At 43.1% G+C, this 101152-nt stretch overlaps 3 protein-coding genes, 2 long non-coding RNA genes and 1 other non-coding gene across 15 annotated transcripts in view; 3 read left to right on the forward strand and 3 right to left on the reverse strand.

The window, feature by feature from the left end:
• Positions 1 to 12931: 12931 nt before the first annotated feature.
• LOC125388383 (uncharacterized) lies at positions 12932 to 25286 on the forward strand. Its single transcript, XR_015738076.1, has 5 exons — positions 12932 to 13017; positions 13376 to 13529; positions 17258 to 17408; positions 21249 to 21362; positions 24659 to 25286. It is a non-coding gene; the product is annotated as an uncharacterized LOC125388383 (long non-coding RNA).
• C6H2orf42 (chromosome 6 C2orf42 homolog) lies at positions 15551 to 52647 on the reverse strand. Of its 3 annotated transcripts, none has more exons than XM_048416449.2 (10): positions 52552 to 52647; positions 46911 to 47165; positions 44915 to 45749; positions 43762 to 43872; positions 41968 to 42072; positions 33618 to 33722; positions 29161 to 29268; positions 24454 to 24554; positions 21184 to 21346; positions 15551 to 16173 (listed from the first exon to the last, which is right to left on the reverse strand). In XM_048416449.2, the coding sequence occupies exons 3-10, from the start codon at positions 45735 to 45737 to the stop codon at positions 15965 to 15967; spliced, it is 1725 nt and encodes a 574-aa protein (XP_048272406.2). In that variant the 5' UTR covers positions 45738 to 45749; positions 46911 to 47165; positions 52552 to 52647; the 3' UTR covers positions 15551 to 15964. The 3 variants fall into 3 exon arrangements, with proteins under 3 accessions (XP_048272406.2, XP_085546760.1, XP_048272408.2); XM_085690634.2 differs by having other exon boundaries at positions 52563 to 52620; XM_048416451.2 differs by lacking the exon at positions 29161 to 29268.
• Positions 52648 to 52715: 68 nt separating this feature from the next.
• Positions 52716 to 55476, forward strand: LOC125388384 (uncharacterized). Its single transcript, XR_007228229.3, has 3 exons — positions 52716 to 52837; positions 55114 to 55258; positions 55363 to 55476. It is a non-coding gene; the product is annotated as an uncharacterized LOC125388384 (long non-coding RNA).
• Positions 55477 to 58992: 3516 nt separating this feature from the next.
• On the reverse strand, positions 58993 to 91263 carry Tia1 (TIA1 cytotoxic granule associated RNA binding protein). Of its 7 annotated transcripts, none has more exons than XM_085690636.2 (13): positions 90976 to 91250; positions 78405 to 78507; positions 76207 to 76305; positions 73145 to 73199; positions 72944 to 72976; positions 71621 to 71708; positions 68164 to 68239; positions 67533 to 67641; positions 67061 to 67156; positions 66858 to 66942; positions 66073 to 66196; positions 65090 to 65238; positions 58993 to 61595 (listed from the first exon to the last, which is right to left on the reverse strand). In XM_085690636.2, exons 1-13 carry the CDS (start codon positions 90999 to 91001, stop codon positions 61469 to 61471), a joined length of 1170 nt encoding a protein of 389 aa, XP_085546762.2. In that variant the 5' UTR covers positions 91002 to 91250; the 3' UTR covers positions 58993 to 61468. The 7 variants fall into 7 exon arrangements, 5 of the variants coding, with proteins under 5 accessions (XP_085546762.2, XP_048272662.3, XP_085546763.2 ...); XM_048416705.3 differs by having other exon boundaries at positions 78411 to 78507; positions 90976 to 91249; XR_015002259.2 differs by lacking the exon at positions 58993 to 61595 and adding an exon at positions 65824 to 65932 and having other exon boundaries at positions 65099 to 65238; positions 90976 to 91254.
• A 267-nt stretch (positions 91264 to 91530) lies between these two features.
• Trnag-ccc (transfer RNA glycine (anticodon CCC)) lies at positions 91531 to 91601 on the reverse strand. Its single transcript has one exon. It is a non-coding gene; the product is annotated as a tRNA-Gly (tRNA).
• Positions 91602 to 98460: 6859 nt separating this feature from the next.
• Pcyox1 (prenylcysteine oxidase 1) overlaps positions 98461 to 101152 on the forward strand; it is a 9758-nt gene continuing 7066 nt past the window's right edge. Inside the window, exons 1-3 of one of the 2 annotated variants that reach the window (XM_048416421.3) lie at positions 98461 to 98622; positions 99433 to 99639; positions 100964 to 101138. In XM_048416421.3, coding sequence (XP_048272378.3) covers positions 98511 to 98622; positions 99433 to 99639; positions 100964 to 101138 — 494 coding nt within the window. In that variant the 5' untranslated portion in view covers positions 98461 to 98510. Of the gene's footprint in view, positions 98623 to 99163; positions 99198 to 99432; positions 99640 to 100963; positions 101139 to 101152 lie in introns of those variants that run through there. The other variant, XM_048416422.3, reaches the window with a different exon arrangement.

The following is a 101152-nucleotide window of genomic DNA, read 5'->3' on the forward strand; positions in this document are numbered from 1 at the left end:
ATAACCTCTGCCCTATTTTGTTCTTCTATGGCCCTAGCTTTCTCTTCCCACCATATTTGCCATTGTAAGTGAGGACCAGCTTCCAATGTTACTGATGCCAAATCTTTCCAGTCTTGAGGGATAAATCTGTTTTGAGTTGCCCATGAGTGTAAAAACTACTTCACGTAGGGTGGGTGCATACCACATGAAACAACTTCCTTAAATTTCCTCAAATCTAATATTTCAAAAGATTACATTGGGTTTCTCCATAAAATAAGGTTGGTTTCCTAATAACTTTGGGTCACTCCTCTCTAATTTTATAATGTAATGGTGTGGTTGGTTCTCCTTTAAATTCCTCTGTCTTTATCTGATTATCTCTATTATCTTTTAATAAGCTTTTCTAAGGCTTGTAATTTACCAGTCAAAATTGTATTTTTTTTTTTTTAGTAATCTTTCCTAAGACCTGTATCTTGGCACTCATATCAACTAACTTTTTTTTTTAGGGATAAAACAAGAATCACCAAATTAATAATATTTATAATTGATATTATGTAAATCTCAGCAAAGATAATTATCCACTCATTTGATTGTTCCACTTTCAAACCATCCATTGCTGAATCATACAGAGACCTAACTCAGTCCACTGTAATACTGTTTCCTATTTTAAACGGGAGAGATACTCTTTTCTCTCTTTTTTATTTTTTCTATTGGTTTTTTGAGACAGGGTTTCTCTGTAGCTTTGGAGCCTGTCCTGGAACCTCTTGTAGACCAGGCTGGCCTCGAACTCACAGGGGTCTACCTGTCTCTGCCTCCTGAGTGCTGTGATTAAAGGCGTGTGCCACTACCACCCGGCTTCTCTCTCTCTTTTAAATCTATTCCCCCTTTTAAGAATTCCAAGTTGTCTCACCAAATCTACTGACAACAACAGTGGAGTGTAAGGCTGGCTGTCAACACGTAGCATGTCCTTGCAGAGAAAACAGGCCAATAGGCCTTGCAAGGTTTGGCTGAGGACAGCTGCCACTAATGGAGCATCAATAGCCTGAGGAGGGGGATCCAGGGAAAGCCCACAACCCCTGGGGAAAAGGAGCTGAAAAGGAGCCGATGAGCCAAGCCAGCCGTCTGAAAGGCAGGCACAGGGGAATGTGTGAGAGCAGCCTGTGTAACGGGAAGTGGGAGCACAGAGCCGCCTGAAGGCAGGGCTGACCGTGCTGAGGGCCAACTCTGAAGGTTCGGAGTCCAGCTGCCTATGGAGTTTGGGGCTGTAGAGATTGTAGAGAGGCTGCAACAGGAAAATCCCAGAGTCGCTCAGAGGGCTTGGGGAAAGGAAGGAAAAGCCAGTTCCTGTGTGCACCTCCAGTGGGTGCCAGTGGTTGCAAAGTCACAGGCGAGCAGCTATTTCGTGAATGTGGAGTGCCAGATGAAGCATTAATCTCGTTAATCTTTATCAATAAAAAAAATCGGTAGTTAAATATTGGGGATATTGACACCAGAAAGATCAGGGAACCAACGGGGAGTAACCGCCAGTTGCTTCCTACCTCTTCCATTCCTCCCTCCAAAAGGGCCAGATCTTCTCTCAGTCCCGCTTTACTACTTCCTGTCGCCTCTCTGTCTACAGTCCTCCAAACTCTATGGTTAATTTTGGTCAGCTAGTGACTGACTCTGCTCTCTCACTCTGAGCAAGCTTTATTTGTCAGAACACAACCAAAACATCACACAACACACAATAATATCATTTTTTATTATTTTATTTATATTTAATAATAATTTTTATTATTTTATTTATCTATTAAGTTTTATTGAGACAGTTTATCTGTGTAATCCTGACTGTCCTGGAACTCACTCTGTAGACCAGGCTGGCCTTGAACTCACAGAGATCTGCCTGCTTCTCATTCCCCAGTGCTGAAACTAAAGGCATACACCACCACCACCCAACTTAAAATATAATTAGAAATTAACAAAAAAAAATCAAATAAACAAAATACAGAGGGATGAAAAAAGGGAAACAAAACAAAATTGAAAATTCCATAAGCAAACAGTGGAGCAAGGTTCAGATCCTGTCCCAGGGCCCCGGTCCCCTAAGTCAGAGCAATAGACCAAGTCCATCTCCTGAGATCCAGGGCCCCCTCCCTGGAATGCAGTTTGCTATTTGGGGACTGACTTAACAACCCCTGGTGTGATAAGGGGTCGATCGGATCTTGCAAAGGGCTGATGGGCCCTCAGGATGCTGCTGTGACCTGGCAAGGTGACAAATGAGTCCCAAAGGATCTCTTAGTCAAGGTAGCTTGGCAGCAGAGGACAGCCAGAGGGAGCAGGTGCCCCTGGGAAGCTGTAGCCACAGCCAAGCATGCTGTAGCTCTTCTGCCGCTGTCCCTGGGGAGGGCGGCCAGTGGGGAGCAGACAGGACTCCTGCCTTTCCCTTTATATGGACACACAGTAACCAAGCAGTTACAAAGGGCTGTCAAGCTGTGCAGCAGATGGAAGAAAAGCCCGGGGAGCTTTTCTCCTGGCAGGGAACCTTCTGAGGATGAAACTGGAAGCGTGAGGGAAGGGCTCAGTTAATCAGGGTCCTGCAAGAACTGGGGTTTGAACCCCAGGAGGTCAGCAAGTGGTCCAGGTTGGTGATGAATGAGGCCAGAGCCTGCCAGGGAGCCTGTCTGGCCAAGTAGCACTACGGGGTACTAGCGGGTTGGAAGCAGGCATCTTGCAGGCTTGTGATGCAAGACCAGGAAACAAAGGGATTGGGACATCAGGGGCCTCCTGTGATCACTAGGGCTGCTTGGTAAGAGCTAAGAGCAGAAGGCAGGGGGCAGAGTGCCCCGCCTGAGGGTGCAAACTAAAGCAAACACCAGGTGTTCGTGATGTGTGTGTGTGTAGTGCACAAGACTGGGTGGCATGTTAGCTGTATGTGTTGTGTGGTTAGCGTCTGTACACGTGTTTCTGTGTGTACTGTGTCGTGTGGCCACGTGGAGGCCGCGCAGACACTGCGTGTTTGCTGTGAGGCCTCCGACGTGTTCACAACCGGACAGTGGAAGCCAAGGAAGAGGCCGTGGGATCCTCAACGCTCCCGGAGTAAACAGGGTGGTGCAAAGCCAGACCTGCCCGTTCTGCACAGCACCAGACCCAGCAACTCCGCTTGTGTGCAGACAAAGACGCTTGCGCCTGCGCTGTGCCCTGCCGGTTCCGCCCCAAGCCTTGAGCCCCTCCTCTCCTCTGTTGCCCTCTTTCTTTTCTCTTGCGTCTACCATCAGGAATTCTGCCTTGTCTCCGTAGTGTGTTTTAGTGGAAGCTTGCAATACTTGACCTTGCTCAGGCTCATCTTACTTAGTCCAATGTTTTATCTATGTTGTAACATTCGATGAAATCATTCCTTTAAAAAGAAAAAAGTATATACATATACAAAAAGTACACACACACACACACACACGTACGCACACACACACGCACACGCACACACTATGGCAAACCTGTTGTGGACACAGGCCAGGAATCCCAGCATTTGGGAGGTGGAGGCAGGATGATAAGAGCAGAGGATCCTAGGTTTAAGTCTCTTCCCCCCAGGGCCAGCAAGGTGCTCAGTGGGTAATGGTGCTGAGCCACAGGCTGAGAACTCCAGTTCAGTCCCAGGATTTCATGGCGAGTGAAAGGCGAGAACCGACTCCAGTAGCTTTCACACCCTCACCCACACACCATAGTGACAATAGTAAAATAAATAGCGCTAGCCTGGTGGTGTGCTCCGGAGGCGGCAGATCTCTGTGAGTTCAAGGCCAGCCTGGCCTAAATAGCCAGTTCCAGCGTACCCAGGGCTACATAGAGAAACCCCCATCTCTAAAAACAAAACTAACTGAATAATTTTAAAAATATTTTGCTCGATGAACCAAACCTTATTTCAACACGTAGTTAATTTAAGCACAAACAGGACACGGCATGCAGTTTTTATTTTTGTACTTGGTTCTGTGAAATCAGGACGGCCATATTTAGAGTGCTCAGCTGCCACACATGGCAACTGGACTGGGCTGAACAGGGCTGGAGCCTGGGATGTGGACACTGAGCAGATCTGGATCCCCGGCATATATCAATCCCTTTCTAGGCTGTGTGATCCGGCAAAGCACAACCTCTCCTTTCTTTCGCTCTTTCTTTCTTTCTTCCTTCCTTCCTTCCTTCCTTCCTTCCTTCCTTCCTTCCTTCCTTCCTTCCCTTTGAGACCCTGTTTGAAAAGAACAAGCAGAGCCAGAGGGCTGCTCACCAGGTAAAAACAGTTTCTGTGCACACTTGAACCTGAGTTTAACCTGCACATCCCACTGTGGAAGGAGAATCAACTCCCCAGATTGCCCTCTGACCCCACCCACGTGTGACTGCCACATAGTGACAAGCCAGTTCACAGATCATAATAAAACCTAAAAGAAAATCTATGTACATGGAGATAAAGACTGGGACAATGGTAACGAAGGCATATCAAGTTGGCAGGGTGGTTTTTGTTTGGTTTGGTTTTAGAGACGGAGTTCTTTTCATAGCTCTGGTTGTCCTGGAATTTACACTATGTAGACAAGGCTGGCCTCGAATTCAGATATACTTGCCTCTGCCTCCCAAGTTCTTGGACTACCGCCTAGCTGAGACTCTTTCTTTAAAAAAAAAAAGAAAAGAAAAGAAAGGAAAAGAAAGAAAGAAAGAAAGGAAGGAAGGAAGGAAGGAAGGAAGGAAGGAAGAAAAATCTGGGCATGTCCAACACCTTTAATCCCAGCACCAGGGAGGCAAAGGCAGAGGCAGGAAGATCTCTGTGAGTTCCAGGTCAGCCTGTTCTATATAGTGAGTTCTAGGACAGCTAGAGCTACATAACAAACAAATAACAAAACCAATAATGACAAAAACCTTGCTGGGCACATGCTTTTAACAACAGCACTCAGGAGGTAGGCAGATTTCTGTGTGTTTGGGGCCAGCCTGGTCTACACAGTAAGTTCCAAGCCGGCCAGGGCTACACAGTGAGGTACTGACTCAAAACAAACAAGAACAAAAAACAACAACAAAATCTTTCTCATAACTATTTTGAGACAGTACATTTATTATCTGTAATCACATATTTTGCCACTGCACTCAGAACTTCTTTGTACAACTACTCCTAAATGAAAGCCTGGAAAAGGGGAGATATATACCAATTTGTCTGTTGTTTTTAAGTTTTGAGTCATGTAAGCAAATTACCTACTCAAAGAAGGAAATACAAACATTTGAAAGCAGAATTAGAGCAATATTTTGCTTTGCTTAGACACACATCTTTGAGGGGGCTCTATGTGCCTTTTTATGCAGCCGTCAGTGGCTTCTGACATCCTGCTGCTCTCTGCATGGCCGTTCCCGGATAGCCAGCACTCGACAGGCCACCAGCAGCCTCTCCTCTTCCCTGACTTGGGAAACCTCAGAGGCAGTTGGGCTGGGCAGCATTTCTGAAGTCGATGGTCAACCAGTTCTCTGCTCGCCCTTTTCTCTCCTTCTCATCCCTTTTCCAGAGAAGCCTGGAAAGTGCTGGCTATGTTTTCTTCTCTCTGCAGGTGTCATCCTCCTGCCAGGCAGCATCCAACCTTTCCACCAGCTCCACTGCTGGTCATCTGCCCCCAGAGAAATCAAATGACACAAAAGCCTCCGGTATTTTCATAGACTCTACAAACCTCGGATCTGTCCAACTCCTAGCCTAGAATAGAGTGTCCCCTGTGCACAATTAAGCAGGATAAGTCAGTTTTAAGACACAGTTCTTTGGTTTCGTTTTGTAGACTCAATCAACGGAGAATGCCGGTCCTCATGAAATATCTGGCACTGTCAAGAGTCCCACGGGGCAGGCCAGTTTGTGAGAGTCTGGCCTCCGAGAGAGCCCCAGTAAATTTCCACCCGGTATATCAGAGATTGGATCTACAAGGAATATGCATTTGCAGCTGTCTGAGGCTAGAGGTTGAGGACAGAAACATGAGACTCAGTTCCTGCTCTGAGATCTATCTCTGTGAGGATTGTTAGGGCGCCTTCAGCTGGCTATTATTGTCTGGAGTACTTTGCTTTAAAAAAAAATCCATTTTCAATACACCATCAAGCTGCAGATATTTTCATAGTTAGCCACGCTGTGGTTACCACACAGTATGCGACAATATAATTTATGGTCATGGCTTTCTCCCCTCCCACCATTTCTTTCTAAGACAGGGTGTCACCATTTAGTCCCAGTTGGCCTGGAACTCACTATGTAGGTAGGGCTGGCCTAGAACTCACAGAAATCTGCCTGCTTCTGTTTCTCTGAACTTCTCCTTAGTGCTTTTGGGGAAACAGCTTTTATCCTGCAAAGATCACAGATAGTTGAAGGATAAACTCTGAGTCGCACAACCCTTGGTAACTCATTAAGCCTCTCCAGTGTTAATTTTGCCCTGACAGCCATAGCTTGCAGCTTTTAGCTTTACTTAGCTACAATTCTTCAGCCAGAGCTGTGGTCTGAGACCTCTGCCAAGTGTGCTCCATGTGGTCTGATAGCAAGTTGCTTTCACAGATGCCAAGTGCAGCCAGACCTCAGACACTAGAGCAGTCGGTGCCCCCCAGAGAGGATGTGCCCAGTGCTTCCTGCCCTCAGTGCTGTTAGAGTACCGAGGACAAAGAGCAGAGGACCCTGGAGGCCATCCACTCCCCTGCACACATGCAAAGCCAGTCAGAGGCAGCAAGAAGCTTCCAAGGAAGTGGAAAACCCAGGAACAGAAAGAAAGAACCTGGTGTTGCTCGGGTTTCCTGTCAGGACATCCTGGCTTGAGGCACTGAAAAAGTTAACTGAAAGGTGGGAAGATGCCAGACGGTGGGCCTTGAGACACATTGATCTGTCAAGTTAACAAAATACAGTTCAACAGCAGGTATCAACTCTCAGTCCCACCCCAGTCCCTTCTATTGGTACAGTGCCCAGTGCCAGTAATTCCAGCACTGGGGAGGATGAGGCAGCAGGACTGTGAGTTCTGGGCCAGCCTGGGCTACATAATGAGATCCTGTCTACAAACCAACCAACCAACCAACCCAAAATCAAACAAACAAAAACTAAACAAACAATAGTGAAACAAACAAACCCACAAGGAATTTTTTTCTTTCATGAGGGCATAATCTAAATCCAAGAGTCTGGGTGAAGCATCTGTGTGTGATTAGGAGTAGATCTGATTCTGGGTCAGAGTCCTGAACCACATTTGTCCTGAGGATGTGGGAAGCCTGGGTCCAAGCCTCCCACCTGGCAGAGAGCAGGGCTGGGTTATTCACTATGCAGAGGTGAGCCTAAGGGTGCTGGGACCAAGGGTGATCCTCTTCGGGCTTCTCAGTCAAGTGCAGAAACGGACACCTACTCACTTACCCAGTCACAAATCAGACCTTCGGCAGACCTCACAAACACACCTAGGCATAGAGCACTGTGGGAAACGCAAAGATGGGTGAGCTTCAGTTCACTGTCTTGTCTTTTCTTTCTTTTCTTCCTTCCTTTCTTCTTTCTTTGCTTTCTTTCATAGGATCTCATTATGTATCCTGGAACTCAGTATGTAGACCAAGCTTTCCTCAAATTCCCAGAGATCTGCCTGCTTCTGTCTCTTAAGTGCGGTCAGTAAGGGAGCGTGGTGTGAGAGGGGAAGATGGATGGAGAACAAACGGAACACAGTCTGCTGAGGCCCTGGTTTGTACTGCTGGGGTTCAAACCCTGGGCACGGGTATGTACAGCAAGCACCCTTACCTGTGAGCTGCATCCCATAGGAGCTGGATCTTACGTTTATCACTAATAGATTTAAAGTAACAGTATCAGGTACAGCTGTCAGTAGAACCTGGCAGAGCATCCGAAAGGCTTATTATTGTTTCTGAGGCAGTCTCCTGTCACTCAGACTGGCCTCAAACTAAGTAGTGAAGGATGACCTTGAACTTCTGATCCTTCTGCCTCCAGCTCCAGTGCTGGGGATGAGACCCAGGGCTTCATGCATGCTGGGAGAGTACTTCAACTGCCCTGGCCCCACCGAAGGGGTTTAAGCAAGGGAACAGCACCTGAAACATGCATCTCATTAGTAAAATGTATGTCTTAAAGATTTAAGACCACGGGCTCAAATCATAACACCCCCAAATTTACAGCATAAACAGTTATGGTAAGGGAAAAGTGGATGCAGGAAGACCAGCTAAGCAAGGATGCAGCAACGGAATTAAGGCAGTGCTAGTGGGAAGAAGTAGACCATGGTAGTCATCAGGTCAGTAGTGTGTTATCAAGACAGCTGCCAGTTTAGATAAGTATGGTTGCTTTGGTGGTCTCTCATGAGTGTTGCCCAGGCATGTATTTTAAAGCACTGGCCTCCCTGAAGATGTGCTCTGGTTCTCAGACTACATGTTACTGTGGTTGGGGACAGGCACACTTCCCAGTTCCCTACACATCTTCTTGTGGGATTCCCAGGGAGCTCTCTGTGCAGCGGAAGCAATCAGGGAGAATCCTGTTTACATTAGGGTATCATCAACTAATTTACTAAGGGAAGGACCCAGCAGCCGCTCTTTATACAATTTCTGAGCCTGAAGGATCAAGAGAGATGAGTTCAAGTCTTGTGCACAAGAGGAAGCCAGAACTTCATGGCAGAAGAGCTAGAAAAATGCAGAGGAATAGCTCAGTGGAGTTGGCTAGGACGCCACCGTCCAGCCTCTCTTCTGACAGGAGGTCAGTCTGTTGACCCATTCTTCGGGTGGGTAGAGGACCCCAAAAATGTAAGTTATCAAGTAGGGGGAGCAGCAGACAGCTCTCCACATGTTGTCCATGGTTCATTCCCTATCCCCTCAGCTTCAAAGAGCATCTGGGATCACAGTTCAGATGTCGTACAGGTTAGTGTAGACACCAGATGCTGGGTAGGGCACCCAGCTTAGTCATAGGATCTGTTGACGGTAAGATTTACATTATACCATATTTGATCTTTCCTGCTTTGTCCACAAACCTTTACGTCCTCAGTGTGTACAGACGAGGTAGGGGAGGTGAGACAGCCTTCCAGGCACAGGCTGCGGAGAGCCTGCCGAGGAAGCACTGGTTCCCGGGCCGCAGAGTCACCGTCTCAGTGGTGGCCTCCTTCATCCATGTCCCAGCCCCACATCCTGGGCAGGAACAGTAGCTGAGGATGTGCTTCCGTTGCTCTTCTGCCCGCTTTGCCACAGCCCACAGGTAACACTCACTCTCGCTGTCGTGTTTACACATAGCGTGAAATTCCGTTTTCCAGTCACCACACCTAGCTTTCAGGGAATGCGCTCTAGTTGGAGATCCTGGCTTATTATTTCCTCAGTGAGTCATCCTTATAAATTTATCTCCAGAGACAATACGGTCAGCTCCCCACCTCAAAAAAAGCCATGAAACTTCTTTGCTTCCATATTTACTCACACAAAATTCACCTAAAAGTTGAAATAAAAATCACAGGAGCCGAGTGTGTGCCAGTACCCTTCTCTCCTGCACATGGCTTGCGGCTTGTGGGGCTGCTGTAAGGTATGTGGGAGCTGTCCCTTCTCAGTGCCCATTCACACCCCTGACTTCCTGAACCTTTGAAAGACTGGAAGATAATATGACCGGATCATCATGCCCACCCATACGGAGTTGCAGAACCAGGAGCTTGGGACTGTGGTTGTATGTGTAGCCGGGGAGGTAGTTGAGCGGTAGGGTACGTACAGTGCGTGCACAAACCCTGGCTCCGTCTCTAGCACTGCAGAGAAAGGCAGAGGTTCCCTGCTGGCTAGAAGATCCATATTTCAAAGGAACAGGGTTAGAAATGTTGATGAATTTTCTTTAAGCTAGCCCTGAGATAATTACGAAGATGTCCTTGAACTTCTGATCCTTCTGCTTCTACCTTCTCAGCTGGGGGATGACAGGTGTGTGCCACTGGGTACAGTTTATGGGTGCTGGGGGACTAATGCAGGGTTTTGTGCATGCTAAGCAAGCACTCTTACCAACTGGGCTACCGCCTTTGTCCACTACTGTTGCCGATGCTGATCTCAAACTCAGGGTTCCTCCTGGCCAGCCTCCATAGCAGAGATCACTCACGAGCTGTCATGGTCAGTTTAATCAGAAAACACGGTGGCTGGAAAGGGGGTAGACTCAAATGTGTATCTCCAATCAGAGACCGAGGGCTTCCCCAGTGTTGCCTTTTTGTGCAGTCCTACCGACCACTAAGGCCCACATCCTGCTCTAAAAACAATGGAAAAGGAACTGCCGCTCCACTTCCTCCTGCTCCCCACATTGTCTGACTTTCTCAATAGCCCTGTCACCCTCTGACACACTGCATCTTATTCTCATAGGCTCTTCTAGCTCTCTCCTCACAAGGACGGAGACATTTTGGGAACAGGGCTTCCTAGCCAAAGCCCAGCCCAGGGCCTGAGTCAATAAAGGTTACACAAATGGCTGAGTGAGGACGCCGGTTCCTCTCGCTGGGGACTGCCACTTCCCTCTCCCGCTCAGCCATGTCTTTCCATGCACTTAGCAGCCGAGAGCTCAGATGACCACAGGTCTGTATCAGTTCCAGTGGCAGCCTTCCCAGTGTGGTGGCAACAGTCCCTTTAACCTCCGGATACTGTGTCCATCTGCAGTCACCCCCCTGCCCCACTCCAGCTCCCCTCCCTGACCCAGGAGCCAGCCTGTGCCTTCATCTAGAGTTTCCTACTCTCTGCCTTGTATTGATATCACTTTCCTTGAAGTGTCTGCCAGAGGCTGACAGTAGACACTAGTTAGCTTGCTGTGGGAGGCCTCTTTCTTCTCCTCTCTGCCCTTTGCCACAGCTCCCCGGCCTATGCTGATTTGAAGGGCCCAGACGTGGCTGTGATATTTCAGGCTGGTCCAAGGTGAGAAAGTATCTACTTAGTGAGTTCACAGAGTCGAGGGTGTGCAAACTAAACACTGCCGGCCGCTGACACACTGAGCACAGAGGACTGGAGCTCCTCTTTCTTGCCACAGGAGCCAGCAGGCCAAGGAAATGATCTCATTCAGGTCCCTGTGGTAGAGCCCTGGTAGGTCCCATTAGCACGAGTCCTGGTAGCACTTCCTTCTGTCCTTCTCGGGAAAACCCCCCTTTGGTTCTTCATGGTTCCTTCTTATTTTAATATTTGAAAAAAAAATCTCATGTGGACGAGTGCTTTGCTTGCATTTATGTCTGTGCACATGTGTGCCTAGTGCCGTGAAGATCAGGAGTCAGAATCCTGGAATTAAAGACGCAGATGGCTCTGAGTCATCATATGGATTCTGGGAACTGAATTCAGGTCCTCTGCAAGAGCAGCCAGTGTTCTTACCTGCTGAGTCATCTTTCCAGCCCTCTTCATCATTTTTTTTTTTTTTAAAGTAGGATTACCGATAGCCCAGGGTGGCCCTGAAATGCCTAAAAAGCTGGGGCAGATTTTGATCCTCCTGCCTCTACCTCCTCAATGTTGGGATTACAGGTATGAGGCGCCATGCACAGTTTATGTGGAACACTGGGCAAACGTTCCATCAACTGAGCTACACCCCTAGCTCCCAAGGCAGTTCGGACACAAATGAACAGACTCTGTGGCTGAGGGCTTGTGCCTGCAGGGTTCATGATGACTGAGTCAGGACAGAACCTGCTTCTCCAGCAAGGCAGAGGGAAAGGTCTCTTATCATCTTCACAGGTTCTAGCACCCAGGCTCAGAAAGCTTCTGGCCATCTCAAGAGGCCTCTGCTTGTAAGCTCGGGCTCCAAAGAAACACCACCTCTACACACATACAGCTGTCCGCCTTATCCTGGTCTGTTCTTTTCCCCACATTTCTACCAACTTCTCCTTGAGGGGGAAGTCATCCCAGCACTGGGAAGGCTCAGGCAGGACCCTAAGTTTGAGGCTAGCTTGGGCTATATAGTGAGATCCTGTCCCCAAATCCAGACAACTGGGGGAAAACTGTGTGCCAATCCAACCTTCTGCCTGAAGTTTTCTCTTATCTCCAGCAAGGCCTACGCATAGCTGCTGTTCGCATCGAGCATGGAGCGAGTCCCTCACGGGCACTGTCACTGGGGTTTGTAGGAGCAGAAAGGGGGAGCCCTGCTAGACCCCGAGGAATAAGGGACTCTGATACAGGAGCCCTTCCGTTAGCCACCCCTGCTGAAACGGGGAGGGATGCCTTACCTCTGTTTCTTTTCTTTTTTTTAAACCTCAAATGCTGGCTTTCATCTGAAACCCAAAGTGGTCCTGTAGTAATCAACACACAGGAGTGGCCCAGAGAGGAGTGAAGGTCACAGCTACCTCACACCCCTAGGAGGTCCTCTCACCTCAGAGAAGACTCACCAACAGAGCTGGAGAAGTCTCCATAACCACAGCTCAACTATGCTCTTGCTGAGAGGAGAGAGAATTCCCTTTTTTCAGCTAAGAGGATGGTTCCCAGACCTTAGCTTCTCACCTTCTGACTTTCTGAAAGCCAGGGATTGTGGGGGAAAAGTTGCCTCATAACACCTTCCAGGAGGCAGTCCTGTGTGACCCTGCCTGCCCGCCCTTGCTCAAGCTACCAAGGCTTGTCTTGTCCCTAGGGGATAGGCCATCCTCTCACCATTGCCTTGGCACTGTCAAAGACGGTGGGCACTCTGCGAGGGCAGGAAGGATGTCTCATGGCACTTGGGTGTGCTATGCCCCTAAGGACAAGGGATTAGGCTGGTGGTAGGATAAACTCTGATACACACTTTGAGTTCTGAGCAGGTTCCACGTTCTAACCTTTTCATCATCAGGAGGCCTTGGGGCGCACAGGAATGGGAGAAGCTTCTAACAACCGGGGCAGGGGAACATAAAGGAACACAAAGCCTTCCTTAGTTTGGTTAAGATTGGGGAATGACTGCCCTTAGAGACGGAAGACAGAACAATAAACTTCATAGTCTGTGAGGTACCGATCAGGGTGCCCAGCGCCCTGCTCAAGGCCACTAGTACCTGGTGGTCAGAACCTTAAACCACGTCCTGAGGCGGTCCTCCGGTTAAAGGAGGCCGGAAGTGGCTGGCTGCACTGTCCAAAAGTCCACTGCAGGAAGGAGCCACAGACACATCTTGGAGGCCTCAGGACTGAGTCGGTGGAGTAAGACGGGGTGGGGATGGGGGAGCAGGACTTCTAAGAACCCGCCCACTCTCTCCCCCTTCTTCCTCTCCCACGCTCAATCTCAGATCCTCCTCTTCCCTTCTCTCCTTTCAACCTTCTATCCCCTTCCCCAACTCCTCCGGCCCTCCCCCTCGCCTCCACGCTTCCTTCCTTCCCCCACTCTCCCCTATCCCCCACTTTCGATTCTCACCTCTCCCTTCCCGTCTCGAGCCCTCTCCTACCCCCTCTCCCTCCTTTGACCCCTTCTACAGGCTCCCCCTTCCCCCACAGTCCTTTCCACTCCCCCAAGCCCATCTCCCTTACCCATCCCCCGCCCCACGCGTCCCCTCCCCTCCAGCTCCGCCGTCGCCACGTCCCCAGCCCCGCCCGCACGAGCTTCGCGGGGAACCCCGGAGACGTCACCACCCGCAGCGCCCTCCTTCCCGCGCTCTCCAGAAAGGACGCGAAGGTGGTGACGTGTCCTGAGCGCCAGCGCGGCTGCGCACAAGGAGGTGCGTGATTAACTTGCGGCGCCGCCTGGTGGAATAACAGCGGCGGTGAGGCTGGGGGAGAGGCGTGTTGGCGGCGCGGTGGCGTCATCTCGCAGGGCCGCAGGACCGCGTGCTGCGCGGCCTCCCCTGTGCCAGTGAGGGCGGAAGCGTGGCTTCATGCCCTGATTTACTTGGTCTGCTAAACAGCTTGGCAGCGTCGCGCTGCGAGTCATGGGAAGTTTGAGGACCAGGACACATGAAGACAGGAGACTGTATGCTCATGCTCAGCCTTTGCCACCAACTGAAATCGTGTCTCAGGAACAGAAAGTACTATCTGGCAATATGAGCGGTTCCCCCCCGTCATGCTGTTTCTCTATGCAGTCTTAGGAATTGGAACTCAGCGTTGATTTTTCACGAACTAGGCCATTTGTAGAGTCGCTCACAGGAGCACAGGCCAGGCTGCAGCCATAGCTGCTGGACCCCCACCTCCAAGTCGGAGCCGGGAAAGACAGGAGGCAGGTCACGTGCCCTGTCAGGAATCGACCTTGTCTTTTTAAGAGTAGTTTTCAGCATAGCACTTCATGCAATGTCTGGGTGCCTCCTAGAAATGCGGGTTCTGGACCCTTACTCTGGAGCTTACTCATATACTTTGGCTTTCAGAGAGGGCCTCACCTCGGTCGGCCTGGTACTTCCTATGTAGACTAGGCTGCCCTCGAAGGTGCGCCCCATTATGACTGGAAAGAATACGCATTCAGCTAAGATCCCTGAGTGAGCCCTATACACTCAAGTCTGACAGGCTGCAGCGCAGCAAGCCTTACAATGGAGGCTGTAATGATAGAGCCACAGGCCTGCCCCAAGTTGAGCATGAATAGAGACAGCCTGAGGAACCTGGCTCAGGGCTCCTTAAGGCCTGGTCGCACCCCACATCACAAGGTGTTTGTCCAGCCTTATCTCCAGAGAAACAGTTCCTTGTATTTTTATTTTTTTCCTAAGCAGGCTGGAGCTGGGTTTCTGTCATATCAGGTCTACTTGTGGCTTCCAATTGGTCAGACAATGAACTGTAATACATTTATATCAAGGGGCTGGAGACATGACTGGCTAAGAGCATTGGCAGCTCTTCAGAGGACATGGATTCTCAGCACCTACATGATGGCTCACAACCATCTCTAGTTCCAGTTGTAGGTGCTTCAACAACCTCTTCTGATTACCCAGGGCACTAGGCACCCACGTGGTACTCCATATATGTAGACGAAACATGAGAGAAAAAACCTTCATTTCAAAGCAATATAAATATTTCAAGTAGAAAGCATACATCAAAGTAAACTAAACAAAATTTTACTGCTGTGTAGAGCCAGATCTGTAGCTTCCATGAGGCTCCTGAGCTTTGCAAGGAGTAATGTCTACACTCTAGAGAAAGTGAGACTTAAAATAACGGACATGTTTTAAGTGTACGCAGAAGCCATGGCAGGTATGTAGGAAATGTTTCCTCTTCTAGAAAGGAAGTCCACCTGCCTGCACCATCTCCCTGCACCATCTCCCTTCTGTGATGAGTGAACTCAGAACTAGGTTTTGAATTTTATCAGCTGTTGTTTGTTTTTTTTTTAAATATTTATTTATTATGTATACAGTATTCTATCTGTGTGTATGTGCCTGCAGGTCAGAAAAGGACACCAGACCTCATTACAGATGGTTGCGAGCCACCATGTGGTTGCTGGAAATTGAACTTAGGACCTTTGGAAGAGCAGGCAATGCTCTTAACCGCTGAGCCATCTCTCCAGCCCCTGTTCTTTGTTTTTTTGAAACAGGGTCTCACTATGTAGTCCTGCCTGTACTGGGGTTCACTAATATAGACCTCAAAATCATAGAAACTAGGTCTCAAAATCAGAGACTACCTCTGCCTCCTGAATGCTCAGCTGCTCAAAAATTTAAAGGAAAAAAAAAAGTGAAGTGTTGTTGATCCCTTGGCCCTAGCCACTTTTCCCTGTCTGACTACAAAGTAAATTCACCAAAGGTTTCTGATTGTAAGATCATAACAGCAATGGTACCGTTTAGAAAAAGTAGCGACACTGTACTTTATTTGCCATCAGGACAGAGTACTGGAGCTCTCAGGCGGATCCTTTGCATTCTCTCTGCCCAGGGCATCATTACCTTTTCACACTGTTGGCTAAAGTCCAGTGCTGCTGACTTTTTAGAGAATTACCGAAAAATGAGCTGCAGGTGAATCCATGAGAAGGCCAATGACCCGGACTTCACTGCTTTTAAAACTCTGGTCAGAAATAAGTGCTCAGTTTAAAAGGAAGACTGGACACGGCAGTGCCAACCCCCATCGCTGTTCTGAGCAACTGCATCGCAGCTAAGTGCAGTTCATTAGCAGGGACCATATTAAGTGCTACTAGGATTTACAGTGGTCAGGGGTGGGGATGTGCAAACTCCGCAAAATTAACTCTTGATTTGCCTCAAGGGAAAGTGATAGTGGTCAGAGGGGCCAGCTCCAACGGCTGGTCCAGGGGTGGCCTTGGATCTTGGTAGTCAGCTACGTGTCCATTCCGGTGGTGACCATACTCAAACTTGATTCGAAGCTCACCAATCTTGGATTGCGGGAGGATGTCTGGGATCCACTCAATGATAAAGGGTGTTGGTTCCTTTTGATCGGGGGATGTGTTCCCTACAAAAGGAAGAGAGGGGGGTTAATTAGTACGGGTCCACCTGACTTCCATTAAAACTATTCCTTTGTTTTGGGTTTGTTTTTGTGACGGGGTGTTACTAGAGCCCAGAATGTCCTCATATTCACTGTGGCTCTGGACTGGTTAGATGGTTAGTGTAAAGGCACTTGGGGCATAAGCCTGGCAACTTGAGTCTAATCCCCTGAACCTATATAAAGTTGGATAAGTACCAGCTCCACACAGTTGTCCTCTGAGCTCCATATACAAGCTGTGGCACAGGGACAACTCCTTCACCTTCATGCATGTGCAAGCATGCACACACAGAGACATACTATAACAAGAAAATTAAGAATAAATTTATTCTTTAGAGCTGAATGGCCAATAGCGAGGCAGGAGCAAGGACAGGCAGGGTTGGCAGGCAGAGAGGATAAATAGAAGGAGAAATCTGGGAGAGAGGATCCTAGGGGCCACACAGCCAGTCACAGAGTGAAAGTAAGACATACAGAAGTAAGAAAAGGAAAAGCCCAGAGGCAAAGGCAGAGGAGATAACTTAAAAAAGGCTGGCCAGAAACAAGACAAGGTAAGGCTGGGCATTTAGAAGTAAGAGTAAGCTTCTATGGGAAATGGGTGGCAGGTCCCCCAAAAAAACTCTTAAAAGAGTAAAACTTCACACAACACCCCAACTCTTGGGAGATTGAGGCATGTGGCTTGCAAGTTCAAGTCCACTCTGTAGAAGGCAAATGAAACAGGAAGCCTTTCAGGAGAAAAAGTAAAAAGTTAAAAAACAAAAAGCAAACTATGTAAGTAGGGGCTGGAGAGGTGGCTGTGAGTGTTTGCTGCGTTTGCATAGGACCTGTCTCCTCACAGCCACACCTGTGGGTCGGCTCTCAGTCATCTTATAAATCCAGCTCCAAGGGAACTTCTGATGGCAACCGAACACATAAACCTTTAAGCATATGTAAATGTAAAAAAGTGAGAAAAACCAAAGACCCTAACAGTAATACGTATAGGTATACTTTTTCTCTCGGCATTATGGCTCCATAAGCTAATAACATTTTTTGGACCTCACTCTTCATTTTATTCCAGGACAGACTTTCTGAGCCCCATCCTTCATCGTGTCAGCTGTTTCCTTCTCACAGTGGCCAGGAAGGAACCACTCCCATCAGAGTCAGGAACTTCTGCTATGGCTTCACGTAAATGTCATCAGGAGAGCACAAGTTGACCGAGGCATCTGGGGGTTAGTATATGACAGGTGGCACTGAATGGAGGTGGAGGGCACCCCACTGGGCTCTGCTATCAACACCAGCATTCACAAATGATGGCTGTGTGGGGAGACAGGAAGAAACCCTATCCCTCCCATTTGTGCCCAAGTGGAACTTGTACCAACCACAGAACAAACAACCCCAATCTCTGTCTTTCTGAAAGTCTCCCACACACCTGTATCCACCCATGTACTGACTGCAAAGCATGATTAACACTGACTAGCAAATTCAGAAGAAGGAGCAGTCTGCATGAGGAGAGTAATATGGACAGGGTAAAAAGAGGAACCCGGAAACCCACGTGCCGGGAGTCTGAGTTTTGTAACACGTTTTTCTTTTTCTTTTTTTGAGACACGGTTTTCTGTGTAGCCCTGACTGTCCTGGAACTTGCTCTGGAGACCAGGCTGGCCTCAAATTCACAGAGATTCGCCTGCGTCTGCCTCCCCAGTGCTGGTGGGGTAGCGTGCACCACCACCGCCCAGCAGATATAGTTTATTCTATTCAACTTTAAATAAGAAATTAGTGGCCCACGACTTTAATCCCAGCAGTCTTTGGAGGTAGAGACAGGTGGATCTTGTTATGCCCAGATCCACGAAGTCCCCCAAAAACCAACAAGGAGATTGAGTCCCGTATGTAAAAGCAAAGAGCCTTTATTCTACACAAGTTTGCAAACTCGGTCTTTCCGCATTTCCAACATATTGGAGTGATTGGAGAGCCCCGAGCTCAGTTAGGGTTGGGTTTTTATAATAGTAAAGGTGGGAGTGAAGGATTTCTAAGATTCAGGACCCCTGATTGGCTGACATTTGTCTACGGGTGTCCTGGTGAATATGTGTGGGCAGGTGATCCTATCTACAATGGTTGGAACGTTAGGTATTTCTTTTGGATGGTCTGTGCTTGGGTGGTGCCTGAGTAATCTCAGTTTGTGGGCCTTCCTGCAACCAGGTATTGCTTCAGGGTAAACTACTGAGACTCAGGCCTCTATTAAGCTTATCATGGCTGGGCCCTACACTGGCAGGTGATAATGGCTGGAACATTAAGGCCTTCCTTTGAATGGTCTGTTCCTATTAAGCTTATCATGGCTGGGTCCAACAGATCTTTGTGAGCTGGGGTCTAGCCTGGTCTACATAAGCAAGTTCCAGGACAGCAAGGGTTACATATTGAAACCCTGTCCCAACCAGAACAGATGGAACAGGGCCAACAAGGTGTCTGTGCGGTTAAAGGCACTTTTCAGGGAGCCTGAGTCAATCACCTGGGACCCACACGGTGCAAGTTGTCTTTGTTCAGTAGTGCTCTCTACCCCACCCCGAATATATTAAATGTAAAGAAAGTAACAAAAACAAAACGAAACAAACAATAAACCCTTCACGGGATTAAAAAAGAAAAGGAAAAGGGAAAAGAACTGGGAGAGAGACCAGCGCTGCTGTAACTACTCAAAAATGTTCTAATGACCAGCAAGGCTGCTCAGAAGGCCAAGGAGATTGCCAACAAGCCCGATACCCGAATTCAAGCCTTGGAACCCTCATGGTAGGAGAGAACCAACTCCCACAGTTTGCCCTCTGACCCCTCTCTATATGCCTGCTGTGACATGCACACTCTTCTTCCTAAATAAGTAAATAAACATGTAGCACTCGGGTGGCTCCCACTCCCCCAGGCACACAAAATAAATTTAAAAGCCCACTTCTGGGTTTATGGTATAAAACAGAATATCCACAGTGACAGCAGAGCCAGACTGAGAAGAGAAACTAGCAAGAGGGGGCCAAGTTCAAAGACAGAATTAAATTTGCATGGTTCTACCATCTGGTCCAAAGCTATGACAAAGACTGTGGTATTGCATAAGTGTCTATACACACCAATGGCATTTCCCACCAGTAACAAAAACACATGGAAATATGTTTTATTTTTGAGACAGGGTCTGTGTAACCTTGGCTGGCCTGGAACTCACCGATCTGCCTGCCTCTGCCATCTGAATGCTAGGATTAACAATGAGCACCATCATACCTGGCCTAGTAAAAGTTTCTTTCTTGCCAGGTGGTAGTGGCACATACCTTTAATCCCAGCACTTGGGAGGCAGAGATAGGCAGATCCCTGTGAGTTTGAGGCCAGCCTGGTCTACAAGAGCTAGTTCAAGGACAGGCCCCCAAAAGCAACAGAGAAACCCTGGCTCAAAAAACAAACAAACAAACAAAAGGTCTTTTTTTTTTTTTTTTGTGGGGGAGAGGTTTCAAGACAGGTTTTTCTGTATCTCTGAATGTTCTGAAACTTGCTCTGGAGACCAGACTGGCCTTGAACTCACAGAGAGCCGCCTGACTCTCTGTGTGCTGGGATTAAAGGCATGCACCACCACTGTGTGGTGTAAAATTTTTTTATATTAAATATTAGACATCAGCCAATAACCATCTGGAAGAAAATAGAAGATGGTTGGCATATTAATAACATATGCAAGAATAAACTCCAGAGGATCAAACATTTACATGTGATAAAACGTGTAGGCTAAAGATTACTTTTGAAAAATTTAATATTACGGGCAGGAGAGATGGGCTCCATAGTTAGAGCTCTTTCAGAAGATCTGAGTTTAGTTCCCAGCACTCACACTGGGTGGATTCCAACCATCTGTAACTCCAGCTCAAAGGGAGTCTCTTCTGACACCCATGGGTATTCACACAAGGAAAACACTTACACAAACACAAATATAAATACATACACATAATTTCTTTTTCAGATGGGCCATAGAAATGACTTGGCAAGTAAAGGTATATTCCATTAAGCCAGATGACTTGAGTTCAAAGCCCAGAACCTCCTGGAGACAACTGATTCCTCCTAATCTCCACATACATGCATGTAGCAGATGTATGCACATAAACACAGATACATATATGTAAAGAAAAAACTGAAAACTAACATTGAGTATATACATGGAGAGTGGTGTAAGATCAAGGGGAAAAGCAGCTAAGGTATGAGTTCATGTTTTAGAAACTTTTAATGTAAACAGTCTAGCAAGACATGGTATCATATATCTTTAATCTGAGCACTAGGAGGCAGAGGCACGCAGGTCTTGCATTCAAAGCCAGCTTGGTCTATGTTAGGTCTCAAACCCAAGGAAAAATGGCTAAGGTGCCTATTTAACATATCAACTCGGACTGGCTGCCAGGTTCTCTCATCGGCTCTCAGTTCCTATCTATTACAGGGCCTGTCTGGCATCCCCATCTCCTACCAGTCTCCAGTCCAGGGGCGAGGCTGCTCTTCCCTCAGTTGTCTTTCCCTATATAACCCAACCATTTTGGTTACCCAGCCCTTTCTTTACCCTTTACTCTCCTGGCTTCCCTGACATGGCCCAGCTAAAAGTCCTGTTCACTCTGGACTCTCCCTGATGTCCTTGCCTCTGGCTATGCTCTCCCTTTTATTTAGGACAAACCTTCTCCTGCACCACACCTAGGGGTAATCATAGCCTTCCTTTTTCATTACCAGCCCGGGCGACACAGTAAGACTCTGGAGAGGTTTACAAGAAAGTAACTGTGATGCTGCTTTGAGTTGGGAGGGCTGCAGGGACTTCACCGCTTCTTTCATTATCTGCCCATGGTTCATGTATTCCAGCTGCTAGCAGTACAGGAAGCACCAGTACAGAAGAGACAAGAGCCTTTTTGCAGGCTCTGATGAAGTGACTGCATGAGCTTTGATTGAGGAGGAGATTCAGAGCCTCTGCAGCACCGAGAAAGGGTGACCCTCAAGGGAGGGATGCTCCTTAAAGTCACTTACCAACTTTGAGGAAGGTTTTCAGCTCCAAAGGTCTCAGCACTGGTTGCTTCTCTATTCGACCATAGGTTTCCGCGATGCTCTCCACTTCCACTTTAGGGCATTTAAACAGCTCGTAAGTACCATCCCGGTTCTGGATAAAGCTCCGAGTGATTTCCAGGGGCATCTGGACACAGAGACGGGTAAGAAAGGGAGACAGACAACTTGAAATTCATGCATCTTGGGTGCCAATAAGTCTCTTATCTTTCTTTCTATCTTTCTTAGCTGGGTGGTGGTAGCACATGCCTTTAATCTCAGAACTCAGGAGACAGAGGCAGGTGGATCTCTATGAGTTCAAAGGGCAGCCTGGTCTACAAAGGGAGTTCCAGGACAGCCAGGACTGTTATACAGAGAAACATTGTCCCAAAAAAACCCCAAAACAACAACAATAAATAACCCCATGACCCCCCATCACTCTTATTATTTATATGTGTGTGTGAATGAAGATGAGGACATGACTGCTCCTAGGCATGGCTGAGGAGAAGGTTTTATTGCAAATATGGAAGAGAACCAGAGATAGCTGTGAAGGTCCAGACTGAACCAGGTCATGGAAGGAAGGGGTGGTGGGCGAGAGAAGAAGAGGAAAGAAGAGAAAAGAAAAAGGTGGGGCAGGGCGCAAGAGCACCAAGAGCACATGGGAACTAAGAGACCAAAAGCAACACCAGGAGAGTGCAGCCAAAATGACTGAGTTACATAGGAAAGAGAGTCCCTGGGTTGCAGAGTTTGGGATAGAGGGCAGGGTGAGAAGTGCTGGGGGCAGTCCGGGTCCAGACTGAGACTTGTCACAGGTTTGTCTGAGATCTGGCAGTGTGTTTGTATACCTCCCATGTACTGGGTACCTGAAGAAGCCAGAAGGAAGAACACTGGATTCCCAGGAGCTGGAGGTACAATTACAATTACATGGTGTTTGTGAGAGGCCATGTGGGTGCTGAGAACTGAACCTGGGTCCCCTAGAAGCACAACCAATAGTTTTTTCTTTTTTTAAAACTTTTTAGTATTTATTTATTATATATACAATATTCTGTCTGTGTGTATGCCTGCAGGCCAGAAGAGGGCACCAGACCTTATTACAGATGGTTGTGAGCCACCATGTGGTTACTGGGAGTTGAACTCAGGACCTTTGGAACAGCAGGCAATGCTCTTAACCGCTGAGCCATCTCTCCAGCCCCCACAACCAATACTTTTAACCTCCCAGCCATCTCCAAGACCCATGATATTCTTTTTATTTTAAGTGTAGGCAAATCAATAAACTTTCTCTTATACATTTTTTTTTACAAATATTTATTTTGTAATCCATGTATGTGTGTGTGCCTTCCTGAATGCCACTGCTTTAGGCTAGCAGCTGGATTTAGCATTCTCCAAGTACCTTCAGGGCTGCTCTAGGGCGGTTCTAGGGCTCACACCTAAGCTGTGCAGCCATCAATGGCTTTCTGAGCACAATGATGCTTTCGTGTTAATCTAATCTTTTTGTGTTTGTTGTTTTTGAGACAGTCTCACTATGTAGCTCTGGAAGTACAGATTTTGAGCCCCTGCACCCCCCCCACCCCGCCAAGTGCTGGGATTTTAAGTGTGAGCTTCTAAGCCTGGCTAAATTAACCTGCATGTGTCAGAGTCACACTATGCAGGGGGTTCTGAAATAGTCAACTTCTGTCAGATGGGAAAGGCTGTCAAAATTTCAGATCTACTTCAACAAACTGTTTTAAGATGCACAGTGTAGGGCCTGTGAGACGGCCGGCCGAGTTGGTAATGGGGCCTGGTGAGGCCGACAACTGACGGCAACCCCAGAACTCACCGAGTGAAAGGAGGGCCGAGTGCTACCAACTGTCTTCTGACCTCTACATGTGCGCGCATGCATCATACACACACACACACACACACACACACACACACACACACACACACAGCAAATAAATAAATTGGAAGCTGCAGTAAAATATCCAGTGTGTCCCTGGTGAAGACAACAACAGACAGAGGTCAAACTACAGCCTGGGGAGGACAACTTAATCACACCGGACCCAGTGACTTCACTATTATTAATATCCTTTGTAGTGTCAATCAGTGAAGTTTAGGGTCCTCACAGATACCAGGAAATCATTAATTAATTAATTCATAAGGAAAATCCTGCCTTTTCTTTCTTTCTTTTGTTTTTTTGAGACAGGGTCTTACTTGGCTATTTGGATTAGTCTGGAACTCACCATGTAGACCAAGCTGGTCTTTGACATGAGTACTTGGATTAAAGGCATTCACCACCATGCATGGCCCCAAATCCTGCTTTCTGACCCCAAAGGCGGTGTTTTGTGTTTTGTTTTGTTTTTTTAAATATTGTCTCATACAGCTGAGGCTGGCCTCTAACTTGATATGCAGCTCAGAATGACTTTGATTCTCCTGCCTCCATCTTAGTGCTGGGATCAAAAGGATTACCACCTGCTTAGGCATCTCACTGGCCTTTAAGATACTTCCAAAAGCATGAATCCCTACCAAAATTAGGCACAGAACTCTACAGACTATGTCTCAACAACCCTTTCCATGAGAAAATAAATTTCAAGAGCTGGGGAGAAGGCCCGGTCAGTAAAGTGCTTAGCATGCACCAGGAGGACCTGAATTTCACTTCTGTCTCTAGAAAGCCATGTGTGCTGGGACTCGATAGTAATTTCAGTGCTGAAGACACAGAGACACGTGGAACCCTGGAGTTCACAGGCTAGCCAGCATAACCTACTTGGTGAACTCAAGGCCAAAGAAAGACACTGATTGAAAAAACAAGGTGGGGCAGAAGAGACAGCTGGAAGGATCCCTGGGGCTTCTTGGGCAGCTAGACAGAGAAACCCTGCCTTAAAAAAAACCAATAAAGATAAAAAAAAGAAGAAGAAGAAAGAAAGAACAAGAAAAGAAAGACATTTAGCTGGGCAATGGGGGCGCACACCTTTAATCCCAGCACTTGGGAGGCAGAGGCAAGCAGATCTCTGTAAGTTCGAGATCTGGTCTATAGAGCGAATTCCAGGACAGGCAGGACTATTACACAGAGAAATCCTGTCTTGAACCCTACCTGCAAAAAAAAAAAAAAAGATACCTAATGTCCCAGGACAGACCAGCTACACTAGAAACCCTGCCTCGAAAAACAAAAACAAAAAAACACACATTTAATGTGAACCTCTAGCCTCACCCACAAATGTGCATATGTATGCACCCGCACACAAACACGCACACACGCACAGCTCCTGAGGAATCAACTCTTACCTCTGGGGTGTCTAAAATTTGTTTAACTTGCAGAATATTAGTGATATGCCAGGTATACTTGGAAAAGGTCCCCAGTGGCAAGGCATCTTTTCGAACGAAAGCTGCAGTGAAAAGGAAGGAACAAACTTCAATACCAGACAGTGACATCCTCTCAGGGTGCCTGTCACTCAGCGTCTCTCACGGCACTGCACCATTCTCCTCACAGGCCTGGAATTCAACTTGTTCTGCAAGTGTGTAACAGTCTGGCAGATACTGACCAACCAAATGAGAAGGAGCTCCATGACAGAAGTCTCTGTGGGTTCTTCAGCGTGCTCACTAGACCTTAGAAACTTGTTTACATGTTTCTTTTCTGTAGTGCTAGGACGTACCCGGGCCCCTGCGCTACTGTTCCTATGTTTGGTAGAGCTATGTGCAGGGCACTCTATTCTGATAGCCTCTTATGACATGAGATCTAATGAGTCAAATCAGAGTCCTTTAAAGGATGACTGCCTGCCCACCACCTGCATGTGGGATTAAAGCCACTCTACCAGAGGGCCCGCGGCACAGCTGGGGATTAACATTACTGTATGGAAGGCCTCTAGTTTCAGAGCATCAAAACCAGATAGATAAGCTATGAGGACGAAGGTCTCTGGGTCTCAGAGTGCCGTGAACTCACTGCTTGTGCTGTTCAAGAATGGACTTACTAAATGACAACTTACTGAAGAGACACCCTTGCTTTCCAGTTGTAACCACTTTTGGCTTCTGACCACCTGGTGGCTCTCTCTCCACCCATTTTCCCCTTTATTTCTAAAAAGTTATTCTAAAAATAAAATCTCCCTTACACAAAGCAAAAACTTGTGATGGTTAATCTTTTTGTTTGCTGGTGTTTTTGAGATGCGGGTTTCCGTATGTATTCTTGACTGGCCTGGTTATCTTTAGGAGGCTGGCCTCACACTCCTGGAGTTCTACCTGCCTCTGTCACCTGAATGCTGAGATTAAAAGCATGTGCCTAGCATAATGGCTAATTTTGAAGGTCAACTTCTTTGGATTTAGAACCAACAAAAGAACACAAATCTCCAGGTAGGTGTATAAGGCAGTTTCTAAATTATGCCGAGGGGGGACGATTCACCCTAACTGTGGGTGGCATCACTCTATGGGTTGGTACATGTGGTACTTTGAATGTAACTGGCCCCCATAAGCTCATAGGGAATGGCACTATTAGGAGGTGTGACCTTATTGGAGAAAGTGTCACTGTAGGTGCAGGCTTGGAGGTTTCTTATGCTCAAGCTACACCCAGTATTGACTCCTTTTGCTGCCTGTGGTTCAAGATGCAGAACTCTCAACTCCTTCTCCAGCACCATGTCTGCCTGTACATTATCACGTCCCACCATGGTGATAATGATGTACCTCTAAAATTGTAAGCTACCCAATTAAGTGTTTTCCTTATAAGAGCTGCAGTGGTCATGGTGTCTCTTCACAGCCACAGAAACCCTAAGACAGGGTCCCAAACTGAATAGAAAGGGGGATGCAAGCTAAGTACCAGGATTAACCTGTTTCCTAGCTGCAGCCAGTGTGACCTGCTGCCTCATTTTCCTGGTGCCATGCCTTCTCTACCATAGTGACTGCAACCCCTCAAATGAGAAGCAAAAATAAACTCCTTTTCCTTTCTTTTCTTTTCTTTTCTTTCTTTTTTTTTTTTTTTGGTTGTTTTTCAAGGTAGTTTCTCTGAGTGTCACCGGCTGTCCTGGAATCTGCTCTATAGACCAGGCTGGTCTCAAAGAGATCCGCCCACCACTGCCTTGCCAAAAACCTTTTTTTAAAAATTTGTTTATTATGTATATGGTGTTCTATCGTGTCTGCATGTATGCCTGTAGGCCATAAGAGGGCTCCAGATCTCATTACAGATGGCTGTGAGCGACCATGTGGTTGCTGGGAATTGAATTCAGGACCTCTGGAAAGCAGCCAATGCTCCCAAAACCACTGAGCCATTTTTCTGGCCCCAAACCTTCCTTTCTTAAATTACTTCCTTTCAGAGTGTAATCACAGCAACAAGTAACTAATACAGAAATATTAAGAGTCAAGGTTGTTGATTTGATAAACCTATGTGGTCCATGGGCCTCTGGATTGGTTTATTGGAGGAAAGTGGAAGAGTTTGGCTCTGTGGGCTAGAGAAGCCCTGGAGTGCTGTAAGCAGGGCTTGACGGGCCATTCTGGTGGGGACTGTGGGAGTCCCGAGTGCCAGGAGAGGCCTGCACCATGTGCTTTCAGGGATGAAAGAAGACTCTATCAGGAACTGGGCCAGTTAGGCATTCATGTTATATATCAAGCAAAGAAACTGCCTATATTTTGCTTGTGTCCCGTGAGCTTGAGTGAGGCTGGATTCAAAAGGAATGGACTACTAGTTATCTCCAGACAGGCTGGCAATCTGACCATATAGCATGGCTTCCGCTTACTGCTTATGCAGGTCCCCAGGGAGAAAGTACGAAAAAGGAGCAGAAAATAAATGAAAAATGTGCAGGTCGTCAAGGAAAAAGAGCATGAGCAAGTTTAACTTTAGAGATAGTGCAGGATTGAAAGCAGCTGTAACTTGGGTTAGAGCCACTGAAAACAAACATGGCACTCTGCTCTGGGACAACAGTAAAGGGGTCTTACGGGCAAGACCACAAATAACAAAGTCTCCACCTTGCGAAAGTGCAGATTCACTAGAAAGAACAGTCTAAGCTGAAGGTGCCATAGAAAGGGTCCACTCTCGAAACGACTGCCTAGAGAGTGTTCCCCAGAGTCGGCACACAATAGCCACTGCAGCTGAGGTTGAAGGAGGCCAGGCCCATCATAAGTCGGCAGTACTGTCCACAAGGTATTGGTTTTGCAGGCATTAAAAATGAAAGACAGAAGAAGCCATGGAGTCTTGTGCTCTGGTTCCAGAGAGCCACCGAAGGCAAAGTTGGCATGGGTGGTGTTCCTGAGAGGCTACTGGGTACAGGTGTGAAGGTAAAGCCCAAGCTGCAATGGAGAACCCAGGATGTTGATGAGAGCAGGACCATGAAACATTTCTGGTGGAAAGACGTGGAGTGGAGTTGTCTCAAGAGGGAGGCAATAGAGCTGGTGGGGGTGGGGCTCCCCAGGCCCTTTGGAACTCCAGATACCCAACATGAGAGTATAGGATTTCGTGTTGCCCTGATGGGGTTTGGTCCTGCTTTTATCCAATTATTCCTTGCTGTGCCCCAATTTTCCCATTTTGGGGTGTGCCCCAAATGGATATGCCCCATCCCACAGGGATTCCATGCTACTATGTAATAATAGATCTAACTTGGTTCCCATTAATAGCTGGTCACAAGCCTGACGAGTCAGATGAGACCCACTGGAAATGTTAGAGCCTATGTGAACTTAGGACGTTGAACTGGATGTATTCTGTATAATAAGAGGGCCATGTACCTATGGAAACCAGGGGTGAATATCAAGGTTTAGAGTGATGTGCTTTGTGTCAAGTTACCAACACGTGGTCTTATGACTGTTAATACTGTCAACTTGATGGGATTTAAAAATCACCATGGAAACAGCCTGAGTGTGTTTTTCAGGGAGTTATAGATTAACCGAGGTGGGAGGACCGCATCTAAATATGGATGGTGCCATTCTGTGGGTTAGGGTCCTAGACAGAGTAAGAAGGAGAGACCAAGCTGAGCATCAGCGTTCATTTCTCCCTGCTTTCTGGGGATGCCATGTGGCCAGCTGCTTCCTCCTGCTGCCATCAATTCCTCATCATGAGCCAAAATAAATCTTTCTCTACTAAGTTGCATTCTTGGGATATTTTGACACAGCAACCAGAACAGTAACTAACACATGGTTTTTGGGTTTTTAGTTGCTGTTGTTTTCCTACAGCAACTTTCTGAAGTTCTAATCTTACTGGTGGAGGCTCATTCTAACAGTATTTGCTAAGGAATTATATTCTATTTTTATTTATTTTAGTGGGTTTTTTTTTGGGGGGGGAGGCAGAGTTTCCAGTAGCCTGGACTGTCCTGGAACTTGCTTTGAGATCAGCCTGCCTCTGCCTCCTGAGTGCTGTGATGAAAGATACCAGGTTGGAACTATATTAGTTATTTATTTTATTCTATAATTTTGTTTTTCAAGACAGGGTTTCCCTGTCTAATAGCCCAGGCTGTTCTGGAACTCACTTTATAGACCAGGCTGGCCTCAAACTCACAGAGATCCACCTGCCTCTGCCTCACAAGTGATGGGATTAAAGGTGTGCGCCACCACCACCTGGCAGAATTATATTCTTAATGTTCTACTGGAAAAGTTTCCTCCAGACCAGGTTTTGGAGAGCTCCCCTCTGGACTTCTGTCAGTTTGACACAAATGCTCTCAAAGATGCTGGTAAGCAATCGTGTTTGAGAGAGGGGAACCTCAGTTCCATTTGCATACTGATGACATATTTATTAATACTCCTTTAGGTTTTTGGCCACTAGGCCTTCAATGTTTTTGTGGAAACTGTAGCATACCTAGAAGTATCAAACAGTCCTTGCTGGTCTTTTATGAGGTTTACATTTCCTGAATGTTTCCATTCACACTTACTGGGGAAAGTATCTGCTTTTGGAGGGTTGGCCACTGCTCTAAGAGCTAGTTACTGCAGGTTTCATGCTCCAGTGACACACCCAGACGTGCTAACCCTGAAGTCCCTTGTAGATTTTTCCACACAATTGTTACTACTCTTCCTAGGGAGACTCCGCACCTGTGGTGGAGTTGGGGAGCCGCTTTTTTGCACTTCCTATGGATATTCTCTGTTGCAAGGCATCAAAAAAGGACTGAGGAATGTGGAACACCAGGGGTTCTGGTTTACCTGCAGAAAAAGGAAGGATGTTATTAAAGGAAACTTGGTTGTTTTCTTACTGTGCAATGAGAGGGAAAAGGAAAGGAATGAATGGGGCAGTAATCAAAATTACCTGCTGTGGGCTGGGGAGACAGGTCAATGTGTAAGGGTATTTGCCGCTGAGTCTAATAACCTGAGTTCAATTCATGAAATCCACATGGTGGAAAGGGAGAACCAACTCCTGCAAGCTGTCTTCTGACATACATTGGCCATGGCATGAATGTGCCCTTCTCCCAACAAAATAAGATGTAATGATAATAACAATAATAATAATACCTGAGGTTTCTTTATTCAAAGGCAAAAAGGCTAATGGGATTTCATGAGCCAAGGACTGCATCGGTGTTACCCTTCATCCCTTGCTCATAACATACCTATCCTCCACCAAGAATGACTTCAGATTGCTAGTTGTGTAACCACCAGCAGAGTAGACTTCCCCCACTGAAAGGCATAAGAACTGAGAACACTGAAGTAGAGCCGAGGAGCCTCTGATGGGCTTGTCTATTTGATTAACTCCTGCCTTCCATGCCCAGACACTTGCCAGCTGCATTCATGTCTAAGCAAAGCAGGAGGTTGCTCTCACTTTCATGGTCAGAACCATGAGTGCTAAAGATTACAGGGTTTGGGTGTGGCAGGTACAGTCAGTATCACCTGTGACTCCTCGGCACATTAAATGTGGGAAAACATCCTAATCTCTTAATTTGGATGAAGAAAAAGTCAACAGAGTTGACTGTAGAGGGGTGCATGAGCTCAGTTTTTCTTAATCCTAGCAGAAGGAAACATCTAGAGTTCCATGGATAAGCACAGAGCTGTGGCTCACCTTAGAGAAAGACTCTGTTTTGTTTTGTTTGAAACAGTATTTCTCTTTGTAGCCCTGGCTATCCTGGAACAGGCTGGTCACAAACTCACAGAGATCCACCTGCCTCTGCCTCACCAGTGCTGGGATTAAAAGAATGTGCCACCACGACTGCCTAAGAAAGACATTTTTTAGACATGGTCTTTTTCTATAGCACAGGCTGGTTTGAATTTAACTCACTATGTAGATCAGGCTGACCTCAAACCTGTCATGATCCTTCTTCCTCTGTCCCATGAGTGCTAAAATTACAGAGTGTGCCACCATGCATGGCTCTGAGAAAAAGACTCTAGTTGACTTAAAGAGTTAGTTCAGCAGTTAAGAGCTCTTGTTGCTCTTGCAGAAGACCCAGGTTTGGTTCCTAGAACCCACATGGTGACTCACAACCAACTATAACTCCAGAGCTCTTGCAGAAGACCCAGGTTTGGTTCCTAGAACCCACATGGTGACTCACAACCAACTATAACTCCAGTTTCAGGAGGATTACCTCTTCTGACCCTCACAGATACCAGGCCCGCATATGGTACACATACAAACATGCAGGCAAATTATCCATTCAAATAAATCTAAATATTTTTCTAACGTTAAAGAATACATTAAAATGAGTTAGGCATGTTGAGACTCTTTAATCCCAGCATTTTTAGAGGCTGAGGCAGGATTGTGAGTTTGTGGCCACTCTGGGTTACATAGCTCTCAAACACAAAAAACGAAAACATAAATTAGGGGGTTGGGGAAATGGCTCCACACTTGCTGCTCCTCCGGAGGATCGGAGCACTGGTACCAGCACCAGTGTCAGGTGGCTCACAACCATCTGCAACTCCCAATCTGGGGAGCCTGACACTGTCTTCCGGCCTCTGTGGCAACTGCTCTAATGTGAGGCACACACACAGAGTCACACATGTACACATAAAAGATCAAAACACAGAAACTCCAAACAAGTAAATACGAGTGAAAGATGAATTAGAATAGAAATACTTTTCTCTGTACTCAATTTTGTCTTTTTTGTTTTGTTTTTCAAGACAGGGTTTCCCTGGCTGTTCTGGAACTCAAAAGATACACCTGCCTCCTCCTCCGAGTGCTGGGATTAAAGGGATGCATTACCACCTCCTGAATTGCCCACTTGTAAAATGTCAATGTCAAAACTTAGCTAGTACTTGGTGTGTAAAGATGTATGTGTGCATTTATGTGAGCAGGTGCATGTGTACTTGTCTGCAGGTGTGTGGAGGTCAGAGGTGACCTTCAAGGTTTTTTTTAGGACTATGTTCCTGTCTTTGCTGTCTGTGTGGTTTTGCTTATTAACACATTTTTTAAATTTATCTATTTATTTTAAAACAATTTTTAAGGATTTAAGTGTTTTGTTTGCATGTTTGTGTATGTACTATGTATGTACCTGAGGAAAGCAGGAGGTGTCAGATCCCCTGGAATTGGGGATCTGGAGCCAACACGTGGGTGCTGGGAACTGAATTCATATCCATTGTAAGATCAGTAAGTGCTCTTAACTGCTAAGCCATCACTCTAGTCCTGATTTGTTTTCAGAGAGAAAGAGATAGAGAGGAGAGAGAGTACATGCAGGCTATGGCACACATGTGCAGGTGTGCGTGTATCAGAAGGTAATCTGCAGCAGTCAGTTCTCCCTGTCTACCACGGATGAGTCTAGGGGTTAAACTCAGGTCATGAAACTTGGTGGTAGGTGCCTTTACTTGCTGAGCTATGTCACTGTTCCCGTCTCCCCTCCTCCGTAACTGGATTTTTTTTTCTTTTTTTCTTTTCTTTTTTTTTTTTTCAAATTTTTTATTAGATTTATTTGTTTTATTACATATACAACATTCCTTCCATATATGCTTGCAGGCCAGAAGAGGGCACCAGATCTCATTATAGATGGCTGTGAGCCACCATGTGGATGCTGGGAATTAAACTCAGGACCTCTGGAAGAGCAGTCAGTGCTCTTAACCTCTGAGCCATCTTTCCAGCCCCCGTAACTGGATTTTGAGGCTTGTCAATTAGGCTAGAGTGTCTGGCCACCCTCTTAGCATTTGGGATTAAAAGTTCACACCATCTAACTCAGTTTTTGGGTGGATTCTGAGGGTCAATTAGTTCAAACGCCTCCAAAAGAATGGAGTTCTCCATACCTGATCAAGCTAGGAAACTTATATTAGGAACTCTGCTGGAACAATTGCCAACAAAAGCAGCTTAGGAAGAAAAGGGCTTGTTTGGGCTCACAGCTTCATCATGGTGGGGAAGTCAGGGTGACGAGAGAGAGTCTAGCTATGGACAGCAGGAGTGTGAGGTAGCTGGTCCCATCACAACCAAAGTCAGAAAGCAGAGATGAGCTGGACCATGGTTGTACACACCTTTAATACCAGCAGAGGCAGGCAAGCAGATCTGTGAGTTCAAGGTCAGCCTGGTCTACATTGTGAGTTTCAGGATAGCCAGGGCTACACAGAGAAACCTTGTCTCAAAACAAAACAACAAAAAAGAAAGCCAAGAGATGTGTTGGTTGCTGTACTTCTTGTTTTCATCCCAACTCATGGGATTGTGTTACTCACTCAATCTGTCATTTTCCTCATCACACACTCAGTGGTGTGTTTCTGGACGAACCCAGATCTAGTCAAGTAGACAAAGATGAACTGCCATGCCATCCACCTAGAATGTGCTCAGCAGTGGGCACGCACTAATGATCGCCTCTGCTCTGACCCACCCTATGTGCCCCACCCTTCTTCAGCTCTGCACCAGATACAACTGTTAGTTTTCACAGGTTTAGGCTTTGCTTGAGCCTTCCCCTCCCTGCTTTGATTTACAATACACACAAGACTTTGACATCTGTCCCACAAGACACAGATGCAAAGACAAAGACCTAGGCTGGCAACAGTTTTTATCTGCTACTCTTTTTTCTTCCATCTCTAAAGTCACTTTGCAGGTTCTGTACTCCAGTAATGATAATTATTTAATAATGATTCCTTAGTTCTTTCCACCTCGATGTCTACTTTTTCCTACTTTTGCTTGTTTGTTGTTTTTATATTCATTTATTTATTTATAGGGGAGGGGAGGATGTGTTGTCACATAGAGGTCAGGGGACAACTTGTGAGAACTGGTTCTCTCCTTCTACCTCATGGGTTCTGGGGATCAAACTCAGGTTGTCAGGCTTGGCAGCAGGTGCCGTTACTGCCGAGCCACCTGGGTAGCTTATTTTCCTTTCTTAGTACAGGGGACTGAACCCAGAGACTTGTGTATGCACAACACATGCTCTAACATTAAGCTATACCTCTATTTCACTCTTCTTTAAAACAACAAAGCAGGTCTCATTCTGTAACTCAGGGCAATCCCCCAGGCTCTGCACTGCCACACCCAGCCTGACTTTTACTTTCTTGTGGTTCTGTGTTTTGGGAACGTGAGTTCACTTATTGTTCCCACAAATCAGAGCAGAACTATTGCGTATCCCTTTGATGCTTCCTACTTCCAGCATACTTACCATCAAACTGATAGTGCATGGTTTGATGGATACGCTCTGTGACACTGGCCAGCCAGTCTTGGAAGGACAAAGTCACTTGTGCCTCATCTAACAGCTGACCACAGACTAGGAAAAGGAAAAAAAAAATCTTTTTTCATTAACTTTATTCTTCTTTCAAAATAAATAATTAACTGAAGCTTGAAACGGTCAAATAGTTTAGAAGAAAAAAGAACATAAAAATTAAGTATAAAGAAAATAAACCAAGTGAAATAGGTTCCAGGACTTTTTCTATTTAATTGACATACAACAATTATACATTTTTATGATGTGCAGTGTGATAACAGACTTCTTTTTTAGAGATTTATTTATTTAATGTGTATGAGTGCTCTATCAACCTTATGCCAGAAGAGGGCATTAGATCCCACTCTAGATGATTTGAGCCACCATGTGGTTGCTGGAAACTGAACTCAAAGACCCCTGGAAGAGTAGCCAGTTTTCTTTACCTCTGAGCCATCTCTTCAGTTCCCAAACATTTTTTTAAATATTTATTTTTATTTATGTGTATACATGGGTACCTACATATATGTATATGCACCATGTGCATGCAGTACCCTCTGAGGTCTGCGAGGCCATTGAATCCCCTGAAGCTGAAGTTATAGGTGCTCATGAGCTACCCAATGTGAATTCTGGGACCTGAACTTGGATCTTCTCTAAGAGTAGCAAGTGTTCCTAACTGCTGAGCCATCTCTCCAGTCCCATAAAAACTTGAAAAAAAAATCCATTTATACTGGGCCTGATGGTGTATCCCTGTAATCTCAGCACTTGGGAGGTAGAGGTAGGAGAATGGTAAGTTCCAGGCATACCTGGGCCACATTGCAAGTTTGAAGCTAGTCTGGGTTACATGATACCCTGTCTCAAAAGAACAAAAGTAAATTCATTTGCAAAAATGAATGAAAGCCCTCAAGACCAATGGGTTTAAGACTATTACCCCAGGCTAGAAAGATGCTAGCAGCTGAGAACACGTGCTGATCTTCCTGAGCACTCTAACCCTGATCCTCACAACCACCTGTAATTCCAGTTCCTAGGGATCCTATACCCTTAGAGAAATTACTTTCAATTCTGAGTATGGATTTGCATACACAAATTCTCTCAGTAATGAAACTATTTGTTTCCTACTAAGACTGGCATGCCTGGAGTGGTGATATATGCCTATTTGGGACATAGAGGGAGGAGAAACATGAGTTCAGGGCTAGTTGTGGCTATATAGCAAGTTTTGAGAAAAAAGATTGGTCGGGTGTAGTGGTTCATGCCTTTAACCCTAGCACTCAGGAGGCAGAAGCAAGTGGATCTCTATGAGTTCAAGGCCAGCCTGATCTACATATCAAGTTCTAGGATAGCTAAGGGCTACGTAGTGAGACCGTCTCAAAACCAAATCAAGCCAAACCAGGGTCTGGAGAGATAGCTCAGAGGTTAAGAACACTGGCTGCTCGTGAAGACCTGGATTTGATTTCCAGGACCCACAAGTCATCTTACAATTGTCTATAATTCCAGTTCCAAGGAGATCAGATGCCCCTTCTGGCCGCTGCAGGTATTTGTCACTCATATATTACACAGACATAGACACAGGCAAAACACCTGTCCACATTAAATAAAACTAGTAATAAAAAATAAGAATGTTGCAGAATAATCCTCTTGTACACTATAAAGATTTTTCACTCAAATTGGTTTAATAAAATGCTGATTGGTCAGTAGCCAGGCAGGAATATTTGGCAGGGTGACAAACTAAGGTTGATTGGAAGGATGGAGTCAGGAGTAGCCAGCAGGTATAGAGGCAGCAAGAGATAAACATGCCATGCTAATAAAGGTACTGCCACATGGGAGAGTGTAAATAAGGAATATGGGTTAACTTAAAAGGTAAGCGCTAGTTAGTAATAAGCCTGAGCAATTGGCTGAGCATTTACAATTAATATAAGCCTCAGAGTGGTTAAGGAATTTTCATTTATATACAGTGTTCCTAAGTATGGCCAAAATTTTCACATAAAACCTGTCAAGGTTTAAGGAAGGATTCTAGACACACAAGAACAGAGTCAAGCACAGCTTATTGGTAGCTGCTTTTTCTCCAGTGGGCTGTTTGCTGGCATTGAGCAGAGGCATATCTCTTTTAAAAGATAACTTTCTGGCTCAGTGCCAGCAGCAAAAACAGGTAGCTCTTTTAAGAGGTCCTACTACCAAACATTTATATGGTGTTTATGAGCAGCCAGCAGGATGCTACTTGGTGGCAGCAAGGATCTAGAAACTTCCCAAAGTTGGGGTAGTAAACATGGCTTTCAGAGCTGGTGGTAAATGTGCCTCCACCATGAGACTACACTCTTGGGGAAGCAACGGGGAGGAGCCGCACCAGCAGGCCATGATCTAAGTTACACAGCAGTTGTTGTCGTTTTCTTGCTCATGCAGACAGAAAAGGTTACAGATGCTCAGTAAGGACAGATTCAGACAAACAACAATAAAAACCTCTAAATGGACTACAGTGTGTTCAAAACTATATGTAGTCTTGGAAAAGAAAAGAAAAAGGGTAGAGAAGTTTTTAAAAAAGGAACAGAATAATAAAACAACAAAATAGCCACATAAAGATGGAAAATTCACAGAAAGTGTAGATTATATTATTGTGTTGTCTTTAAAATTTTTGACTGCTAAGAGACCTTGGATTATGAAAACTGCCATGTTAAACCAAACTACACATTTTAAAATTATCTTGACCTCAAAATTTAAGTCAAAAGATATAGCCAGGCAGTGGTGGTGCACATCTCTAATCCCAGCACTTAGGAGGCAGAGACAGGTGGATCTCTGTGAGTTCGAGGCCAACCTGGTCTACAAGAGCTAGTTCCAGGACAGGCTCCAAAGCTACAAAGAAACCCTGTCTCGAAAAAACAAAAATAAAACAAAACAAAAAGCAAGCAAACAAACAAAAAGTCAAAAGATATATTACTTTGGGGAAAGGTTATGCTTTTGTTTCCACAGGAAATGAGAGGCTCTGATTATTCTGGGTTAAGAAAAATCAGGTCTGATTGAGGAAGATCCCTTGAAAAATCTGGCTACAAATACAAAGAAATGAACCTAAAAGAACTACATAACATATGGTGTATATTTTACCTGTTCAAACATAAAACAAAAATCACCTTTGGCTGACTTGTGCCCAATGCACAATCTATACCTGTATTAAGATAGATATGTATGTCACCTTTAAAAAAAGTTTATATATTTTTAGAGCAAGGGGAACAGACACCAATGAAAACTATGGCCCTGGTGATCCAACATCCAGACAGCTTCCAGGCTGCTGACTGAGATGATCCAGCCTCGCATAATACTACAGTCAAGAATTAACAATTATCCTAAATTTTCTTAGGGTCCAAGGATTACCAGCATCCATAATCAACAGGAAGTAGTCTAAAGAACTATATCCACATTCTCACAAGATGGGCTATGGATATTTATTATTATTTAAGGGGTGGGGTTGTTTACAAATTGTTATTGGTCAAATAAGTCAAAATAAGGTTAAACAAAATAGTTAAATCCAGAGATTTAACTTTCTTTCTAAAAAAAGAAAGGAGGATGTGATATAGAAATGATAGGATAAAAGGGTAGATTACTGAATCTACATTATTCAAAAACAACTATTAATCTTACATATTTTATATTAATATACATTTGATTTACTGATATAAATTTAAAGATAATTTTGTATATATATATATATTTCTACTCTAGTTTAGGGTATTATGTTTATAAAGTTCATTTAAAAATGTAATATACAGAGCTAAAGAGATGGCTCAGAGGTTAAGAGCACTGTTTGCTCTTCCAGAGGTCATGAGTTCAATTCTCAGCAACCACATGGTGGTTCAAAAACCACCTATAATGGAATCTAGCACCCTCTTCTGGCCTGCAGAATACACACAGACAGAACACTGTATACATAATAAATAAATAAATCTTTAAAAAAGCAAAGTATTTTAAGAAATGTAATATATAATTAAGAAATACAGATTAAAACAGTTATCTATAATAGTAAACAGGTTTTCAAGGTCATACAGAGATACATTTTGGGTAGATAGGCAATCTTCAAACACTTTAAATACCTGCAGAATATGGCATTTGAAATGGTTTAAGAACTCAGATTTTTTTTTAACAGTGAGACTTGTCTATTCCTGGCAGCACCAATTACTTCAAAGAGGATGACATGACGGGCATTGAAGAAATGCCATCAGAGTTTGTTTTCTTCATGGCTAAAGCTAGCCATCTGGGTGAAGAAACTGCCCTTGGTTTAAATGCTGACAGTTACTGTCAAACTGGACCAGCAGGATGCAAGAAAGGCAATTGCCAAATGTTGCTAAGACAATGTAGGACAGTTCTTCAAAATTTTCTGCTTCACAGGAAAGTCTGTTAGATATGCAAAGTGTGTAAGCCAGAGTTGGATGCCCCAACATTACAGAGAAACTTTGAATGACTGTCCAGTAAGCTTGAGGTCCCTGTCATTAGGTAACATTTTACCCTTCTGGAGTTTTTGGTGGAGTTGAGGACTAGCTAGCTATAGTTTTCTTTAGTTAGGTACAAAACTTTGGACTCAGAAAGGTAAGATAGATAACAGAGTATTATCTCTAATTTTGCCAAATATAAATAGATTAGATATAACTGTAAATCTTAATAACTGTATTTTTGTATGTAATCTTACTATGTTAAGGCAGGGAAACCAAATTAAGGATAATGGGAAGGAGAAGATGGAGTCAGGAGTTGTGAGTGAGATGCAGAGGGAGCAGGAAATGAACATGCCATGCCAACAAAAATACTGCCATGTGGCAAAGCATAAATAGAAATATGGGTTAATTCAAATGTATGAGTTAGCTAGCTACAAGTCTGAGCTATCAGCTGAGCATTTATAATAATATTAAGCCTCTGTGTTTATTATTTGGGAACTAGGGGGCAGGAGAAAAATGTCCACCTACATAAGAATAAAACAAAAAGTTGAGCACACAACTTGGAGGTCATTCACTTTGACTTGTTATGGCATGTTCACATGTATGCAGAAACGTAGAAGACTTATCATTATATAAAAGGGAAATGGTTAAAATCTTGAAGCCCTAGAGGAAACAACAGAGAAATACAGTAACAAGGGATGGAAGTTAAAGGGGCCAGAATGAAGAGCTGGGGGCATATGGGGCTCAGTGTGAGTATACACGCCTGGCATAGTTGAGGCCCTAGTTCAATCTTTTGCGTCAGAAAACAAAAGCTATAACTTACAGCTTTAAAAAATTTTTAAATTTCAGCTGGGTGGGCAGTGGTGGCAAACAGCTTTAACCCCAGAACTTGGGTGGCAGAGGCAGGCGCATCTCTGAGTTTGAGGGCAGCCAGGTCCACATAGCTAGTTTCAGGGCAGCCAGGACAGTTACACAGAAATATCCTGTCTTGAAAAAACAAGCAAACAAACAAGCCAAAAAACCAAACCATAACAATAATTTTGTTTCCTCAGATGTTGGCAGCACTTGGGAGGCAGAGGCATCAGATATTTGAATTTGAGGCCAGCCTAATGTTGTGGGATATTTGTATACTATGTGAAGGTGTATTGTGATGATTGGTGTAATAAAAGGTTGAACAGTCAATAGCTAGGCAGAAGGTCTAGGTGGGGCTTCTGGGCAGAGAGAGAACTCTGGGAAGAAAGGTAGAGTTGTCAGTCAAACACAGAGAGGAAACAGTAGGTGCAAGATAGAAGAGAGGTAACACCACATGACAAAATGTAGATTAATATAAATGGATTAAGTTAAGTTGTAAGAGCTAGTTACGAACAAGCCTAAGTTATACAAGGTTAAGCTTTCATAATTATTAAGAAGTCTCCATGTCATTATTTGGGAGCTGGAGACTGACAAAAAAGCTTGCTACAGCCTGGTCTACAGGGTGAATTTCAGGATAGCCAGGGATACACAGAGCAACCCTGTCTTGAAAAACAAAATACAAAATTATTTTCAGTAATTTTTAAGTTTTTTTTCTAAATGAATATATACAACTTTTTGATATGATTGTATGTTCTTATACAGTTGTAAGGAATACAAAGCTTTCCTGGGTGCGATGGTGCACACCTATAACCCAAGTACTCAGGTGGCTAAGGCAATAAGAGCTGTAGTTGGAAGACACACTGGGCTACAGAGTGAGACCCCGTCTCAAAACTTAAAACAACAAAACTCCAAGAGCTTGTATACCCCTCACCTAGATTCCCCAGAGTAGCGTTGTAAAATGTACAGAATAAACACTCACTAGAGAAAATGACAGGACACAGTCATTTGCCCTTCACCAGCTTTCCATACACTTGTGTGGTGGGTGCACATAGCTCTGCATTCTAGTATGTGTGTGTGGTGGGTGCACACAGCTTTGCAATCTAGTGTGTGTGTGGTAGGTGCACACAGCTCTGCATTCTATTGTGTGTGTGTGTGTGTGTGTGTGTGTGTGGTGGGTGCACACAGCTTTGCAATCTAGTGTGTGTGTGTGGTGGGTGCACACACACAGCTCTGCATTCTATCGTGTGTGTGTGTGTGTGTGTGTGTGTGGTGGGTGCACACAGCTCTGCATTCTATCGTGTGTGTGGTAGGTGCACACAGCTCTGCATTCTATTGTGTGTGTGTGTGTGTGTGTGGTGGGTGCACACAGCTCTGCAGTCTATCGTGTGTGTGTGTGTGTGTGTGTGTGTGGTGGGTGCACACAGCTCTGCAGTCTATCGTGTGTGTGTGTGTGTGTGGTGGGTGCACACAGTTCTGCATTCTATTGTGTGTGTGTGTGTGTGTGTGTGTGTGTGTGTGTGTGGTGGGAGCACACAGCTCTGCATTCTATCGTGTGTGTGTGTGTTTGTGTATGTGTGGTGGGTGCACACAGCTCTGCAATCTACTCTGTGTGTGTGTGTGTGGTGGGTGCACACAGCTCTGCATTCTACCATATGTTCAGCCACAGTCAAGACAACAAACACTTCCATGCATTACTATTATTATTTCATATTAGTTCTTTAAAGTAAGGTCTCGCATGCAGCCCTACCTGGCCTGGAACTCAGTGTGCAGACCAGGCTGGCTCTGAACTGTGATTGAAACTTCTGCCTCTACTTCCTTACTACTGACATTGCAGAAGTACACCACCACATAGGCAGCATAATTTATTATTTTTTAATTTAAAAATTAAACTGGAGGGGCTGGAGAGATGGCTCAGTGGTTAAGAGCATTGCCTGCTCTTCCAAGGATTCTGAGTTCAATTCCTGGCAACCACATGGTGGCTCACAACCATCTGTAATGAGGTCTGGTGCCCTCTTCTGGCCTTCAGGCATACATGTAGACAGAATATTATATACATAATAAATAAATAAATATTTAAAAAAAATTAAACTGGAGAAATGGCTCAGCAGTTAGGAATACTGGTTGCTCTTCCAAATGAGCTGGGTTCAATTTTCAGCACCCACACTACACCTCACAACTGTCTCAGGGGGATCCAACAGCCTCTTTTGGCCTTTGAGGGCACTGAATACAAGTACACAGACATATATGCAGGCGAAACAACAGGTGTATATAGACTAAATAATAAAACAATAAATTTAGAGATTTTATTTATTTTTTACACAGCATGTGTATGCACCATGCCTGTTCAGTGCTCTTGGAGGCAGAGAGGGTGGTGAATCCCCTGGAGTTGGAGCTACTTTTGGAGTCGAATCAGAAGTTCAGAGCCAGTGGTCTTCACACTGAGTTGCATACAACAAGTGAGTTGAAGTACGTGCTAGGAATTGAACCCAATTCCTCTCTAAAAGAGTTCCATTGAGCCCCCCACCTTTTTTTTTTCCATTTTTTTCGAGACTTGGTTTCTCTGTGTAACATCCCTAACTATCCTGGAACTAGCTCTGTAGACTAGGCAGCCTTGAACACAAAGAGATTCACCTGCCTCTGCCTTCCCAGCGCTGGATTAAAGGTGTGCCACCACAACTGGCCGAGATTGTTTTATTTTTGTGTGTATGTGTTTTTCCAAGGCCAGAAGATATGAGATCCTTTGGAGCTAGAGTTACAGGTGTTCGTGAGCTGCCCAAGAAAGTGGTGGGATCCAAACTCATGACATAGCAGCAATAAATACTCTTAGAGGGAAAAAAAATGCTCTTTTAACTGCTGGATCATCTTTCCATTCTAGCCTGGTTTTGAGCATGATTTGCACCTTGGAGAAGAGGAGAGCCCTCAGCAGCGGTGACCCTGTCCGCTGCTGCTGTTCATGTCAATGACACAACACAGGAGACAACACAGCGTTTGTCTTGATTATTCCTTTAGGCTACCTCCGGATGGCTTCCACCCTAGGAAGGGAAACTTACCCTGCCTTTTCAGTGAAGAAGCAACCACAGGCTTTCTCACGGCACTCTTCCTTGCACTGCTGGTTACGGTGTCTTGCGGCATCAGTGAGCTGGTCACCTGTGCACCTAGAACACAGATTAGATTACAACACTTCACACACCTAAGGAATGGGAAGCAATTTAGCTGGTGGAGTACACGCTTAATATGCTCTAAACCCTGGATTGAGCCTCCATGCCCTAAGAACAGAGGATGGTGGCATAAACCTGTAATCCCAGCAAGCAGGAAGTGGAGGCAGGAGAATAAATTCAGGTCATCTTCCACTTTGAGGCTACCCTGGGATTTAGGAGATCTTGTATCAAAAAAGAAAACAAAATCAGATGGTGGTGGCTCATGCCTTTAATCCCAGCACTCCCGAGTAGAGGCTGGCAGAGATAGATCCCTGTGAGCTTGAGGCAGCCTGGTCTACAGAGCTTGTTTTAGGAGAGCCAGGGTTACACAAAAAAGCTGTCTTGAAAAAGCAAACCTAAATCCAAAAACCAGACCAAAACAAAACATGGCATCATTTCTGCAGCCAGGTATGTAACCTTAGCAGGTGGGAGGAAGAGGCAAAAGGATCAAGAGTTAAACCTACATAGTAAATTCAAAGTTAGACTCAGTTATGTGAGACTCTGTCTCAAAAATATCAGTTCCAACGTATCACTCTCCAGGCAAAATCTGCAGGTCAATAAGATGGCTCAGTGGAGAAAGGTACATGTTGTCAAACCTAAAGATCCGAGTTCAAATCCTTGGAGCCACACAGTAGGAGAAAACCAACCTTCACTCAAGAACACACACACACACACACACACACACACACACACACACAGTTACATTTTGATTGATTTTTAAAGATTAATTTATTTTTATTTTATGTGCACTGCTGTTTTTGCCTTTATGTATATCTTTGTGAAGATATCAGAACCCTTGGAACTAGAGTTACAGAGAGTTGTGAGCTGCCATTTGGGTGCTTGGGAATTAACCCTGGGTCTTCCAGAGCAGCCAGTGCTCTTAACTGCGGAGCCATCTCTCCAGCCCTCAATATTTTTATCTATTTTTGTATGTGTGTTTATGGGTGTGCCACAGAGCACATGTAGAGGTCAGAGGATAATTTATGGGAGTTAGCATTTTTGTTCCATCACGTGGGTCCCAGGGACTGACCTCAATTACTCAGGTCCTCAGGCTTGATAGCATGAGCCTTTACCCACTAAGCTACCTCTCCAGCCCAGACAAAAAGAAATAATCTTAAAAGAAGTCTGCAAACCTGGGTCTAGAGCAATGGATGAGCAGCTAGGAGCACTGGTTGTTCTTGCAGAGAAACCAGTTGGGTTTAGGTCCCAACACCTGCATGGTGGCTTACACCTCTTGTGACTCCAGTTCCAGGGGATTCCATATTCTTTGGCCTCCTCAGGTACCAGATACATACACGCTACACAAACATAGGTGAACATACACACATGTATGTGTATACATACAGGTAAAACACACATAAAATAAAATACCATATTAAATTCTGTAAAATTATAAAAATTGATTTGATAATAATCTAAAGCATCTAAGACAAGTGGTGGTTGTTCACTCCTTTAATCCCAGCACTCAGGAGGCAGAGGCAGGCGAATCTCTGTGAGTTCAAGGACAGCCAGGTCTACACAGAGAAACCCTGTCTTGTAAAACAAAAACAAAACAAAGAGCTAGAGTCCTTTCTCATAATTCCTCAGATTCAATGAAAGACAAAAGACAATCTCCAAATACCAAACAAATAAGTAAAACTGTCTCACCAGATACTTCATCCTTCTTCCTCTTCCGTGGCTTAGAGGCAGCAGATTCACAAGCTGAGACAGACGATTCTGAGCGGCAGCCTAACTGGGGCACAATTATATCTTTAAGACCTTAAAAAAAAAGTTTCTGAATTACTACAACTATCTAGGAGAAAGTATGAGATCCTAACTAACAAAGAAAGTTTAAAAAAATCTGACTCCAAGAAAAAAAAAAGGAAAGACCAGTTGCCTAATGCAAAATAAATTACTTGAAAGAACTCCCCCAAATACTGTGCTCTATTTAGGAATGGGGAAGTGGCTTGGGTGCAGAGCACTTGCTTAGAGTGTATGAGGCTCTGAGTTCCACGTCCAGCATGTGTGAGTGCGCACACACACACACACACACACACACACACACACACACTTTGCTAAATTCATTGTCTCAACAAAAATGTTCATCTCTCATTATTAACAGTTTTAACTATCCAATCAAACTTTTATGCCTGTGCTATGCTGGCTGGAATTCAAAGAAGGAATGCTAGCCAGGAGTGGTGGCTTTGTCCTATAATCCCAGCATGTAGGAGAGGCAAGAGGATTGAGTTTGAGTGCAGCTGTGTTACTTTAGCAAAACACTATGTTTTATTTTTATTTTTTTGACAGAGTTTTTTTTCAAGACAAGGTTTCTCTGTGTAGCCCTGGCTGTCCTGAAACTCGCTCTGTAGACCAGGCTGTCCTTGAACTCATAGAGATCGGCTTGCCCCTGCCTCCTGAGCGCTGGGATTAATGGTATGTGCTGCCTCCGCCTGTCTACACTTTGGCTCTGTTATTGCTGTGTTTTAAAAAAAGATGCACTGGTGAGATGACTCAGTAGATAGAAGAAGTACTTGCCATTCGGACCTGAGTTCAATACCTGGAGCCCTTGTAACGGTGGAAGGAAAGAACTGACATCACAGAGCTGCCCTAAGATATGTACATGTGTGCCATTGTACATATAGTACATATACACCTATACACACATGACACACAAACACACACACTGAAAAAAGGAGTGCTTTTTATCTGCACTATCTAGCACCTGAAATCAAAGGCTATCAGGACAAGTTCCCGAGGCAGCAGTGGCACGCTTCCACTGCCATTTTATAAACACTGAATAGCTGTCAATCTCCCCACCTACCGCTGGCATCAAAATTTAGGAAGTCCGAGAATTCCTGAGCCAATGTTTCATCACTGGCAAAGGCACAGAGGCAAGCAAAGAAGTGGATGCACCTCGGGGCTGCCTCAGCCTTGGGAACGTTGGCCTTGTGTGACTTCAGAGTCTGGCAGGAGCAGAAGAAGCGGCGCTCTGACAAGCTTCTGGAGCTGATTTTCTGCATGAAGGACGTGTGTAAATAGCCCAAGCTGTGCTTTTGGCTCGCCTTGCATTTCACTACCATGATGTTTTTAGTGACTCTCTGAACCAGGGGACCCGTAGGTTCTGTGGCCAACTGCCAGATGGTCTGTTTGGTTTCTGGGGAGGCCTGTATAGCATTCAGGACTGAACTCTTCAGCGTCAGAGGGGTGGCCTCTGCCTGGCAGTTTACTGCTAGCTTGATGTGCTGGCACTGGTTTTCCACGATGCCTTGAGTGGCAGCTTTCAAACATGAGGGGACATAACACCGGCCAGAGCTCAGCTGAGTGATGATTGTCCCATCCACTGTCTGGATTGTCGTCTCTGAAACACCTAGCTCCACAAAGCATCGGTAGTCAGGGCCCCGGTCTCTTTGCCGCACAGAGTACACCTGCACATCAGTGCCTGTGATGATTTTGACAGCTTCAATACTAGGCTGCTTCCGGGCACCATAGCGAAATATGGTTCCGCACGTCTTGTTCTTACAGCTCAGTCCACGGGTTCCATTGTAGGTACCACATCGGGGACACTTCCTGATTCCCCTCAATGTGGCCTTCCCCAAGTCAGATAAGAAAGCTGGGACTTTAGTCCTCTCAGAGTTTGGTTCCATTGCTCACAGCCCCTAGAAAGAAAGGAAAATACATTTACACAAAGTTAACGTTGAGAGAAATAAAAAGAGAGGGAGGGCTTTCTATTTATTTATTTTTGACATTGAGTCTCACTTTGTAGCTCAGATTGGCTTGTAAAAATAGAGCTGTGCAGTTGGGCAATGATATGGCACACACCTTTAATCCCAGTACTCAGGGAGGAAGAGGCAGGCAGATCTTTGTGAGTTCGAGGCCAGCCTGGTCTACAGAGTGAGTTCCAAGACAGTCAGAGATACACAGAGAAACCCTGTCATAAAATAAAAGCCCCCCCCCCCAAAAAAACCCAACAACAAAATCTAGCTGTGCTAGGTAATTTCCACTTTACACAGTCTAGAGTTACTTGAAAGGAGGGACTCTCAATTGAGAAAATGACTTTATAAGGTTGGGCATTTTCTTAATTTGTGATTGATGATGGGGGAAGGCCTAGACCATCGTGGGTGATGCTATCCCTGGGCTGGTGGTCAGAAAACAGGCTGAGCCAGGCGGTGGTGGCTCATGCCTTTAATTCCAGCACTCGGGAGGCAGAGACAGGTGGATCTTTGTGAGTTCGAGGCCAGCCTGGTGTACAAGAGCTAGTTCTAGGACTGGCTCCAAAGCTACAGAGAAACCCTGTCTTGAAATAAAAAAAAAAAAAAAAAGAAAGAAAGAAAAAAAGTAGAGCAAGCTAGTAAATAGCACTCTTCCATGGCTTCTGCCTCCAGGTTCCTGTCCAGTTTGAGTTTCTGTCCTGACTTCCTTTGATGAATTAACAGTGAAAAGGAAGTGTAAGCCAAATAACCCCCCCCTCCCCAACTTGCTTTTTGGCTCGTGTTTTGTTGCAGAAATAGTAACCCTAACTAAGACAGTAGCCCAGGCTAGTCTCAAATTCTTCCAGATTCTCCTGCCTTAGCCTCCTAACTGTTGGGACTGGAGAGCTGCTTCAGCACTGCATAAACTGGAGATGCCTGTACCCCAGTACTCAGGAGGTAGACAAGAGGAATATGAATTCAGTGTCATCCTCAGTTACAAAGGAGTTCAAGGCTAACCTGGGCTACATGGGAACCTGTCTCACTAAGAAAAGACCAGAGAGCAGGGAAGATGGGTTACTTCCCTTTTACTGATCCTCTAGAACCCGGCCCAATCCTTTCCAATCCTACCTGTACCCGCTGCCAGGGCACCCGGAGAACAGTGGCACCTGTGTCCATGAAACCTCAAGTGTGTCTCATTAGTCTGTGATGATCAGACGGCACAGATAGGCATGCTCATGTGCACTGAGATGTGCCCTGGCCTAAGTCTTCTGAAGGCTGATCTTTGTTTGCTGTAACAATGCAGACATTCTGTTTCCCCCTGGCAAAGCTCTTGCTCAGGGTTCCAGTCAGGTTCCAGCTCCTCTAGATAGAGATCTTGGCAGCCTAAAGCAAAACAAGAGAAGACAATTGTCATATGACAAAGATGGGCCGGGCCCACTCAGCAGCAGAGCACATGCATGGCCTGCGTGAAGTACTGGGCAGTCCTCAGAGCGGAACACCAGCACAAGTAAAAGGCCCCATGGGACCTACGGCCCAATGTTTGACAATTATTTGAGGAATATATGTCAGATACTGCTATGGAAATGTAACAGTTTATACTTCTAACAAGAAAGTAATATAGCAATAATAACGCCATTATACAGAGCTGACAGGAGCACTAGTAGTTACAGTATAGAACTGATCACTCATCTTCCCTAATGTAATACATAACATCTTTGAGTCCCTTATGTTTTCTTATTTTTCATTGAATTCTTTGTTTTATTTTGTTTTTCAAGACAGGATTTCTATGTGTATCCCTGGCTCTCCTGGAACTTACTTTGTAGACTAGGCTGGTCTTGAACTCAGAGAGATCCACATGCCTCTACCTCCTGAGTGCTGGGAGTAAAGGCGTGAGCCACCACTGCCTTTAATGCATCAGATCCCCTGGAACTGGAGTTACAGATGATTGTGAGCTACCATGTGTGTTCTGGAAACTGAACCCTGGTACTCTGCAAGAACAACAAATACTCTTTACCACTGAACTATCTCTCCAGCCTTATGCCTAATTTTTTGAAACAGAGTCCTTTACTGAACCTGGAACTCACCATTTTGTCTAGACTGGTTGGCAAGCAAACCCCAGGGATCCTCTTGGCTCTGCCTCACAAGCACTGGGATTACGGGTATGCACCTCTGTGCCTGACTCTGTATGTGGGTTCCACAGATCAGAATTTAGGTCCTCAAATTGCAAGGCAGGAACTTTACTATAAGAACCATCTTTTCTTTTCTCCTCCCACCTCACCGAGACAGGGTTTCTCTGTGTAACAGTCCTAGCTGCCCTGCAACTAGCTCTTGAAGACCAGGTTGGCTTCAAATTCACAGAGAAACACTAGCCTCTGCCTCCTGAGTGTTGGGATTAAAGGCGTGCACCACCATCACCCGGCTAATGCTTTTTTTTATCAAAAGAAAAAGAGATAATCTTCTTGTGATTCTTTAAAAAAAAAAATAGGGGCAAATCAGATTGTATAACATACTGCCAATTCTACGTAAAAATCATAGACACCTAACTTTACAAATACACATACACATGCATATTTGTATTAGCTTTGCACAATCTTTTTGCTTTGTTTCTGGGACAGGGTCTCACTATGTAGCCCTGGCTGAATTGAAACTCCTGGAACTAATGAGAGTAACTTTCCTCTGCCTTCTGATTAAAGGCATAAGGTAGCATACCCAACTAATTAAAATGTTTCCAGAGATTTATTTGTATTTGTGTATCTGTCTGTATGAGTATATGCACATGTGAATACAGATGCCTATGGAGGTCAGAAGAAGGTATGGGATCCTCTGGAGCTGGAGTTACATGCAGTTAAAAAGCTGCCTGATAGAAGTGCTGGGAACCGAACTCTTGTCCTCTAAAGAACAGCAAGCACTTTTAACTGCTGAGCTATTATTCTAATTCCTGCAAATCGTTATTTAATGCGGTATTTCAGTGTATTGGTAGGTCATGTTTGTTTACCCACATTTTTTCCCCCCAAGACAGGGTTTCTCTGCGTAACAGTCCTGAGTGTCCTGGAACTAGCTCTGTAGTTCAAGGCGAGGCTGGTCTTGAACTCACAACGATCCCCCTGCCTCTACCTCCTGAGTGGCGGAATGAAGGGTGTGCACCACCACCACCACCCGGTCCTTTTTGTTTTGTTTTTGTTTTGCTGGTTTTCTCGAGACAGGGTTTCTCTGTGTATCTCTAGCTGTCCTGGAACTCACTCTGTAGACCAGGCTGCCTCGAACTCACAAAGATCTGCCTGCCTCTGACTCCCTGAGTACTGGGATTAAAGGTGTGCACCACCACCTCCCAGTTCCTTCTTTTATTTTTTTAAGTTAGAGTTTTACTCTGTGACCTGGAATTTATTATGTAGCCCAGGCGGGCCTCGAACTCTTGATAATCCTTTTGCCTTAGTCTCCTACGTGACAGGATTACAAGTATGGACCACAATGCTGGATTTTATATTTCAGTACAAGTAAACATTGTGTAATGTTCAACAAACACAGTAAACATGCCTATCTCCTCTGAACACTGAACATTTTCAGACCTGAAAAGCTTTTTCCAAAGGAAGTGTACCCTTTCTATTCCCACAGACAACCTAAGATTTCTGCATCTGCATAGTCTTCTTTCTTACAGACATCTGACTGCAGTGGGCATCATATGGTATCCACTGTAATGTTATTTGCAGACTACTGAATATATATGTTGAGCAAGATTTCTCACGATTAGCCACTGGAAATAGTATGTTGCATGAAAGGAGCTAAATATAGAAGATCATACATTGTATGATTCCATGAATGAAACATTCAGAATAGGAAAATAAAGACAGAAAGAGTCTAATGGTACAGGGCTGGATGGAGGAGGGATTTAGTAGTGATGGTTACCAGGTTTCTTCTGGGATGATGAAAGATATTATACAACTCTATGAAATGTTTTTCAATTCTGTAGATTTACAAGATCTCTTGACTTGTAATATTTTTTAAAGAGGTTGATTTTATGTGTATAGCATTTCAATAAAACTATTACTATCTTATAAAAGAGAGGGAGAATGAAATTCAAATGCTAAAGGCATAAGAAAGAGAGAGAAACAGAGATCTGCAGATGGCTCAGTGGTTAAGAGCACTTGTTGCTCTTGCAGAGGACCTGGGTTTAGTTCCCAGTGCCCACATGGCTACTCAGAACTGCCTGTAAGTTCAGCTCCAGAGGTCTAATTCTTTCTTCTGGTCTCTAAACGGATGAAAAGACATACATGTAAACAAACATTCAAGCACATAAAATAAAAATAAGCAAATCTTTTGAGAAAAAAATGGGGGTGGGGAGGCCAGTGAGAAGGCTCAGGGGTTAACAGCACTTGTTTCTCCTGCAGAGAACCTGGGTTCAGTTGTTAGGACCCACATGGTTGCTCATGACCATCTCTAACTCCTGCTCTAAGGGATCCAATGCCTTTACACTTCTGAGGGCACCAGGCATCTGGGTGGTGGTATACAGACACTCACGTACATGAATAAATCTAAAAAAATTGTTTTAAAAGCGAGGGCTGAGATATAGTTTAATCACAGAGTGCTTACCTGGAGGCTTCTAGTTTCAGTCCCTAGTACCAATTAATTTTTTTTTTTTTTTTAAAAAAAAAGCCATCTTGTGAGTTCAAGGCCAGCATGATCTACAAAGTGAGTTCCAGGACAGGAAACCGTCTTAGGGAGGAAAAAAAGTCACCAGAAAAGAGCTTTAGAAGAGATAGGATTTTATTTGGAAAGGACTCTATAGGAGTCAGGACTTTATATAGGAAGGACTCTATAGGAGTTACAAGCCTGGAAATGAGGTAAGAAGTAGTGTACTTCCCAGCATGCTGAAGGCCCTGGATTTAATCCCTAGCACTGTAAGCCACAGAAATAAACCAGAAAGTAAAATTTTAGCAAAGTACTTATTAATAGAATGTAAAGTATTTATTGTTACATTTATTGTTACATTGTTAGTGTGTATATATCTCACCATTCTATTGGAAAGGATGTAAATAAAAATATGTAGTAACAAACACTTTGCTTTAACAATTTCACTTCTAAGATATAATTTGTATGTATATATTTTCATTTTTACTTTTAATCACATGTTCATGTGTGCCTGTGTCAGGCTATGTCATGAGTACAAGCATTCTGGAGAACAGACGCACTGGATATCCCTGGAACTGCAGTTACAGGTAGTAGTGAGCTACTAGACAAGGGTGCCGGGAATTGAACTCAGACCCTCTGCAAGAGCAGTATGCACTCTTAACCACTGTGACATCCTTCCAGTCCCAACTCTGCTTTTTGAGATAGGGTCTCACTATGTACACCTGGGCTGTTCTTGAAGTCAATATGTGGACCAGGCTGGCCTCCAAATCACAGAGATCCTCTGTGAGATTTCCTAACTGCAGAACAGGAAGAGAACTTTCAGTAAAGAACTGAGTAGAGTGTAACTAGGTAATGGGCTACTGTAAAGCCACTAAAAGTGGTATCTGTGTAATGAACATGTATCAACATGCTGTGGAGTGTAAAAAGGGTAGTGCTTTGTGTATGCTGTTTTGTTTTAAAAAGAAAAAGAACTTAATGGGGGGGGCTGGAGAGATGGTTCAGTGGTTAAGAGCATGTATTGCTTTTACAGGACTCAAGTTCGGCCACCAGCACCCACATCGGGGGACGCACAACTTCCTATAACTCTAATTCCACACACACTTTTTTGTTTGTTTGTTTGTTTTTTAAAAAGAAAGGACACAGTATAGATGTCTATTGTCTCAGCAGTTATCTGAGACCTGGGAAAATGGAGATTTACATTTCATTTTTTACTATTTGAATTTTAAAACATGTACTACTATGACTCATTACAGTTTTCTTCTTTTTTCTTTTTCTTTTTTTCTTTCTGAGACACAGGGTTTCCTAGACCAGGCTAGCCATGAACTCAACAGACCCGCCGGTCTCAGGCAGAATGTTGGGATAATAGCGTGCGCTACCACGCCCAGCTAGTGTTGGTGGATGGGGAGAGACGGGAGGTAAGGTCTGAGACCTAGCCTAGCTGTCCAGGAACTCGAGATCCTCTTGCCTCTGCCTCCCGAATGCTGGGATGACAGGCAGCGCCACCGAACCCGGCTTGCAGACCATCTGTCTTTAAAGGATTACACAAGGAACGCGACTTGTGAAGAAGCTGCGCTGGAAACCTGAAGGGTCTCGGGATGGTCGATTCTCTTTACAAAGAGGATGAACAGCGTCTGGCGCTGGCAGAGGCAACCTAGGACTAGGGAGGTTTCGCCCTGAAGCCACCCAGCTGCAGATCGGTGTGTGGGACGCTGTTTTGGGACGTGTTTAGCGCTCCCCAGGTGAGAAAGAACTGCTGGAGTAGCGCATTCACTGAAGGGATCTGTGGAGGAGGTATTTAGGGATGAGACTGTCGGATTGGACCGAAGTGTCAAAGGTCGCAAGCCTTTACTGAGTGTGGGAAATCACGTAGGTTGCTGTCAGATCAGAGTCCGATCCTCAGTCCCACTGTGTTTGGGAGCGCGCGCCTAAGCGCCGCTTCCGGGACCATCCGGCTGCAAAACGCATTTCCCAGGCGACCTGCATCCCGGCATCCTCCGCACGACACTCACTTCCGGTGCCAAGTGAGGCCCCAACAGAAGTGTAACTACCCCGACACGCAATTTCTAGAACACAGTCTCCGCCTTGACTCCCACCCCCAGCTGTGCCCGGCCGCTGCCCAGCCTCACACATAGGGCTCCCTTACCTGTCTCGCACCTCTAGGGACCTCTCGATGGCGACCGCCCTCGCCGCCTCTCTCTTTGCCTGTTGCAGCCTTTTACAAACGCGGTCAAATGGTTCGCTGTAACGACAGTCACTATTGGTCAGAGTCACCCACGTGCATCAAGGACCCGCCCACCTCAGCTGGAGAGGCACGATGGGATTTGTAGTGTTCTCAGCTGAGAGCGCTGTTTTTCGGATATCTAGTGATAGAAGCAGCAGAGAAGACTCTGGCTGTCACACGTTCGTGGGCTTCTTAGCTTGACCTAGAGGTACAGAAAACACCCGTGTGGCCCCGACTACTTCGAGCCGAAACAACTCTGTACTGAAAACAGTGCTACTGAAGCTCTATCTTATTAGCAGAACCAGCTGCAATTTCGAGTTTGCGTCGCGCTGTGTTTCATTTGTATGGTTCTTTTCCTCTCGTAACACTTGCCCATTAGCTTGAACGCTTCCCTCTTTGAATGAGTCGAACAGGCTTTATGTACATTCGCTTTTCAGAATCATACAGAATAAATCTAAATTCTTCAGAAATTTTTCAGTTAACTCCAAATAGCAATGCCGTTTACGTGAGGCTTGCCTATTAGGAGAATTCTCCACCCTGGCTACTTACTGGGGTGGAGCTGTAGGAAAACTGTTTTACTCTCACCAAATTTTGCTCTTCTCAGTCGTAGAAGTGGTCTTTCTTGGGATCAAATTTCCTAATATTGTTTCCGAAACTAGAGAAAGAAGTTAAAGAAGAGCTGTTTCCCCTCTCCACAGTTACGCTTAAAAAATTCATACTCATTCTCCAATCATCTGGATGATTGGTTTTTAACAAAAAACATGGCTTTTCAATAATTTAGTTTCCGTAAGAGATGGTAGTGAGCTACTGTCTGGTTGCTGAGAACTGAACCCATGACCTCTGAAAGAGCGGGCTGTGCTTTTAGCCACTGAGCCATCTCTCCAGCTCCCAAACCTGTGTTTCTCCTTTGCCCTAAGGTTCAATATCAGACTGTCAAGTAGAAACATGCAAGCCCTTTCTTTCTGGGTGCTGTTTCTCTTTCTCATTCATTGTACCGCGGTTCATGAAAAACCCCTTGTTGCTCAACTCTCTGTCCTCAGAATCAGCAAGCCAGACCCTCACATTATGCTCTCCCTTATAAAGATTTCTTGGAACCCATGGCTGTGCCAGCCTGCAACTCTTTCCAATTGCCATAAAATACAGGACATTTACTTAAGCCATTCACTGCATTGCATGTCCCTGTGGTATCTGGCAACCCCAACTGTCTCCCTATCTGGTGGAATGTTTCTCCACTTCCATTAGGCCTGCACAGTCCTGTTCCTGTGGTAAATGGGTTACTTGGATGGGTCAGGAGCTCAGCTGTGGCTGCAAGTATGTTGCTCTATTTTCCCTCTCTCCCCGCTGTCTACCATAGTTGCTTTCTGTACACCTACTTGACTATTATTGTCTGTCCACTAGTCATTAGCCAATGTTTACTTTGTTTCAACCTTTGTTAACAAATCTTTCATCACTCCCTTAAAACTAAAACAACTTTTAAAAATTTACATGGGTGTTTTGCCTGCCCATACATACCTGGTGCCGGTGGAGGAGAGAGGGCATCAGATCGCCTGGAATTATAATTATAGATGGTTGTCAACTGATACTTGAGTGCTTGGATGCAAATGCTCTTAACAGCTGAGCTATCTCCCCAGTCCCAGCATTTGATCTTTGTCTCCTGCCTGATAATAAAGTGTTCACTCAAAAACAGGTCAGTGTGCTCTGAAGGGTTTATGCAAGAATGGAGATAGGATTCTATGGTGTTGGGTAAACTATAACAGGTATTGAGAGGCGTGCTGTAGTTTCAGTTATCTCATACACCATTTGAAACAATGTGAGGGCTGGAAGAGCAGAGAGAGGTGGTGTGAAGTCAATCACAGAGGCTCAGACACATTAGGAAGCAAATTGCAAAATGAGCTGGATCCCTTTGTGTAGCAGACAAGGAAGCCAAGGGAACTCAGGACTAGTAGAGAACTCTTTCTAAGCAGGGAGACTGTCTGAGAATCCAGGGCTAACCTCCTACCTTGTTGCTAGGGACTGTATTCGGGCATCAAGTAGGTTAAACACGGTCTACTATCTTTGACCTTTTAGCTTTCAGCTACTGTGGCTGCTGCTTCTGTTTTAGGATTATTTATTTATATAGGTTTTTCAAGAGAGAGGGTTTCTCTGTGTAACAGTGGGAACTTGGTTTGTAGACCAGGCTGGCCTCAAACTCACAGATATCTGCCTCCTCTGTCTCCTGAATGCTGGAATTAAAGGCATGAGACACCATGCCTGGCATTAATTTTTAAATATTATATAAGTGTTCTGCCTGCATGTACTAGTGCATATGCTTGCAAGGCCCAGAGGCCACTGGACCTACTGGAATAGGAGGAAATAGATTGCTGTATACTGCCACGTGGGTGCTGGGAATGGAACCCAAGTCCTCTGCAAGAACAGCAAATGCTCTTAACTGCTGAGTCACCTCTCTATCTCCCACCTTAAAGAATTCACTTCTGTACCCAAAAGGGAAGGAACTGTGAAAGCTGGAGAAGTCCCTTCAGGGAAGGAGTACAGGAAGCCCTGAGTGTGTGAACTGCTGACACGACCACGTCACAGGCCCTAGTCACAGACCCATGAGAAAAGGGCAGACCTGTCTGTCTCTTCAATCCAGGTGAGGCTCAGAGGGATGGCAAAGCCTTACTCAGGGGTCTGAGTGCGAATGTTGCCAGCATGTCCAGAAAATGTATACCACAGCTATTCCCCCTGAATTGACAGCTTGAAGACTGCTCCCCTGAAGAGACTGTTCTCACCACGATTAGCTAAACATGCCTCCATGATCCCCTTGTATACCAGAAACCCTGCTCTTCTGTTCAGCTGCATGTAATAAACACCCCGATCTTCTGGAATGTTGAGGTTTTATCATTAGTTCAGTGCACTGCACAAACAGCTTTTCTGTGCACATGTGTGTCCGTTTTTACTTCATTCTCTCGCCACCCCAGTTAGGTTCAACCCCTAGAGCTATGGTAGTACCTCCCTTTCACGGTCTTGCTAGTACTTGGTCCAGCAAACAGAAGGTAAAGAAGAGCACTTGTACACAGATACACAGATAAAAGTACGGCAGCACAACGATCCTACCTAGAGGGTCCCTGGAGAAATGCCCAACAAGCACATGCTACAAGGGCTGGGATGCAGTTCAGTTAGTACAATCCTTGTTTAGCAACCACAGGGTGTCTTTGCTCCTCAGGACTGCATAAGACAGGGCATAGTGGTACATACCTGTAATCCCAGAAAATGGGGTGTGAAGGCAGGAGGATCTGAAAGTATTAGCTACACAGCAAGTCTGAGACTAGCTTAGACTACATGAGGCTCAGTCTCAAACAAAACCAACCTCTACCAAATCCAAAACAGATTCTAGAAGACTCTAGTTAGGGAGATTCATGTCTAGAACACCACCTAATAGAGATTTGGGTTTATCCTGTAACTGAACTCTGCTTCACATAATTCAACCATCTGTATTAGGAAGCTTTGATTCAAAGACTAATTATGCTGTAGATTTTAGAAAGGTGCAAACTCCTTGCTCTAAGTTAATATTTTTATTATTTCTAAAATGTATACGTATGTATACCAGTGGTTTTCAATCTTCCTAATGCTTCAGTCCTTTTAAACAGTTCCTCATGTAGTGATCCCCAACCATAAAATTATGACTGCTAATTCACAACTGTAAGTTTGGTACTGTTATGAATTGTAATGTAATATCTGATATGCACGATATCAGATGTTCTTATTCCCAAGGGAACTTGGACCTCCAAGTTGAGAAACACTGGTATGTGCACCTGAATGAAGTGCCTGTGGAGGCCAGAAGAGGGCACCAGGTCCTCTAGCTAATTAGAAGCAGTTGTGAGCGGTCCAACGTGGATGCTGAGAACCAAACTTGGTCCTCTCAAGGGCAGCAAGTGCTCCTAACCATTCAGCCTCCTCTTCAGCCATTAATCCCACTATTCGAGAATAAAACCACTACCACAGTTTAAAGTCAAATTTGAAGCAAGTTTTAATTAAATACTAGTCAGGTGGATGGGCTCTGGCCCGGTACATACCCATGTTCCTGGGAAATAATGGCCCAGAATCAAGTAAGGCAAGGGCTTAAGAAGAAAAACCCATAATTCATTGCATTTTCCATCATGTTCATCCTGACGTACCTCTGGCCTACATCCAATCAGGGACAGGCATATATCTTGATGTGTTTCCTGCCTGTGAACCACCAGCCCACATGTGATCAAGCACATCCGGTACAGACGGGTCAAATAAACTTGTTTAGGGTACTGAAAACATGTGGCTTGTTATTTCCCATAAACAGTAGCTTCCAGCATTTCAGGAACTATCTGTCTTTGGGCAAGGGGCCTGCAGAGCAGAAGCATTTTTGTTTAATGGATCTCTTATGTATTGTAATTAAAACTTAAAATGTAACTGGCTCTCACACAGCCCAAGTCCCTTCTTTGAACTCTTGCATTATACTGTAATTAACCAGGTGAGAAAACACCTGACGGAATTCCGAACTTTGGGTGACTTTCAAAGACATTTTGAGTTGGGCAGTAGCACACGCCTTTAATCCAGACAGAGGCAGGACGATCTCTGAGTTACAGGACAGTTAAGGCTACACAGATTACACAGAGAACTCTGTCTTGGAGAAAAAAAAAAAGGACATTGGAATCTGTGAAACTGGAGTTATGGATGATTGAAAGCCAACATTAGGAATTAAACCAATGTCCCTTAGAAGAGCAGTGAGTGTCCTTAACCACAGAGACCCTAACACACATTTCTTTTTGAAACAATAACACATGGTTTAAAAATAATAAAAATAAAGCTTAAGAAAAAAAGAAATAATAGTTTAATTATGTGTATTTCTAAGGCTGCACATACATATGTGCAGATGCCCATGGAGGCCAGGTCTAAAACTCATGGTCATTCTCCTGCCTCAAGTTCCTAAGTGGTGGGATTACAGACCTCCTTGATCATACAGTCACACGAGTAATGTCTCAAAGAAAAGGGAGGAAAAAAAAAACAAAAAAAAAAAAAAACAAAACCTCTGCTCAGTTGCAACATCTTCATTTCATTAAGACTGAAAACTCAATGTTTTGGGATGTTTGTCAATAATTAAAATGGTATACTTCTCAGTGACAGTTTCAATGAGAAAGGCCCCCATATGCTTACATATTTGACTGACTCTGTTGGTGGACTGTTTGGGGAGAACTAAGTGTGTCCTTGGTAGAGGTATGACTCTAGGGGTGGGCTTTTAGGTTCAAAAGCCCATGCCAGGCGCTAAATCTTTCTGTCTCCCTTGTCCTCTCAGCTATTACTCCAGCACCATGCCTGCCTGCTGCCATATTCTCCACCATGACAATAATGAACTTAACCCTCTGTAAGCAAGTCCTCAATTAAATATGTTCTGTTATAAACTGCCTTGGTCATGGTGTTTCCTTACAGAAATAAAACAGTAAGTAAGGCAGGTCTTTAATTCCAGCACTCAGAAGCAGAGGTAGATCAATCTCTGAGTTCAAAGCAAGTCAGGGCTATATAGTCAAAACAAAAAGGATAAGAAAAAAAAAAAGAAAGAAAAAGAAAAAAGGGGCTAGACAGAAGGCTCAGTAGTTAAGAGCATGTACTGTTCGTTCATATTTCAGTTCCTGGTACCAATGACAGCTCACCACCTCTAATGCCATCTCAGGAATTTAACACCCTCTCATTTAACGCCCCCTCTTCTGGCATCCACAGGCACCTGTACCCACAAGCACAGCTACACACATATATGATATATATTTCAAAAAGAACCATCGGCTTTAAATATTTATTTATATTTGTGGCATGTGGGGCGCACACTCGTGGAGATAACCTCTTGTTGAGAGTTAGTGCTCTATTTCCGCTAAGGATCACACTCAGGTCATCAGGCTTGGTGGCAGCCAGGTCACCAGACCAATAAATTAGTAAAAGTTCTCAGAAATCATCACTCGTTTAAAATATTTACTTTTTAAAATTCTCTATGCACATAATCTGTTTCACTACCTGAACTACAATCCCACTAGCACCTATCTATAGCTTTTATTGAGTCTAACTGTGAATGCAACTTATTTAGTCTTCTGAAAATGGAAGGGAACTCTATCACGAATCTAGAAGGAAGGTGAGCAGAGGTAAAACAAGAGAAGGAAAACCTGGACTGCAGTCTTATTTCCACCGGGAAGACCTTACTCTGGTTTCAGTGAGGTAAGCCTGCAGAGCCGCTGTGGAACCCATGCAGACTATGGCTTTAGGGATACGGTGAAAGAACTCTTATGAAACACCTGATTGTTAACAACAGAATACACCAGGAAAAAACTCGCACACACAATAATCACTGCAAGAAGATCTCACAGGTCATAGAAAACATAAAGGAATTTTAATATCCAAACAGTCAGGATAAAGAACACTGGCTCCATGACCCCCCAGGAGTCACTCAGCTTCTATACAGTACCAGAGAGTAAAATTTGAATGCATATTGCAAAGAAGTTCAGTTTAAAAACCTTAATTTCCTTACCTGATACTTATACCAGGATGAAGTTCTTTAGGTTGAAAATGATTTAAATGATTGAACATTGAAATTTAAACCAATGCCAGCCATGTTCCTAAAATGTCAGTCTTTCATCAGGAACACGTCACCACCACCTTCTCAACAGTAAATCAACGTGCATTTTAAGATCTGTGCAATAAAAACATGCTGCTAATAAAAGTCCTCAGTACTGAGTCAAAAGAAGAGAGAAACATACTTTTGCACAAAATAAATTACTTGTGCTCAAATGATCCTGTGGTCTATGAGTTGCAAAGGAAGTAAAATTCTTTAATAGAGAAAAATACTGAGGGTACTATAATAGAAACAAAAGGCAGAAGAAAAAAAGCTAAAAAAAGAAAAATTGGCCAAAATAGCTTCCTGATGTGTATGGTTTATTTTTTTTCAAATTAAAAAAAATTTTTTAAGTAATTTATTTAAGCTGCTTTTATTGCCTGTGTTGATCTGTAGAAGTTTACAAAGAAATAAAATTTTCAAGTATTTAAAAAATTTATTCATCTTTCATAAAGCAAATTTCAATGTACTAGTACTTAAAAATACACAGTGACTTAATGAGACATCAGCACAACTGCATAGAATTGAGCTCCAGAGAAGCACACATTTTGAGCTGTCTTCCTGGGCTCTGCTTTCCAAGAGGACTGGCTTAGAGAACAGGTTAGAGTCAAGTGCTCCTCCCTGGAAGATACAGGCCAGGAAATGTTTCCAATTCCACAGGCCTAAGTAAAATGCGGGGAGCTCTCTGCAGGTCTCAAAACCCACAATTCACAGGGGCTCCTTCCTCTCTGATGTCAAGAAGTAGGTTGTGGTCATCACTGAAACCAAACCAAACCAAGAGACTCTGAAATGTACTAGAAATCCCAAGGCTAGAACGATGCCATCAAAGAGCAAACCTCAAAAATAATGCCGGAGCTCCTGGAGATCACGGACCAGAGAACCAAGTCAAGCCTGTGCTGAGGAGCCTCGTCTTTGACGGCTGTTTAAGGAGGTAGGATTTTAAGGGTTTTTGTTTGTTTGTTTGTTTGTTCATATTTTGGCCTCTGAATATTTAAAAAATGTTTTGCCCGGCTGGTCCTTCAGGCTAATTTTGGAGTTCTTAATGAATCCCAAGCCTGACAGAGGAATATTCTACAGTTTCACAGCTATCATTTGTACACATTAAAGAGGATTTACTTCTTTAAGTAAATCTAAATAGAAAACATCAAATTAATATATTCCTTTACATACAACTTTGTGTCTCAAAATTCTTGAAAAACAAGAACAGATGAGTTTGTATCAAAGACCATCAAAGTAAGTATGTGATATTCACATGCAAACATACAACCCGTCTCACACCAACTCTTCATGACACCTTTAGGAAGGGAATGACACACAAAGCTTGCTAACTGCAAAACATCACTTGCGGAACTATCTTAGAAAACAACACATGTAAACATGGATGCTGACACATGAAGCTGATGTGGGTGAGGACTTAGCACACTGCAGTCTCCTTAGTCACAAGTTGTTGTTTTTATAGTTCCTGGTAGATGGCAAAGTTTATCACAGAAGATAAAAATCCCTTTAAACAAATCCAACAGGGGATCCTTGAGGCACCTTCTCATATAAAAACAAGATGAATGTCATTTTCAGTCCATCTGAGAAAAGTTTTCAATCTAAGTGAACATCATTTTTTTTCATTTAAGACTATTTTACAGAATTTTCATAAGGCAGGACAAATTTGTGAAAAATGCAGATACAAAATGATATAAACTAATAATTTACATTTAAAAATTTCAAAGGGGTAACAGTGGAGATGATATAGGTCACACAATGCCTACTCTTTAAAACTAACACAGAACCGTGCATACGCTGAAAGTTCTAAAGAACTTCTAGACTTTGCACAAGTTTGGCTTTTCTTTTTACATCTATATTACATGTTTTAAATCCTATCAGGAATGCAAACTAAAACTGCACGCTACCTTAGTGGAAAAAGTTCAACATTGTGCAATTTTCTGCCTCTTAATTTTTAAAAAGTGGCAGCAATCCCTGCATTTGTCTTTGAAACAAGGATCTGAGAAACTTTATCAAAAAAGATAATGAAGGCAAAAACTGGCAGACATCCACCATCTTGTTCCTTTTTAAAACAATGTGGATGAAAAGTAATTTCATGATTAAAAGATGAAACCTTTTAAATAAATACATTGTTATCTGGCATTTGTATGGACTTATCTGATAAATCTTTAAGTAAACAGCAGCTTTCCTACCCTCCCTGTGGCGTCAAGCCACTGGCTTCCATTCTGTAGTCTGCTTTCACTGGGTTTCATACCCTGCCACTCGATACCCAGCAGGCTGATTAGGAAGCATGCTGCCATTCTGTCCTTGAGGAGGCGGCACACTGTAATTGGGTCCCATCCACGGTGCAGAAGACTGTGTCTGACTGTTAGAGAAAGTGAGAGAAGCAGAGGGGAAGGAAATCCATTGTTAAAACACTGTCAGGCCAGGTGTAAGAGGCACAAACACAGGGATACACCTTCTCTATATTCTTGTTTATAACTTATTTATTTTTTTCATGTGTATTGGTGTTTTGCCTGCATGTATGTCTGTGTGAGAGTGTCAGGTCCCTAGGAACTGGAGTTACAGACAGTTATAAGCTGCCATGCAGATGCTGGGAATTGAATCCATGTCCTCTGGAAGAAGAGTCAGTGCTCTTAACTGTTGAGCCATTTCTTCAGCCTGAAGGGACATACCTTTTCTTAGTCCAAATATAAGAAAAGCTGTTAAGGCAGGGAAAACAAACACAAAAGTATTTCCTCTTAAAAAGAAGCATCCCCAGCCAGGCATGGTGATACAAGCCTTGACAGCCTGCCTAGTCCACAGAGCTAGTTCTAGGACAGCCAGGTCTGCACAGCAAAATCCTGTCTCAAAAAAACCCAAAAAACTGCTGGGCAGTGGTGGCACACGCTTTAATCCCAGCACTCGGGAGGCAGAGGCAGGCGAATCTCTGTAAGTTTAAGGCCAACCTGGTCTATAAGAGCTAGTTTCAGGACAGGCTCCAAAGCTACAGAGAGACCCTGCCTTGAAAAACAAAAACAAACAACCCCCCCCCAAAAAACCAAAAAACTCATCCCCCCCAAAAAACAAAAACACCCCAAAACAATACATACATTTGGGTAATTTATTATTTTTTTAAAAGAAATCAGAGATAAGAAAATATTTTTATTTATTTATTATGTATACAGTGTTCTGCCTGCATGTTTGCCTACATGTCAGAAGAGGGTACCAGATCTCATTATAGTGGTTGTGAGGCACCATACAGTTGCTGGGAATTGAACTGAGGACCTCTAGAAGAGCAGCTCTTTACCTGAGTCATATCTCCAGCCCCAAGAAAATAGTTTTAGGCTGGGCGTTTAATTCCAGTAATTGGGAGATAGAGGCAGGTGAATCTCTGTGAGTTTGAGGTCAACCTGGTATACAGAGTGAGTTTCAGAAAAAAACAAAAAAGAAAAAAGAAAAGGAAAGAAAGGGAGAAAGAAAGAAAATATTTTTAATCTATTAATTTTTATTCCCTTTGAACTCAGAAAAACCATCTCCCCACTTAGGCCAGATGCACGTTATACAAGCCACTCCCTTTGTTTGCAGGAGGCAGAGCAGGCAGATCTCTGTTTCAAAACAGTGACTTCCAGGCCAGTAAGAGCTATATCGAGACAATGTCTCAAAGCAAAAAGACACAAACACACACAAACTTGATTACCAGGAATAGGGCAAACTAACATCTATAATTCTCAAAGAAAATTTTAAAGTAGTTTTAAAAAGAATATTTAAAGTTTTATCTTTACTTTTTTTAAGACTTATTTTTATGTGTTTGAGTTTTTGCCAGCATGTATACATGTGCACAGCATGCCTAGCTGGATCTCCTGGACTGAAATTACAGAGTGAGCTGTCGTGTGGGTGCTGAGAACCAGGTCCTCTGTAGAAACAAGTGATCTTAATTGCTCAGCCATCTTCCCAGCTCCATTACAGAATATTTCTAATCGGACATTTTCAGACACATATACAATATATCTCTTTTCTTTTTTTCTTTCATTTCTTTTTTTGGAAAAAGGACTGTTGCCTGAGCTAGCATGGAACTTGCTATGTAAATCATGCTAGCCTCCAAATTATAGACATGTACCAGCCTCTGCCACCTGAAAGCTGGGATTAAGAGTATGCCACCTCATCTGCCTTACAGTATATCTTAATTTAATGTGTTTATAATCCTAGTTTTTTAGAAATGTAAGTAAAATGGCATTATTCGGGTGTTTAAGCCCTGTGACATAACAGTGTATGAACAAACCTTTCATACAGAGAAAAAAAAGCACAATGCATATCAAAGTACTTGTACTGCTTGTTCATTTCATCTGCTCATAGGGAACAAAGTTCAGGGCCATGTGGGTACAGCCACCAAGGCTGCATTGGCAAACAACAAAAACACCAGAGGCTGGGTTAATGCCAGAGTTCTACATCATCACAGGATCAACTTTGACAAATGTCACCTGTGAGACATTGGTTACCTTGGGTATGAAGAACCAAACTTGCTGCCCAAATGTCCTTGATAAACTGTGGAACCTGATTAGGGGGCAGAGACAAGTAACAATGGCAAAAAGACTGAGGCTAATAGCTTGTGTGGTGCAAGTGGGGGACCACAGAGATTGGGGAAAAGGAAAGCTCCTAGAGCAAATTTTCATCTCAGAGGCCAAATTCTTTGGCAGAGGAACAGACACACAGAGAGAATGGGGAGTCTCTTTGATAGCAGGAACCCACATAAAGGGAGAGTCTTTTTCTCTGGGTTAACAATGTATATCTGGGGGTTGCAAAAGTTGGTTCAGGAGTTAAGAGCACTTGTTGCTCTTGCAAAGGACCCAGATTCAATTCCCTGTACCCACATGGTGGCTCACAATCATCCAAAGTCCAGTTCTAAGTGATTCAATGTCCTCTTCTAACCACTGCAGACACCAGGGTGATATACAAACATATATGCAGCCAAGAGATTGCAGAAATAAAACATATCTTTAAAAACATGTATTGAAGAACAGATTAGGAGGCTAGAGAGATGGCTTAGTTGTTAAGAATACTGGCTGCTCTTTCCAAAGGACCTGGTTCAATTCCCAGCACCCACATGGAAGCCTCAGTTCTAGGGAATGCAACATACTCATATAGATACTCATGCAGGTGTACATAAAATAAAAATAAATAAATTTTTAAAAAGAATAGGTAAGGAGCTACAGTCACCTGAAAAGATTAGAAACTATCAAGTACTTTTCACTAGAAGGTTGATTTATTTGGGTGTGTTGTTGGAACCCTGTAATTGGGAAGTCGAAGCAAGAGAAGTAAGAGTTCAAAGTCATCATCAGTTTTATATCAAGTTCAAGGCTAGCATGGGCTTTATAAGATCTTGCCTCAGAAAACAAACAAACAAAAAAATTGGGACTGGTAAGATGGTTCACTGGGTCAAGGTATTTGCCACTAGGCTGAAACCTGAGCTAGATCACCATGGCGCATATGGAAGAAGGAAAGAACTCCCACAAGCTTTTCTTGGACACCATGAGTAACAAGTGATGTATGTGTGTCACACAAATAAAAAATATGTAATAATAAAAAAGTTCATTTATTATTAAACATCACCAAAATTTGTACTATTGTAATCAGATTTCAAAGAAAAATATTTCTAGGCAAAATTTTATCTTATTTTGTTTGCACATGTATGGAGGGAGAGAAAAAGAGGGAGAGAGCACACATTCCTTATAGAGCATGTGGAGATAAGATGTGAACCTTGGGTAAAATCCTTCAAGGCTATCATTATGCTTAACCCTGGGGCCACATGATCTACTCAATACTTAAGTTTCTTTCTGATGTTTTCCAAGGTTACAAAAGGCAAAGAGCAAATGTGCTTACTTGAATCCTTGCTGGCTCCATGGCTGGCCATACATTCCATAGGCAGGTACTTGCCAACCATTAGGCACATACTGGCCAATCTGTTGTGCATTTCCATACCACTGGCCCCACTGGCCATATGCCGGTGGATATCCAATTTGATTTTGCTGCTATCAAGTAAAATTACAACAGATAATTTAGTATTACTTGAAGTTCTTTGTATATAAAGTCTTAATACACCACACAGCCAAAGCACAGGACCATTACACAACTGAAATAATAGGATTGGACTGGGAGAATATAGCTCAGTGGTAGAATGAGTGCGTACTGAATCTATGTGAGGCCTGGATTATATCCCCAGCATCACACACACACACACACAGAAAGATTACTGAAATTATGTGGTGCTCTAAATGGCAGTCCTTGGAAGGCTAAAGCAATGTACTAAGGATAAAGACTGAGCTTGCTGTTCATAACTGTCTATAAGTATTTCCTCTAGATTGGGAATGTATGAAGTATAGATGTGGTTTAGGGTTTCTCACTAGCACATCTATGCTCCATTTACAACTCCCTCACAGAAATCTCTGTGTTGCTGAGTCTGGACCATTACAGTTCCCTAGAAAAAGAAAAAGCAGCAATACTAGAACCTACATATATTTATAGCTTTATATTTTGTTCAGTTGGGCCAAGCATGCTTGTGAGTTCTCCAAATCATTGTGAATAAATCTACCAAGTATTAAGAAAAGATTTAATACCCTGTTAGGTTTGGCGGAGCATTTTAAAGTCCACTGTGTGAGCATGAGTCAACTGAGGCGGTTACACTCATCATGTCACCACTGCAATCCATGACACACCACTCCGGAACTATAATACATGTAGGAAGAGCCCTTATATACTATGAAGTGAGCTAGAAACTCATTAACAAGGATTATCAACAAGCTTCATTTTAAAGCAACCTCATTACTAGCCCAGCAAGTCCATCCCAAAGTCAAGGACCCTCTCACCTGCTGCACGGGATTTATCATATCAAGAGTCTCTTTGCCCCAATAGCATTTCACCACATGACCTTCAATGGTAGTACCATTAACGGAAACAATCGCATGTGCTGCACTTTCATGGGAATTGAACCTATTGGAAACAATATTAAGAATCACCAATATAAACTCTTTTAAGTATTTATGAACACAAACTATTTTTAAAAATCATGAAAAATAAATTTGACTACCATTTGGGGGAGAAAAGCAAAGCAACCATAAAAAAAATATAGAGGATGCTGAAATGATCCCTACCTACCCACCAAAAAAGTGCCACATTTCCTTTGCTATGTTTTTTATTTTTTAAAGATCTCACAGTTGTAGAGATTCTCCACCTCTCAAGTGCTATGATTACAGAAATGGACCACCATCCCTGGCACAGGAAATTTCATTTAATGAATGGTATGCTTTATTGGCCTTGAGTTGGGAAGAGGGAGTCCTAAAAATATATCATTAAGTAGTTTTCAATGCCAGCACTTGAAAGGCAGAGGCAGGTGGAGCTCTGAGAGTTCGAGGCCAGCCAAAGCAGAACAGTAAGACCTTGTCAATTAAAAAAAAAGAAAAGGTTAATAAAAACATGAGTACACAGCTATACACTAAAGAAGTTTCTCTTTCAGGTCTCAGTGTAATCCAGGTGAATGCACTTGAACTGGGGTTTAAGCAGACAAGCCAAGACAAAATCTTAAGAAAACCACTATACTAAATGCTCAAAATTATTTCTGAAGAAAAGAAGTTTTGAAAAAAATTACCCCTACCGAACAAATGAATATCCTTTATCTGGGAAGACTCGAATTTCCATTATTTGTCCAAATGGAGAAAAAGTCTGACGCATTAGTTGTTCTGTTAGAAAACAAAAACAACACAAGAAAAGGAATTCATAGTATTAAAAAAAAACTATAGATACGAACCTTTTTAGTTTAAGCTAGTTTCAAGGTGCCACACAGGCAAACTCCCATACCTGTCAGTCCCGACGTCACTCCTCCACAGTACACAGTGCAGTTGCTGGGGCTAGACTGACTTACAACCTCATCATATGACAGCTGTTTGGTGTTCGCTGGGAAGAGAAAACATTTTCTATCTTCAAATCATTACCCATATTTGGAAGGATTAATTCATGAACTACCCTACTATAACGGCAATTTTCCTCAATCAAAATGCCTATAAAACACATACTAATTTTAGTTTAGAATGAAGCCTCCCCCAAGAATGCATAAACACTATCCCATATGCTCTATTTAACAGGAGACTTGACATTAGAGATAAGATAATTATTTAAAATCACAAAAAAAACTAAGTACATTTTGAAGAGTAGTCTTGATCTGCTTCTCATCTATTTCTGCAATAAGTCTCCGGGAACAGCTCTAACATTTAAAATCTAGTGTAATTTCTCTCCACAATTCCATATTGCTTCTCTTCTCCAAAGCACCTACACTCATATGTACTCTTTGGAGCTGGAGGCTTTCGGGTTGCCCAGTTAGTTCTGATTTGTCTTCCACCAAGCCACTGGCCACCCATCTGCTGAATGGCATTTTCTGCATCCTGTTCCGCACATTAGAGACAATAAAGAAGCTGTAATTAGTTGATATTACAGATAACTTATAGCAATAAAGAAAATATGATGCTTTGTACAGATTTTTAAAAAAGGAAAATGCTTCATGGAACACAATACCAATAGCTTTCCAAAATTGCAACATTGTCTTTAAATTCCATTTGCCTGGTAATGGGTTTAGGGAATGCTAAACAGGGGTAAGGCAGCAATATATATCTCTCACAGTCTTTGGGACAACAGAGCAATTACAAATCATTGAAAGTACCTTCACAAAACATTTTGGACTGGTTTATTTTGGTTTAAGCATTTTTACTTTGCATTATTTGAAACACAGTATCAGTATTTTGCCTGTGTCAGGAGCTAAATGACTAAATAAACAATAAAAGAGCTGCTTTCTAGTGAAGGTGCTAATTACCAGTGAACTAAATACACAGTAGACAAAAAGATTAAAACAACCTGAGTGTTTCTGTCCCACTCTACAGCACTGTGCATGCACTTCTGATTGTGCTCACCCATTTGTTGAAAAAGGAGACAAAGCCATATCCCTTGGACTTCCCTGTAGCCATGTCTTTTACCACGCGTGCATCTCTGAAACAGAAGTCACCGGAAATTGAGTTTTGTAAACTGTCCTGGCATAAAGTAAGAGTCATATACAATTTATTTTTACATTTCACTTTCACTAGCAGTAAACCACTAATAAAAATTTATCTTTTATTCTATAAAATGTAATTTATTGGCCAATGAGGGTTAATTTTATAGACATGCAAATCAATGTCTTAAATATAAGTCTATACTATAAAGACTATTTCCCACTTCAAAATGTTTTATGAACATCTAAATATTAAGCATGGTGAAAGCAAATGTTTCCATTAATCACTTAGTAATTACAAGGTTCTTAGGTATAATATAATGTCTTTCTTTAACCATGCAAATTATAATTTGCTATTTGGCACCATATTCTACCTAGTCATTCAAAAAATTAAAATACAAAACTGAAAACTAAAAGATCAAAAAACTATATATCCCTTAAGCTAATTACTTCCTTTTCTCAGATGAATGTATACTCCATTTTGGGCTAGGGTAAATTTTGAGAACATGACATTTTCAGAAATGCTAAATCATTGAAGAATACTACCAACACATTTTACTTTTAAACTATTTAAGAAAAGATTTTTGTACTGAATTTCATAACAGCATTCATATTAAGATTGATTGGAAACTATAAGATATGAAATAAAGTTTTAAAAAGTCAGAAAGTAAAAAAGCACGCCAACATTTATCCACTGTGAACCGTAGCTTGTAGTTAGCCAGGGCAATTCTGTCCATTCTTCAGAGACACTCTGCAAAATAACCAGAGCCCTATTATTTGAGATTGAGTAAAACCCAGTCACGACAGCTAAAACTCCATACCTCAAAAACTGGACTCAAACTGTGCTTCACTAATTTAAATTAGCCAGATATGTCACAATGCTTGTTCTCTCAAGACACATGAACAAAATATGCATGTTTACAACAAGAACTCAAGTCAGAAAGCCATGCAATTGTAAGTATACACAAGCATATTTTAGATCAGTTTAGAAGTGACTTAGTAAGTGCAATGAAAATGACGGAGATACTGATGATTAAACCAATATAAGTCACTTCTCATTAACTATTATCTACATGGCACAGATGCATTTAATTTGGTAGTTGATTTATTTCTATAACAAAATTTGCTATATGACCCTAAACTCAAGTAACAGAAAGGGTTTAAGCTATATAAATTAGGGACTTATTTGTACAATAAATATTTAATAGATCACCGTGTACCCAACACCTTCAAGCAGTGTAAACTGCCTACAGAGACATCTATTGTAGAAACCCTCCAATATTCCTACCAGCATGTCACCTTAAGACAAGAAACAACACAAACAAAAATAGAAATGTGTACTTTCAATTGTCAAATAGTTCTTATAAATTTAAGAAAGCTAACTTCCTATATAAGCTAACATTTAAATACACACATTACCACAACAAAAAGGCCTTACTAAGAAAAAAAATTAATAAATTAACAATTGTAGGCCCATAGGAAAATCCAAATACTGGGGCTGGGGAAATAGCTCAGCAGATAATGTGCTGTCATGCAAATGAAAGGACCCGAGTTCAGACCTCCAGCACATACATGTCACGTCAGTGTGGCAGCTCACCTTTAACTCCAGTGCTTGGGAGGCAGAGACAGGGCACACTCAGGGTAAGCTGGCTAGACTAGTAGAACTGGTGAGCTCTAAATTCTAGTGAGAAATTCTGCCTTGGTGTATTAGGAGGAGAGTGATGGAGGAAGGTACTAGATGTTAACCTCTGTCCTATATACACATGCACACACATATGTATCCACACACATAAAAATAAATACACAAACAAAAAAATCCAGACTAAAAATATGATGTAGTCACATTTCAAAAAAGATAGACTAGTTTATTACTACAAAGTTATGAAACTGTTAAATTTGAAAGTCATTTAACTTTATAGGTTTTTAAACATTTTGTGTGTGTGTGTGTGTGTGTGTGTGTGTGTGCACGCATAAATGTATGAAAGTCAGAGAACCATTTTCAGGAGTTACCTTTCTCCTTCTACCACGTGGAGTTTTAGGTCATCAGGCCTGATAGCAAGCAACCTTACCTGCTGAACCATTTTATCAGCCCTTCAATAATTACTAAACAATATTTATCTAAAACTCTAAATAAAATTCTCATTAGAAAAGGTAATTCAACCAAAATTAAAAATCCACCAGAATAGCTACTTTACTTGTTCATGTAAGAAAAGGTTTTATTCTTTATTCTTCCTTGTGTCTCACAAGTACCAGCCCTGAAATATACTTGACCCTTCCTTCCTTCTACAATGACTTGCACAGAAAGAAGCAAGGATCAGAATGGAAGTCTTAAGCCTCTGCCATCTTATGACTACTCTGAGGACAGGATGAAACTTACCAAGATTCTCTACACCAAACTGAAAATGCCCAAGATTCTGCAGGAAGGGACTTTTAGAGCTTGACAGAACAAAGTTAAAGTAAGACCTGCCTAGCCTAGACACTTGAAAGCAAATCAACCACTGAAATCCTAACAAAGTTTATAAAAAAAAAACAACAAAAAACCAAGAAATGAAAACCTCGTTATTTTCTTAACCAGCTTTCACAAAAGAAACTGTCAAGGGACAGAAGAGTCCTGTCCTACCCTCACGGTCACGCTCACCAACCAACTGCAATGCTCACTGAAAACTCACCACAATGCTATGGGTATCTACTTTCCAGTCTCCTCACCTCGATCTGCTTTCTCTTCAATCCAGCCATAGCTACAACAGAGTCAGAAAGCCTACAACACTTTCCCTGAACTCAACAACTTCTTCTGAATAAATACTGAAATTGCTTGTTATTCTTACTGTAATATGGCATGCTTTTCAGACTTCTAAAGTTCTTCTGTAATGAATAAATATTGACAAAGGACCTCAAATGCATGGCTACTATCAAATGTAAGGAAGTCAGTGTTTCCCAAAACAGTACAAAGCACTACTGCTAAGTTTTAAAGGGGGGAGGAATTAAATGCCAAGGAAGTAACATTCAACAACTGTTTTTTCAATCAGAACTGTTGAGCTGTTGAGGTTTTATTTTATTAAATTAACATAAATTGCATGTAATCATACACATGCCTGAATAACTCCTTCAATTACAGCACAACACCCCCAGGAGGTGTGAATGTCTATGACAGCAGCCTGAGGAAGTGCTGCTAACTGAGCAAGGGTCTAAGATGACCCAAGATCAAGTACTCATTAGTGGGAACACAACCTGCTGTTAAGACTCTTGGATGATAGCTAAGCAATGGAATATGCTATACTTAAAGGGTTAAAATTAAGGATCATAGTCACAACAAAGTTATATCGTTATTATTACATAAGATCTCTTCTAGTTAAGTGTTTTATTTATCTTTTGTTACTTACGAAATTCTCCCAAACGGTGCGAAAGCTGCTTTGATGTCTTCAGTTGTGATTTCTGGGCTGAGGTCACCAACAAACACATGGAAGTGATCTTACAAAGGAAGGAGGGAGTGAAGAGAAAAACACAACTTCAGAACTTAAACATTTCAACTGATACAAATAAAGAGTTCTCAAAATAATGCACAGACTATATATACAATCAAGTATAAAATACTGTCCTCACTATAAAATCCTACCAGTCTTAAACATAACAACTCAAAGTAACAACACAGGAAAGAGTCTTCTAAAAAGACCAATAGCTCCCAGAAGCTGCCAGGCACTGTCTACTTAAAGTCAATCATTACAAGGGTCTAGGAAACAAACTAAAAACATATAAAAACTTTCAGTTCTGCAAAAAAAGTAAGACTTAGTTATCATTCTAATGATAATTATTTACTGCTATTCATTTTATTACTATATCTATGCTTTATAAATTACAATTAAGTAGTGGTAATGCGAGTTACAAAGACTAGATTTGCCTTATTTAAGGCAGTTTACTGAAGCTAGCTACATGAAATACTTGGTTTAGCCACTATTTTGTGAAGAACAATCAAAGAAATACCTTGCATTGCAACACTTTGATGTTAAAGTATTTGACAGTTTTCTCAAAAGCCAACAGTTTTGGTTGCCCAGACATTACACCATTCAGTTTATGTGAGTCCATGTGCAAGTGAACTAAGACTGAAGGCAACAGAATGAAAACAATAATCCCTTCACTTTATATCAGTACCATTTAAAAAAAAACAAAACATTGGAGAGAAATAGCCATATCATATGTGAAGCTTTGGTTTTGGTTTTTAAAAACAATTCTCAAAAGAAACATGTGAAAAGCCAAACTTGCTGAAGAACACTTTAAAATGGACACATATATCAACTTTGACAAAGTAGATTTGGAAAGAAAAGTTACCCCTATTTGCAGGCCTTAAGCAACACACTGGGTTGCTCTTCCGGAAACACTGTTTCAGGAGCAACTTGAGCACTTGGAAGATCTGGGTATGAAGCCCAGGTGACCTCAGGGAAGTAAGGTATCTTGCCCTTTAGGTGGTGAAAGTATTTCTAAGGCATCAGCTGCTACCACAGGGGACAGAAAGCTTGAACTAGCAACAAAGCCGTGGACAAGCCACACTTGGTCAACAATGGGAAGAAGGGAAAATATTGCCAGAAACAAATAAAAATACTACATCCTTCCACCCCGCTCCCCCCAACCAATATCAAATAAAAAATTTGAGGTGGTTAGTGAATACCCTTTCAAGAGAGTTCATTTTATGTTTAAGAAGATACAATTACCTTGTGAACGCTGTGTGCTGACAACGGTACTACCTGATGACAAAGATTAGATTTGTTCTTAAATTTATTAACACAAACATATTAAATCATATCAGGATAACGATCAAAATATTACTGCAAACATGTATGATGTTATATGCTTTACAATAGAACTATGGGGTATAATACAACAAATGCCCACAGGGCATCAAATGTACTTACTGCTTGTATCTTTCTTTTGACTGCTGGGGGTTGTTGCCCAATTCACTTTGACTTCCTTTAAAAACAAACAAACATAAATAAATAAATGGAATATATTTCATAAAGTTAAAGCTCAAGCTGGACACTGATGGCAGCAGGAAAGCACCTTTAATTCCGGAACTCAGGAGACAGAGGCAAGTGATCTCGAGTTCAAAACCAGCCTGGTCTACAGAGCAAGTTTCAGAACAGCCAGGGATACACATAGAAACCCTGTTCTAAAAAACAACAAACAGGGGGCTGGAGAGATGGCTCAGCGGTTAAGAGCATTGCCTGCTCTTCCAAAGGTCCTGAGTTCAATTCCCAGCAACCACATGGTGGCTCACAACCATCTGTAATGAGGCCTGGTGACCCCTTCTGGCCTGCAGGCAGAATATTGTATACATAATAAATAAATAAATATTTAAAAAAAAAAAAAACAAAAACAACAAACAGGGGGCTGGAGAGATGGCTCAGTGGTTAAGAGCATTGCCTGCTCTTCCAAAGGTCCTGAGTTCAATTTCCAGCAACTGCATGGTGGCTCAGAACCATCTGTAATGAGATCTGGTGCCCTCGTCTGGTCTGCAGGCATACATGCAGACAGAATCTTGAGACTACTATATACATAATAAATAAATAAATCTTTAAAAAAAAATTTGCCAAAAAAACCCAACAACAAACAAAAAACACATACACAAAAAAAAACCCAAACCTCAAATTCACATTTTCCTGTGATACAGGAAATCGAGGCAAAGTGTAGAGGATGCTTATGCTAATTAGTCTAACATTCATTTTCAGGCCTAGTTTGACAAATTCTAACTAGTAAATACAACTATTTCTGTTTTGTTTTGAATTATTTTATGGCATTGGTGTTTTATGGGCATTGGTGTTTTTGCCTCCATATGTTTCTCTATGAAGGTACTGGAATTCGTGGAGGTGCAGTAACAGTGGCAAACCACCATGTGGGTGCTGAAATAGAACTCCGGAAGAGCGGCCCGAGCTCTTAACCGCTAAACCATTTCTCCAGCCCCTCTTTCTGTTCTTTTTAAAATTTATTTTATTTATGTGTTACAAGTATGGAATCCCCAATTTGGGATTCCTCCATTGACGCAATAAGCCAAATAAGCTTGAATTAATAAATCCAGATTTAATAAACAGCAAACTAACTTCCAGGTGACTCTCAGAAAGGCAGGAGAGAAATCACTTCACAGGTCTGGTGACCTGGTCTTAAATACCCCGTGGGTGTGGTCTTGAACCACTCCAGGGGAGGAGCTGACCGTTAGTGGGCTTTCTGAGGGCAGGGTCTGGAATGGGAGGAGTGAGACCAGAGTGAAGATTACCAACAATGTGTATAGGTGTTTTGCCTTCATTTATGTCTGTGTATCTAGTACCAGATAAACACACCTGTAGATAAGTCAATGAGGCAAAGAATCCCCTGGAACTAGAGTTACAGAAGGTTGTGTGTGAGCTTTCATGTGGGTGCTGGGAATAAAATCCAGATCCTCTGGAAGAGCAGCAGGTGCTCTTCATATTGAGCTCTCTCAACAACCTCTCAACACATTAATGTTTTTCATCTTTTATTTTTTTTTAAATATGGTTCTGAGGATTGACCCTGGAGACTCACAACTGGTAGCTACATTTTTGGTCCAGCCCCTCTCTACATTTCACTCTAAGATGAGTCACTAAGTCTGCCAAGTTGAGGTTGAATTTACTCTATAGCTAGGCAAGTCTTAAACTAGCAATTCTCTTGCCTTAGCATCCATGTCCTGCTAATATAGATATGTTTGGCAAATGCTAATCTTTTTCTATTTCTGCTAATGTTCAAATAACTTTTTTTTTTTAATTTTTGTTTCTGTTTTTTTTTTTTCTTTTGTGGGGATAGGGTCTGATTATGTAGCTTTGGCTGTCCTGGAAGTCACTATGTAGACCAGGCTAGCCTCCAGCTCAATTGAGATCAACCTACCTCTGCCTTTGTAAAGCTGAGAATGCTGAGATTAAAGGCATGTACCACTATGCCTGGTTTTTCTATTTTTTATTTTACTATTTTTATTTTTTGTTTTTTTGAGACAGGGTTTTTCTTTGTAGTCCTGGAACTTGCTCTGTAGAACAGGCTGGTCTGGAACTCAGATCTACTTGCTCTGCCTCCTGAGTGCTGAGATTAAAAGCATGGGCCACACCACCTGACCATATTTCTTTTCAAAATCAAAGATACCCATACGTGCCTCTCTATTTGTATTCCATATTACTGTTCTGTTACATCCAAATTTGAATAGTTCCATAACCATTATCATGTACACAGCACCATTGAGAAAAGGAGCTAACACAGGCCTCTGGTCTCTAGAAGCTTTATTCTATTCATTCATTCAAGACTATTGTAGCATTGGCTAAGCTGGAACCTGTTGTGTAGATCAGGCTGGCCTTGAACTCATAGAGGTCTGCCTGCCTTTGCCTTCTGAGTGCTGGGTTTAAAAGTGTGTGTCAAAATGACCAGCTCTGTAACATCCGATTCTGTGGATAAACCGGGCCCTACACAGCTCCTTTTCTTTTAAATTTAAATTTATTCATATATGGGTGTTTTGCCTGAATGTATATCTGTTATCATGTGTGCGCAGAATCCTCAGAAGCAAGAAGAAAACATCAGATCCCCTAGGGTTGGAATTACAGATGATTGTGAGCCACCATGTAGATATAAGGGTTCAAACCCAGTTCCTGGAAGAATAATCAGTGCTCTTAATACTGAGCCATTTCTACAGCCCCATCCTACCTTTTAAATACAAATACAAATAACTGACCCTTTGCAATAAAGAGAATATAATGGTTCTAAAACAGAAATAAGGTAAAATCTAACTTAAAACTTTCTCTTTCAAGAACTGGGGATGTAGCTCTGTTGTAGAGTGCTGTTCAAAGTTCCGGCTCCATCCCAAGCACTGCATAACACTGGGTGTGGTGGCACATGCTTTTGTTCCCACCTAGGAGGTGGGGGCAGGAGGATAAGAAGGAAAATGCTTTTCCAGAGAAAGTCACCTTCTGTAATTATGACAGCTTACCTTACCCATTATCTTCCGCCCATTCATAGCAGCCAGCGCTGCAGCTGCATGACGATGCTCATGGAACTCCACAAAACAGTATGGGTCATTTCCCGCTGTCTGTTGGAAAAGAAATGCAGAAGTCAATTTTAAACCTCTTTCATTTTAAAAAAAAAATCCCCTCTTAAATTTAATACAGAATTACAGTTACCAGGTTATGGAGATTGACTCACTCATTCTACAAGTAAATTTTCAGATAAAAAAGTAAATACTTAGTATAATTTTCCTGCAGCTTCCCTTTTGTTTCTTTTTGCAGTGCTATGGATCAAATCTAGAGCCTTACACACCCTACATAATGCTCTACCATAAACCACACTCCTACCCAGTGTATTACTTTTTATTGCTACAAACTTTTACATCTTACTGCTTCCAATCTGTGGAACAACAGAACATTTTAACTAAGCTCCTCCAGCCTATTCTTTAGTTAAACTAGACTCTGGACACCAAGCAGTCTGTGCTAATATTTACAATGGGTCTTAGAAAGTGAACTTCTGATACAAGTTCTTTGCCTGTTGCAAAGAATTATAAATGTCTTCCCTTGGGGCCTGGACAGTTGGCGCAGAGGTTAAAAGCACTTGTTGTTCTTGCAGAGACCCACGTTTGCTTTCCAGCATCACATAGTAGCTCACACTATCCATGAACTCCAATTTCAGGGGATCTAATACTGTTTTCTGACCTCCACGAGCACCACGTATGCAAAACACTCATTATATAAAATAAAAATTTTAAATCTGAGAAAAAAATATCTGTCTATCTGTAGCTCCAGTACCAGGAATGCTGAGGACATCCTGGTGAGTCTAAAGACAGCTGGGGATACTTATACTCAGTAAGACTCTCAAAAGACAAAAACAAAACACCTCTTCTTTTCTGCTGGTAGTGGGGATACAATAAACAAAATCTGGATTGTTTCTTTTCCCCTAGTGATGGAGCCCAAAACCCAGGGCCTTGTGCCTGCTAAGGAAGCACTCTATCACCAAACAAACTTCTGGCCCAAAGCAAGATGCAGTTTGTTTATTTATTGACTCTTTTTCTATGGAGCCCTGGCTGGTCTGGAACTACTATGTAGACTAGAGCAACCTCCAAATTGCAGTGACCCTCATGCCTCTGTCTCCTGAGTCCTGGGATTACAGGCATGCACTACCACACCTGGTTTCAAAATGTTTTATGGTAAATTAAAGTAGAAAAATAAACCTAATTAGTCTGAGCTTATCAGTGTGGGATACTAAATGACTTGATAATTAATTCAATTCTTTCTATGGCTTTCTAGGAATTACTAAAGAAAACCGGTTCAAAATTTCAGAGCACAGAGATAAATATAAAATTAAATAAAAACTCCTATTCTACAATAATTGAGATTCTGAGGGGAGTAGTAGCACATATATGCCACTCTATCACTCAGGAGGCTGAGGCAGAACATTTCAAGTTTTAGATCAGTCTGAATTACATCAACCAAGCCTCAAAAACAAACAAACAAAACAATGAATTAATTCCCAGGTTGTGGAGACACATTGTAAAGTTAGCACTGGAGAAGCTAAGGCAGGTAGACTGCAATCGTCCTAGCTCACATAGCACAGTTCTAGGTCATCTTGAATTACACTGTAAGATCCTATCTACTGTGCATGCATGAAGAACTACCAATGTCGACATCGGGCTTCCACACACATGTACACATACATGTATATTCATTCACCTGTACACATAAACAATGAACTCTGTTTTAAAAACTAGAAATTATTCATAGTTAACACCAACTATATGAACAAGTTTGATGTATTTTTCTATACATTACAGTCTGATAGACAAGCAAGAAAACCTTTAAAAATGAAGCTAAAAATTCTTTTCATTATATTTATATATTTTTTTACATTATATTAAAGGTCTACCTCAATTCCCATTCTAATAACTGAACTTGTAGATAATTCAACCGACACTACATGTAAAACAATTTTGCACTTTCAATAGCTCTTAGAAGAGCACATACACACTATCCTTTCTAAAGACTAGTTCAATTTTCTTCCTTCACTTAGCAAAAGAATTAAATTTGACTGCCTACTAAACAAATTCACTACAATCTTATAAACTTAGACATTAATGAAGAAGTTTTGAAGTAATGACGGCTTTCATGTTTAAAAAGAAAGAACACTGACTGTGTGAAACACCCTTACATCCATAATCATTTTGCAGTTTTTACAGGGGCCGATCTGGCTGAAGAGCTGGAGGACGAGCGCTTCGGTCACATCTCGGGAAAGGTTACCGACGTATCTGGAACACAAAGGGAAACAATTTACCATTTTAGATTTCTTTTTTGACAAGCATGGTGGGCTCATTCTTATAATTCAAACCTGCACAGGTTCAAGGCCAGCCTAGTCTACATGCTGAGTTCTAGGTCAACTAGGGATACACAGTGAGCTCCTGCCTTGGGGGTAGGGTAGAGCGAACTTTTTTATATTTCTAAAGCTGCCTGATGAAAATAATTTGGGGAGCAGTTACAGGCATACTTACGACTCTTCCAAGACAAAACAAGCACCTCTACATGCCCACAAAAATGTAAATTTAGTTTCTTTTTTCTACTGTTCAGCACAGAGCCACTGTGACTATGAGGACACTGGGCATGAGGGCAAAAGGAGGCGCACTGAGAAACAGTATCTACATAGTGAGTAGAGAAGGTGCACTTGGAAAGAGAAGACCATACATCTCATAGTATTTTTCCAGTTGCTAGTGCTGTGCTTACTACTCCAAAAATGAGAATGACAAGAGAGAAGGGAGCCATTTCCCCTGCCTTCTGAGCAGGAGCTCAGAACAGTCAGGGTAAGCAAGCTTTATGGATAGAGGGGCCACTTCTTTACAGAGAATGCTTGTTAAATAAGTACACAGGAAGTTTTAACAATGAGGATCAAAACTGGCATAGAGGGGCTGAAGAGATAGCTCCAAGGTTAAGAGCACTGACTGCTATTCCAGAGGTCCCGAGTTCAATTTCCAGCACCCACATCGTGGCTCACAGTCATCTGTAATAAGAGCAGATGCCCTTTCCTGGTGTGCAGGCAAACATGCAGACAGAACAATGTATACATAGTAAATAAATAAATCTTTTTAAAAACAACTGTCATGGAATTAGACATTGACAGTATGCCAGCATCAGTAAATACATAACTTAGCAAATTGCAAAAAGGTAAAGAACCTGACTTCAAAGTGAAAGCCTTGGCTGATACCATTATGACTTCTCAGCAAGAAATTATATAAAATACAAACTAGACAGTACCACTTACGAAGGCTTCATGTCATAAAAGTCTAACCCAAGTCTAATAAACTTTTTTTTTCTGTGAGACAGGATCTCACTATGAACTCCAGAGCAGCCTAGAACTTGCAATTTCCCTGCCTCTACCTCCCAAGCCCTGGATTACTAGCATGTACCACTGGGCCTGGTTTATCAAGCTTAAAACTAAATTGAAGGTTACAGAATACTAGACATAAAAAAAAAAACAATTCAGACATCAACCATTCTCTAAAACCTGACTCCTTTAAAAGAGGTAGCTCTGTAGCAGAGGACTAGCAGGGCAAGTAACAGTAGTAGTTTAGTAAGGGAGAGGGCCTGGGCTCATCTCCAGCACAAGCCAAACAAACGGGATCTCGTGTAGTTCACAGCAGAGGAAACCTTGAACTTCTGATCCCAAGTGCTGACCACACTTCGTTTTATAAGAGGATCAGACCTGGGGTTTTGCATATGCCAAGCAAGCACTCTTCCAACTGAACGACATCACAGGTCCAAAGCCACTCTTTTTATTTTTTAATTATTTTTATTTTGTGTGCATTGGTTTTTTGCCTGCATGTGTGTCTTTGAGAGGGTGTTTGATCCTAGAGTTACAGACAGTTGTGAGCTGCCATGTGGGTGCTAGGAATTGAACCTGGGTCCTCTAGAAGAGTAGTCAGTGCTCTTAACTGCTGAGCCATCTCTCCAAGCCATCCAAAGCCACTCTTTAAAAAGACATTTTGTGGGGTGGAGAGATGGCTCAGTGGTTAAGCACAATGTCCTTCCAGAAGACCCAGGTTCAATTCCCAGCACCCATATGGTAGCTCTCAACTGTCTGTATACACCAGTTCTAAGGGACCTAACATTCTTACACAGACATACACGCAGGCAAAAAACAATGCACATACAATAAAAATAAAACCTTTTAAACTCTTTTAAAAAGTTTAAAATTAAAATTGGATAAAAGAATGAGAAATCCTTTCCTGGATTCTAGATAGGGCAAAACAGCTTGTCTTTCCTGTACACTAATTAACAAACAGAGGAGGAAAGATAGAAAATCACTGTTCAAATGCTATCTTAGTAATTACTACAGGCAAGATGCACCCACAGAAGCTAAAATTAGTTTGTGAAATGTAAGGAAAAACAGATACTGGCACAGCCTCATGGTAGCTTCCTCTAAAATAGAATTACTGACACTTTTGTCATTAGACCAGTCTTCTGATCTAAAAGTGTACCTTAACTCTCTAGCCTTATGAACTTCCATTAAACAGCAAGCCATAATGAATACCCCTCAAAAGTATCAAGTCATGTAAGAAATCCTCCCAGACTGAAGGGAAGATAGTGTCCACTGGACAAAATGTGGACAGTGATCACTAGAAATAATGTGGCATCTTGCACTGGATCCTGGAACAGAAATGGTTCTTGGGGGGGGGGGATAAGAAGATGGTTGAAGTCTGAAATTAACAGTATTTTATTGTTTCAATTTATTTTTCTAACTGTACCATGGTTATGTATAATGCTACTATGAGGGGAAGCTGCGTGAACATTGAAAATTCCATAGCAACTCAGCAAATTTTGTGCCTTCATGAAATTCCAGGGCTGGAAATGGCACTGTCTGCCTGTTATTCCAACACATGGGAGGCAACAACAAAACCACAACTTTGAGGCACATGGTAAAATCCCATCTCAAAACTAATCAATAAATAAACATGAGCCGGGCGGTGGTGGCACATGCCTTTAATCCCAGCACTCAGGAGGCAGAGGCAGGCGGATCTCTGTGAGTTCGAGACCAGCATGGTCTACAAGAGCTAGTTCCAGGACATGCTTCAAAGCTACAGAGAAACTCTGTCTCGAAAAACCAAAAATAGGGGCTGGAGAGATGGCTCAGAGGTTAAGAGCACTGACTGCTCTTCCAGAGGTCCTGAGTTCAATTTCCAGCAACCACATGGTGGCTCACAACCATCTGTAATGGGGTCTGGTGCCCTCTTCATGTCCAGCAAGCATACAGACAGACAGAACACTGTATACATAATAAATAATAAATCTTAAAAAAAAAACCAAAAATAAATAAATAACTAAACATGGTAATAATATAAAGCAAGCAAAAGGAAATTCCTAGGATTGCAAATCAGTATAAATTAAATACTGCTTTTTGAAATTGAGTTCTAGCACCTACTTTGCTGACACTGGAGCACAGTGACAGGACAGTACTTAAGAGTACAGCACCTTACTCTACCACTTCCACTTTGCAATATGGCACAAGATTTCCTCATGGAAATGATGCACTCGTTAGTATTTTGTAGAGATAGTGGAGTTTGTTGTTATTTTAACCATTTCTCACTTTGTTGTTTAACCTAAGCTGCTTCAAACTCACAATCCTCTTCCATCTTGGCTTCCCAAGTTGGTAAAACTACAAGTTTGTATCACTATGCTCCTGATAAATCTTCTGAAAGATATCAACTTAGTTTGAAGATAGTAATAGGAATAGTTAAGAGCACTGGCTACTTACTCTTCCAGAGGACTAGGGTTCGGATCCCAGCACCCACATGACAGCTCACAACTGTCCACAACTTCAGGCTCTGTGAATCTGATGCCCTCTTCTGGACTTCCTTGTACTGCACACACATGGTCCACAAACATTCTTGCAGGCAACACACACTCACCCACACCTACACAAACAGAATAAACTCACTGAAGAAGAGATATTGCCTAGACAGATGGGGTAGCTCATGCCTGTTAATATGGCATTCAGGAAGCTGAGGTAGGATTGCTGTGAGTTCAAAGTCAGTCTGGGCTACAAAGCGAAATCTTGTCTCAAAAAAAAAATATTTGAAATGAGAAATATTATTTGTTCTGCTTTTACATTTATTCGTATAAAGTGTCTTTTCATGGTCTCTGACCTCCAGAGGCCTCCATCAATTAACCCACACACAGGTGTTTACAGTTATGATCGAAACCTTCAATACAATTACAAAGAACCTACATAAATAACCTTTTCATTATCAAGGAATTAAGTTAGGGGGCTGGGGATGCAGCTCAGTTGGTGGAATGCTTGCCTAACAGGCACAAAATCCTGGATTCAATTCTTACTGTACAATAAACTAACCATCTACCAACATGTTTGTATTCACAGCTTTTGGAAGACAGAGGCAGAAAGATCAGAAATCCCTTGTCTATATAATTTGAAGTTTAGGATACATAAGATCTTCCTTCAGAGAAGGTGGAAGTGGGGAGGAGCCAGAGATAGATATATTGGTATAATCTCAGCCCTTGTGAGGTTGAGGTGTTCAAAGCAAGTCTGCGACAAATAGAGAAACACTGTCTCAAATGTGGGGACAGAAAAAGCAATAAAATCAAAGAGCAAATCTTCCACATGCAAATAACATAAGGAGTGAACTATTTTCTCAGTAAATAGACTAATGTTGCCCTCGAGACTTTATATAGGGCTGCTTCAAGTCTACTAGCTAAATAAATACTAGCTCTCAACAGAAAGTGCAGACCAATGTGCAACCTTCCCATGCTGGAGTAAAAAAGTAGTAAGTTCTTTTTGTGAAAGTTTATCTTTCGTTTTGTTTTTTTATCCTTTTTTTTTTTTTTAAAAAAGATAGGGTCATGAAAAAAAAAAAAAAAGCTGGGTGGTGGTGGCACACATCTTTAATCCCAGCACTCATGGTTAGGACGACAGGCAGATCTCTGTGAGTTCAAGGCCAGTACGGTCTACAGAGTTCCAGGACAGGCTCCAGAGCTACAGAGAATCCGTCTTGAAAAACCAAAAAGACAGGGTTATGATATGTGGCTCACGATGTCTTCAAGCTCCTTAAACCTTCTGCTTCATCTTCTGTGTGTTAGTTTATAGGTAAGCCCTACCATACCTGGACTTATAGTTTATATCCATTCTTATTTTTACTTAAAATGTTTCTTTAGGTCAGGTGTGACAGCACAGACCTACGATCCTAACACTATGGAGGCGGAAGCAAGAGAACCAACAGTGAGAAAAGTCAATTTGGAATACATGGTATTTCAGGCCAGGCTGGGCTACTTAGTAAGACCCTGAAACAACAAAGAAGCAAAGCCTAAAGAAGATGTGTTTGGTTGCAAGCAACAAGGGAAGCCTACAAGCAACAACCTGACCCCAGTGGAAGATGTGGTGGCAGTGTCCTTCCAAGGATGGAATGGGACAGACTATGATTTGATTCTGAATGTGGGCTAAAAGTTGTCTCTCTTTCAAATTATTTTCTAAGCTAAGTTCCACACTCTTCCTGCAAAAGTTGTATATGTGCATAGATGTATATATTATGCATTATACCAAATATGACATATATAACCCGCACATATAACAGGGTTTCTGTATATAGAATTGGCTGTCCTGGAACTCGATATGTAGACCAAGCTGGCTTCAAACTCAGAGACCCATCTGCCTCTGCTTTCTGAGTGCTGGAATTAAAAGCGTGTGCCATTATATCTGATTCCAATATATTTTATTTATTTATTTTTTTCCCAATATATTTTAAATAAATTCCTCATGGGGCTGGAGAGATCACTCAGAGGTTAAGAGCACTGACTGCTTTTCCAGAGGTCCTGAGTTCAATTCCCGGCAACCACATGGTGACTCACAACCATCTGTAATAAGATTTGATGCCCTCTTCTGGTGTGCAGGAAAACATGCTGTATATAACCAATAAATAAATCTTTAAAATAAATAAATAAATAAATTCCTCATGCACTTATACTACCCAGGTTTTTTTTGTTTTGTGACTTATATTTACTATCCTGACACAAAACATTGTACAGGAACAGTTACAAGCTAGGGTTCTTTGTCATCATATCTGTGAGACTAGTGAACCTGGGGTCTTTGCCATCCCCAGCCCTTTGAAATTGCTTTCATAACTGTGACTTAAGAGTCTTGTTAAGTTGCCCATGTAGGCCTTGAACTTGCAATCCTCCTGACTCATTTTCCAGAGTAGCCGGGATCATAGGCTGTACCACCAGGCCTGGCTCTAAGCACTTCAAACACCACACTGGTAATTACTGTAACCATTTTGGAATCATGTGCCAATTTTATACAGAACTATAAAGTCAAGTAAGGTGTGGAAAAAGTTAACCAGTAAAGTCAGTGAAACGAAAATTGCCACCTTTGGGGAAGCGGGAGGAGAGGAGGAAGTGGGACTGAGATAGGTAGGCAAAACGAGAAAAGATCGTGTTAAAAAATAATTTAATAAAAAATGCCATCTTCAGACTGTTGTACTGCTATAACAAAATATCAAAATATGTGATGCTGGATAACATCCAAAGGTTAGTTTGGCTTATGTTTCTGTTGGCTGGCATTTTTGAAACTCCCTGGAACTTGTTGAAGTAGAAAGATAGACAGATAGACAGACAGACAGACATAGATAAATATAGAAATGGCCCAGTACCTGGGTTGGCTTTGCTGGTAACAACTCAGTCTTGTAAGAACTACGTTCACCCTTTGCTAAGATGGTGTCCCTAAGACTTTACAGCCTTTGCTAAGACTCACTTCTTTTGTTTATTGTTTAAAAGAGGATTTTGCTAGATAGTCCAAAATAATCTGGAACTCCTAACCTTCCTCCACCTCAAATTCTGGGGTTACACACACATATAGGACCTACCTCTAAAAGGGTCTACCACCCCCTAAGATGATAATACAATGGTCTAAGTATCCAGGGCATGAACTTTTTGGAAGGAGAAAAACCCACACCCATACATCCTGTCTTCTTTGGCAGTTGTAAATAAACAATATATTAGTTAACATTGTACCTGAGGTGAGGACGTCTCCAAACTGGGAAAGTAGGCACTACTGGAACACCTGGTTTTGAGTGATCAATACACACACATGCACACTCACTCCCATGCCAGTGCATGAATGTTAACCTTAAGGTGAAAGCCTATTATGGTTACCTACAAGAACGCCCTTGCTCTTATACAGTATTTAAGACCTAAAAAACAGCATCTGAACTGACACAAACACTTCAGTTAAAAAAATAGAAAGAAAGAATAAAACAAAACAAAAACATAGCTGGCTAGGTATGGCAGCACATATCAGTTGTTCTAGAACTTCAAAGCTAGTGTGAGCTACACAAAGACCTACCGTGAAAAACCAAACCAAGGAGTAAGCAAGATGGCTCAGTGAGTTAAGGCACTTGATCTTGACCACCTGAGTCTGATCCCTCAGACCCACATGATGAATAGACCCAACAGTGTGTTTTGACCCCCTCCCACATACCAAGCTATGTGCACATGTGCTTGCCTGTGTGTGTGCAAGCACACACACATAAATAAACAAATAAACAAATAAATAAATAAAACAAAGGTGATCTAAAAATTTACAAACCAACCAACCAACCAACCAACCAACCCAAAAAACCCATATGGAAACAAATAATGTACACTGGCTAAATGGTAGTTAACTGGTAATTCTACCAGGAAGGCAATTAACGATCAGTGCACCGTTTGCTACTTTTCTGTAGGTTTTCAAAATGACTATCGCCTAACAAGTGAGATTTGATTGACAGGGCATCAGTACTACTAGTGACAACATAACAGCTCCTGTCAGGACAGTTTCATTAAATTCAATTTACCAGGATTGAAGCTAGGATGTGCTAAGCAAGCAATTTTAACACTGAGCTACATCCTCTGAGGAATATAGATTTTTGAAATGGATAACTAAGTTTTCCAATAGCTGTAAGAACCAGGTATAGTGTAGGAATACTCCTGTAATCCCGCATCTGGGAGGCAGAGGTAGAAAGAACCAGCTACACGAGAGCCTGTCTCAACTCCCCACTCCTATCTAAATCAGATAGTTACAAAAATGGAATCCAAAACTATTGAAATATTAATTTTTATTAATATAGCTCTAGACAGTTAACTTACAAAGCAGAACATTAGACTGGGTTTGCTTTTAGCCATACCATATTAAAATGTGTGTGATTTTATAATGAGAAAAGTTAAAAATTTCAGGGAAAAGCATAGGTGGATTTTTAAACTAATGAGAAATCCTTTACAAGCTGAGATTTAAAAAAGTAAGTATTAGTCAACTACTGTCTAGAAGAACTCTGCCCCGAATGTTTCAAGGATTCTATAAATGTCCTAATGAGGGGCAGGGAGATGGGTGTACAGCACTTATTGCTCTTGTAGAGGACATCGGTTCAATTCTCACATGGTGGCTCACAACTATCTGTAATTCCAGATCTAGGAGATCCAATGTCCTCTTCTGAACTCTGCAAACACCAGGTCCCCTTGCGATGCACATACATACACACAGGCAAACATTTGTACATGTAAATAAATCGAAAAACATGTTAAGGAGATCATTGATTCCCTCTCCAAGACCTATTTTTTTTTAATTTTATTATTTTTTTTTTGTGACTTTCATAGAACTTTATTTTGCGACAAAATATCATGTAGCCAAGGCTGGACTTGAACCCTTGACCTTCCCCAGTCTACCTCTGAGTGTGCATGCCTAGTTATTTATTCTGTTTATCCTTGGCTGTGCTGGAATTGGCTCTGTAGACCAGGCTCGCCTTTAACTTAAGAGATAGACTTCTTAGTGCTAAGGTGTGAGTGACCACATCCAGTGAAAATCTAATCCTTAATTAAGAATAAACAAGCACAAGGCCAGGCCAGGAGCCATAGTTTCAAAAAAAATAAAATTAAAAAATAAAAAATAAAGGGGAAGGGGAATACAACCCAATTCAAAAGAGAAAAGAGATGCTAGTATGCTAGTTCATACAAATTATCAGGTCAAACTGTCTGGAGAGAAGTGGGGTGGACGAAAATTACAAATACACAAAGGTGGCGGAAAGGCCATTTAGCATTCCGTAATTATTTAGCCACAGGCTATTAGTTCTGCCGTAAAAATTAGAGCCCGACAAATTTAGTAGCCATAAGGCCACACAGTAACCACACAGCTATCTGAAGAGTACTTATTTGTCTCTGACAATAAACTGCATGAGAGCTGTTAGTTGGATCTGAGGAAATCCTATCAACTAGGACTATGTTTTTCTAGCTTAATCCACAATTTTTAAATCACAAATTCAAAGTTTTAAAGTGACCAAAGCCAATTCAGATTCACTATACATATTTTTTATTCTTTTTATTTGGAGAAATTCTTATACATGAGAAGAATAATATGTGTACATCACTCAACCACTCACTACAAATGTCCAAACTCCGGATATACCTTGAACATTCCTCAAAATTACCTTGCTGTATAAACTTTTGACTTTTCTTACAATATTATTTTCAAATTAATGCTGACATGCAGGGTGGCAGTGGAAAAGCACCTTTAATCCCAGCACTCAGGAAGCAGAGGCAGGTCTCTGTGAGTTCAAGGACAGCCTGGTCTACAGAGTTCCAGGACCATCAGGGCTGTTACACAGAGAAACACTGTGTTGAAAAAACAAAGTGATTGCTGACAATCACAAGGTGACACTGAACACTAAGCGAATGAAGATGCTCTTCTGAGTCAATTGGGAGCACAGGGGAGAGGAAAGCAGTACTCTTCAAAGGGAAATCGTGACTGACTTCTTGAACTACCCCCGATTTTCAAACCAGTGTGATGACTCACCACACACCAGACTGTGGCTGAGAATACATATTAAAAAAGAAAACCCCGACTCCCAGAGTCAGTAAGGTGAGCATTTAAAACCTGGGAGTCAGAGGCTGGTGGATCTCTGTGAGTTTGAGGCTAGCCTGGTCTACAAGAGCTAGTTCCAGGACAGGTTCCAAAGTTATAGAGAAACCCTGTCACAAAAAACAAAAAACCAAAACAAAAAATCTTTAAAAACACTGTTGGGAAAACTTTTAGGGGTTAGTACCTACCAATATTTAATCAAGATTGGCTGAGTGGGAGAATGGAAGGTTTGACCGAGGAAGGTAGCACCAATAGGCTACGAGATAACAGGAAAATTCAAATCATGGGGACTACTTTCAGGAGAAAACTCCGGAATGGGATGTTTTACTCAAGGACACAAATCAAAATTAGCCACTGCTACAACAGTTAACAGAACTGTAGGGTTTATTTATGTTGCTGTTGTTTGTGTTTGTTTTTTCTGGAGACCAGGCTGACCTTGATTGAACTCAGAGATCAGCCTGCCTCTGCCTCCCAAGTATTGGGATTAAAGGTGTTTACAACTATGCCCAGCAAGGATTTTTTTCTTAAAATATATGATTCTGAGTAAACTGCTGAAACATTAAGCTTAGCTTTCCTTTGGTTATAAAATGCAGTTTCCCTTAGAGTTCTAAAAAAAGACTAAAGGAGCACATAAAGCATCTGACACAAACTAGGAATTCAACAAATGTGAAAATGTATTGTGAATAAACTCCAATACTTTCCTGGTTCCAATCTCAAACTAGTTAAATGCCTATTTTTTTGTACACTGCTTTGAAAAGTCATTATTTGATATATCCACCTATGTACTGAAAAGATTATGTTACCAGATACTTCTGGCAATTTCTGGGGGGAAAAAAAGCCAAATAAAAATTTCATACTGAGTTCATTATGAAATGGCTCAGCAGTTAACAGCGTTTGTTCTTGCAGAGGATTTTTGTTTGGTTCCCAGCACTCACATAGTGGCTCACAACCATCCGTGACTCTAGGTCCAAGAGAGTCAATGCCTTCTGACTTCAAAAGTTCCCAAACACACATAGAGAAAAAAAATACTCATACAAGTGAAATAAGATGCCAGACAAAAAAGGTAAAAGTTCCCACAAATAGTGGGATTTTTAGAGAGCATTCACCTACAGATACAATCTTTCAAAAAACAAGGGAGCATGCCCAAATATTACATCCTTACTAAAAAGCTACTTTAAGGTTCCATAAACTAGCAAAATATTTAATATGTCAAGAACAGTGTAAACCAAGTGAGATGGTACATGCCTGGACTTGGGGAGGAGATCAAGACCTTCTCAAGTTTGGAAACCAGCCTGGTCTACAAAGGGAGTTCCAGGTCAGCCAGCATGGGAGGGAGGGAGGAAAAAAAAAAACTAAACTGGGCATGGTAGACTTTAATTCTTGTACCTGGGACTGAGGCAGAAACTAGTTCTAAGCCAGTATAGAGATTGTAGCAAGTTCATGGACAACCTGGCCTACTTATAAAGGGACCTTGTTTTTTGTTTTTTAAAAAAAGTAACTACATTTCACATATACACTAAAAATACCAACTTGAAATTGAAAATTGTGGCTGGGCGTGGGGGCAGGTGGATTTCAAGTTCGAGGCCAACCTGGTCTACAATAGTGAGTTCTTGGACAGGCACAGCTACACAATGAGACTGTCTCAATAAAACAAAACAAACAACAAAAAAAGAAATTGAAAACTGGGGAGAGGATTAAATAACAATGTGTCCGTGCTTCGGAACAATTTTAATATCTAGAAAATTCCAAAAGGAATCCTAAATGTACATAGCTCTAAAAGTATCGGGGTTCTAAAAATTAAAACAAAAAGCCATGTCTGGAACCAGGTGTAAAGTTAAACTCTGTGAGATGATGTTAAATCTACTTCATTTATATGAACTAACCTTTTATAAACAAAGTGTAACAGACATCAAGTCGCAATCTTCAAATATACCGAAAAAAACAAATAAACAAACAAACAAAAAAAACCCAAAAACCACCCACAATTCCTTGAACGCTTCCTTTTCGCCCCTGTGCAATGCAACAAAGGCAGGATCCCCCTCATCCAGTGCGCTGGAAAACAAAGACCGCCGAGGGGAAGTTATAACGACAAAGAAAGCATCCTCAGCGCGGGTGACTCGAGACTCACTAAAGACGCTGAGACTGACTACAGTTGCTGCGGCCGTAACAAAGTCAATCACTATTAGCAAGTGGTGGTAAATGCGTTTTAATTAAATCCACTTTCCCTCAGTAGATGCATTCCTCCGAGTGACATTTCCATTTCTTAAGGACGGTATCAACATCCTTGGGTGTCCAGTTAGGTTTTTGGTCGAAGGAGGGTCAGGGGAGCGCTACAGAGGGAAAGCCCAAGATTTTCAAGAAAGAGGTCAGGTTTGTTTTTTGTTTTGTTTTGTTTACAGTTCTCAGCTGCAAGAATAAAGTTTTACCTCACCCTCCAGAATTAAAATAAAAACAAACCCTACCAGAAGAAAGTGAAAGGGGGTTCCAGAGGGAATCAAGGAGAGTCATCGACCAGAGGGGGCGGGGAGGGGGGCAGCAAGCAGGGGCTACAGGAGGGTGTGCCGAGTCCTGAGGAGAGCTTTGAATGAAAAGTCCTTCCTCCAGGTCTGGGGGCCCGGGAGCGGCAAGCCGAGGGGCTGACAGGGCCGAGCCCCGCTCCCGCCATCGTCCTCTCCGCCCGTCTCGGCTCTAAGCATCCTGGCGTGCGCACGGGAGGGAGGAACACCACAGCGCGGCGTCCACGGAGAACAACAGGCTGCGGGGAGGCTCTGGGCCGCGGCCTCCCTCCGGGGCGACCACCATCCCTCCTCCCTCATCGCTGCTCCAGACTCACAGAGTCTTGGGCATCTCGTCCTCCATGGCTGCTGCGGTCGCGGCGGCACCTCAGGGTCCAGCTCCCTGCCCTTCGCTACCTCCCAAATCGTTGGGGCGGCTATGGCTGCGGAAAAGCGGGCCTCCTCGCTTGGCTGGAGGGTTCTTCGCCTGCTCCTTCGGCCGCAATTAGAGAAAAATGCTCGACCCACCGCGAACAATGAAGCCCCGATTCAAGATGGCGGCGAGCCGGACGCATCGAAGCCGCCAGCCGGGTGACCCGCACCGCGCATGCGCGTACCCAGTTTGCACGCTCACCCGGAGGCCGCCGCTCTAGGCTTCCAGCCTTAGAGTCACTTGTTGCGCAGCCGCGCTTCCACCCGGCAAAGGATGGCTCCGATTGCGCAGGCGCAATGCCGATAGCCAGGATTTGTGTACTTCCAGAAGTGTTTCGTTAGTGAATTATATAGTGAACTAAAAATCTTCGGGGAGGTTAAAGCATAAATTGATAATATTTTTATAGCAGAAATGACTTCTTTTTCAAACTATCCTGATTTGAGAGAGAGAAAAAACAACGTGCGCCGCCCGGGAATCGAACCCGGGTCGCAAGAATGGGAATCTTGCATGATACCACTACACCAGCGGCGCTGTTGGTACGAGAGGCTTCCAGAAACTCTTAGGAGATACATAGTCTATTCGTTGGCTCCTAGATTCTTTATGTATCTGGAAATACGTATTGATACTTGAAACTTTTTCGCTGCTTTATGAAACAATTCATCTTTTCTCATCCCAATGTTGTTGAATTTTTTTTGTACTTTCTAAAAAAAATCGAGATAAAAAAGTTATTATTTGGAAATAAGAGTTGCAGTAAAAAAAATAATGCCTTCTTAACAATAACTTTTGAGGACGGGTGGGACCCGTATTTTCATGTGCCAGAGTCTGGATTCCTTTGGTATACTCAGTGTAACTGAAAATCTTATAAGAAACAGTTACTATGACAAATTGGTGAGAAGAATCTCAAAAGCCAGTCCTGACTTAGGGCTCAGAGTTAGGGCTCCGGAATGTGGTTCCTTTACTCCTTATCCTTTTTTACAGCACTCTCCACATTATGAGAAGCATTTCTTAAAGATCTGAAAGCTTATGTGTCCCATGTCGTTCATTTACACCGGTGGTTCTCAACCTTCCCAATGCTGCGATCCTTAAGGTCCTCAAGTGGTGCTGACGCCCCCAGCCATAAAATTATTTTCATTGCAACTTCATAACTGTAATTTTGTTACCGTAATGAATGTTATTGTAAATATTTTTGGAGACAGAAATTTTCCAAAGGGGTCGCGACCCACAGGTTGAGAACCATTGGTTTACACTAAAACGTTTGGGATTTTCACTTTTATAAATTTCTTAGAGTCCGTCATATTTTCAGACTATATAGAGTTATATTATAGACAGATAACAAATATTGCCGTAGTGGCAACGTTTCAGATCAGAGAAGTAAGGAAAGAAGCTCAGGAGAAGGCCAACCAAAGCTACTTAAAAATAACCCCTCCCATCCCCCTCCAGGGTAAGTAGTGCTTGATTGTCCAGGCAGAGATCGTGGTGGTGGGGCACAGAGCGGTGTGTAGCTTCTCCAAAGCCCACTTTGTCCTGATGGCGTTCTCGGTGCCACTTGGACCTCAGTGTTCTATGCAGATTGGATATTCCCTTCAGGTTGGACTAGGAAGATGCATAGTATTTTCTGCAGGAGAGACGTGGTTACAAATCTGGAGCACCTAAACACATGTTTTCTCCTTTTAACTCCTGAGAACGAAGAAAGATTTGGTCTCAGATTAAAATCATAGCTAGTAGGAAGAGAAAGATAACTAAGTGATCACATGTCCCTCTCTAAATTAATAACAATAAATTAAATAAATAGTAATTTTAAGGGAAGAGTGTGACAAATGTTTAAAGTGTATAGTATTTTGAACACCTTTTTTGGGGAGAAAATCTATCTAAAGGGAGTTTTAGTTTATCAACAGAGGTGTTCAACTACAATGATCTCTCTGTCTCATCCCATTGCCAGCTCAGGGATCTTTCTTTCTTTTGTTCTTTTTTGTTTTGGTTTGGTTTGTTTGTTTTCATGACAGAGTCTCACTATGCAACCCTGGCTATCCTTGAACTCACTATATAGACCAGGCTGGCCTCGAACTCAGAGAGAGTCACTTTCATCTGCTTTCTGAGTGCTGGGATTATAGGTTTTTGCCATCACCACCTTACTTTTGTTGTTGTTGTTGTTGTTGTTACAACTAATATCACATTTTCAGTACAGATATCCTTACATATTGATATATATTTTTTGAGACAGTACTTTGATATGGAGGCTAGGCTTGTCTCAAATCCAATCCTCCTGCCTCAGTCTCCTAAATTTTGAGATTACAGGTGTAAACTGTCACACTTGAAAAAAGCTAGTTTCTTTCTTTTTCTTTCTTTCATTCTTTTCTTCTTTTTTAAACTGTATTTCTGTAGGATAGATTCCTAATCATGGGACTACTGAATTATACATATATATGTATAAACATCATAGTAGACAAAATTTTGTCCTCTGTGAGGCCTCACACTTGTAATTCCAGCATTCCAGGGACCGAGGCAACAAAGGCAAAGGTTGTAGTCATCATTCTTAGCCCATTGAGAATGCTTTCAGGTCAGGCCTCCTCTATGTCCTCCATTAGACTCATACTGAGAGGCTTTTAATTTTATTAATTTTTGCTAATATAAACATGAAAAATGGTATATCTTTCTCTGACTCTCTCTCTCACACACACACCCTTTGAAAACAGGGTCTTACTATGGAGCTTTGGCTAAATTGAATATGATTATGTAGGTCTACAGAATGGCCTCGAACTCACAGACATTCATCCACCTGTCTCTGGGATTACAGGCCTGAACCCTATGCCTGGCAGCATTTCTTTATGCATTATTTTCAGGGTAAATACAGTCTTAAGTGTTCTAATTTTAGCTGTTTCACCTCAACAAAATTCAAGATGAAAGTGATAAATACCATAATAACTGTCACATAGACCAATACTTTTGATCCTTAGGCGTGCTCAGTGTTGGGGGGCTCCGGGAAGGTTGCGGCTCACTGCCAAAGGCCTTTGAAGGGGAAGTTGCTCTGGCAACAATAAACCTCTAGGTGGCGCTCAATCTACACTATCGCGAACCCAAACCACAAAGGTCTTTAGAACCAGATGTGAGAGGATCTGGAGAGCCACCAAGGCTGTTAGCTCTAAACTTTCAATGTTTTCTCAGCCACCCATTCCCATTTCTGTTCTGATCCGGAGGCCACGGACTTTCTCCCACAAACACTCAGCTCAATGACATATACGTCTTTCTGAGAAAGACCTTAAGAGAAAATACACAAAGGAAATAGAATAGTTCAATCACACGCTCAAGAACCTTCTGTAAGTCAAGTTCCTGAAAACTGGGCCTTCCAAAATCTCGGGTGGGTTTCTGTTTTTCAGAAGGATACATTTTCTGCGGGCTGCTTTCTGCAAGGCAGAGCTTGTTGCTCAAGTGGCAGCAGCCAGTTTGGATATTTAGTTGCAAATGTTTGGACGAGACTTTCCAAAAGCTGGCCCGGTGGAAGCTGTGGTAGTACTCTAGCGGCAGGTACATCTTTATAAGTTTGAAATCAGCTTGGTCTACAGAGCAAAGCAAGTTCCAGGACAGGCTCCAAAGCTACCCAGAGAAACCGTGTCTTGAAAAACCAAGAATTTGCTAAAGATGAGAGATGAAACAATTTACCATTTCCTATCAGTTGATAGAGCTCTCTGAGTTTTTTTGGTGTTTTTTTTTTTTTGCAAAATTTGCAACAATCTTAATGATTTTTTATTGGAAGGAAATACTTATTTGTGCAGATGTTAATGTTTTCCGTTTGAAACTTCTGCTCTTGGCAGAACGTGGCTGCATGTAACTTTAGCACAGCATTCCAGAGGCAGAGGCAGGAGGATCTCTGTGAGCAGTGGCAGAATTCTAGATCTCTGTTCTCAAAGACAAGCATGGAAATACACAAACTAATAGAGACAGATTTTAATCAGTAAGAGATTATTGCAAGAGGGAAAATTCCAGCAACTGAGATTCAGTTTGTGTAGGGGTTACTGAATATTTTAGGGCAAGAATGAAGTAACAGGAAAGGAGCTGAGCAGGGGGTTAGTAGAGCAAGGGTAATCAAAACTACAGAAAGCAGGAAGTCAGTCCATGTGCAACATGTCTGCATTTGTTAACGCCCTCTTTGTGGGGTTGGTTAACTGCCCCAAAGTGACCTAACCGCCTACAGAAGCTGGCAGGGGAACCTGAGCTTCAGACATTAGTTGAAATCAACAGTAAGTTCTTTTTTAAAAACTAAAACTTTTATTTGTTTGTTTGTTTATTTTTATTTTTTAGACACAGGGTTTCTCTGTGTAACATCCCTGGCTGTCCTGGAACTTTCTCTGTAGACCAAGTTGGCCTCAAACTTACAGAGATCTGCCTGCCTCTGCTTCCCAAGTGCTGGGATAAAAGGAGTGTGCCACCACTGCCTGGCTAAAACATTAATTTTTTAATTATTTTATTTTCTGTATGCCAGTCTCTGAGGAAGCCAGAAGAGCATGCTACATCCACCAGAACTAGATGCATGGGAGAAGTACTCTCTGCATTCTAGCCTGCTAAGTGCAGCTCCTGCATTTTGGTTCCCAGCCACCTCCACTCCTGCTTTCTGGAACTGACCCACCAACCACTCAAACACGCCAAACATTCTGTCCGCTGTTACTTGCACCACCCTACTCCCTCACTGCTTATCGGCTTTCCCGGAATACTGCTGCTCAGTGAGACCGAGGCAGGCCACGGGGTGCGCGTGGAAGCCAGAGGACAACTTTAGGGTTGGTTCTTTCTAACCTTCATGTGTCTTTGGAGGATAGGATTTTGGTCACCAGGCTTGGACCACAAGCACCTTTACCGACTGAGTCATCTTGGGAACCCAAGCCCAACCTTTCTTTGTATCCAACTCAGTGTCCTTTCACTAACACTGTTCTTTTTGTTCATATACTGTTTCTTTAGGGTTTGTTTGGGGGTTGGAGGTGCTGTGGGAGCTCCTTTTGCTCCTTCAGTCAATAGCCTTTAAGAAACCACACCTCTCACTGAACTTGGAGGTTGCCAATTAGATTCAGTTGCCTGGCCAGCAAGCTCTGGGGCCCCTCCTGTCTTCCAGCATTCAGATTACAGGCACGTGCTTCCATATCCAGATTTTCACATAGTCTCTGTGACCTGAACTCAGATTCTCATGTTTGCAAGCACAGCCTCTGACTGAACCAGTCTCTCGGCACCCAAATGTTCTTTTCACTATATGTGTGTGTTCTGTAGTATGACACACAGTTTAGGGGAGAGAAAAAAAATTTTTTTCTTCATTTTTATGAGTTCTTGTTTAAGACAGACCACTATAACAAAACCACACTAACAAGATGTAGTGGTGGGAGCGGCAGGCTGCGGCCTGGCTCCCAGCTAGCTTTATCCAAAATAATTACACAGAAACTGTATTCTTTTAAACACTGCCTGACCTATTATATCTAGCCTCTTATTCGCTAACTCTTACATATTTATTCAACCCATTTCTAATAATTTGTATCTCACCACAAGGTCGTGGCTTTCCAGGAAAGATTCAGCATGTCTGACCTGGCAGCTTCATGGCGGGCAGCTCTCTGCTTCTTTCTCCCAGCATCCTGTTCTGTCTATTCCACCTATCTAAGCTGGTGTCCTATCAAAAGCCAAGGCAGTTTCTTTATTAACCAATGAAAGTAACAGACAGATGACTCTCCTCCATCAACAAGAGACAAAGAGCCCCAAGTGGTGGCATATTCCTTTTATCTCAGCACTCAGGAGGCAGAGGCAGGTAGATCTCTGTGAATTCAAGCCCAGTCAAGACTATTCAGTGAGGCTATATCTCAATAAATAAGAGAAAATCAAACAGAAGTTTGGAAGATGGCCTAGAGGAATGAATGGCTTTCCGGAAACCAACTTGGAATAGGTGTCTTCAAAGAACAATCAATTTTTAGAGAAATGATAAGGCATGAGGTGAGGACGAGGAGTTTGAGTTTCTGTGAGTGGACGGCTGGGAGAAGGCAAATAAATAGCAAGAGAAAGACTCAGGGTCAAGTTTGTTCTGTGGATTTCTAGCTGATGCAAGCCTGTCAAATCCTAGCACCCAGGAGGTAGGCGGGCAGGAGGATGAGGAGTTTAAGGGCGGCCTGGACTGCAGAGTAAGGCTGAGATCACTCGACAAGGGCAGAGGAAAGGAGAAGCTGAAAACCAAGAGCAGACTGGCCTCCAAGTCACTTTCTTTGGGAAGCCTGAAGCAGAGGGAATTTCCTTTCTCTCCTGTGCTCCCGGAGCCATCGGCTGTTGTATCTCTCCGTCCCCTCTTCCATGAAGGCCATCAGAGAACTTAGTTTCGCGTTGGAAGTACACAACTTCAGCCATGACCCCACTTTGATTTGGCATGCCATTCATTCAGTTCAGGAACTTAGGCCAACCCAAGGACTTCCTAGATATTTTACTTAAAATGTTTAAAATTGTCTTTGGTAGAGGAGGGAGGAGAAACCCCTTTGTCTTTATGTGTTTGTTTGTTTGTTTATATGTGTTTATGTCTGTTCTAATGCCCGTGAAAGTCAGAGGGTTCGCTGGAGCTTGGTGTTCCATACAGGCAGTCGTAAGCTCAGAAAGTGAACTCAGGAAGACCTCTTAGACACTGAGTCATCTCTCCAGTTCTTTCAAAAGAAAATTTCATATGAGTGTGAGTTTGCAGGTGCTAGCAGAGACCAGAGAAGGCATCAGATCGTCTGGAGCTCAAGTTCCAGACTTGTGTGAGCCACCAGGATTTGGTTGCTGGAAAGGGAACTCTGGTCCAGTCCAAAGAGCAGGGAGTGCTCTTAACCACTAAGCCCAGTCTCCAGCCCTCCCCTTGTGTTTCGTTTTTAGGTAATTAGAGGAAGGTGGACAGCATTTCTAGTATTTTCTTCAAGTTGAAACAGACCTTATGTAGGAAGACCCTTTTGGCGTTCTAATTTCATTCGTGTGGACGTGGGTCCCGTGTTTTGCTCCACCTACTTCACAACACCCCATCTCCCTTCTATCCTTATCACGCAGCTAAGGAGTCCCGGGAACAAAGCGCCTTTTTTTTTTTTTTTTTTTTTTTTTGACTGAGATTGGACCGCATGTATTCACTGCATGCATGCGATTTAGGGGACCGCAGAGGGCGTTTGTGAAGAAGAGGGGGCTCTCTCTTCAGGAAAGGAGGGAAGGAAGGAAGAGAGCTGAGGTAGGCCCCAAACTGCGCCTTGGATGTGTGCTTCCGAGGACAGAATGGACTTTGGGGATACAGTGGCCTTGGGTCAGAAACACAAGATAGGGTGCGCCAGGGGAGAAAAGGACCTGAGTGCTTTGGGTGGGCGTGGCGATGTGCCCTGGGGCGGGGCCTGGGCGGGGCGAGTGCGCGCAGACTCATAGAGCTCCAGGTCTGCAGGCCGACCCGCGGTCAGTCTGCAGCTGCGGGAGACCATGGGGCGAGAGGCCACTGCGCTGGTGGGCTTGCTGCTCGGACTGGGGCTGTTGCTGTGTGAATTGGGTTGCCTGGCGAGCGCCGAGCCCCGGGCCCCGCCGGACAGGATCGGTAGGTGTGGGGGATACGGAGCGAGGCAGTGCCGAGGTGCGTCTTCCCGCTGTGGGGTGGAGATCGGGGTTCCGAGGACCGGGCCGCACGCAACTGAGCATGGAACGGTGCCACTGGAGGCGTGGGCAGGCTCCGGACCCGGTATCCCTGCAGCCTCAGGCTGGGATGGGAAGTCCTCAACTCTAGGAACCTGATGCCCTCGGGAGCCCGCTTCTGACTGTCCCTGGAGCTGAGTCTGTCTATCTTATCAGCAGACTGAGGCACGCAGACACCACACAGGGACCGGTCTGTCCCTCATCCACCCCCACGAAAGAGCTGGACCGCCTCCCCGCACCTGCGCTCTGCTTGCGAGGCCATAGCTGCTGCAGCTAACCAGAGGACGGGTTACCTTCCTGGCTTTGCTAGCCTCGGGTTTACACTTCCGGACGCTCTGTCCCCATCTGAAGCTGTGTCTTTCGGGATCATTCATGGTGTTGGGGCCTCAGAGAGACAAAGAACAAAGCTGGGCGAAGATGGCGGCCACTTTATTTAAAATGCGTGCAGGACTGGCCCATTCATGCCTTCCCAGGAATTGGGTACAGAAGGGTTCGTGGGTCCGGTGGTCTGTGAGGATGCTTGGGCATCACTTAACCTACTGTTAGTTTGCAATTTTATCTACAGTGCCTGTCCAGATTCAGGGAGTGTGTGCCCCCAGGCTCCCCTAAGTTGTTGGTTATAGTCTTGAGTAATGTCTGTTATTGGTTAATGGCCTTTCAAAAACAAAAGCCACACGGCTAAGAGGGAAACAAACCGTTCCTCTTTTTTCCTCAGCAATCGTTGGCGCTGGAATTGGTGGCACTTCCTCGGCCTATTACCTGCGGAAGAAATTTGGGAAGGATGTGAAGATTGATGTATTTGAAAGAGAAGAAGTCGGGGGCCGTTTGGCCACTTTGAAGGTGCAGGGTCATGACTACGAGGCAGGGGGTTCTGTCATCCACCCTCTGAATTTGCACATGAAGCGCTTCGTCAAAGATCTGGGTATGTGTTCGGGTCTTAGAGCTAAGCAGATTTCTGCGTGACTGGCCCTGGGTGTTTTCATCGCACGGGGAACTGATGTCTCTGCCTTGTCTTCTCCGGAGAAGTCGGCGAGACCGTTTCTCCTGCTGTGCCGTTTAGCAGTTGGTACAGGTGTAGCTTTGAGCTGCTCTCCAGTGATGAGACTCTAGTTATGTGCGCGTCCTCAGTTCTCTGGGATTACAACCACAGGGTGGAGTGTGCCTGCCTGATAGCAATTCTTTAAAAAAAAATTATTTTAAAAATTTGTATTTTAGCTATTTGTTTTGTGTGACAGTGGAGGTGTCGGTCTGAGTGCTGCAGAGTGTGTATGGAGGGCAGAGGGCAACTAAGTCACTTCTTTCCTGCCACCATGTGGGTCCCAGGAATTGAACTCAAGCCTTCAGGCTTGGCAACAGATGTCTTTAGGGCCTGAGCCATCTTGCTGGCCCCTGTTGTCAGTTCCTAAACCCCTGGGTTTGTGTTGAAGAGTGGTGCTTTCAGCTAGCAGAAACCATAGAGAAACTGGTGAGAAAATGAGACCCATGGGCTTCAAACCCTTGGCTTGAAGTCACTGAAATCGGGTACAGAGACATGTGCTCACAGGGACACGTGGCTGATGCACTGCTGGCAGAGGAGCCAGGCATGTCGTGAGGGAGTCTGGCAGGCCTCTGCACGCCCTCTATGGGAATATTGGGTAACTCGGGCCTTTTTGCATTTACCTGAAATTCCTGGTTTCACACAGTGAGATCAGCATAGGAAAAGGAGTACATCGTACTCCTCAGCTGTCCTCCCATCCTGGCTGATGTGTCATTCTCCATGACTAAGAATAGTAGGGCTAATATGGTACACATACATGATCTTCTGGCCACTTCCTAGCATGTCAGCTTGTGAGAACTGAGCAGTCAGCACAGTGTCTACACTGTTTCAAACATAGAACACTAATGTGTCTCCTGAGATCTGGGGACGTCCCTAAGTCACTCACTCACATCGAGTCCCTGGCAAGTTCCTCCAAATTCTTTCTTCATTGGGCCAATGTAGAAACCTCTTATGTACCTTTCCTCTGGGTTTTTGTTTTGTTTTGTCTTAAGATTTATTTTATTTTTTTAAATTGTGTGTGTGTGTGGGGGGTATGTGTGTGTGAATGTCGATGCCTAGACAGGCCAGACAAAGGCATCAGAACTAAAATTACAGGTGGTTGTGTGTTGCCTGACATGGGTGCTAGGAACTGAACCCAGGTCCTCTACAAGAGCAGCAAGGGCTCTTAACCCCTGAGCCATCTCCAGAGCCCCTCCCTTTGTCTTGCCAGGTCTCTCCAGCGTTCCGGTTTCCGGTGGCCTGATGGGGGTGTACAATGGAAAGTCTCTGGTGTTTGAGGAGAGCAGCTGGTTCATAGTCAACATGATTAAGCTTGTGTGGCGCTATGGATTTCAGTCGCTGAGAATGCACATGTGGGTCGAAGACTTGCTGGACAAGTTCATGAGGTAACTCTGCCGCT

This window comes from Myodes glareolus, chromosome 6, assembly GCF_982192425.1.
Source record: "Myodes glareolus chromosome 6, mMyoGla1.1, whole genome shotgun sequence".
NCBI lineage: Eukaryota > Metazoa > Chordata > Mammalia > Rodentia > Cricetidae > Myodes > Myodes glareolus.

Excerpts from the sequence above, each read along its gene's own strand:
- C6H2orf42 (XM_048416449.2), bottom strand. The coding sequence starts at position 45,737 with ATGGAACCAAACTCTGAGAGGACTAAAGTCCCAGCTTTCTTATCTGAC. Across the intron at positions 33,723-41,967 it reads TTCTTCACTGAAAAGGCAGG|TCTGTGGTCAGCTGTTAGAT; the intron begins GTAAGTTTCCCT and ends TCCTTTTCCTAG. Across the intron at positions 21,347-24,453 it reads AAATTTTAGACACCCCAGAG|ATGCCCCTGGAAATCACTCG; the intron begins GTAAGAGTTGAT and ends CTCTGTGTCCAG.
- Tia1 (XM_085690636.2), bottom strand. The coding sequence starts at position 91,001 with ATGGAGGACGAGATGCCCAAGACTCT. Across the intron at positions 78,508-90,975 it reads GACGAGATGCCCAAGACTCT|ATACGTCGGTAACCTTTCCC; the intron begins GTGAGTCTGGAG and ends TTTGTGTTCCAG. Across the intron at positions 71,709-72,943 it reads CAGCACACAGCGTTCACAAG|ATCACTTCCATGTGTTTGTT; the intron begins GTAATTGTATCT and ends TTCCTTTGTAAG.